The sequence below is a fragment of the Manacus vitellinus genome, unplaced genomic scaffold (genome assembly GCF_001715985.3).
Source record: "Manacus vitellinus isolate BGI_N305 unplaced genomic scaffold, ASM171598v3 scaffold_5_pilon, whole genome shotgun sequence".
NCBI classification, from domain to species: Eukaryota; Metazoa; Chordata; class Aves; order Passeriformes; family Pipridae; genus Manacus; species Manacus vitellinus.
This window is the reverse complement of record NW_021940682.1, coordinates 27,683,562-27,827,740: the sequence shown is the minus strand read 5'-3', so window position 1 is coordinate 27,827,740 and position 144,179 is coordinate 27,683,562. Positions and strand designations below refer to the sequence as shown.

The 144,179-nt window shown below is 37.0% G+C and overlaps 2 protein-coding genes across 2 annotated transcripts; both read left to right on the top strand.

Annotated features, from left to right (window-relative positions):
* The first annotated feature begins 38,307 nt into the window (after window positions 1-38,307).
* RPS16 (ribosomal protein S16) lies at window positions 38,308-41,948 on the top strand. Its single transcript, XM_018080680.2, has 5 exons — window positions 38,308-38,425; window positions 39,087-39,188; window positions 39,887-39,983; window positions 41,577-41,624; window positions 41,751-41,948. Exons 1-5 carry the CDS (start codon window positions 38,378-38,380, stop codon window positions 41,894-41,896), a joined length of 441 nt encoding a protein of 146 aa, XP_017936169.1. The 5' UTR covers window positions 38,308-38,377; the 3' UTR covers window positions 41,897-41,948.
* A 5,180-nt stretch (window positions 41,949-47,128) lies between these two features.
* Window positions 47,129-138,646, top strand: OTOGL (otogelin like). Its single transcript, XM_018080151.1, has 59 exons — window positions 47,129-47,180; window positions 48,089-48,128; window positions 49,201-49,249; window positions 51,395-51,452; window positions 53,114-53,212; window positions 53,879-54,033; window positions 56,691-56,812; window positions 57,979-58,184; window positions 60,958-61,085; window positions 61,692-61,798; window positions 64,043-64,149; window positions 64,864-64,989; window positions 65,698-65,806; window positions 66,040-66,086; window positions 67,457-67,602; window positions 69,082-69,205; window positions 70,813-70,990; window positions 71,919-72,043; window positions 73,799-74,008; window positions 74,830-74,995; window positions 76,110-76,184; window positions 76,497-76,549; window positions 77,256-77,418; window positions 80,102-80,209; window positions 81,463-81,601; window positions 95,238-95,372; window positions 95,521-95,541; window positions 95,864-95,992; window positions 97,660-97,779; window positions 99,882-99,998; window positions 102,830-102,986; window positions 103,534-103,560; window positions 105,589-105,756; window positions 107,293-107,571; window positions 108,201-108,318; window positions 109,505-109,584; window positions 110,450-110,719; window positions 112,393-113,243; window positions 113,936-114,113; window positions 115,049-115,191; window positions 116,261-116,284; window positions 116,416-116,508; window positions 117,149-117,338; window positions 119,606-119,820; window positions 121,245-121,386; window positions 121,735-121,920; window positions 122,409-122,621; window positions 123,461-123,565; window positions 123,874-123,981; window positions 124,346-124,447; window positions 125,758-125,862; window positions 125,952-125,992; window positions 126,925-126,988; window positions 127,937-128,115; window positions 128,439-128,547; window positions 129,345-129,460; window positions 131,054-131,099; window positions 135,126-135,205; window positions 137,594-138,646. Exons 1-59 carry the CDS (start codon window positions 47,129-47,131, stop codon window positions 137,792-137,794), a joined length of 8,004 nt encoding a protein of 2,667 aa, XP_017935640.1. The 3' UTR covers window positions 137,795-138,646.
* Window positions 138,647-144,179: the final 5,533 nt, after the last annotated feature.

Genomic DNA, 144,179 nt, shown 5'->3' with positions numbered 1-144,179 from the left:
AAGAGTACACACAGTGAATTATTTCTGTTTCCCCAAAACAGAATATGAAATTTTAATGATGTAATGTAGAAAGAGTCTTGCCAGAACTTTGACATCTTTCATGTTTCTGACATTGAACAGTTTATTTAAAGGAAAAGGCCATGTGATGATGGGAGAGCTAATCATGGTTGGTAATCTATTTTTCATACAAATGATCGTGAAAAAATAGATGACATAAATTCAGCTGCTCGTCTTCTGTTATTATCTGAAACTGCACAAATTTAATTTCCCAAACATACATTTGCCTAAAATTTCTTTGGCAAAAAAGATCATACAGAACATCTTCAACCATTACCAAGCAATACCTTAATCTGAATTACAGTCTATTCATGTTCCTACCAGCCTCATAAATACTTGCTAAGGAAAGTTATGAAAGAAGACAGAGCTGACCAAATCCTAAACTTTCTTTTATAAAAAGGTAAGCAATGTTCCCTTAATGTTCTATACAACCCTCCTTTTTTAGGGAGAGCATGCTAGGATTAATTATTTATTTCCTTTCCTGTGAAATTATAGACTCTTACTGGAGTGAGCTGCTGGCAAGCATGTACCTACTCCTTACAGGAGTATTAGCAAACAAGCCTACAAATGCAGAACACACTCCAGAGCTCCCTGAGGTCAATGGTGAAACTACCATTAAATTCAACAGGCTTTGAACCAATTAATACAAAGAATAAGTTACACTAGGATAGATTTGGATCTGAATTCCTCAGTCTGTGTTTTGAATGGAAACACCAAAGGCTTCAATTACACAAATGGCTTCCATCAACATAAAATTCAACAGCAACAGAGGGTTTCTGTTTTCAGGAGACTAGAGAGTCCTAAAGCTTCAGTGTTATTCTGACATGATCACAGGTGATCATATAAGATATAGAGGATATGGCAATTTTCATGGAATTCCTAATAATTGCTATGTTATATGGGATAAGACTGTCTTATCCTGTGTTCTCTCCATGATTCTATCTGGATCTGTGTCTTCTAAGACTTCATGATGCCTACAGCCATAGTTAAAGCAGTACATTTCCTAAATAGGTATCACTACACTCTCCCACTCTCAGATAATAGCTGGCAAGTGGTTAACAGGGGCCACACAGGAGGGATACAGACTCTTCAGGAGGGACAGGCAGGGCAGAAGAGGCAGAGAGGTGGCACTGTGTGTAATAGAAGGGTTAGAATATATGGAGCTCACAGCTGGCAATGGCACAGTTGAGAGCTCTGGGTAAGAATCAAAGGGCAAACAAATAATGGAGATGTCACTGTGGGAGTCTACTATAGATCTCCCAGCCAGGACGATGACACTGATGAATTAGTCTTTGAGGAACTAAGGGACACTTCCAAATCAACTGCCCTTGTCCTTATGAAGGACTTCAACTTGCCAGAAATTAACTGGAAGCATCACACTTCCAGCTGATACGAACCAGGCCAGAAGATTCCTAAAAAACCTTAAACCATCTCACAAGTATTAGCTCTTTTTAACAAGTAGTTTCCAATCCAGGGCAGACCATTGCAGGGTTTTTTATCAATTTGAGTGAAATCGTCTACTGGAAGTGGTGGTCTGCTGAGGAGATGATGTCTATTAGCTGCTCTCTGATGCCATAAACTGATGGTGTTGGGCGGGACAAAGTAAAGCTACTCAGGTTGATGGTATGATAAACTATGCCAGGCACAGCTGCTGAGAACTTATGTCACCTTTAAAGATAGGCCCTGCTTCTAACTGCTGGGAAAAGGCAATTCTGTAAGGTAGGCAAATTACAGGGGGGCATCCTTGCTTTTTTGATTCTCTTAGGCAGGTGATAAGGGTTTCTAGCCTCAAAGGTGACATCCTTATTATTCTTCATTAACTTTCTCAAAGTTGAAACATTAGCTAAACTTTAAAAAATTACCCCAAATTATGCACATAGTTTTCTTCAAAGAGAGTGGTGCTGTTCAAAATCAAGAAGCCTGGTACTACTATTCACAAAAAAACCCCAGACAAAAAACCCCCAACCATATCCCTTTTGGAGCATGGGTCCCCAAGGACTGTCAGATAACACATATCACACAGCCCTCTGGGCTCATTTGTTTACTTAATTGGGTAGTCTGGCTTACAGCCATGCAGCAAAAGCACTAAATAAAGAGCAACTTACGTAGTTGATTATATACAACATTAAAATCAAACTGATGTATACAAAATAGAGAACTTAAAAATACATAATCATCTTTACCAAACACAACAAATAATTGCAGATACAATCCAGGCTACAATTATCTCAGTTACATTATATATTATAGCAGCTTCAGATCCCTTTAAACTAATTACAAAGGTGATGATATAATGTGCCTGTGATGCTACTGTCACTGAAGATTGCTCTTGCAATAGCACAATTATTATTATTGGTCCTCTTTCATTTTATAAATGTGAAGTAGGCAGGAGTAAATAGCTTTGCTAAATAATACAGAGCTTGTGAAAAAAAATGGGTTACTTCTCTTATGTCATCATAACATAATGACAAGTAAAGGTTATTATGAAAATAGGCTTAATCTAGGTTTAATGCCTAGATGCTTCTGTCATGAGAATCATATTCTGTTTAAATGAGAGAAATATTACCTATTCTCTTTCTTCTATAACATATACCATAATCTAAAAGGGTTTGGTTTGTCCATGTGAACACAAGACAAAAATACTTCATGAAGAAATAAAAAAACATACCTCTGAATAAGGGTAGATGTCTAAAGGGGAATGCATTTAAGAGTTGATATCCTTTAGACTATGGACATGCTTCCTCAGTTTTGTGATAGTGACTGCTTTGTCACTGCACAACAACTCCTATGAAGGTAAATAGAATTGCCTTGATTTGTATGGCAGCAAGGTAGTTTGCCTGGACTGTAAAAATGCACAAATCTAACTACATTTAAGATGTTTACCTACTTAGAAATATATGAACATGTGTTCAGAAGGCATAAACCATGCTAAAGCTGGTCATGCTTGTATCAGTACATAACTGTATTAATCTAAACCAAATTTGGATTTGGTTGTACAATCATATCCACTGCAGTACAAGAAAAATTGAGAAAATTACCTTCCTTCTCCAAAGTAATACCTAACTGCATGTGTATTCCTTGTAGAGATAAAATCACTAATGATTCATTTAAACAAATACATTTTGCTTTGAATTGAAACGGATTAGGAACACATGGTTTCAACCCTTCTTATACTGACATGGCGTAAACAATAAACCCCTATAAACCATGTTAAACAATTACAATCTTTTCAGGAATTCAGCAGTGTTTTGTCATTTGAAAACATGTCTTAAGATGCAAAGCTGCCACCCAGGTAAGTCTGAGCCTGCTCACGTCAGAGTTTTGTTTTCATGCTCTAAAGTCAGGGTGAGGTCACAGAGTTCCCACTGGAATATGAAGTTTCCTAAATATGAGTCTGCCCATGTATGCCTTCAACATTCAGACCCACAGGACCTTTTAACCTACCATCATGAACCAGGAATATTCGAAGAGGTGGTAAACTGAATATCCCTCCAAGCTGATGACAGTTTAGAGGAAATCCAGATGCATTTGCATGGAGTAAACTTCTGTAAACATGTTTTGCACTACAGCAAAGAAATAAATGTCAAGGTAAGCTTGGCAAGCTACAAAAAAGGATGAGTCATATTTCTCCAGTTTGATTCCAAAGATGTTATCTTTCACCTTCCTTGGTACTGTAATCACAAGACTGACAATATCGCTGCTCCTTTATGGGAAGCAGTATTCAAACACTGTGGGTAAATGATTTAGCAGAGCCTTACAGTAATTTTTCACACATACTTTGTTTTTGTTACCAAAATCTGGAAGGAATAAGTTTCCATATACAGAAAACAATGTGCAATTTTCTATCTAAAATGTTTGTAAGTCACTTACTTTCAGCTGATATTTTCACATTAAAATATATAGGATGAAGTAATTTTATAATGTAAGAGGCTTCCTGTTAAGCAATTAATGGAAAATGTTATGTCCATTTTGCAAAAGAAGAAATGGAGGCAGCATTATTGAGATCACATTTCCAAGCAATCACTGGCTTTGAGTTATTTAACTTCTGAGTAACCAAACTAACACATCTTGGAAACTCATTTTTAAGACTGCTATGCGCTTCTTGTTTTGATTAAAGTCAACAGGATCTGTATGCACCTAGCAGGTCTGAAATTCAGGCCAACTACTCAGAAATCAAGGAATTAGGAACAAAAGGCCACTTTTGAGAAGATTTGCAGAAGATTACATCTGATGTCTGGGACGCAGCCCAGGACTAAACTCAGTCGCTTAGCTCTCAGGCCAGAGAATCAACAGAGTAATTATCATTCCTGCTAATGCAACTGAGTAGTATTAGCATTTTCCTAAAAGAAGCATAGAAAGTACTTCTGTCTGAGTCATCCCTATCCTCTACTGTTTGATAATCTGACTGCACCTCATTACTATTTTTTTCTCTGGAATGATTCATTATTCTCACTTTAGTGAGCAGAAGTCAGTCTATGATACAAAGATTGTGATATTAAATGGAGAACCCATCAGCTTATAAAAGTTTTTCAGCTGAGTTCATCAGCAGTTCATGCTAATTAGATCTTTCAGGTGGAATTTTATGTGTGATGGATTCCTTTCCTCTTATGACCTAAAGTGTTGTCATTTCTGTTTTCAATTCTGTTTTTTAAAAACTGAAATGCATAGGAGAGTTTAATGTTCACAAAAGCAATTCAGTTTGAATCTTTATATGCCTAATATCTCAGGATAGTGACTTTTTCATACTACTCAAGTAAGGGTTTTAGATAAAGAGATTCCAGATTGTTGCTCATTAAGAACTACACTTATTCTTGGCCCTATTCTCCTACCATTACTCTTGCGAATACTAATCCTTGAAAATGCAGGAGAAATGTTTTAATGACATGGTGTTATTCTACATGATTAGTGTTGCAAAATACACTAGGGTTTTTTGTGTGTGTATCGGGTCTGGCTGAGCTGGAGTTCATTTCCCCACAGCAGCCCTCACAGTGCTGTGCTTTGCATTGGTACCTAGAAGGGGGTTGATAACACACTGGTGTTTTTGCTACTGCTGAGCAGCGCTGGCACAGCACCAGCTTTATCTCTCAGCATTCCTCCCCCTGCCCCCAACTGAGGGCAAGATCCTGGGAGGGAACACAACCAGGCCAGCAAACCCAAATTAACCAAAGAGATATTCCATACCATATGATGTCAGCTCAGATATAAGAGCTGAGGGAAGGAGGAGGAAGGGAGGACATTTGTTGTTTATGTTTGCCTTCTGAGAACCACTTACATGTGCTGAAGCCCTGATGCCCGGGAAGTGGCCAGACATCTCTTGCTAATGGGAAGTAGAAAATAAACCTTGTTATTTTCCTCTTTGTTTGTGCGTGTGCAAACTTTCACTTTTGCTTTAGTAAACTGCCTTGTCTCAACCTACGAGTTGTTTTCCATCTTATTCTCTCTCCCTTGTCAGACTGGGAAGGGGAGTGATAGAGCAGCTTGGTGGGTACCTGGCATCCAGCCAAGGTCAACCCACCACAGTGTTGTAAATTTTTATGTTATCCAGATGATATAATCTAAGCAATATCAGGATTATAAAGGCAATTGTGGTTTGTTGAATTCACCTCTGGCTGGAGATTTCTAAGCATGTCAACTTAAGACTACATGAGTATAAATAAAGCTCATAATTTCCAAAGAAGATGGAAGCTATGGTTTAACACGTTCTTGGTTATTGCTTATGTACATCAATCTGCATGCTGGTGCACTGAGAAGACATTTAATTCCATGCAAATGAACAACACCAAATCTATTTCGAAAAAGTCAAGTCATCACATTTTTATTCAGTTCTGCCTATTGTTAAAACTAAGTGCAAGAAAGAGAAATGTCCTGAAAAGCCATTTGGAAACCTTAAAGTAAACAATCTCCAAGTTAGTGATAGAAACATTTCCAATGCATCTTGGTGTTATTGCTTTAGAAATGTCCCAAAACTGCGTTTCTGTATTTGGGAGTGATTTCTGGTTCTTCTTCGTTATGTAGAAATCAAAAAGATTTCTTGCAGCACTGGTCCTGGGTGCTTTGGTTTTCCTAAGTAAGCAGAGATGCGCAAGTGAGAAACGCTAATAGCCAGAGGTGTAATTTTGGTTCAGAGAAATGCTGATCTTATCTGCATGGATTTATTCAACTTTGCTTTCTCCATACTTAGTGATGTGATTCCCTCAGCTATGTCTCTGCACACCTGTTGAAGTGACTGGGGTGACAAGACGCCATGAAACTATGATAACAGCCAAATAAGATCTTCCCTTACATCTTCTGTTCCCCATCACCTTTTCTCCTAGCCCACCTCATATATCTTCTCCTTTGCATTTCTGTATGTGGGTTTCCATCAGTTTCCTGCTTCCTGCCAGTCTCTCTCATACTATCGTCATCTTTGTTTTTTAAACATTGGAAGAAAAAGGTAAGTGAATTGGATCTGTCAAATTCAAGCATATCACATACTCATGCCCTGCAACCATGAGACATGTTTACTGTGCCCTCCCTCTGTACCTTTTCTCCAGTTACTCAGTCTCAGATCAGACATTTTGTGTGGAACTCAGTTCTCCTGCCTTCAGACACGAATCCCTGAGCCAGCCTCTCATGGTTCTGCCTTATGGCGGAATGAAATAAGTGCTTGGAGACATGATTTACCTCATGCTCTTTAGATTCCTACCTTTGGATGAAACTACTTGAAACTTTTAAGACCTTCTTTCTCTCCACTGACTAGAAGGGGAGCCCAGATAACCAGCTCAACAGATCATAGTTCAATCTGAGATACTCACATTTGACCAGAAAGATCTTTAGCTGTCCTGCCCCCTGTAGACTGGTGGTAGGCAATGGGAGTTTGAAATAGGAAGATGGTGAAAACCACAGTTCAGAAAAAAATCAAATTATTTAGAGTTGGGAGTACCAATCAGCTATGTACCGTTGCATGGTTTTCATGCAATTGACCTTTTTAAGTTGGCAACTTATATGTTACATGTAACACAAAGCTTAAAAAAAATCCAAATAAAACAACCCTGTAATCCTCAAAATGATCTGGTAGAAAAAACTTTTACTACTTTTTTACTAGAAAAAAACATGGGTTTTGCTTGATGCTTTAGATGTTGCAGATGCCACTCTTCATCCAGTTTCTGAACACTAAAGATGAGATTTATGGCCCTACAAGCATGAAGGTGAGGAATCATAAGAAAAATAAGCACACTGATTCACATGAAAAGTATGTGCCAAATAAAGCCTTAAATCATTTTATGCAGCATGTCATTCAAACATATTTGACTGACATCCAAATTGTTGGAATTGTCCTTCATACAGAAAAAAAAAATCTGTTTATTTTTAGGATAATTGGAAGTGCAACAGATTATCTTCAAATTAATGAATAGGTCAAATTGTTTTTATAAGCTTAATAATATTTTCCATTGTCCCTCCCTCCTTAACACCTATCTTCATTGCCTAATCATTCACATACTTTATTTTTTTGTGTTTGGGTGAGTCATGAAGTGCACATTATGATGATAAATATATCCTCTCTGCTTCCTCTTAATGTGAACTCAGTAGTGTGATTCACACCATAAATCTATTTTACTCATTCTATCCTTTGTTCATCACCTTGACTCTGTTAACATCAACAGTACTGTTGAAATCATGTTTCTACTCAAAAGCTAACATAAAGGTTTCATTTGCTTTACATTCTATAAATTCTGTTCGACACATTTTTTTTCTACTACACCAGATATTCAAGTGAAATCACGAATGTTATTTTAATGTAAGCTGAAGAAACTCACCTTAAATATGAAGGTGATATTACCCTATATGATGCCATTTAACTGATTTATTTGAGTCAAATTAAGAAGCTATTTCTTTCTTTTACAGCTTAGGTAACAATTTCAAGCTCAGCTGGGGCTGTTTTCCAGTGTTATGTTAGAAAATCAGTGCACCCTGTGTGTGTACCCCAAACAGAATCACACTTGGGGCTTTCTTGCCTGACCCCAAAGCCTATACCTACATTCACACTGTCCCTGAAACCTGGGTGTGTACTTTGCTTCTCCAGTTTCATGTCAGTAACAAATGACTTTGTAATAGTTCTGAGACTGTAGTGGTCAATGATCTTGACTGACAGCAATTATGTGTGTGTCATTAAAGCAACATGTAGCTGAGCCATAATATTCTAAATATAGTAGTACATAATTACGTATGTTTGTGACTGAATAGTAAGGGAACATAAGATCTTCCTTAAGAGGAAGTTAATGGAAAGTTAAACTAAAAGCAACACAGTTTAAGTTATTTTCTATAACCAATGGCCTGCCTTTCCATTCAGTGCTCACTTATTTGAAAAGGTCTTTGCTGGAAAGTAATGTGGGAGTATGTGCCATGAAGCTGTGAAGACATGGGGGAGGCAGGTGAAGAGTGGTGGTGTAGGAGACTGGGGAGTTTCCTAAACTGGCTTCCCTCGGTAAATCTTTATCTGTTGCTCCAACAGGACAAGATCTACTGAATGCAAATCTGCTAAAGTAACCATATTGAATAGCCCTAGACCAGTTCCTGGTCCAGCCCTAGACCAGGAAATTGAAAGGAAATGCCAAATTGAGGAATGTATTTTCACTCACGCAAATGGCAATCTTACTATTAACTTCTGTGGGCCAAGACATGTACATTAATTAAAGCACCTACTGGGACTTGCTCTTTAAATATCTTATTTGACCCCAGATCTTTGAACATCTTTGGTTGCCATTTAATTAATGTAGTTTAAACACCATTAAAACTTAATTTTCCATTTTCATTCAAGGTTGGAGTAAATCTTCACATAATTTAAATTTCTATGGCTAATTTTAATATTAAGATTAAACAAGGAAGTGGTGTACCACTTGAAAAGCTCTGTTCCTTGGAAACCTGATTTATAGCATAATGCTGAAGAAAGAGACCATCTCATAATGGTTAGTTGTTCTGGTACAGCTCACCTATCTGGACTATTTTTTCTTTCAGGATGACCACTGCCTGCTTAGTCTGGTTTAGTCTGGCTTAAGAGGAGCACAGTGTACAGCAGTGCCTATTTCCATACCTATGAACTAAACCACCCCTGTGATGCCTTGCCAGCCTGTGCCACACCCACCCTTTGCCTTCCACCCCTCCTTCTATCCTGCCCCCCGTGGAGATATGGCATTCTCCTAAGCCTGGCCATGGCTCCTCCAGCAGTCAGCCACTGCTCTGCAGCAGGTCTGACTGGATCTGATGTCTGCCAGACACTGCTCTTCCCCAGTCTCGCCCCAGAGGTAAGACTGAGAAAGGTTTCTCCCAAGCAAAATATGACTTACTCATAGGAACAGAGCACCTGGGGAGAAAAATGTTAATGTGAGATGAGCCAATGTCTCACTCAAAAGGCCGGAAGGCCTAACACTTCCTTGGATCCCTCTTTTTGGACGGAAATGTCTCTGAAGGACTTAACTTTTCTTAGCTTCAGAGCACATAATCTTTATGTGGCGATGCCTCTGTTTTGTGTCCATGAGCTCCTCTGGTGAAGAAACTAATGGACATTGGAAACCTTCCTCTGACCGCCCTGCTTCATGTACTGCACGATGCACATCAGCACGAGAGGAGTCTCTGTTTCTAAAATTGAACTGTGTCTTTATTAACAACCTCATTTACCAGGACACTGAGCTGGCAAATCAGATGCACACGACTTGCCTGGTTGTGCTGCCTCCAAGTTCTGCCTCCCTGCAACATATGCTCTTCCCTCAAAGTTCACTGCAGGTAATTTCATGTCTAAGTCCTTGTAGGTGGCTGCTTATCTGGTTTGTTGCTGCTTATTGCACTGGGAATCTTCGAAAACTCTTGAAATTATTTGTCTCCTTTGATGACCATTCCATCAGAAAGGCACACGTATTCAAAAAGATGATGAAATGTCTCCCAAGATTTCTAGAGTCAATTTTAAAACTGTTTAGAAATATCTTGGTTTGTGTTTCATTTAATTATTAGTTGGCAACAGACCAATTATTCTATAATTTGCGCTCGAAGATTAATTTGTAAAGTATTCACAAATGCAGATAAATCTTTTTAGGTTGTGTGTGTGTATATATATAATAAACAAAATCAAAACTTCTGCTTAATTTTGTGTGTTTTAAAATTCTGTACATTAAGTACAAAGGACACTATCTAAAGACATAATCTAGGGAATTCTTTTTCTTAAAAGCAGTGACTATTTTCTTGGTTCAGAAAGTAAATGAAATACTTCAGAATATAGGCTATTTTTTTGAAGATAGAAAAAATTGAGCGGGACAAATATTTGCTGCATCTTGTATTACTTGTAGGGAGTAGTTGCTTTCCTTGTGTCCTTGCAAGTGATATAAAAATGTTTTTACTTGCTTGTTGGCATACAGGCTAGAAATAAACTAATTATCTATTTAATGCATGTTCTTCTTTCTGTATCTCAGGTTTCTGCCCAGTCAATTAAAGTTACTCTCATCTTTCAGGCTATAAGTAAAATCTCTGCCCCATAACTGTCAATACAAGGTTTGACATTACATTAATTGGTACCAGGACTTTGCACCATGAGTATTTTGTGGAGAAGATCTGAAATGCTCTGTTAAAAAATCAAATAAGAGAAATCTCAGCTTACAAGTACGTAAGGCAATCATTTCTATCCTTATGTAAAATAACATGGTCAATACCCAGAGGCAGTTAAATTAAGCTTAGTTACAGCTTTTATTTGCTGCTAAAAATTCAGTCATTCACATCTAGAATAGATTTTGTTTTTACTAAGAGAGAAACAGACTCCAGATATTTAGCTAGTGACACATATAAGATTTATTTTAGACCATGCATCAGTCTAGAGTAGATGGCTTAAGCTACCAAAGTCAAAGGCTGATTGTCTTAGAAGTCCTTCTAATTGTATAGAGGGTTATGCATCTAATTATACATAGTTGTGCATAAGGTTCTGTGGGCAGCATAACATGCAGATGTTTTTCCTCACAGAACAGATGAATACACCAGCCAAGGATTTCTGTCTTAAAAAGCAATATGTTGCTTCAGTGACAGCTGATCAGTAGTGCTCTTCAGCAAAAGAAATTTAGTTCTCTTGAAAGCATGAAGATTAATAACTTAATACACCCAACAACAGCATCTTGAATTTGAAGATTACATCAAAAATATTATATCATATGTGTACTACACAATAATTTGCAGTATTTCAGAGACACTATGCCCCTTACCATTAGGCCTTCAATTGGAGCAGAAAGAAAATAATACAAGCTCACGATGTAAAAATACAGTCTTGCTATTTCTGCATAAACTTTTCAGCTCAAAAGCAAGCTCAGACCATCTGAGTGGTGAAGGGAGTGCTCCGTGAAGCACCTAGGCTGTGAAAAACCAGCTTTAAGCCAACTTTATTTTTTCCTGGTTGTGGAACCCTGTCGGGGGCTGGTGTATAGCAAAGAGTTTAAAGGCTAGTAGAGATGCCAGCCGTCTCAAAAGGGCTATTTTAGTAGCCAGGATTATTGGGGCATAAAGGAATTATAAAGCCCTTGTTTTCTGACTGCCTTGTGCCAATAACACAAAGCAATGGAGTGACAGAATATGCTTATAGCATATGAGGTTTTCACTATTCTTGGGGAATATGTTTGTGACAAACTCCTCTGGCATCCCGGACTCATGCAGATCTTACCCGTTTTACTGGTGCACTGGTGTTACAGTCCTGAGGAGGCAACTGAAGTGATGCAGATTACTTTTTAAAGACATGATGCTGACAAATTAAGTTCAAAGTCTTAGCAGGGTCCTTCCAAGTGGCAACTCTCCAGGGCTGGACAGTTATAGCATTAACTTCTATAAATCTTTTCAGAAGCTCCTTGGGCTTCAAATACTTCCAACATTTCGTCATTCCCTTTAAACAGGGAAAATTTCCAAATCCCTTTTTGGAGGCCAGAAAATATTATACTCTCAGAAAATAATAATAATTAAAAAAAAAAAAAAGGTTGTACAACCAGAACACTGTAGTTCACACCACATGATAGAATTAGTTAGGTCTTACAGTGAATACTGGCAAAAATGTTAATACAGTGGCTTTCTTAGATACATTCCTGAAAATTTGTGTTGATACAAAAGAGTGCAAAAAGAACTTTTAAGAGATTTGTTTAGGACTCTTCTTTGTAGCCAGGAGATAGTTTAATTTCAGCTATAAAACCTCTGCCAAGCTGTGTACGTGTTTCACTGTAAAGTGTGCATTTCTTTATTTGTACATGCCCCAAATGAAACCAAATGGACCAAACGATTGTGTTGCTTTGTGTCTAATACTTTTGCTGGATTCTGGGCTATTTTGGAGGAAAGAAATGGGAATACAAGTGTCAAAGAAGCCTTTCCAGCAATAAAACCTCCATGAATGATTCAAATATAGTATCACTTATTTAAAAATAAAAACTCTCCAGTGAACTCACACTTTACAGTAAAGCCTCCAATGAAGGCATGCTTTTTTTTTTTACTGCTGGGACCAAAGTTATTGTAATAAAACTTAGCATCCATCCTCACATGCTTTATGTTTGACAAAACAAAAGAGGTCATATAGAACCTGGGACAACGTTACATGGATTCAGAAGAAGAACAGAATCAAACTGATGAAATTCAAAAAGAAAATGAAAGGAAATAACAGTCTGGAAAATTGAATAAGTGTGATGCACTGTGTTTGGACCCTGCTATGTTTCAGACTCTCAGAATACCTTCACTTGGCAAGGCACTAAACTGACTATCACTCTTAATTTATTTTTTACACTGACGCATGATGAAGGTGATTTTGGTATTCACACATATCTTAAATGAATGAATTCATCTAAACACAGATTCCTCCCTGTTTCCTACATCAATAAAAGGAAACAGATTCAGTGGCATTTATATACCACACTAATTGACTACTCATATAAATGTGCTGCTAGATTTATATTGAGTTTTCAGAAAACCACAAAAAGAGGAGATCCAAAGGACTATTGGACATGAGAGACTTTTTCTAAAACAGAAATAGTTGCAAGTTCATAATTTCAGTATGAGGAACATCTTTTGATTCCTGTATTTCCCAGGAAGAAGAATTTGAATGTCAAGGTTTAGTAGTCAGCTGTTGAGGTGGAAAGAACTTGGGAACAAGGGTTCAACTGAAGTATAAAGAAAAAAATTTTTTTTACTTGCATAAATTACTAAGGCTTGGTGCAGAGAAAAGCTAAAGTTGCTGGAAAACTGCAACTCTCTCAAGAGCATAGAGGGAAATATGCTTCTGGAGATGGATTAATGTGGAAAATTGAGATAAGGGCCTCTCACTGAGCATGCCACTGGATGGTTCACACAAGAGTGAGGGTGCAGGATCTGGATAGATGGTGGTATGGCTGGATCATGAGGCCCTCATACCCTTGCCCATATAGAGGTTAGTTGTAATGGACTCAAACTTTCAGGCTAGCAGTGTGCAGGCACCTGGGATTCATCTACAGGAAAGCTGGGTGCACATGGGTGGTACCACAGTTGCTCTTCATAAGGCTGCAGCTGCCACTGGAGCAAGGACTGATCACCTTGGATCATCCAGTTTTTCATATGGCTGTTTTTCTGTATGTTTACGTACTGTGTGTGCAAGGAGTTGTATTAGTGAAGGAAGACATTACCTGGTATCAAAGAGAGCTGCTGGTTGCCCTGTGGTCACTGCTTTGCTCTTTCTACCCACAAGCAGGACTAGGCTGCACCCCAGTATCAGGCTGTGCAGCACCTCAAAACCAGCCCTGGGCAGAGGGGGTGAGCTCGGCCACATGTATGCCAAGTGTAAGTGGCAAACTTTGAGTTTCACATCAGGGTCCTGGACCAGACCGGGACTTTCTCACATATTCCAGTGACCACTTCAGAAAGTGGAGGCAACTCACACAGGAAAATATAAAATATGTTATTTTTTTACTAGATTAATATATTTGTATACTTATAAAATATTTATATATTTATACATCTCATTAAAAAATAAAGGTTTTTAATCCTAGGTATTTATATCCAATTTCATTAAAAAACTTAAGGAAGCTATTCAAGATAACATACTTGAATATTTATGACTAATATATAATTTTTTTAATATGATTTGATATTTTAAGTCCAGAAATAATGGGATATGGCAATTGGCATCCCAAAACCACAATTGAGTAATGACTTAATCATGATTTCAAAAGACACCTGTTTCTAAAAGTACTGAACACATTTTCATGTACATCTAGGAAGTTTATCAGTAGAAACAGAAAAAATGGTATTATAACGTATTTTTATAACAATCATCATTTGCAAAAATGCCATCCTTGAAGACTTCATAAGGTTTCATATATGCTCCAGTACTTCCATAAGCCTTAGTGTCCATAGGAACAGCTTTGAGGAGAGAAGTATTTTTGTAGCATCAGTACTTCACCATCTGTTTCTTCCTGCAAACATCATTCTCAATAAGAGCCAAGGTGGATATGTAGCAAGCAGGGGAAAATGGCAGAACTATAAAGCAGGAACACAGTATATGAAAACATCTACTTATAGGATGAACAATCACCAAGGGAAGTAATTTTTGGGTTTTAGTGCAACAAAACAAAATAATTGTACCATACTGAACCTTTGTTACAGTTTTAATACCAAATGCTAAAATATGAGGTACCTTGTAATGTTTTTAAGTTATACACAGTTCTTAACATAAAATTAGATTAGAAGCAATTTTGATGAAATATAATACAGCACTGCAGATTCAGGAATTATTTTCAAGATCAGTAAATGAAAAAGGAAATAAGTCATGCCATTTTTACTCTTCTTCAGTTTCTATGGCTACTGAAAACCAAACTTAGAAACCGAATGATGCATATGTCTAACTTGGCAAATGAAATAAAAGTGTAAATATCAGTGTAATTCTGAACAATGTTCTTCCTGTATTTGAGCTTGAGATGAGATAGAACATAATTACTTGTTAGTTGCTCTTCAGAAAACAAACTCCAAGAAGAGATGTACAGCACTAGGAAAAGATAACAGGCATGAAAATACTGGTTTATATTCAAGCTGAACCTTCCACAGCACAATAATATGTTTCTGATCAGCTGTTGAAGATCAATCCAGTTACCCAAATATAGACATCTTGTGTAACTTCACATGAACTACAGGTCCTGCATCTCTCCACCTGCCACTTGACAAGGGTGTAGGTATCCCATGGATTTTGTTTTATCAGCTCTGATGAGTGGTTAGATATCCCAGAACTTCTCAAATACCATCAGGCAGCTGAATTGCTCTCTTCATGATGGAAATAGCCTTCAAGCTACCAGAGCAACAGCTAAACAAATTCTGGGTTTATGCTCAAGTGGCAGATGGTGAACTAAAGGAATTATGCTGGGACATGCAGATTGCATTGAGGAATTCATAGGCAATGAATAGAAAAGCTAATCTGGGGAGGGAACACAGGAAAAGTAGTTTGGGAAATGATGCATTGAACACAAAAAAAAAAAAGAGACATTTTGTGTTCTGATAAATATGAGTCAGCAGTGCCCTGGCAGCCAGGAGGGCCAACCGTGTCCTGGGGGCATCAGGCAAAGCATCACCAGCCAGTCAAGGGGGGGGATTGTCCTGCTCTGCCCTGCACTGGGGCGGCCTCACCTTGAATATTGTGTGCAGTTTTGGGCACTGCAATATAAGAAAGATATTGAGCTTTTATAGAGTGTTCAAAGAAGGACAACAAAGATGGTGAAGGGCCTTCAGGGGAAGCTGTGTGAGGAGTGGCTGAGGTCACTTGGTCTGTTCAGCCTGGAGAAGAAGAGACTGAGGGGAGACCTCATTGCAGTTACAAATTCCTCATGAGAGGAAGAGGAGGGACAGGCACTGATCTCTTCCCTATGGTCACCAGTGACAGGACCCAAGGGAATAGCCTGAAGTTGTGTCAGGGGAGGTTTAGGTTGGATATCAGAAAATGTTCTTCACCCCAAGGGTGCTTGGGCACTGGAACAGGCTCCCCAGGGAAGTGGTCACAGCACCAAGCCTGACAGAGTTCAAGAAATGTTTGCATGATACTCTCAAGCACCATGGTATGACTCTTGGGGATTGTCCTGTGCAGGGCTAATGGTTGGACTCAATGATCCTTGTGGGTCCCTTCCAACTCAGCATGTTCTGTGATTCTGTGAAGACCAAACATGTGCTGTAACCTGCTTACCTCTTGAGGTATCAGATCATACTGGCACAGCTTATGTACACTGGAATGATTATCTGGCACATAATACTGGAAATGGTTAGGTATTTAAGTAATGTAGCAGGTGAAGCTCCTTTTTCCTCATAGGGCTTACACCTCGGCTCTCTGAGTACTTTCAAACACACGCTTTTTTTTTTGTAAGGTGCTATGCAAGCTACGCTGAGACTTTGTTAAATATATGCCATTTTTAGTTCATAGGAGCACATAGAATTTCTTCACCTACAAAAAAGTGCCCCAATATATAATTAATTGCTTTTTAAAATTAAGGTAATTTGATCTCATCTGGTTTGTTCCTGCTCTTTGCTGCTCTTATCCCTGTAAGGCTACCACCCACTCTTTGCTGCACAGAGGTGTCCCCCCTGCTCAGCTGCATCCTTTGGTTCCCACATGCTTTGCCTGGAAGGGCCTCACCTCCACTGGCCTCTGCCTTCACAAGCCCTAGAATGGCAACCACACCAGCATCACAGCTGCATGTGGGAATTTATTCCAGTACCATTCTGTTTTCTCCTGGATAACATGTTTTTGGTTTTTTTTAATAATTTCCAAGTTTCTCTTTTTTCTCTTGGTAAACCAAGACCTGAGGTAGCCATATTTCTCACGTATTCTTTCTCCCTCTCTTAAGGTTATCTATTCATGATGTTGGAGACAGTTTCAAAGGCAAATAGACTGCCATATCACTTTTAATTTGGGATTCAAATTTACCTAAATGAGAAAGTCTGTCTGTATTACATAACTTTTAAAAAAATTTGAAGAAGTTAGTAAAATGCTAACTGTTTTGAGTTCTTTTGAGGGCAGAAGGATCTAGAATAGATACATATTGAGCAGTGACAATCTGGATCTGGAAAGACTGCCAGTCAAAAATCATATGAAAGGAGCGTGGTAAGGAAGCAAGAGAAGTCCTTTCAGAACAGCTAAAGAAATAAAAATATCCTCAATCCTTCTAGCTTGTGCCTCTTACTCAGCCACAGACTCAGAGGACTTAGAAAGCAGCTGAACTGGTGCTAGTGGCTTTTTTCCTGCCTCGGGGGTAACAGGAAACTGAGATTGCAGTGGTTCTTCTGCAGTCGCCATTGCAGTCACATTTGCTAAACAAGAAGATCATTTGATGAGGGATTGGCACTTTTCCATTAAAAGACCCAAACAAATCACAGTTCCCTCTCTACTGTTACAGCAATCAGCACCTCTGTAATCAACCTTTCCACCAGTGGATAGTCTTGTTTGGATATCTTTCATTAGCAATACAAAGCTAAAAAGAGAAAGAGAGTTTAACTAGGACATAGCCACCAAATCTGGCAGTGTTCCCTTTAAATATTTTTCTAAGGATTTTGTCCATATGAGTTCTTAGTGCAAATGCCAAATGACATTCAGAAGAAAAAGATTAAGCTGATAAAACTGTGCAGGAGGGTTTTTTCTACTATTTTGGCTTCCTGTGGTACACAAATTACATTACATTTTTTTGCTTGATTAAAAGGAAAGGAAGTAAAAATAAGTACTAACCTTCCTTTTTAATTAAACTGATTAAAAAGGATCATCTGTGTGTTTGTCCTTTCATTTCATATTTCACTAGCCAAATGGGTTCTCAAACAGATCTGTGCTGCAAGATAGAATATCTCTAATGAGGTAGCAATTTTTTTTGCAGGTATCTACTTACTTTATCTGGATGCCTCATTGTTAATAGTCTCCTCTGCCCAAGCAGCTGTGCCTGTGGTATTAGAACAACATGTTCCCTCCAGTACAGTGTGTGGAGTTATTTCATGTCCAACCAGAGATAAAATGTAAGCTACTCGAAAGGAACTTCCAAATCACCCTGTAAAAGGAAACTACAGAGAGACAAGCTGCTGGTAAGAAGAGAGATGAAAGGGTTATGTTAAGGACTTACTGACCATATTTCTCTTTCACCAGGCAGGATTATGCAATCTGCCAGGTGCAGAATACTTGCAGTTTCTAAGAGCTGAACAAGCATTGCAAGATGTGTGCAGAGCGAATACCTTCATTTAAATGACATGCTGGGAAAACAGTCATTTTGCATGGAGGTCAGGATGTGGAGGGAACAGGTGGCAGATGCAGATATTTTGGAATGGAGCATGCAAGGGAACAGATTTAATCTGCATTGTTACAGGGGTCAGTGGATATTTCCCTTCCTTATTTACACATATTTACTGACAAGGGAGTAAGACCACATGGTAATATATTTTTAATCTTAAGTATTCCTCCAGAGCAGGACTGTGGGGACCTGGAGACCAGCTCTGATGCAGTGTCACCGGAGCAGGACTGGTAGTCTCAGGGGCCTGAAATGGGGTCCTGGCCTGTGGGCAGGGTAGGGGAAACCCTGGGGAGGGGTCAGGGACCCCTAAAGTAAAGAAATGGTTTGCAATGGATGCCAAACTTTCAGTTGGCTACATGTAAATGAGGTAATCCCCCATAGCAGATCTAGGCTTACTCTGTCTAATGCTTCAGGATGAAATTTATCAGGAGATGTTCTCACTAGCTGATTTGGGAATCATAAACTTACTTAAGTGCTTGTGTTTTCTTTACCCTAGTCCTTTGTCACTTGGGTGATTTGTGCCAGGCATCTGGTAGCAGATGTCCTCTGCAGAGTTCTCCACCAAAAAGGCATTAAACACTTTAGCCTTCTCAGCATCATCTGTTTAGATCTTTCCTCCCCTCAACACAGCAGACCAAAGCTTTCTCAGCCTTTCTCTTACTATTAGTGCAACTACAGAAGGATTTCTTGTTACTCCTTACAGGCATAGCCTTTATGTTGTTCCCTCCCTAACAGTGTGTTGCTCTCTTACGGTTGCAGCCATGCTGGGGTTTTCAGTGTTCTTCTGCACCTGGGTGGGTAACAGAGCCTTCTGCAGCAGTGGCTTGCACTCCCGTCCTCTGGTCTCCCAACTTACTTGTTTCCCTCTGACTTTACCTATTAGCCTCTGAGGCTGGTTAAATCTGCTTATTTTGAGTATCTATTGCCTTACATTGTTCCTCTTCATAGAAAATAGGGAACTCCACAACTTCAGAAACAGCTCAGGCTGTCCCCATCATGATCTCTAAACTTTTTGAACAGTAAATCCTAGTGTATTATTTTTCCAAGTACTTAAAGCACTTCATTACCACTCCTGTCCTTTGGATGCAGAACTGTAAAAGCACTCAGAAACAAAAATAAGCTTCGCATCTCTCACTTTTATGTGCTGAAACAGTTGTGCACTGATATATTAGCATAGAAGAGGTCAGAAAATTTATTTTTAACAAATATAAGACTAAGTGCAATATACTCACAGTTCAAAGATAAACATAAATACAACTCTCAGGTCTTGCAGTATAATTAAGTAATCTGTTGGAAACATGAAAGTGGCAGACAGCTTTTAAAGAAGTTGTTTGTACTTTCATTTTGATTCTCTTCAAAACTGCAAAATAATTTAAAGGATCTCACCCCCATTCCAATAAACCAATGGATAATTCCTTGAACTCATTGGTGGATTTTAGCTACAACTGCAAGCATGGAGCAAAAGAAGATAATCAATATTTTAAGTTTAATCTCAATAATCAAAATTGGGAGGAATATTTTTAATTGTTTATATCTATATTATTATTATGCTTAAGATTACCATGTCTTATTTTGTTGGCTTTATAAGAAGCAGAGTGTGTTCTTAAAAAGCCCCATCATGCGCAGGGGTCTTCTAAAATGTAGACTGTCTAAAATATCCCTCTGAAACACAAATAATAGTGTTTTAGCATTAGCTTTATTTAGCTTCACTGTCTTTTTGAGTGATTCATACTTCTTAAATGCTTAACAAACAAACAAAAAATTACAATAAACAACAAAATACCAAACTATTGGTGCAAACAGACCTGTACAAGCATAGTTCAGAGCTAGGGAAAGATGAATAACAATGGAGGAAGTAAAGGACTATTATGTCTTGTTTACTTTCCTTTCTTCACGGGCAAAGTGGAAAACCGCAGAAGATGTTTAAAAGAGGAGACAAAGCAGCATTTTTATCTCCTACTCTTCATTTCCTTGGTTGAAAAAGAATTACATTCAAAACATAGACTGACATCTCCAAAACTCTGAGCAAAATTTGGGTGAATATTTTTAAGTGCAAAAGCATACTTTTCAGAATAATTTATTTGATGAAAATGAAACTGTATCAGTATTTTTAAGAAAAGAAGATACTTGAAATTAAAATACTAAGCAGAAACAAAATATATTTCTAATATGCCATAAACCATTTATATATGTGGATGTGCAACGGTAGCATTAAATATTTTCAGATTTTTCCTTGTTTATTTTCAGGAACACTTTGCAAATGAAACTTGCACCATTCTCAGCAAAGATGAGGCAAAGTATGGCCCTGGAATGCCGTACAAAACCATTTTGTCCATCATTGGAAAGACACACAGTATTTTTGAAAGGCAAAGTCACAGGTTGAAAAGGATTTTGATCAGAAACCAGAGAGCAAGGAAGAAAGTCAGAGAGGTGTGCTTATTTCAACAGGTCTTGATTTAAAGCAGAGGGAAGCTGATGGTTGCACAGCCCCCTACCTATTCTTGTGGGACGAGACAGCGTGTTGGCATTCCAGCTACTGATCCCAGACAAAAGGAGCTTTCATTAAAACTAAGAGGTATTGAGTAATGAGTCCCCGCACAACACAACCAACTGAACACAACTGTCTCAAGAAAGGCTCTATTAAAGCATGGGAAAATTGCCATGGCCCCATGAGTTTCATTTTATTTGGAATAAAACAGATTCCATCAACAATGTACGTTTTCCTTTAGCAGCTGTTATTGTGCAGGATAAACAAGGAGTTAAGGTAGGAAAAAAGAACCCTTTTCAGTTTAAACAGGTATCCATCTAATCTGTAGAAGACGTGTGCAGGAAAACAAAAGGAATCAGGATCCTACAGATACAATCAATACTGAAGAAGCAAAATTATGCCTTTTCCACAGCCCTAATACGGCTACAGCCAGCCTTCCTTAACTCTTACATATTCCTCTGCTAGTGCTACAGTAACTTCCCCCTGCTTCTTGTTGGCATATTTGAACAAGAGTTTTCAGAGTCATTCTTTGACCTTCCCAGGTGCTGCTCATTTAGAGTTTCATTTTATAGGCAGTAACTACAGTAGGGATCAATGAGGACCACCACCAAGCAAAAAAAAAAACAGAATGCAGCTTAGTATGCCTTGTTGTAGATCTGGGATTTTCACTACATTAAATTACACATTATAATGTTGTGCCTCAATGACGATATAAAAGACCATAATAATTAAGTTTAAGGTCATAAGGTCATAATTTTTATTAATACATATAATACATATATATTAATACATATAATACATATACATATAATACATATACATATAATACATATACATATAATACATATACATATGTTTTCCAACGGCTCATAGCCTTTGTGGAAACAACACATTAAGGAGGAGAGAAGCACAAGACTCAGACATGTTAACTTTTAATGCAAATGGGTTTTTGCTGTCAGAAATATTACTAGTGATCCACTGTTCCCTAAACTGAAGATCACTTTTCCATCCTCTGAATACATACTGATTTCAGGGTAGGCAATATGAGATTTGGGACCTGGTATCAGTGTGCAATACAAACCCATGTCTGGAAGACAGGTGTCCACTTTAGGACACAGGGAGATGCATGGATCTCTAAAGGTAATCTAAAAAATACCTAGCAGATATTAAGCTACAAATGCCTGCAATGGTCAAAAGCCAAATAAAATAAAAAAATATGATCGTGCCACCACAATCCAAACGTAAATACTGCGATCAGTTTTGGTAAGCCAGCTCCTGTGTGGGAACGCTGTATGGATCAAATTTTTCATCTTGGGAACAATGCATGTGAAAAAGATACGCTGGGGACCTACAAAACAATCTTGGTTGGGATCAAAAGAGGAATAGAATTATTTCTTACAGTAAGGGCCATGAATGAAATGAAATTGGTAGAGAACAAACTGAAAAAAATAGATTTATTCTATTTTACTTAATGTAGAATTAAATGAACTGCAGGCTTTGGACTAAAAAGTTCAAATGAGCTAAGAAAAATAGGTGAGATAAATTCATGGAGTGTAGGTCCAATGCTGCCAATAAAACAGGATAATCCATATGCAGTTTATATTGGAGGAAGAGCTAATTTTTTTGTTTCCTATTGTTGGAAATAGCTATGCATGAGTTGAAAATAAAAACTTAATGATATGGATTTAAACCACTACAGAAAAAGCACATTTGTATTTTCATTACAGGTAAGGGTGCTCACACTGCACAGCTGACGAGCTGTCAGTTTTAAATGATCAACCATGTCTATTTTTGATTGTCATCCCATATCCTTCTCTGTTGTAGCACAAGAAAGAATACCTTTTAATTCTCAAAGCTAGTCCATATTAATAGTAAGAAAAATAATCAAGACTAATTTGATGAAACAAATGGGTTTTGATTAAATAAAGTTATGCAGAAACACCAAACAAATCGAAACACTACTTCCTAGAGTTGCATTCCCCTCTAGTCCTGGTAGAGATTGAATTTGAGAGTGCAATATATCATATTTAAATCTGTTTCTGCTAATCATTTCATCAAAAATACACTGACAGTGGGAAATAGTAGGCTAAAGGGTAGGACGCTGACAGTCACTGTCAAGGGTTTGCTCAGTAGGAAGGCAGGAAATTGCCAGACCTCCCCTTTTCACATTTCTCCCATGCAGAGGAGACAGAGAAGAGGTATCTTTTTCCCATGGAAAAAAAACCCCAACAAAACCACTTAAATTCTAAACTACCTCCTACACTTTCCTGAGAGTTAAAGCTCCAGTTGCATCCTGGCTTCTCGCAGTTATTCACTGTCAACTTGGAAATCTGTAGCACATTAAGAAAGCACAAGTTGAGGACAGGTCAAATTAAAGTGAATTAAACTTATGACAAATATTGCAAAGAATATAATTCCCTTTTTATTCAGTGCTCTGGCAGAGTTTTCATTCTGAAATGCCAGAAAAACAGGAAAAAAAAGGGAGAAGTCAGAGAGAACTCATGTTAAAATACAATGCACCTTGATCTGAACCTTTATGATCTCTCTTCAAAAGCTAACTCTGCAAACAGCATGCAAGTGTAACGTGGTTTGAAAAAAAAGTAGAATAAAAATAAGAACATATCACATTAGTCAATCTATTTCAGGAAGTGATGCAAGCAAAGTCCACAGAGAAGTGTGCCTCCCAGAAATACTCTGCCACCCACAGCATTGTGTAACCTTCCTTTAGTGTGAAACACGTCTGGGCTTAGCTACTGCTAGCATCGGTTAACTGCATCCCATGCAACCCCAATGAAAGTTAAAGAAATAACAAACAGATGATGTTATTTCCCTCCCTCTGCAAAAGTGTGTCTTATTAAACTCCTGTTACAAAGCCCTGAAACAGAAGAAATGAGTCCTGAAGTTTCCGATAGGAAAACTGCCTGCTCCATGTCCCACCAAAGTGAACGTAAAGGGTGGTTTGCCTGAGAGCTGTTTGTGTTTTGGATCTCACCTCTTTCCCACCACTGGAGCTCTTGACTTTCAACTTTATAGTTTGGGTTTTTTTTTCCATTTCTCTCATTTACTTTCCCATCAGCCAGTTTTCTTTTTTATTCCTTTCTGGTCACAGTTTCCAAAACTGAATAAACAAGGAAAATACATGGTCAGGTAACAAGACTCAACACCTGATGCAACAATTGCAGCTAAATAGCTGATAAATAGCTATACTACACAATTTTTAATTTGGCTGCTGCCATAGTAAGTTTTGCATATAGAGTATCCCACTGCATTACGTCAAACCCAATACTTTGTATGCATATCTACATGGACTATTTCCTGGCAGAGGCAGCCTTAAAACTATTGACTAAGCAATGCATGACTAGAAGAGAGCACATTATTTGACATTACTTATCCTGCTCTCAGGATATTTGGTTGGGGTTTTTTGCCCTATTCCTGTGAGGCCACAGCTTCCTGGTGCCGCTGCAGCAACGGTTCATCTGCTATTGCTTTCTTGCTTTCTGAGCAGGGCTGGTGGCAGGAAGCCACAATTGCTCCCTGTGTTTATCTCTCTCCATCTCTCAGCCCTGACAGAGCGAGTCTATTTGGATAGCAAGAAGCTGTGGTAACTAAGCAGCCACAAAATTTAAAAGGGACTTGCACTGCTAAGAGTAAGTGCAAAGCAAGTCTTTTATAACAGAACAAGTTAATGTGAATGGAGTGAGAAAAAGGAGTAGCAGGTTTTGTGTGGGTGCTTTACTTACATAATCTTAAAATAAATCTTCCTGCTTGAGAATAAAAACTATTCTTCTTCCTAGAGATGTTTTTGCTGATAAATGTATTAGCAATAACTTCATATTCTAGTTACAATCTCTATGTATTTCATCTCGAGCCTTTCTGTGGGAAGTTCAGAACCATGCACAGCCCATGTCTCTTATTTCTCTACAAAGTAGCTACCATTTCCTTAGGGAATCAAACAGCCAGACCCACTTAACCCCTTCCTGGAATATTTAACACCTCACCTTTGGAAGAGATGTTTCAAGGAAATAGTTACAGAAAACATTTGAAGGGGTAGGTCTAAAGTGCAAGCTTCAAAACCGGACCTCAGTTTTCCCAAAGGAGGTAGTGCTCAGACCTGAGAATTTGGTTCAAGGTCAGCCAGTGAGTCAGAAGCAGACTCAGAGCAGAGACTGGGATCAGCAATGCTCCTAGTCCTGCCTCCTGGGCTTGGGCTACTTCTGTTATTTTCAAATAGAAAATAGTGACTGCAACAATCTCCAAGAAAGACTAACAAAATAGTGATGAAACTGCTAGCAGTAAAGTTATTCTTCTATTTCCAGATGGGTTACTAGAAGCAAAGAAAAAATTTTACATCAGCAGCGATCCTGAAAAATAAGATTTGATCCTATAAACATCACCACAGATTTCAGGAGATCTTCTGTTCACGCACAGTCTAAGGGTTTCATGAGATCAAGGTGGAATTTTTACATGTCAAACACCCTTATCTTTAGTGGAGTTGCATTATAATCAATGAAAAGTACATTCTAAAGAAGAAGGGGCTGTGTCTGCATTTCTACAAAGGTAAATTCTGCCTAACTTCTGCACACGCCTGTCATCTGGAGATCCTGTGCAGCCCAGCTGGACCAGAGGCTGTGCTAAGCCTCTCCACATGGGGTGAGGGCTGGTCTGAGGAGGTATTTGTGCTTCCTTAGTTTTTCCAACTGATGGGCGAGATTTCCCAGCACATTCTGGCTGCCTTTTACTGCTTCAGGGATGCAGAGCAGTCATAAAGTTTAATTGCTCAATTAAGCAGGCTTTACAGTTGCTCTGCGTTGTTAGAGTGCCACAAAGCAGATCGAGCAAACTAGTGAAGCTGGATCATTATTGTGTCAAAACCAGGACATGCATTATTTTTAAGTGTGTGTCAGAAAAAACATTAAATACGTGGGCTAAAGTATCCTAAATAGAGAAGTGGGTATAGCTTTGTACAGGAAGGCACATGTTTCCATGTTGTGGAATGAGCTACAAGAGAGATTTCTAATCCCTCCTCTTGTCTTTACAAGAGGGCAGAGGGAGCTCCTGGTGTGCAAGTAAAGCTGGCACAGTCAGGGCTCTGTCAGGGCTGTAAGGTGGAGGGAAAGCACAGAGCAGCTGGGGCATCCTTCCACTCTCCTGGGGCAGCAGAAGCAACCTTCTGAGAACAAATCACAGGAAAAAGGGGAAAAAAAAAAGCATGCACAATGATTTGCAAATGGAGGAATCTAATGGGGAATGGAGTGAAGGCAGCAGTAGGTGAGGGCTCAGACCAGCTCTGCCTCTCATCGCCTGCTTGTCCTTTACCAGGTCCCTTTGGAAGCCCCACAGCTTTTCTCCCCTCCCACCACTGGCAGGTTCCTGTTTCTTTTCAAGCCTCTTGGTTGTGAGGTGACACCGGATACACATGCCTAAAGAGAAAAGGACAGCAAACACTTTAGGGTGGTAGAGGCCTCTTGAGACAATTTCACTACTAATAAATGCTACAGTTATCTTAATGCCAGCAGACATCTCAGTAAAAGTGGCTTCATGTTCAAGAAAGATATGTGATTACCAGGTTAATACTTTTTTTTTTAATTTAACAAAGGAGTTTGCTGACAATATAAACTATTGGTTGGAGTGGTGCTGCTCAAACTGCCAGCTGCAGGAACTAGAGGAGCCATGAAGGAGTTCAAAAGGGCTGAAGCTCACAAGGAGTTAATCAATTCACAGTCATGGCTAGGCTTTGCGAACGAAGATTTGGGAATCAATTCACAATATTTTTATACTAAACTGTCAACAGTTCAAGGCAGGTAAGTAGGTGGTGTGCAGGATTTGCAGGATTTTCACAGAAACAGACAAATAAAAAAGCAAGCCATGCTCGCGAAAACAAAGTAATATAAAATTGTGAAATGGACACCAACACCAGCCCCCAGCTCAGCCTCCATGGGTGGTACCTGTTTGGTAAGGCACTACCTGTGCTACAGTCACCCTCAGCTCTCGGCTCATCCCATCTCGAGGAGCTGCCCCACTCCTCCTGCTTCCTGACAAAGTCAGCCTGAAAAACATTGCTTTTGGGATCCACATCGAAGTGTATTGCAGTATTTTTTCAAGCATTACTTTTGAGTTTGTGGAGCTAATGTAAATCAGCTGATTTCTAGTCATTCTTTAGTAGGGTTTAGTAGCAACGAATTTGAGTTAGTGCAAACACACTTCACTGTAGCTTATCCACTACGTATGAGGTGCAACTTTTGCTAGGTGGTGATGGAGAAGCTATGGGAGCTCTAGCATTCACCCTCATGGCATCTGGTAGTAATGCTGACCCAGTGCGATCCTCCTTCCATGTCACAAAGACACCCACAGCTACGTTGGGCTGCACACTAGCTGGCTTTGCTCTCCCCATCTCCTCCTACCCACACCCATTTAGATCAGCATTGAGTCTGTTCCAGGTTTGTCACAACCCTCTGACAAAGTAAAGAGAGGCAAAGGGATAAAGGCTAAGGAGAGAATTAGCAAGGAGGGGAGAGATGGAAGGAATACATATGTGGAGTGGAAAAGGCTTGAATAAATCATTGACTGCGGGTTTCAGTTGTGTTTGAGGTAGCCTTCAGTAACAAGCACTTCTATAGGACTCCAAACATGACAGAAGTTGCAAAGGTCACTTTAAGTGAACTGATCTCAAATCTAGATTAGATAGAAGGGCTGGAGGTCTGATCACTAGGTGGTTATGCACATGTCAAATCATCAATTGGTCCTTACAGTTTAGCTTGAGTTAACCCTCTGCCCAACCTTTCCTCCAAAGAGTTAAGGCAGGAATAGCAGACAGAAAGTGCATTTTGAGATTACTTTCTCATTCTCAGAGCATCCCATTAAGTGGTTGTTTCTTTTGGATGTTTGGGAAAGAATAACAATACATCCTTTAGAGCAGTTATATTGTTTGGACCAGAACTACCTATTGAACAGTTGTCACATCGTTACTTAGGAACATATGCCAACAAAATTTGAAATCCAAACATGATAACATTAACAGGAATACAGAGAATTTAGATAAAATGTGCATTTCAAGCTCTAAGCAGACAAGTTTGCACTAACACTGCTTTATATAAAGCAAGATTTCAGTTGCTACGGTTTCCAAATGGCCTCATTGCAAGCAATCAATAAAGGCACTGAATTAAATCATTAAATTAAAACTGCAGCTCCTGATGCTGAAGGCAAGGACTCTGTGCATGTTCAGTCACAACTATTGGTTAGTTTGTTTAAGTCTTTGTATTCAGAGGATTTGATCACTGCATAGGGGAAATTCATGCATGCATAGCCTGAGATCACAGAGAGATGGTCTTTTTTTCTTTTTGCACAAATGATGGTTTGACTTTTTGTGCTGTTGAAAGGCTCATGAGATACAACTAACTGCAGAAAATTATGTTCAAAATGATAAATCACTATATCACATTTTAATATTTTATTAAAGCATGATTAATATTATTTATATTTCATGTGAACTGTATTAATGATATTTTAAAAAGTAATGCAACACAGAAAATCTCAAGTTTTCTATGATTTTAGTTAAAAAGGTATAAACACCAAATATATTAAAATCGAACACCAACACATCTGAAACCTGATGCTGTCTGTGGATAAAAAAATATTTATATCAGCTCCATATGATGTGGTAAAAATATATAATTACCATTAAACTGATTTGGGAATGATGGAAGATTGTGAAAAATTATGTTCGTGGCTTATCTATCTAAAATGCTGCTGACCACAGAATGGAATTACGTGGTAGAGATTATATGGTACTTTTTTTTCCAAAATACTTTAACTCTTAAAATAAATGACTAGCAACTGAGTCCAGAATGCATAATAAACAGACTTGAAGAGCTTTTAACCCCAATCTAAAAAAAAAAAAAGAGAAAAGTGTTTATGTAAGAATAACAGTTCAGAGAATATTGAAATTCAATGGAATACATTCTTTAAGTCCTTAATACTCTGCTGTATTTGTCCCAAGCACAACCCTAGTCTGTCTGTGAGATACTTGACCTGTATGTTTTCAAACTCCACAAAATAGTGGATTCCTAGAACAGAAAGGCCTACTCTCCTTGATACAGACAACATACTAGATGGAAAATAGAGGTTCCAAAGACTTCCAGTTATAATGATCAGAAGTCCTAATTTTAAAAGTTAGATACTTTAAAAAGTCTAATCTAACTAACGTTCAATTAGATATAAACCATATCCTTCTGTAAACAGAACTCGGGTTCCTAAGTTAACTTAAAGGCAGAGATTTTGTATTCCTTGTGGAGTTAGGCACCTAAACGCCATATAAATTTCAAACATGTTTGAAATTTGGGGTTTACTTCCCATCTAACTACTGATTTCTGAAGGGTATAAAATCACCAGAGTTTGTATTTCTATACTTATATTATTCTCCAAACTCCTTTATTTGACAAGACTTTTCAAGCTTGCATCAAGAGTGTCTTCCACTATGTAAGACGAGGGACAACAATCATGGAATCACAGAATCATCCATGTTGAAAAAGACCTTTAAAATCATTGAGTGCAACTGTAAACCTAGTACTGCCAAGTCCAACACTAAACCATGTCCCTAAGCATCACATCTACACATCTTTTAAATACCTCCAGGGATGGTGACTCCACCACTTCCCTGGGCAGCCTGTTCCAGTGTCTCACAGCCTTTCCAGTAAAGAAATATTTCCTAATATCCAATTTTAACCACCCTGGCAAAACTTGATGCCATTTCCTCTCGCCCCATTGCTTGTTACTCGGGAGAAGAGTACAACCCCATCTCCCTCAGCCAGTCCTCATAGGACTTACTCTCTAGACCCTTCACCAGCTTCATTGCCCTTTCTGGACACACTCCAGCACCTCAATGTGAGGGGCCCAAAACCGAACACAGTATTCAAGGTGCAATGATGACCACTGTGGGAGGATTACTGCTCACTGTTGTAATATTTTTGTTTGATACTGCATGGTTGATATGTGCATTTTTATTTCTTACAAAGAAAATGTGCCAAACTCAGGGATTGCCATGGAGCCCAAAGCATCATCTGACCTACAGAAGTGAAACAACATCTAAGGTGCATGTTAGAGCATGAAGGGTCATGTACAAAGCATGCATATCTCACACTGTTAGAGGTGTCTTGCTTTGGCAAGGCATTATTATTTCTCCAGTGTTCATTCAATGTCTGGATTCAGTAACTACAGAAAAATCCTACTTACCTTATTTTACAATTTGAAATGCATATGGCTCTGTGGCTCTCCTGTTCTGTAGGGGAACTATAATTTCTATGTTAATGTACCCTGATTTTTTTTCCAGCTCAGTTCTTTCTCATGTTGAGATACTGTATTTTTTCCTTGATTTTGATTAACATAAAATTAATTAAGCAATTTTAATTTTTAAAAATAAATATTTTCCTTTTGTTGTAGTTTATTGATGCAATGCTAGGATTATATCTATTTTGGAAAGATAATAATTCCCAGGAAAAATCAGGAGGTGATCTTTCTAAAGTTTAGATCAGTCTGATGCTTTTGCTACCAGTAAAATATTTGGTGTGCTCTGTTTTCTGAATCTCCATAGCTCTACTGAGCAGTCATAACCCTTAAAGAACGCTTTGTAAAACCACAGCTGAATAAGGATATGGATAAGACAAAATTTTCAGGGAAGCTGAAAGTTGAATGGAATGTAAATAGGAAGAGGGTCCAGAACAATCTCTGTTGAAGAGGTGTTCACAATTTAGGTCTGATTCTTCTAAAAGAATAGGTGGTAAAAGTTCATGCATCTATTATTTTTAAACTACATTAGGAAAGTCATCAAACCAATTTCTTCTGCTCCTTAATCTGCGAATTACAATTTGTGTCACTATGCCATACCTGTATTAAAATCGTGGAAATACACGTTCCAGAAATACTTTTTTCTAAGATGATCAAGAAGCAATAGGTAGTATCACCGTAAAATAAATAAAAGAGTCAAAAGCTCCTGTGAAATTATGGCAATCAAAACCACTCAAAAAAAGTTAAGACATTATAGACAATCAGTTGCTATGACTGCTGTGTTCCTTGAGGTTACTGCCTGAGCAGTAGGGCTAAGATTTTTAGCCTAAGATGTTGACTTTACATTGACATAATCTAGAATGCAGCTATTGTTTGCCATGCTCTCAGAAAACTGACTCCCACCAGACAGGGCAACAGTTTCTTGGAGTGGCTGAAGCACAACTGAAGGAGTGCAGATGACAATTCACAAAACAAGGCATTTTAAAAGTTTTTGATGAAGCAGCTTCTATGAGAGAAGGAAAAGTTGGTATGCATATATTTTATAGTTAAGACAAATGTACTTTCTGAGTTTGCAGTAAAACTAAAACCAAAGCACTAGGAGATCAGTGTGGTTAACTGAGTAGGTACTGAAACAGAGAGTTAGTTTCTAGTTGAAACCCACCAATAACAGCCTATAGTCTTTCTCTTATTTTCCTCTACCATTGGTCAACTCCTCTGTTACATTTTGTCTTCCTTAGACTTAAGTTCTTCTGAGCAAGAACTGATTGCAATTTTATGATGTAACAAAAGCTGCTCATAATCGTCACTAAAGCCTTTGGATGCTAGTGGAATAAAAAGAAGAAACCCCATGCTTAAGAGTATTCCAATGATGCAATTATGATAGTATTTCTATCGAAAGAACAACAGACTACTGGATGAGACTTAATTTGTACGAATGTTCCAGTCCATCATTATTCGACAGGTATATAATTCTTTTACTTTGTGTATGAAACCTTCTCTAGAAGAATAAAGTACCTTGCAAAATGTGAACTTTGCATAAATAAAAGCATCTGGTTTGCTGTCTAACCATCTGGTTTATCTAAAGTTTATAGTCTCCTGAGTGTTATTCACAGGCCCACATATGATCAAGCCTCCACAGACATTTCTATTTGGTAAAATCTTTCCCACAGCCCTTTATTTTTTCTATCTGTTTTTGATCTTGTAAAAAAATGTCATTTTAATACGTGTGTTGTAATACTGCCTGTGTTTGTGTTTCTGTGAACTGTGCAGATCTCCTAGTGTGTAGATATTATGGGCTAGATTCTCTTGGGAACAGTGGTGGAAAGAACTACAGAAGAGTCATTTGGACATACCAGACTCTATGACTTCTTCTCTGCTGTCACTGAACAAAGGGTTAGGTGAAGGTGGATAGATTACTTTAAAATGCATCAGCTATTAACATGTAACAAGGCTCCTAGAACTGACCTCTGTTTCAGTTCAAGACCCTACACCAGACAGGTACTCTTCTGGGTTTGTCAGCTCCATGATGCCTGACAGCATGCAGCATCCAGATAACCTAGCTGTTTTCAGCCCTGTGTCAATGTGTTATTATTTTCCCTTAATTCTACAAGCTGGATAGTCATTACATTTCTTCTCGCTCTCTCTGCTTAATAAACACAAGATTTTCCATTCAGACCCCTTACAAAGCCTTACCAAAAGAGTTCATTCTCCTTTAGAGTTCAACTGCTCCAGTTTCTAGAGAAAACGTCTCAGTTCTCTGGTAGGTCAGTAAATACACAACAGTTCACGAGCTCTGATACTTCTGCCTAATCTGCTCTCTTACCACAGGCAATGGAAAATGTTTCACTTGAAACAACAAACAGATTCAAAATCAGGAATAGAAATTACCTCAGTAGAGATTAATATAACTTCACAGAAACCTATCTCTTTCTGCTCTAAACCACCATGACTGATGTTTCAGCAAAGTAAGAGTGTGCATATTTAAGTCTTTCTCAACACTAATTGCACCTTTTAATCTACCTAGAAGTCAGTAACTTTCTGTATTACATCAAAAGTGTGATTTAAAGAGAAATGTAGACCCACAGATCATGGAGTGCAGTGCCGTATTTGCAATTTAACATAACTGAGCCAACTGGGGCAAAAAGCCTGTATTTTAGGTGCAAAATAGGTGTCCCTTTCTATGGTCACTCTTCCCCATATTTCTTTAACATAAAAAACTAGGAAGTATCTCTGTGGAAGCTAAGACCCAGGACTTCTCTCTCTGCATAAGAGTTGAGAGAGGGCAGCTGGATCCCACTGGACCCTGCTGTGTTTAGTTTCTAAAAATGGGAACTAAACTGAGAAGCACCCTCCAGGGGCAGCAAAATACAGCAGGAAGCTTGGAGATGCCGTTCTGTTCTAAAAAAAAAAAAAAAATGTTTTCATGTACGTGATTCTATTTACTTCTTAGCTTATTTGTGTAGCTTGGGGGTCCTGGGCTGTTGCCTGGTCAGCTTCTTACAGTCTTGATTACTGTTGACATACACAAGTGTGAGTGCGTGAGCTCACGCACACATACTTAAGAGCAGCTTCTGTGAACGTACAGGAGAAGAGTTTTAAGTAATTCTAATCAATAGATTTCACTAAAGCCTTGTATGTTGCAAAAGGACAGATGAAGTCCTATTCCAAGACTAAGTCCTAGATCATTAGATATTAGCTTTTAATATAGGGACAGATTCTAAAATGAGCTATAACTTTCCAGCTGAATTATGTTAATTGATAATACTTATTTCCAGCCACTGTAAATAGGATGCTTGTTGCACATTTAAGTCATCGCTTTTTTCAGACTTTAGCAACGAGCCAGGTAACAGAGCTAAAACAATGAGCCTTAATGTCTGTCTGTACGTTCAGATACAAGATGGGCTTTGTATTTCTTTTATTTATTGTACTGAGAGAGCTAGCCTATTCATTCCAAATGAAAGTCAAGACAATCATTAATTGTGATTTTTCCCAAGTAGCAATGCTAAACACGGGTCCTGAGTTAACGATTGTATTGCTAATTATTTCCATGCATTGAATTTCAGTGTGAACAGGCCTATCACTGTGTCGATTTCTACATTACAAATTGGCTTGTGTTTTCAATCTCAATGTGACATTAACATTTATAATCTGCAAATAGGAGTCAGTATTCACACCAGTCAGGATAATCCATATCCTTATGTTTTAGAGCTTATGCTATAGAGCTTCCTTAGAGAAGGATAATTACATAAAAATTTTTGCTTTAGATTTTAAATATTTTCTTAGGAAAAAAATACTTATGGCTATGAAAATCTTGTGTGATCCTTATTTGTTTTCAGAACATATTTCCAAGAGCTGGGAAGATTTGTTTTCTGGCATGCATCAAACATTTTTCCATTGGCCACAGCATTCTTGCACTAATTGAGTTTAGAAAACTCTTGTGCTGCTGCCTGCATGAATATGATCTGTGAAAAGCAAGCCTCAGAAATAATGGGATCCATTAGCTAATTACACTTTATCATCAAACATGCATCAGTTGCAAAATGTAATATGAGCTAAGTATATTCTGGTATCCCAGACCGTTCAGAACGTAAGAGCTGCCATTAAAAAAGCACATCAGTGCTTTCCTGAAATACTTCAAAATTCTCAGTGAGGGAATCCACTAATTTTCGAAAGATACGAAAATGTACACGACTAACACTACCTTCTGAAGTGTTTAGAGATGATTTTGCTATCAGAAGTAACAACTTTAGAGAATATGTTTTGTTTATCATGCATGAAATATGAACAAATCTGTTCCCTGGTTAAAATTATCCCTTCTGCTAAAAAAAAATGCAAATTGGAACATTTTGGTAGAAAGTGTGGATTTTTTAAATATTATTATGGACTATGTAGAAGAATATTCTTCATATTTCCCCTGAATACTCCTTTACTTTCATAATAATTTTATTTTCTAAGACAATATATGTAGAAGTAACTGACTGTATTTTGCTATAGCTCTCACCTTTCTATTAATGTTTCAGATAATACACGAGGAAGATAATCTCACTAATTCTCCCATTATTTTTACACTGAGAGCATTTTCTCTCCTTTCAAAATAGGAGGAAATTTAGAGTCACATTACAGCTGGCCTTGTTAACATGTTGACCTTGACTCTTTGTTGCCTTATGCTCTCAGCAGCTACATACTTCTGTGCTAAGTGGAAGCTAAAACACCATCCTCTTTGAATGTTTACCTTTTGAAATTACATGAGAATTTGATTTGAAAGATTATGAGATCCAAGTGGAGAACCAACATCATGATTTCACATGAAGTCCAGTTACTTGCTGTTTTAAATTCTAAACTACATAAAATCCCACAAAAAAGAACACCCCACAGAAACACATAAATCACAAAAGTCTTCAATAGGTTTGACTCCTGCATGGGAATGCCAAATAAAATCTGTTAGCATTCAAGTAACAAATAAATATAAATTTAAAATTTGTGGGTTGCACTACATCAGCCTGACAGTATTGGTGAGCAGTGGACTGACAGGCAGGTTTTGTACTGCAGTTTTCCATATGCTCCATAGTCGCAAATTTCCAAATGACCTCTGTTAGCTGCTCTGCTCAGCCCAGCTCACTGACTCCGCTTAGCTCACCTTTGCCCAGCTCCTGCTATTCCCTTCCTGCCCTCCTCCCTATGGAGCCATGCTACCTACACAAAGTTTGTGCTCCTGTCACAAACTGAGGAAACAGTTGGAGACACTGCCAGTGACATTCCCTTACAGTGCCATGCCCTGCTGCCATACCCTTGCTGCTCCCAGAAAGCTGAGAGAGCAACAGTGCATGTGGCTGGTCTGTGGGAGATGAGCAGGTCACAGCAGCATCTTACATCACAGCCTGCAATAAGATCAAAGCAGCTCCAGCGGAGGAGGTCAGGTAGTGAGACTCTCAATCCCTTAAAACCTCACTAGATGCCCATGTAAAAGATTTAGTAGTTTTAAGATACTTGTTGCTACAAAGATACACAACAGATCATCTGTTCGTAGAACGCAGAATCACTGTGAAATGAAGGGCTTACACTTGAGTAAAATCCAAGCAGTTATTCTTCTGTTAGGAAATAATGAAAATGCTCTATCTAGATGGGTACAAACCTGCCAGTTTTTTAATGAGATGCTCTTTCTGCTAATAGTGGTTTACCAGTAAACACGCTTTAATTTCTCTGGGCCTGATTATTCACTGCTTTATGTGCTGTATAACTCTTCACACTGGTGCAAAATAAGGTTAAAAAAAGGCCACCAAGCAAATGCTTACATTACACAGGTGCAATTATTTCACAAATAAAAAGGAAGTTTACAGAAGAGTTTGTAGGTGGTGCTTGGAAATTCTTACCATGTATTCCTTTGGAAGTCTGAGGTACATTACCATTTTGAAGTACTCTATGCTCAGTAAAACTAAATAGGGATATTGTTAATGCTTGAACTTTTTGTAAAAGTATAGTATCCTACCTGAGGGTTTTTTTCCATTCTGGTACCTTTCTTTTTGCCTCTTTTGTACGGTGATATTTATGATCTAATTCACTCTTAAATGTTACAGACTAATTTCCATGCTACATGATTTCTAAATACCTTTTAGCTCCTATTCCTGTTTTTATGCTAGAAAGTAAAGGGAACAAGCAGGGCAAAGCCTTTATCTTCCATGCAACACTATCACTATATGTTGGTTATCTTCTTATTTTGAAAATAGAAGATGGAAAGATATATGCATGCAGGCATATCCCTGTTTTTACACACAGGCTCCTCTAGGATGATTGCTTTTAGTTCCAGGAAGAGCATGCAGCATCCCAAATGAGGATGAATTTTAAAGGGCCTAAGAAAGCATGCTCCCAAAATGTAAGCTTAACACATTTGAAAACACCCTATTTAATGATATACTTTATATTAAAACTGCAGGAGCAGACCTCAGATAATGCCCACATAGTGAACACATTTAGATTTGCTTTCTTTTGCTTTAAAAGTGCCATAAACACCCAACAAAACTCAGTTACTAATGGCTCACCTTTGGGTTGATCATAAGCCTTAGCTGAACCTTTTTGTCTAACTGGGTTAATTAGGTATTATATTTTCTCTTTCTCACCTAGATAAAGGTTTTATAATGTCTTAATATTTCAGCTCCTGCAGCCACTTTCATTGTGCAAGTTAAAAATCTCTTATGCGGGGCCACCTATTTTCACCAAATATGTACAAGCTACATTGTTTCTGAAATGTTCGTTCATCTGTGAAAACTATCTGAAATTGGCCAACAAGGAGGTGACCATTCCGCTTTCTCCGATGATGGGGAAAGACTGGATGACAGACACGTGTGACTGCATAAACACTGTTCCTTAGGAAACAGCCTTAAAAAAAATAAATCACTTTTTGGATCACATGTTAAAGCTTTGTACAATTGAGGGTTTGAGATGTGCTAAATCTTACATGTTCTGCACAGTACTATTCACTTGAATAGAACTAATCACTCAAATTGCATAAAGCTAAGTGCTTGTTTAATTCCTCACATGACTGATGACTAATGTTCAGTATTTAAAATCCTGTCCAAAGACAAAGGAACTGATTGTTTCATTTGAGAATTCAACTTTCTAATTCATCACAGTAATTTAAACCTCTATCATTTAAAATATCTAAGAAACATGACCTTGCTTCATCGACAGATTCTGCTTTTGTCCTTCTAGAAAATTTTGCATAATAAATACTAAAGCATTAGAAGTAAAATATTTTCAGTCTGGAAGTGACTGCAATTCCATGTTTTATGACATATCAAACAAGAAAAAACAGAGGTAGAAGCTAAATTTGATGGGGCTCCCTGAATGTGCTGAATATAAGGAGAACTCCTTGAGTTAATCTTAAAACATAACAGTTGCTGAATATTTAAGTGGGTATAAGGCACTGCCCAAATGGGCCTCAGTGTACAGTGCTAGAGGAAAATACAGGGTTTAATGCTTCATCTTCTCTACCACTTCACCAGACTTTAAAACTGTAAAAGCTAGTAGTTTGTATTGTTGCATCTCAAGGAGGTTCCAAGAGTGACTGTGAGCCTTTCAGGTGGGGCATCATTGGTTCTCTTTACAGCAGAAGCCCATCTAGCCTCTGCTTTGTGACCGGGTCACCGAACAGAAAGAGCACTGTGGTGTCCACAGTAGAAAAACCCTCTCTCAGGCTGCAGATCCTCTCTATCTCTCGCAAGAACTCTTTCAAGCTGCTGTAATCCCTGTCAAAGCTCGGGCAGGGAGCGGCCTCCCCGGCGGCCAGCCGTGCTGCTCCGGCTGCCGCCCGCTCACGCGTCCCGGCCGTGCGGGGGGCGGGACCTGCCGCCCGTGCTGCCTGGTGGGAGCAGGGCAATAGGGCTGGCCCAGGCTCGGGCCCAGAGCTCAGCCCAGGCTGAGGCACACTCCCATTCCCGTTCCGGTCCTGCTCCCGCCGCCGGCGCCCCACGCCCCCCCCCCGGCCCGCACCTTCGCGCGGCTGCGAGGGCGCGGGGCTACAGCGACGCGAGGCGGGGCGGTGCTGCCGCAAGCGTGGCCAGGGCGGCGGCACAGCAGGTGTGGCGTGTTTCTGTCGCAACTGGTGTGGAGTTTACGGCACTGCGCTTTGCAGGCACGCGCCCCTGCTGCGGCCGGGCAGCCCCGGGGCGCGGCCTCTTCTGGCGCAGCCGCGCCGCCGATCCAGGTGTGTGTGTCCGCGCTGCTCGGCCGCCGCTGCTTTCTAGCCCGGCCTCTCGGCGGCGCTGACCTCGTTCTCTCCCTCTCTCTTGTAGGAGCAGCCATGCCAGCCAAGGGCCCCCTGCAGAGCGTCCAGGTCTTCGGGCGGAAGGTGAGGCCCGCACCGCGTGTTCCGCTCTCCCGGGCTGGGCCGCGCCCTCGGGCCGTTCGCACTCGGAGTCTCTCGGCCGCAGCTCCTCGCCGGGGCCGTGCCGGCACGGGGCTGGGCCGCTTGCAGCCCACGTGTCCCGCTCCGGGGGTGCCGAAGTGCGGCCTGTGCCCGGGGCGGAATTGGGGGGGCGGAGGGGATTTGCTCTCGAGGGAGTGGTTCTGGGGTCTCTCTCTCCAGACCTCGGCAGCAGCCGCCGCTGCCGTCTGCAAGCCACAGGAGCCTGTCTTATCAGTGGCGGTGTCCGAGGGCCACGTTGTGAGGTGGTGGCGGGAGGGTAAAGTTCTCACCGCTGGAATCTAGCGTCTCGAAAAATTCAGGGTAACTTGCTTTTGTGAGAAAATGACCCACACAAATACGGTGTTACAGAAGGGAGAGAGTCTTTCCTTTGTATACAGCTACATCTTGGAACTACAAGCACACTTTTATTAAGACTCTGCTTTAATGTCAGTATCTGAAAGTGTAAGTAGTGGTATTGGTTTGTTTAGTGCAAAATGGTAATTTTGGGCATTGGACTAAGACTATTAGATTTTAAGCTTAAGTGAAAGTTCACACTGCTTGTGCAAAAAATAAATGCTGTACTAATACATATTCGTATTTTTAGAAAACCGCTACGGCTGTTGCCCACTGCAAGAGAGGGAATGGCCTCATTAAAGTGAATGGAAGACCTCTGGAAATGATTGAGCCCAGAACTCTGCAGTATAAAGTAAGCACCCACAGTCTCTGCCTTTCTCCCCTTGGGTGTTAAAATACCTTTATACACCTCATTACTTGACAATGGGGATGAGTTGCTGACAGTACTGAATTTTTGGTTGTTACTTGATTACCTGAAATGTAGATACTGTTATGAAAATTTAGAAACCTGCACTTATTTGGGGTTTTGCTGAACTAACATACGTCAGTGTAATTACGTGGAGTATTTTCTGCAGTTCTGCATTTTTAAATGGCTTAAAGCTCTCCTTTTAAAAAGGTTGTTTAGAACTTTATGAAATGCCTGCTGAGCACTGCGGAGAGAATCTAAAGCTGGCTAGATAGCTATAAAGTGTAATAAACAGTGAAGAAAACTACCAACAAATCACTTCAGGTTTTCAGTTTTTATAAACTTGATTTGTTTTTTGCGTGTAGTTATGGCATTCTACTTAAGCTATTCCCTTGCTCTTAATTCCCATATGCTTTGCTATTAAGATATTTGAAACTTATATTTATTGAAGTCTTGAGGTTATTTATCTTATGACAGCACTGGTAGATGTCAAAAAACTCTGCAAGAGGTGTATTTAATCTAGATGTGTGCTTCTAAAATAAAGGCTCCGCTTTTCAGAGTATTCAATAACGTCATATTTTGTAAATGCACTGCAAGCTCCTGTCCTGATCACAAATGAATGCTCTTTGTGTTTTGCTTCCCAGCTGCTTGAACCCGTCCTCCTCCTGGGGAAGGAAAGGTTTGCTGGTGTTGACATCAGAGTCCGTGTGAAGGGTGGTGGCCATGTAGCACAAATCTATGGTACGATTTTTGGTGGGATATCTGGTGTGGAGTAGATTGGGTTAAGCCATTCTAGTGAGTTGGTGCTGGCTGGATGCCAGGAGCCCACCAAGCTGCTCTGTCATTCTCCTTATCTGGATGGGGAAGGGGAGAAAATAAGATAAAAAAGACCTGTGGGTCAAGATAAGGGCAGTTGAATGAAACGATAGCAAAAGCTCTGGATGGAAGGAAGGAAAACAAAAGGCTTCCATGAGGAGGTGGTGTTCAGTCACTTCCCGGGAATTATGGCCTCAATACCTGTAGCAGTTGCTTCTCTTTCCTCTTTGCTTTTATTGCTGACCAGACATCCTATGGTATGGAACATCTCTTTGGGTCAGCTGTCCTGGCTGTGTTCCCTCCAAGATCTTGCCCAGTCCCAGCGTAGTGGTGGGGAGCAATGTTGGAGGCACAGCCTTGATGCTGTGGGAGCGCCGCTCAGCTGTAGCCAGAGTACACACCATGTGAGAGCTGTCACAGGAAAATCACCTCCATCTCAGCCAGCCCCGATGTGGCCATGTGCTTAAGAGGCTGAGTTCAGAATAGTGACTTGCCAAACTCGATGTTCTGTTCCTTTTTCCACTGCGCAAATGTAGTTTTTCATAAGGGCTTACTACTTATGTTTTGTGTGCAAAGCTGTAACATCTAGAGTAAAGTGAGTGAAGTAAATTGATGAAGTTTTGAGGAAATGTGAGGAAACTATCTTTACATGGTGCAGTGTGACAGGGCAGTTCAAATGCAGCTGAGCACAAGGATTTTGGGAGGGGAGGAATGGTGTTTATCAATAGAAATTAAATCTTAATTCTGTATTTCCATGTTGTTCAGAAGCATCTTTCAGCTGATAAGCAAAGCAAGGCAGTTTTACCCTTGCAGAGAAGGTTGAGAACATACTTGCATTAGCTGTTGATAGAAGTTCATCTTTGCAAATAATAGATTTGTTCTGCTCTTTTAGTTTGAATATAGGGTAGTGAAGTGGAGCTGAAACTGCATAAAGGGCAGTCTCAACTTGCCTCTGCAAGTTTCAGGCTCAAGGTTGATCACATTTGTTTTTCAGACCATTCATATTTTCATCAAAATCCTGATGTCGATGGTTTGACAAATAACAGTGTAACAAGATCTTGACGGTTAAGTCCTCTGCTTCTGGTTTGAGTTCTGGTTACTGTGCTATAGGGGTTTGTTTGTGACATGTGCTAGCACTCATACCTTCATGTTGTCCGTTTTGCCTCCTTAGTCTTTCAACACGCTGCTCAGTTTTGTCCTTGTTGAAAAGTATAGACATTGCAGAGAACTGTCCATCAGGAGATGTATCTATGTTAGTACTGGGGAGATAAGGTGATCAAACTGCCCCTGTACAATTTCTTGGTTAGTTGGCAGTTGTCAAGTCACAGATGAACTGTGGGTGGCCTCTTGACCCAAGTTTCTTCAGATTTGCCAAAGTAAAGGTCACGTAGAGTATTAGGGAGGGAAAGGACAAATTGGCAGCAAACAAGATAGCAAGTTTCTCAGATAACTGAAACCATGTATTTAAATTTTAAATAGATTTGCAATCCTTACCAATCCTTTACCTTTTTTTAACAGCTATCCGTCAAGCTATTTCCAAAGCTTTGGTGGCTTACTATCAGAAATGTAAGTAATTTTGACTGTTGTATTAGCTTTAAGTGGAAACGTGTGGCTTTTGGTAGTTTGATTGCAGAAAGTGTTAATATTGATGTTCCATGCGAAACTGCTTAAACTGATGATTTTTTTAAACAGATGTTGATGAAGCTTCCAAGAAAGAGATCAAGGATATTCTAATCCAGTATGATAGGACTCTACTGGTTGCAGATCCTCGCCGTTGTGAATCCAAGAAATTTGGAGGACCTGGTGCTCGTGCACGCTACCAGAAGTCTTACCGTTAAAATTGTTTTACTGTCATGAGAAGTCAATAAACATAAAGAATTTGATAATTTTTGTGTTTCTAAATTGTGTTTTTCTGTGTGGGTAAATAGATTTTTTTTTTTTTCTCCATTGTTAACTCGAAATTAATACACAAATTGATAGGTATTAAAGTAAAATCAGAGAGCTGATAGCAATTCTCTTTTATCCATCCATAGTAAGTCTGGATAGGTAGGGTCTTGGGAATAAAGAAAACCTTTCTCCTGTTGATCAGTGTGTGGTTATCAGAGCATAATGGCTCACATCCTAGGTTTTACAGGTACATGAAGCAATATAGTGGCTCATGAAAGCAGAGTTCAATCTTCACCTTTCTGGTACAAATTAACATTGTTAAAACCAAAGTAATTACCAGGGGCAGGGGACAGAGGTTTGTTGAGCTCTTGCATTACCAGATAATACAAAGATGGAGTTTTCTAGCTTGGTATGTCTAAATGTAGGAAAGTTAAAATAACAAGCCCCATGTATTTGGTTAAAAAGTAGTCTTTAGTAAATGTAAAACAAGAATTTTGTGTTGCAAGATTGGGTCTGAATGATTCATCCTTCAACCACATGTTCACACGGTACAAGCACAGGGATATAGACGTGGTGATGAACTTTAAATAATTTTATTAAAAAAGGAAAATCTCTTTGGAAGTCAGAAAACTGCTCGTTATGATTTAGGTGAGGCAATTTGAAGGCCTTAGAAAGGGGGGAAAAAAGTAGAGTTGAAAATATGAAAATACAGGATGTGTCTATGAAGTGTTGGAGAAGTTTCAGTTTCTCTTCCATTGATCCAGGGACAAAAAAACAGAGTTTTGAGTAGATATGGGATATACCAACAAGAGACTTGAAAAGGCTCACGGTCCTTTAGAAGAGTTGCAGGTAATGGAGTGAGGCCTTGGATACAAGCTGACCCAACAGGTATGGCCACACCCCTGAGCTGTTTCCTGTTTAAAAACCAGTTTGGAGAGGAACTGGAAAAAACTGGAGACCAAGACAATCAGAACCCAACTGCTGTATTGCTCTCTAAGCCTGGTAGTTGAGTGTCTCTTGTATGCTTTTTGTGCCAATGCTGAAATTGTCATAGGAACACCTTGTTACTTGAGATTTTTTTTTTAATTGGGCTTTCTCAGCATGGTATTTCTTCTCTCATTTACTTAATGGGAGGTTATTTCAGCGTACTCAAGTCAACACAAAGTTAAACTAGCTTTCTTTGTGAGTTGGGGAAGTGGAAAGAATAGTAAAATTCTGCCCTTTCGCTCTAGTTTGGGAAAACAGGTGCTTGTGCCTTTTTATAAATGTTATCATTTGTCATGATGTCTGCTTTTTTGGTACAAAAGTATTAAAGGCATCCTCACTGAAGTGTAGTTATTCAAGAGTTAAATGTGTAACTTAAACAAATGCCTTCTGAAAAGGAATTCTCCATCCATCTCCCGTTTTAGCTGTCAGTGTCTGCCACAAAATAACTGCATTCCATGACCCGAATAGAAGTAGAATGCTCGTATTGAAGTGGAGGGGACTGTTGTATGTTCTATCACCAAGTTACACACAAGAATTTTTTGCTTTTACACTAAGCGAATGAGATATTCTATTCCAGACTCTAGCTGTCTCTGGCAAGATGTGTGGTCTGCTTTTCTCAGTCCTCTCTTTCTGCACTCTAAGCTCTTGGGCTGCTGAAAACTGCGATGTTCAGCCTCCTAGCCTGGCTTTCCAAGGAAAAAATGCTATGCAGACCTAACTTAGAATTTGATTGCTTGAATTCCTGTGAGTTTTGTGAAAACTGGCATCTTGATAGATGGTAATTAGCTTCAGCGGAGGAAAAATAAGCCTTTTAGTTGTTTGGCTCGTGTGATGACTGAAAAGCAGTGGTTCACTCATTGCTTAGGAAACGTGTACTGGCCTGCCAGTTGGCACATCTGAGGCTAGTCCAAAACTGATTCTTGCCTAGCTGTTATATTAGTGGGATGGAGGAGAAAAGACATGATGCAAAGTTGCAGTGTGTGAAAATCAGGGAGGCAGGGGGAGATGCAATACCGGATGCCAGTAACCTTCAGGGTGGATTTCACAGTTAGAAGAAACCTGATGGATCCATTTTTCTGCCCACAGAACAGGTTGTAACAATTGTGGATTTTTGTTTTGCTGTTCTTTTAAAGAAAGGCTGAAAATAAAACTTGCATTGCTACTAATATATCCAGAGATTATATCTGCATGTCATTTCTTCAACCAGAAGACTCTTAGCATAATACAAATGCTTTCTGAACTGAACTCTGATCCCATAAAAATACCCCGTTAATCCTGTAGAGTGATATCATTCCTATACACTTGCTTTCTAAATGAGAAATGTTTGTGGAATTAGGCTGGTGTCTGCCTGGGTGGCTGAACATTTTTATCCTAAGAGGTTTCTTACTGATCGCCCACTAGAGGGCTTAACTTCATTGAGGAAACAGAACCACTGTGAAGTTTGAAGGTGTAAGGAGGAAACCTGTTTGATCTTCAGACCCTTAGTGAGGATCTTGAGCAGCTGTGGACATGGTTCTCAGAAAAAAAAGAAATGTTCCTGACCTCCTATCATCCAACTCTTTCATTAGTTTCACCAATGCTAATCCTTAGGAAGATCAGCTGTGCACAATAAAATGTGGTCTCAATTGAATTCTTCATTGAAAATACCAAGTTTTGTTAACTGCAGTGGATCCAGTTCAAAACCAGGGCAAGCTTATGTCCATGGCACGGAAGGCGGTTATTTTTTCACCCACTGTTTATAATCTTGATAAACTGTGTGACCTGTATATAAATTTAAGTCCTCTCAAATGTCATGTTGGAAAATTTGAAGAGAATTAATTTTGTCTGTAATATACAAATATATAAATATTGAAATTTTTAAATTTTATTTTTAAAGAGAAATCTGTAACTTAAAGATGTAACACCAGCATTTTTAAAGTGCAGACAAGTGTGTTCTGTCTTGTGCTTGTTTCCTTCCAAAAGAGATTGTTTTCTAATGCCTTTTTTCTGTTCAGATTTTTCAGAAGCGCCAATCTGTGAGTATTCTAATACTTGTGTAGATAATCTGTGTTGTTGCCTTGATACAATTTGATTCAATTTTTTTCATCTCTTTCTTAATATAGTCATCTGAATTACAGTTCAGTGTACTTGGCTGAATAATTCTTTTCCCCTAACTGACATCCTTAATGTGCTTGGGACTATGCTTTTTCCTACCCTGCCTTGGGCAGAGATGTCCAAACCTAATGAAGCCTATTGTTCTAACTCTTAAAAAGTTCCTTTGCAGCTGATGAGGCTTGGCCTACTTTTTAAATATTAGAATTTAAGCAAATGTGAAATACTAACCAAATATTCACTCAACTCTGCTATAGAAAAATTGAAAAAAAAAAAAGTCTATTTTGGATAGTTTCTGTTAAACCAAAATAGTTCATTTCTATGAACATTATATTAATGGAAATATTTATTTGTGAAATTACATATGAAGCATGGTGGGAAATACAGTCTTGAGGAAGGGAGGAATCCCAGATCAGATTTCTCTTGGAACAGTTTTGAAACAGGAGCTTGGAACAGTTTTGAAACCAGACTTGAAAGTAAGATAACATGGAGGCTGGTAATGGAAATTTGAAGATCTAATGCTTGATTTCATCTCGAGAGTAACCTTCAGTGAAAGTATATTTCCTCTAAGTTCCCACATAAAAGAGTGACTATATCAATGAGTTGATTTGGCTTAGGAACTCACTTCTTTTGCTTCTGTTTGCAGTCTGGAGTGGTTTTGGACCACATGGAGCAGATACAACTAAGCTGGGAGATGCAGTCTGGCTGCACACAAGCAGCCGATCCGTGGGACCAGGCCATAGCCAGTCAAAAGTAAAAACAAAACAAAAAACCCTCTGGAAACACAATTATTGGAATGTCGGCTTCTCAGATCCAACACTTTGCAATAAGTATCCTTGTGCCACCAGTGGTCCCAAACTTGCACAAGTGCTCTTGGCTGCTATGTGGATACAGGGTTTTGTCCTTGTCTGTGGTTGGAGAGGCTGAGTGTTTTCATTTGCTCTCTGTTCTTGTCCAACTGGGGAGCAGGAAAGAGAAAAGTCTAGAAAGATGATGGAGAATGTTTTACCTGAGAGAGGTCATCAACTTCTAAATTTTATTTGGGTCCAAACACATCCTCAGAGGGTCTCACAAAGCATGTCCTACGAAGAGCAGAGGGCTAGGCAAAAGACAGGCTTTGCAAAATAAAATAAGCAGTAGCAATTTCAAGTAGCATTATATATATCTTTAAAACTGTTCTTTTTAATGATTCTGTTTACAGTAAATCAGTATTTATTTTTAAAATTTAAAATTATGATAAAGCAGGTAAAAGTCTTTAATTTTAAAACATAATTTTAATTTTGTTTAAATTATATTTTTATATTTTAATGAAAAGTAGAAATGAAACCCATTGTTGTATTGAATTCTTTCTCCTTTTTGCTAATATAAGGTTTTAATAATGTTTTATTAAAAATTAAATATAATTATCCTCTGAGAAACCTTCTTTTATGGTATAAGCAAACTATGCACAGAAATACATCTAAAATATTCTTAAAAATCCAAGTGTATTATTTAATAGAAGTTCACCTCCCCCTTTGAGGACAGATAAGAAATGTTAATATGTTAATTTCTAAAACCATCTGGTTATACTTTGTATAGTAGTATCATTTCAGGGTCTTGCAAAAATATTTTGCTATACTAAGCGGTAAAGAGCAGCACTCAGCTCAAGCCTCAAAGCACACAAAGGTGTGTGATGACTGAAAGATCTCTCAAACCACCATGACATGGCAACATTTGTGTGTCATTGTCTGCTATGTTATAAAGGGCCGATTCAATTCAACAGAGGAGTAATACTTGCAGGTCTGGTGCAAGTGTAACTAATACAGACCCTGCTGAGGAGCTACCATGCATTACTAATGAGGGACATGCAGCCAGGAAGTTGTATGCAACACTCACAAAGCTCCTGAAGCTGTATGTAGCTACCAAGCTTGATGTCTCCTTTTATTTTCCTTTTTTTGCATTGCATTGTTTTAAATAATACATCCAATTAACTAATTTTTAAAGGATTTAAACACACTGTAGAAATACATTGTTCTAAGATGTCATGTAATCAAAGCCATTAATTTGGATAAATTTCCCTATTCCTAACTTATACTGAAATGAACATTGTAGGAAAGCTCTGTTTAATGATACCATGGAGTATAATCTTGCTTCATTCACTGCTGTCCTCTTTGCAAGGTAAGAATTTTATTCCATTTCTTTTACAAAGGTTTCTCTAAGTATTTTTCTATCATTATGTTTTTTGACCTTGCTGGAAATTATAAATGCAAATTAAACATATATATCACCATTCTCTCTCACAGGTGTAGAAACTAAAATATAACTTTTTTTTTAAGATACATTTTTATATCTCTGAATTTGTTACAAAACAATTATGAACAAAATCTAAGTTTCTTGTATTTCTTGCTATTTTTGTCAGATGAATAAGCCTTTTCAATGGGATATGATTTTGTCTGAACAGACTGCACCAGCAGTTTAAAATTTTTAGACTGATAGGGTAAATAATTGCTCTTCTAATTACAAAAATGATGTTATTTTCTATGTAGTGCAACTGGATCTTGCAGATAGTTTTCATGCAGCAATTATAAAGATTTCTAAGGCAATGAGAAATTGTTTTGTTGTTTTGTGTATTTGTTTTGGTTTGTTTAATTGTTTCCTTGTTTTAAGCATGGACTAATTTAAAATTATTCACAATTGAATCTTACAAGTAACACTCAGAAAATTACTATAACCCTAGAAGTTTGATTCTGAAAAGCTCTGAGCACCTCTTGTATTTTATCTGTTTTGTTCTGAGCCTCTGAAGAACTATGAAGTCTTTTCCCTCTTTCATGGGAGCATGTACCAGAACTGAGACCATGAAAACTTACAGGTGAATAATGCTTGAGAGAATCAAGTCCTCAGGAAGGAAAGCATGTAATGCTACATTCCTTGGAAACAGAAAAATTTTGTGCAAAGATGCTCTATAAAACTCAGGATCATTGAAAAACAAAATTCAGTAGTGTTGTTTTAAACTTCACATTGCCTGCCAAGGACAGAGTAATGCTGTAGGAAAAAAATGTTTAACTTGATGACTTTTTAATCCGCAGGATCTTATTGCAAGCTTTCTCCTTTGAGAAGAACTTTGAGGTAAGGTTTTGTTCCTTATTTGTCAAGTCCTACTAACGGAACAAGAATGAGTGTGACGCAGTGCAAGTTAGAAAGTAAAATATAGCCTTGAATTCAACATGTAAAATGTCATCTACATGTAGGTTGGATGTAGAACACACTTTCAGAATGTTTACAACTCTTTTCAAAGTATTTACATAATGGGCACGGGTCCTTCATTTGAAAAATGGAGTTCCTTATGAAAAACGATACTTCTATGGTCTTGAGAATGCTTAGAGGAATAATGGAATGAAACCAGCATGAGATCATGATTTCATGACTGGAAAAATACATTAAATGAGTATTCTTCTACAGTCTTAATTGCATGATAAAATCGTAGCTGCTATTTGAAGCACAGACAAGTAAGTGCTGTATAACCTTAAAATAAACATTCTCAATACAAATCTTCATGTAGAAGCTGAAATCCAAACAAAACCCAAACTAGGGAATGTTCCTGATCCCATTGAATTAAATGGGAACTATGCCATCCATTTCAATGGAAGCATCCAGTTGGACGTAGCTTCAAATATCTAATGACCTCTAATACATCTAGCGAACACACATGCAAATCTTGGAGTATTGATAGAACTAAGCGTGTTTTATAGTTTGATGCCCTTGTTTTGAAACTTAATCACAAATTTAAGTTGACTCCAGCTGGAGAGTCATCTCTTGCTGTTACAAGTACCATCACAGTATATTCAAGCAACACTCAGGGGAACTCACAGCCACTCACACATAGCATCAACTAAATATGAAGTGGCTTTACAGTTTTGTATCCTGTTGTGTAAGCCTGTTTTGCCTATTTACGTTTCCCCACAGGCTCCAGGTACCTCCCTGTCCAAGCAGAGATCAGAGCGCTGCCCAATTCGGTAAAATGAGACAACGACAAAAAAAAAAAAAGAAAAAAATAATCACCTTTTTAAATGTTAACCCAAGAAAGACCTCTTTGATAAAGTTATGGTAATCAGAGAGAAACACTTCTCTCAAGGGAGTTGCTTATTCAGGTTGCTCCAGGGACCTTTGATAATACAAGATCCTTTTTGTTCTCTTCCAGAAATGAGTTTAATGCAACTCGACAGAAAAGAGATCTTGTAACAGCCGAGGTAGGTTATACCTCCAAAAGTGGGAGGGAGGGAAAACCCTCCTCCCTTTTCTGCTCTGGACCTTTGCCATCCTTACAAATGAGCCTTTGTGGGGAGAAGGGCTGCGGTAACAGGAGGACAGTGAGGACAGGAGCAGCTAGTCCCCATCTGCCCAGCCCCGACTGACCCAGGGCCTCATGCCTTCATTCACTCTCAGCAGAGCACCCAGTGGGCAACCTTCCCTGATGAGCTGACTGACGCATACCATGGGAAATAAACCCACCATGTCTCTCTCTGTCTTTTGTGAGAGTGAACAGAATGTCCTGGAAAGCTGTTTGTGTTTGGTGAGAGGCACAATGGCGGCGCCGCTGGCAAGGCTCCCTCACGCACGTGGTCAATGGTGGCTCCAGCACAGCCCTGGTTCCTATTGCCCCAGCTCCCTCCTGCCTCAGTGTTGCACCTTGGCAATGCTGCTCTGAAATTTAATAGTAAACGGAGAAATCTCATTCCCCCACTGGTACACACTTGGGTTATGGACCCCAGCCAAGGGTTATAACCCCGTTTGACGGGGGTAGCAGGAAGCTGGAGACTGTCTCTCCTCAGGGTCTTTGCGAGGAGCCTGCAGCCGAACCAGGGCTGATTTACTCCTAGTGCCTTTGAGATCTGTGTGCCCCTGACTGAGTCAGAAGGCAGTGGCTGTGAAATGCTGTGCTAAAATCAACCGAGCCTCTGAGACAAGCGAACTGGTGGTATCTTTGGAGGGGACCTCAGCATGGAAGTGCTGTTGCACCAAGGACACTTTACTACCCCAAAATAACACAAAGGCCAAAAGCCACTTTCCTGAGGCAGGCAGTTTAGAGTAGCTATCATGGAAAATGAAAATGGGTCTTGTTCAGGGAGGGAAGGGACACCTTTCAGCTAGCAACGGGCCATGGGAACCAGGAATAGTTTTGGTAGGGGGGCCTTCCAGGTGATGATTTGATGAAATCTATTTCAAGTTGATTTTAGACAGATCATGCTACTTGGATGCATCCCACTAAGCATTTCCATTTGGAAAAAGGAAGTCTTTATGTCACTGTAAGAGGCATTAGTAAGACTTAACCTAACATGTTCCTTGCATGGCACTGTTCACTTTCAAATCCATCAATTCAAATTCCAGAAGTGGAGAATGACTGGTGTCAAGAGGGAAGAAAGAAATTAGCTTATAAGCAAAGATTAAAACAATTTTTGTACTTAGTTGTGCAGCCTAAGGCTGGTGCTTATGTCTGTGGGGAGCACAGAAGGGTGACTGTTTTTCTCACAGATTAGCAAATAGGAAATAAGTAAAAAGGAAAGAGTACCTATTTAAGCAAAAGGACCCAGATTTATAAAAGAAGGGATTTAAACTGGCCATGAATAAATGTAAATGGGAAATATGTAGCTACTCATCACTTCACCCTGCTAAACTTTTCAGTCAGACTAGTTGGGGGCAAAAGCCCCAGATTACTTTCAGCCTGGAATAGGATCAGTTCTTGGAAGGAACAATGTGACGTGACAAGCTGCAGTAGCAGGGTGCTTGGGCAGATCCAGGGCTTCCTGATAGTCTGATGCTCCCTTGTTCCTAAACAGGAAGCAGCTCAGGCAGATCCACTTTCTCTTTTGTTTGGGATGAACCAAAATGCAATTCTGAAGGTCCTCAAGGAGGACATGAAATCCATTGCAGCTAGAGTGGCCACAGTGGGATGATCAGGGTGCAGCACAGAGCATGAGTCAAGGGAGAGGATGAAATAAGGGATGTCACATCTTCAAGCTCACCAGCTATGGCTATTTGACTGAAGTGAAAACGGCAGATTGTTCTCTGTCTCCTCACTTTTCCTTCTAAATGTAAATGCAGAACTTCCCAGGTGGAGCCCCAGTGGTTCACTGGAACTGGAGGGCATGAGGGAAAGCAAGCAGTGATCTCACAGCACAGCTGTGTCCATTCTCATCCCCTCAAAACCTGTGCTTTTCCTCCGCAGCCTGCCAATCCCTCCTGCAGCACCCATGACTCTACCTTGCTGGCTGAGATGCAGATTGCTGTTCTGTATTAAAAGTCCCAACCCAATGTTTGGGTGCAAGTATCAGGCTCTTATCAGCTCATTTGTAAACCACGAACACTCTGATTTTGCTTTTATGTTTCTCTGACAGGTTCAAGCTGCGTCTTTGTTGCATCTTCATGGGACCCAGATGCAGAGTCCAGCAGGAGGTGAGTGCTGTGCTCCTCACCCGTGGGAGGAGAGAGTCCTGAAAATATGGCCTTCCTACCAGTTCCCCTGTGTTACCATGGGCTGTGGAACCCCTCTTCCTTATGTCCCCTACACAACCCTGCCCTGTCTCATTTTCTCATGTTATCCATGTTAAATTAAAAAAAAAATTCCTATTAAAATTGTACTTTCAAAATAAGACCTTACAACCAAATCTGAACAGCCAACTAAGCCAATACTTTGATATTGGTTTTTTTTTTTTTTTAAATTTAGGTCTGTTGCAATTTTTCTTTTCTGCCACTTTTTTTCTGGCCTTGGCAGAGGATGTAGATATGTCAGAGAGACAAGTAACTGGTTGTGCAAAGGGACAGGGGTGCTCAGGCAATGAACACGCATCTGCTCCTGGAGAGTCTTAAGCATTGTAAAACCATGTAAAGGAGGCCCAGGTTACAGAAGTTGTTTTACAGTACAGTTCATTGTATTCAACTTGGGTTGGAATTTTGGTATCCTTCTTGGAAAATGCCTGGGCAGGTCCTTTCTGTTGCATTTTTCTATGTAAAAGGATATATGCAATTTTGCAACTCACAATTCTAACAACAACAAAGAAGTTTTCCACTTCCACCAACCACAGAAGTTGGTGCTGTTCTAGAAGCAATATTTTCTGCTTTGTCAGTATTTTCAGAGTATCTGTGTATATTTGGAAAGCAATTCTTTAATGGAAAAAATTCAAAACTAAGCATGCAAAGGAATTTTCACAATGAAGGATGATGTTCATAATAATTGGTAGCTTCTGTGTACCTTTAATGTTAAGGTCCCATTTTGTTCCCATTCAAGATCACTAACAGCTTTTTTAATCTCCATCAGCAACACTGAAAGCTTTCATATGTAGGGTTTTAATCCTACTCCAAGAAGGAAAACAGCTATCTGCAAAACCTGATGAAGTTTTGCTTTGGGACTACTTTTCTTCTCCACTTTTGGGGAATTATGATTTAGACCCCCCTCAACGAATGATCAGTAAATGACAGGGAGGTCTTAGCTTTCAAACACACTATAAAACCCTTTAATGTAACTGCTTTTGGAAACAATTACTAATTATAAAACAAGCCATTCCCATGGAATCTAAAGTCTCTGACTCCAGTCACCTCTTAAGCAGAAAAAATCTTCTAACTGACTTTTTTTAGCATGTGGAGAGGGTTGTTTATGACTGGTTTTGACTCTGTAAATTATATATTCTGGACTAATCATAAACTGAATGTACCCTTTGCTGTAATGCTTAGGAGGGAGGAGCTGAACATATGTATAAATTATGCTGAATTTAGTCAATTAGAATAATCTGTGTCCTGTATATTTTGAGATCAGCAGGACTGGGATTTGATTTCTTTACATGGGAACTTGACCTTTTGTTTGCTGGGAGGAGGTTGACCTTTTGCTCCTTTGTTAGTTTACAAGTCTCAAACCAAAAGACAGAGAACCTTGTTTCTCTTTTAACCAAGGAACCCAAAGGATAAAATTATGTAAATGTTAAAAAATGGAGATTGTTGTTTGTTAATTTTCTCAGCTAATATAGCTGCTTGTGATTTAACAATAAACAGATTTAATGGGGATCTTGCAGCCTGTGTGCAAAATACTGTATCTACTAAAAGGCTGCTATGCCTGCTTACAGGTTCATGTCCTCAGGAGTGCCTTAATGGAGCAGCCTGCACAGAGGCGGGTGATTGTGACTGTCAGTTATTTCAGGCTCAAGGAAACAGGTGCCAAATTGGTAAGTTTTGGGCCAAAGGGTTTAGTTTCAGCTTCAAGGGAGATGCAGATTTTTAAAACAATACTGTTAGCAGCATATTTGTGATTCCTCTGTGGTAAAACTGTCATTTGACAAGTAGCTAGGTGTGTTAGGGATGTATAGAGAGCAGGAATGCCTATATTTTAGCACTTGGGCTGTAACAATGCACAGATACCATAATAGACAGATCACTGTCTGGTGCATCCATAGCCAAACAGATTTTTTATAGTTAGCTGAACAACCAAAAAGCCACTGCCTTTTTTCTAACAGTGAGTTACTGCAAATAAAATTACCAACTATTTCAGTGCACTAGTTTCTGTAATTTGCTGTTTGTAGGGATCAACAAGAATTGTCTTCCAAGATTGAGAAGATATTGAAATCCCTGGCCTCTATTTGTAATTAAAATGTCTCCACTGAAGCAAATAAAAAACTTAATGATGGTTGCACATGGTTAAAACTACAGACTAAAGATTAAGAAAAAGTACTGACTTTATTTAAAGTTGAAGAAATAAGTTTATCTTTTGTACTTGCTATGTATTTCCTTTTAAGCTCTTATTTCCTTTCTGAGCTCCTACTTTCATAGATGCCTGTGACACCTGTCAATTTTTTATGACAGTGCTTGTTGTAAACTCACTGTGCTCTCTCCAGTACCTAACACTGGTAAGGACCGAGATGGGATTTGCAAGTCGTGGGGACAGTACCATTTTGAAACATTTGATGGCATCTACTACTACTTCCCAGGAAATTGCTCCTATATTTTTGCAAAAGATTGCAGTACTCCAGAACCCCAGTACACTGTTTGGGTAAGTATGGGAACATAGACTAGAAATAAGTATGTAAGTAAATATAGAAGTAAATGAGTAAGTAAAATAAGTAGAGAGACAGAAAATGTACCAAACTGCTCATTGCTTACTTAGACGTAAAATTATTTTCTGGAAATGTTTAAACATATGTACAGTAACTCAAAATACTGGTGAAATTATAATCAACAGAGTCAGGATATTAAAAATAGTATTTCTTACTCCTCCTGTCCTTAATGAGATTTTTGATCTCTCCCTTCTTGGAGATACCATGGATCTCAAAGCAAACCTTGGAAACTTCAATGAACTGAAGCTATCAGATAATAAGAAAAACTGATTTGCTGTGTAAAGTGCAAGCAGCTATCACTTGCCAGGCACCTGAGCATACTGGGCCCCAATTCACAGCCTCTGACATGCTGTGAGGATCTGCCTTCCTGGCCGATGGGATTTGCTCTCCCATCCTGTCCCCTCTCTGGGGATTTGCATTCTAATTTTGGATTACCTCTAAGTCATGCCAAGAAGATTAACAGCTCAAAAGCCTTCATCTTGACCTATGTATGGAAGGCACTCTTTTTAGTAATTTCTTCAAGTTACTGGGTATATGTGGTTAATGAGTTTGGATCAGGGAGAGCTCAAACCTATACCCTGTTTGAAGAAAGATGCCCTGTTTGTCAGGCTGTTAGTTACTGTGGGGAGAGCATACAAGCTCATTATATTACTTCATACACAACGGTTGGAATTTAGTGCTGACTGGGCAGGGAAAAGTGGACAAGAGGGGTCCTAATTCTGAGCTTTGGTGGATACAGTGCTTGCAGGGATGAGGGCAGATCTACATGCTGACTTCTGCTCTGAGGACTTTTTTCATTTATAAAAAGAGGCTCTCCTCTTCCCTCAGATAACAGCACTTAGTGAAGATAAATCTCCCATTAAAACTGCCATTTCTATTTATTGAAGATATAGAGAGATGCTGTTGCACCTACCTTCCACAATATAATTTTAATTTTTTGGATTCTATATGCAACTGTGAACTGTTAGGAGTTTTCAGAAATTGCTGTAGCAAAGTCCAGTATTATTTTAAAATCTAGAATCAATATTTCAGTGAATTCCAGTTGCTCTGGGAAGAGAGAAGCTTCCATTCAATTGCTGGAACAAATGTCATGTTTTACTAAAAATTGAAAATGTTTACTCAGCAAATTCATAAGTAATGTGAGACTGCAGTCTCTACAGACTGGGCAATGGAGAGCCTAAAACCTTGCCAAATCCTCAAACTGAGGTCCTTCTGGCTTTAATAATCCACCTCTCAAGAGGAGAAAAAACCTACAAAAATTATTTTGATTTTCCTTGATTGTGTTTCTGTCTTAGGCTGGGTTTACAGAGAAGCCATCTGTCAGTACTAGTAATGTTTATGTTGTCTTTAATTATGATTATTTTTATACCTGTAAAAACACTTAATGCTTTTCTGGGTTTGGTTTATTTCACTCAAAGAAACAGTAATTGGTTCTTACTTCCAGGATTAAATGTCAGTTAAGGAAGATTAATTCAAGTATGTGTTAGCATTGTATGTGATGCACAGATATTTTCTACAAAAGGTATTTTTACAGCCTCCATTGCTACATTGGTAAAATGTTCCCAATTACAAATTTATTTAGCTTCGCAGTACTGTCAAGTAAACTTGTAATGCAATTCCCATCCTTCTCAAAGAATGGTGACACACACAGTAACATAAGTCATATTTGAGTTATCTAAACTCTATCTACATTTTAATTTAGGTAATGATAAGCATCTAAGATTCAAAACACATTCCCCTGTCTCTTCGGTGGTGTCTAAAATAAACTCACAGGCTTTTGAAGCACTATAGTACATCCCACAGGTTCGGGAGGCTCAACCCCACAGAGATTATTGAAAGCTATTGAAGAAGTTTTGCTCAAGCAAAACCACACTATTTTCAAGTCCTGAGAGTGCTGTATTCAAGATAGAGAAGCTGATATATGACTCAAACAAATCCCCTTGCTCACTATGCTATATATGTATAATGGGGAGAAGCACACTTCAGAAAAGTCTACCTTTCTCCATTAGCAGGGCTGGAAAGCCAGTGTAAAATGGATTTTAACAGATCCATTAACCTGAAGTAATCTGTGGGAGCACTCCAAAATCTCAAAATATCCTGAGTGGTTCAGGAAGGCATGTTGTAGTTCAGTTGGTACGAGTCTCAGCTGGCAGGGAGAGTGCTGGTATTATGCTGAAGTTTTGTACTGGTTTGTAGTCCTGTCTAATAGACCAGACCTCTAGAAACAGAGCAAGAGGGGTGTTTGCAAATAAGGAACTCCTACTTTGGCAACTATAAGCTAGCTCACTACAGTGTCCCTGAAGTTCATTAGCGTAAAATACCTATTTCATCCAGTATTTTAATCACTGTCATATGATGCTTTGTGCTATTAAATGGTTGCTGTATTTCTCAGTAGTATTGGCCAGCATGAACTCCTGGTTTTGCATATCTTTGTAATTGTGACCTTTTAATATTCTAGGTATTTATTTGTAAAACTCTTTCAGTAACTGGAGCATAAAAATGTAAAATATCATATATGAATTTATGAAAAATGCTGTGAAATTATTGAGAACAAACAGTTATTCTTATTGTGTGCATATTTTTCCCATCGAAGGTTCATAACAGTCCCCACTGTTATGGTTCTGTATATACTTGTCAGAGGTCCGTCAGCTTATTTTTTTCAAACCAGGAAGAAATAATTATTTCAGGCCATGAAGTAAGAAAAAAGGGAATCAGGTAAGTGTTCTAATGGTGGGGTTTGGTGTTTTATTGCAAAAAGATGATGTGGAGTTAGAGAAATTGATGCTTTTTACACCATCCAAATAAAATAATTCGATCTATGTCTGTATTGATCCTTTGCTGTTCTATATTGGGGCTGACAGAGCTCTAGTGTGAGCAGATGTAACAGTACTGATGTAATACCTGAGAGAGAATAGCACACACTCCACACATTAACCCTGTGTTCAGCTTCTCAGCTGTAACCTAACAATTATTCATTACTACTTTGTACAGGTAAGGTATGTGTCAGGCAGCCCTAGCTAATCCTTGGTGCATCCTGATACCATTTTGAACAAGACAGTCATTGTTTATTCTTGGTAGCTATAGCTAGTACAAGACACGATCTTCTTCCAGATGAGTCTGAATTGGTTAAAACAAAGATTCTAAGCCCCTTTGAGGCACAAACTTCACAAAATTTCTCTGAGATACATCAACCCCCAAAATTTACCTTTTTTTTTCCTTTTTTTTTTTTTTTTAATAAGTAAAAAGATGAGCTCAAGGCTATCAGAATTTTATTTTACTAGCTGATAAATTACAGAAAATTTAGAGAGTTAAGGTGGTTTTGTGGATGTTAGTGTCTGAAACTGATAACTACAGTGATACCATTCAACCCAACAGAAACAACTTTGGAAGACTAGCATTAGATCTGTGCTTATTATTGTCCAGTGGTCTTTGATCAAGGGAGGAAGAGATACAACTTTTTTGTCAATAGTATTTTCTGTACTGTAAGTTTCTCCATTTGCAGATGTCTAACCCAGTGATGACCCGGTGCCCAGAAGGTCATAACATCAAACAGCTCCTTGCCCAGTGCAGCATGCTCGTGAAGTCAAGTATTCCTCAGTGTGCTGAACTGGGCTTTGAAAGTGAAGATTCACTATTCTTTCAGGCTTATAATTGGTACAACAAATAGGTGTATACAACAGAAAAGCATTCATTTTTGATGGTTGATATAGAGAAGTAAACAGAAGAAAAGATAATAAAAACATGATGAAGAATTGAATGGAGTGACTGCATACACCAGGGAAAAGGGGTTTAGTGAGTTAGGTGGTGATGTTTTATGTGGTATTTTTCTAGCAAGAACCTCATCTCATCTGAGATCTTTGAAGCAGACAATTTTTTTCCAGATTAATGTTGCCTCAGACAGTTGGAAATGCTTTTCTTGAGAGACTGGCTGACTATATTCTGGTGAAGACTACCTTTGGTTTTTCTCTGGCTTGGGATGGAAACTCTGGTATTTATATTAAGCTGACAGAAGATCATAAGAGAAAACCTTGTGGCCTTTGTGGAAATTTTAATGGCAATAAATATGATGACCTGATACTGCAAAATAGTAAGTAAATAGCTTACCGTTAACTTGTGTGAACAACTTCTATGTTAACTTTAAATATAATGCTGTTTAAATATAATGGTGTAAAAAGGCAGAGTCCTTTTTCAGTTATTTCAGTAAAATAGTGTATCTGCTCTACTTTTGCTTCTCCTTATCATTTAAAATTCAAATGGAAAAGGTTCTAGTTCAAAAAATAATCTATATGTGCATTTAAGCGTTTTCTTGCTCAACAAAGCACTTGGGGTATGTTTATCTTAGCTGATGAAAGTGCCTTCAAATAATCAATAAATAAACAAATGTTTGTGGTTTTATCTGTTTAAAGATGAAGGGAAAAGCACCATCTCAAGTCATTCTTTTATATCAGCATCATAAAAATACTAGTTGAAATCTGTAAATTTCTGAACTGTTGCCAGGGAGTTCCTTGTATCTCCTTGTTGGTATGGTGTCCTATGGTCCTCCAACTATGCTGTAGAATGAGGAGCTGCCCAATGCTGTGTCTGAGGCAGAGAGGAGTTAAACTCGTATTCTGTAGTCCATGAAGGGAATACTCCATAGGGACTTTTTTCCTACTTGCAACTAATGTGAGAAAAAAGAAAAAGAACAAGTTTGAGAATATGACTAATATTTTTCTCAGTCTCTTATAAAAACAAGACAGGACTATTTTATTGTTACCATTAACTGCAAGGAGAACTTAGTCCCAAGGCTCTCCTTGTTCTTAAGTCTCAAATGTTGTCTCATTAACTTTTTTCACCATTTTTTATGGTTGATAGTGGAGGTTTTTAACTTTCTTAGTGAAGGAAGACTCAGTGTACATATCTTTGCATAATCTTTAAAAATCTGCCCAGTATAAATTTCTCATACTTCTTCTGCAATGAGAGCAATAAGTTTTGTGCATTAACTTCTGCACACCAGACTATGGTATGTTTAATAACCAGTTTAAACTGATGATGTTTAATAATAAAGAAAAATGGTATTTGGTGGAATTAATGAATTCACATGACCTCTAAAAAATAGTAATTTCAGGATCTTTAAATATATTATCTGTTGCAAAAGACTTGCAGTTCTTACCTTACTTCATTTTCAGAGCTACATTTCTCTGCCATCATCATTCCTTCTTGTTTTTTTTCTTTATCAGAAATGATAGCATTATTGTAGCATACAATTGAGAGCCACATGAATCGTGTTAACCTTGAGCCAGTTGTATCACATGGTGCCTTGCCTCTGCAAATACAAAGCATGAAGTCCTGAGGTCTTCAAAAGAATACATTGCTAATTCAAATTACTTCCAAACTGCAACATTTTTCTAAGAGTTTCCAAATCTTATCAATCATTTGATATGATGATTTATCTCTTCCAGCTAAACTACTTCCCCCAGTATAAAGGAAGCTCTTACATCTATCCTGAGTCTTCCAGAGTCCAAATGCTCTTTATATGTAATGCTCAAATAAGTGAGTTGCTGAGAGGCACATAATGCTCCATTTCAAAGCACAGTTTAAAAACAAACTCCTTTTCTGTTTCCTTATCTTAATTTTTAATGCCATCTTTGTATTGTGAGACTGTATCTGTGTACAGAATTGTTTCAAGGACCATGATTTTATTTTGTGGTATTTCTTGAAGACTTAGAAGTTTTTTCAAGCCCTGTTAAAATGTAAATAAAATAATTTTAATGTGTTTGTAGAAGCAGAGCTATGTCAATAGATTTACCTCTAGATCAAACTCCAGCTTTTTATGTTTGGGAAGGGTTTTCTGCGTAAAGAACTACTCTGACAGAGAGGGAGAAATATTTTAAGGCTCTCTGACTCTTAAGTAAAACAGCTGGTTAGGATCTTATCTTTGTTTATTTGTGGAGATCTAAGTATACATATCCGATTAGTATGTTTTGTGGCTTTCCACACTGCAGTGTCCAACTTTGTACTTCTTGTGCTAGAAGTACAGCTAGTAGTACAACTCTGTGAAAAAAACCCTCTAGCTGATTTCATTTCAGTATCCTATCTCCTAACCATTCATAGACGTAGATAGCCATAGCATAGATACTAATTATTATAAGGTTCTTCAAGGTAGAGGCAATATACCCTTTTTAACATAATAAAGAATGTAGAGAAAATGCAATATTTAGTTCTTGCTGCAAATATATGGGAAATTTGGGTCTGTTTCTTTGCTGCCAACCTTCTTGTATGTCCATGTATCTTAACCTGTTGCCATGATTTCTAGTCATGCATCTTGTTTATTAGTTCTCCCAAGCTTATGCTGTGAGGAGAGCTGGGCGTGTTGTGGTATGTTTGTTGTAGGGCTTTTCTGCAGCAAGGGAAAAGTAGGGAGATAATAGCACTAACTGACCTCTGTGAAACATGATGAAAGCCTTAAATGTTTCAAAGAAATGTATTTTGTCTTAAGTATTCAATGCATTACACTTGTATATTTGTTATATTTGTTACACAAGTTATATTTGTTATACAAATATACTTGTACATTTGTTTTATAACGAATATACAGTTTTTATATATTTGTTATAAAATTATCAGTAATGGCACCTACAAAAACCCAAACCAACACCTTGTCATGTGTTTTTTAATGTTTTTATTTAAATGTATTATAAAATGTAATCTGAAATAAAAAAAGAAAAATAACATTTTTCTTCACCATTCATACTCTGAAAACATTTGTAATTGAGATTATAAACACACTGAAAAATGATTAGAAATTTCAAAGACGTCTTTTGTATTTATGTCAACAACTTCTTTTTCATTGTTTTTCTCCCAATGTTTTCATGCAGTAGGTGATTATACAGAAGACATTGCTGAATTTGCAAATAGTTGGGCTGTGCAATCCTCAGGTGATGTAACTTGTGTACCTACTGCCTCAGATTTTTTGAGTCCTTGCTCAGCTAATGGAGAATCCACTGAGGTAAATTAATCATGCTTTATACATATATACATATACCTATATATATTCTTAATATTTGCTGCCTACTGATGGTACAAGAATCTAGCAGTGTACACCATGTTGAAAAAAGTCTTAAATGCATTGAAGCTTTGAGAAAGGAAAGACTCAGGTCAGGGCTGTTGGTAGGGAGTTCTTCATATATTTAGCTTAAAAGTGCAAAGGCTCAGATAGGATGTGCCAAGTGGCACCAGTCTGCTGGCAGAGCTCTTCATTACTACATTAAACTCGGGTTCAGTTTCCAGTCCTGGCATCTTACACCTCATTATTTTGGGAATTGTGAAATACTGCAGAAATAGCATGATCAGCTCCTGCACTGACACAAAGTGCTTCTTTTTCTCATTTCACACTCTTTCATCCCAGATAGTTTAGGAGCAGCATGCCTAGGCAGAGAGGGCAAATTTTAGGAAGAGTAATAAAAGAGATAAACTAATAAATTGAGACTCCAAGATTCTCAAAGTTTAATGGGGATATAAAGGATCCTATATTAGGGAAACAAAACCAAAGAAAATTATGCCTGTTCAGAAAGTATTGGCTAACTGTCATTTACTGATTCTTCTTAATGCACAGGACATATTCCTCAAATGCCAAATATTCCTACAGTTTCCTTTTCTCAGCTGTCATGAAAGTATAGATCCGTATTCTTATATTGCAAGCTGTATGAATGATCTTTGCAGGTAAGGTTGGAGTTCTTGTGTATTTAATTTTGACATATGAAATGAATGCTTATGCTTTTGTGTGAGACCAGAATGGAATAACGCTGAGGGCAGTTAAGAAGAACCAAGTTCAAAATGAAAGAGATGGGCTTTCACAGGGGGTGATTTAGTGTGGAAACAGAGGGCACAGAACCAGCCTGCCGAGGGATATTTTGATTGCTAAGGGCTAACATGTATTCAAGGAAATACTAGAAATAAATGGAAGATAAATCCATGGAGAATAACTAATGACAAAAGATGAACTGCTAATCACAAAAAACCCGAAACCTGTATCTGAAGGGCCCAAACCAAAAATACATGATGATACTACTGAGAAATAACAATATTACTGGAGGAGCTGGACCATCTGTCTGATGCAGTTGGACTGTTTTTTATGAGTAATCACTATGGTTCAATCAAGTAGAATTTTAGCAAAATGGTTTTACATATGTAAATTCAGAGTTGTCAAAAGAAATTCAACTCTCATTTGCTTTGGTGGGAGTCACACCCCCTCAGCTGCTGGCGTTGTATGCAACCTGTTATTTTTCCCTTAGCTCTCCAGATTCCTGATTAGGTTTTGTCATTCAAGTTAAATTTGTAGTCCAGTAATTGAATAGATAACTGAGCAGTGTACCACTTCCTTTGTAGTAAGGTTTTCAAATTAAAAAGTAATTGTCATAAATAGCATGATTTTTACGAGATACTATTATGACCCTCTCAGAGTATTATCAGTTTAATCAAAAACATACAGAAAGGATCTCAAGTTGAAACATAAAGATGTCTCAGTATAATCCATTACAACTTGTTAGTTCATTTTTGATGTATTCTGAGGTACCATAGAGTCAAGATGGAAGACTTTGTATTTGTAGGCAAATATCCAAGGTGCCCTTCCTAATGTTTATGATCTGTACATTGATTTCATTTGGAGAAGAGTTGAGTTCCCTCTATATGGTCTCTTTGTAACTCAGGAGTTTACTGTGGCTTTTGAAGAGTAATGAAAAGCAAATTTTCAAATTTCAAATAGGATATTGAATCAGTACGGTGATGTTAAGAGGGATTGGATTTTTTGTCAAAATGCTGCTGTGTGTTGATGTCAACTGTGTGAATGTTAAAACCCTTGAAGTTTATGTGTCTCATTAATTTAGGCTTATTTTGTTTGTAAAAGAGACCTCTCTTCTTGTGGCTTAGTCAGTTTATGAAGTTTTTTGTGGGGCCATAGTATATGCCAAGTATTCTTTCGACTAAGACCCATTTAATTGGATTAGATAAGGAGAGCTGGAGAGACTGATTACTGTAACAAAGAGTATAGTGCTGTTTGATTTGATAACAGATGTGTTGAAAGCAGAATACAAACACACTATAACATATTTGTAAGACCATTAATTTTGGAAGCATGATCTTGTATGCTGAAAGGCAAACTCAGTTGATCTGTCTCAGTCATGCTTATAACAGAAATGTCATGTTATGAATTGGCATCAAATCCCCCACAGTAAGTGATGTGAGTTGTTGGACTTTCACAGTAACAAAAGGTTGGTGATATTTCACTGTATTGGACTTACATCTGAATACATTCTGAACTTATCTAAACATTAATGAATGTCTCTTTACCTGATCCTGGTAAAAGTGCACTGTAAGCTTCTTCTGTACAGACTAAGGCATTGACTTTGCCCAAGTTGTGTTGTAAATACCTGAGCCTGTCCACAGTATTCAGTGGATAATGCTTCTGGTTCTGAGCACTTCAGCGCAAGGTCAGGAGTCCACCAACAGGGTTCTTCTCACTTAAGTTAACAATCTTACAAGCAATTGGAAATTTGAAGTTCTTGGGTCAGAATGTCTTTTGGCAGTGTAGGTCGGAGTTTCTACATCATGCAAGAGGGAGAGAGCCTGACATGGGGATCTTGAGACTATTGAGTTGTCCGTTGTCTTCAGGAAGAGGTCCTGATTCTCTTTCATCATAAAAAGCATTTTTAATTTTTTTTTTGTTTTTATAATAGATTAGTGGTTTTGCTCATTGTGGTAATATTAAAATGAAACAACTTTTTGTGAGATTGAATGATAAAAACACAACAGTGTATTCAGTACAGCTCGTTCCTTTTTGTATTTTCACTGTGTGCCATTATGACTGAGTGGTGTCAGCTATGTGTGAAATATCCTGTGCAATGTCCCATGGCAGAAATTTATAGATGGGATTTGAGTTCCATGATTACTCTTATTTTATCATTTCAGAGTGGATGATGATGAAACATACTGCAGGGCAGTGACAGAGTACGCTAGAGCATGCTCTCACGCTGGGTCCCCGGTGCGGGACTGGAGGGATGACTTTCCTGCCTGTAGTAAGACTCTTTAATAAAGCATACTATGTGACTTCTGAGATATCACATGTATTAATTTAAAATAATTCCATCTTGCCAACATTTGTCACTACAGGACTCAGACCTGATACTGAAGTTGATCACCAGTTTCACTATTGCTGGCAAACAGTGAAGTCAATGACTTGCTAGAAGAATATTTTAATTCCATTGTGATATGATTTAGATCCATACAAAATTCTTGTTTGTGCAGATTACTAGAAACGTCATGTGTGCTGATAATATTCTAGGACAAAGAACAAACATCTGTGGAGATCTGTTATTACTCCTTGTCCCAGAAGACCTTTCAGCCTCTACTGGCCCTATAACAGAATTAACTTAGTTAATCCAGCTCCTTCTAGTTATCACCACCACCCATCAACTGCAGCTTAGTTATGCAACTCATGCACAGGGCTTTGAACTAGCTGAGATATGAGCGCATATTCCTCTGTCACAGAAATTATAACTTATTTTGGAGGGGTGGTATAAGAATTAGGTAAAGAAAGGCTTAAATACTGTTGAGAGGTTCACCATAGATCATCAGTTAAAACCCCTCCAAAACATCCATTGTACTTTATCTGACTAACTACCTATACCAGAAGCACTGCACAACTGTTTCTTTGACAGAGGGGGGTTTTCCAGCATGGAAAGAAAAAATTACACTTATGTTCAATATACCATGGTTTTTTTTTTTTCTAGCTGAGAAGTGTGAAGACAGCTTTGTTCACCGTGATTGTATCAGTTGTTGTCCACCAACCTGCACATTTGAAAAAGATTGTCTTGGCAGCAACTTGCACTGTTTAGATGGCTGTTACTGTCCAGATGGTAAATACTGTCAATGTTACATGAAAAAATACATGTAAAGCTAGTACCCAACATCATAATAAAGTCTGAATAGACCGTGCTTAAAATTGAATCCTGAAAATACGAATATTGTAAATTCTGCCCTAGCTGTTATTATTGTCACTGTAATTCTTCCTTTTATTGCATGCTAAACATTTCTCTAGAATAGAGGTATGTCAGCTTGCAATACCAGTTACAATCTGGAGCCATTACTAATGCTTCCTACAATAAGATGTTGCATAGATTTAGTCCACTTTATTTGAATTATTCAAAAATCTATAGAAATTTTGCTTAAACAGAATTTGTCTTGCTCTGTACAAGACATCAAACTTTCTGAGATCTGTACTCAACAAAAATTATTGACTAGACTATGAACAGTCCTATTTAGAAGGACTAAAGATAATGAGATTTCAGAATCTTTTCATTTTTGAGTCTGTACAGTTTTACATGCTTAAAGCAGACATTTTTCATAAAGCAACGATTCACAGTGACAACTGCTTTTTAGAGAACTTCACTCTGAGCTCATCACTCTGAGCTCTCTGCACTTGCTGGGCGACTGTTTTTGCTGCTTCTTGTCTAAGGCTGGTGAGATCACCTTCTGGCAGATTTAAATGTCAGATGGGGGAAGAGCAGTGATCTGGAGTTTGTTAGTTTGTTTTTTATCTCATTTATTCACTTCTCTCCCAATAGGTCTCATTATGGAAAATGGAACTTGTATCTCTTTGTCGAATTGTCCTTGTACTTATCATGGAACTGCTTTCCCTGTAGGCTCAAAAATTGAACAAGAATGTAGCAACTGGTATGTGAAAGCCTTTGTGCTTCATCTCCCTGTGACTGCTGTCCATAGTTTAACATCATAGTCACATTTACATTTTAAATAATAGTATCTTGTTTTACAGTCTGAGCCCTGTATATCACTAAAATAAGCAGGCTATTCTATGGAAAGTGGGAATTCAAGGCGTATTAACTCAAACTACTTCTTTTGCTAAAGATCAGAACACTGAAATTCTGTTTTGTGATTTTTCTTTTTAGTATTTGTGTTGGTGGCATTTGGAACTGCACTGATCATGATTGCCCAGGTATTTGTATTTCATTATTCTTTTCTCTCCTCACAACAAAAAGGATAAAGTTTTCAGAAGACAACAGAACCAAATTTGATCCAAGGTTTGGGCTGCTACTTTAAGAAGGAAGATTAGCAGTGGGCTGACTGGAGGGAAGCCTGGCCATACTTATCCTACTTTTTCCCACTTGCAGCCCTACCTCAATGTGCTACATCCACTTCTTGTTTTCTATCTCCTGTTTATGCTCAATGTTCTTTGTCACAGGTGGTGTATTTCTACTGCATGTGCAGTACCTAGGCCAGGTATAAGGGTCTCCTCACTTCTAGGTGCAACTTTAATGCAAGTAATAAGAAATCTATCATTCTGATGCTCAGTGTGCTGCATTTTCTCTCTTGTAACAGCGGTTTATGTTTGGATAATGATTCTTATCTTTAAAGATAGCATGTCTCTCTAATGAGTTACACAGAGGAACATGCAGCAGTCAGGTAGTGAAACTCCCTTGACAGTTCTGTATCTTAGACAAGATTATACTATGAACTGTGTGAGAGAGATATTTGTTTTGCAAATTAAGGATCCCTCTCTTTATGAGGTAGTAAGACTTAACAATTGCTAAGCAAGGCTTGACAATATGGATCTGTAGTGTAAAACAGTTGACACTGAGAACTGCTTCATATGCCTTGTGTGTGTTGCGTGTGCATGTGTGTGTGGGGTTAATTATGACTACTCTAGCCTGGTACTGAATTAATGTTAGTAGCAGGAGCAGGTTAAATGTGCTCCCACAGAGCACCTTCTGCGGTAGCTGCAGCCAAAGTAAATCTAGTTCATGTGCTTTGATGCTTCCCTGTGGCATAAATAAAAGTGCAATAAAGGAGGTTGAGCTGGAGACTTGCTTCAGCAGTGCATTCCTGATTTGAGCTGGAAAAAAAAAAAAAGATGTCCCCTTATGACAGACACCTGCAGCTTTTTCATACCTGTGGTAACAAGCAGTGCCATAGTACCTAGAAGGATGGAGAAAGAAGCTTGTCCTCTTTCCCACTCAGTCGTGGAAAAAGATGCTGAGAGGAAGATTCTAGGATATTTCTGAATTGTAATAAAGGGAAAAATCTCTTGTATTTTAGAGAAATTGTAACTCAAAGGCATCTCACCTAGTTAGAACCAAAAGATGCTGCACATTGGAGTGTGCAATATGAGATGGTATCTGATGGAAATAGGTGTCTCTAGCATACTTTGTTTTTAAATGCCATTATAGCTAGACAGATTAAAGTTAGCCTGGATTATGTTCTTAGAAGTAAGGAGAAAGTTTCTTTTTTATCTCTCTTACATAATTTAAAGAATAATGATACATTCTTATGCAAGTGAACATTCTTGTTTATTCTTTCTCTTTCAAGCTGAGTGCTCCATCACAGGTAGCTCTCATTTCACAACATTTGATGGGCGTCATTTTACCTTTCTTGGGATTTGCCAGTACATTTTGGTAAAAGGCAGTGGGAAAAGCAAATTCACAATCACTTTACAGAAAGCACCTTGTGGACAGGTAAGCCACATTTTTCTTGAAATGTTGAAACAAATGGATCCATCCATATTTCAGGTAATTTTGTGTAAGTTCTACTGTAAACTACTGGTTATTTTTAATAGCAAATATAAACTGAAACAATGTAACAGCTTTTTTTTTAGTAGTGTTTGTATTGCTACAAGTTGTATTGCCCTTTGTAAAATCAACTGCATCTTTAGAGGGTTAAAGTCTAAAGAGTTATTAATTTATGCACATTAAAAAACTATAAACATTTTCAGTTATGGTACCAACAAAGTCTTAGGCTTTGGAAAAGCTTCTGCTGGCAGCACTGAGCAGGTTTAATATACTACTAGTTAGGCAAGAGATTTTTTTTTTTGTATCTTTAGATTTTTATTTGGCACATTATAACATATTTAATTTGTTGAAACAATGCCTTTTAGAAAACTACCAATGAGATAAACCACCACATGTATTTGTTTGAAAGTATTTTGATAGGCGTCCAACAATAGGCTTTAGGAGTAAGGGTGCTTATAAAAAGTACTTATTTGTGAGAGTGGATTTAATGATGCTGTTAGTCACCTAGACTCACAGGAGAAGGGGCTCTGAGATTGTGACTCACAGCTGCCATGTGCTGAGGGCAGGCATGTCTGAACTCATCAGCAGGAAGCAATGCATGGAAGCTGCCCTGCTATGGGGCTGTCTCTTGTTTCCCTTCAAAAGCTAGACTATGAGCTGATGCCTCTGCCTTTTTTGTAAGGACCTTCTTCTTCTGCATAGGTGTTGAGACTACTGTTTCTGCATTTCAGGTGGCCTCAAGCATGGAATGGTTAGTTAGGTAGCCACTGAGAGACAAGGGTGCCACTGGAAACAACTCTTTGCACAACTCTAGGCACCTTGAAAAGTTTTTGGATGAAAACAGAGGGGCCCCTGGGGAGCATAAGACAGTTTAAGCTGATTATATGTCATCTTTTGTCCTGTATTTAGGTTCATAAATTTTACTTGGATTGCATGCTAAAATGATGTAGATAGATATTTATCAATTACTGTAATATAATTCTGGAGAATTTATATCCTTCTGGTCTATAATCAGAGATCATCACTACATTTCTAAATGGGAAGTACCTTCATGTGTGCAAGAGTTTCTTTTTCCTGCGTTGCTGCATTTGTGGTCTGATTGCACCAGCTTGATATAGATGGGATTGGACTCTGGCTCAAACACTGTTTAACCTACCAATGAGCTGTACCCTGGGTGGCCATGCAAGTATGGCATGTTGAACGCAGTAATAGTACTTGGGGACCTCTGTCCACTTACTACTAGACTGCCACGGTAGCTAAAATGTTTAATACTTTGAGTGACAGTTTACAACTGATTTGCCTAATGACAGTTCTGTTGTTTCCTGTCTATACAGATGTTTTTTTCCCCTGTTTGTTTGGTTTTGTTTTCCACGGTAGTATTAATTTCATTGCCTGTTTCTGATGGTGAAACTTGTTTCTACTTAGAACTTTGACCACACCTGCATTGAGTCTATAACACTAGTTCTTGAAGATGATGTGAGGAAGCAAGTAACTCTCACAAGATATGGTCAAGTCCAAACTGTCTCTAATCAAGTTTTTAACCTCAATGGTAAGAAGTGCATAGAGAAGAATTTTACCAGGGTTCAAATTCTGTCTCTCGTATTCTCCAAAACTTTTAAATAATATCTGTCTATGAAAAGGGAATTTCTTCAAACCTAACTTATGAAGTGTACAATCACTTCATAGGACTTTAGTAATAATTATAGAAATGTACTTTGAAAATCTGTGAAACAGTCCTTCATTATGCCTTTATTTCTTTGCATTTCTTATCTTGCATAGTACCTAGAATTTCCACTCATTTTGTTTGTGTTTAGGGGGAAGGAGGTAAGAAAAAGAAGGTGAAGAGAGGTTGGAAATCACCTCAACGCTGATGTTAAGGTCTAGCTTGTTTAAAGCTTTTTAAAATAAATAGCATGGAATAGAATCCCTGTGCTCCATGGGATCTACATGGATATCAGTGCTGACTTATATTGTGATTTCAGACAGGTTACTTCACCTTTTTGAAAAAGATAGTAAAATAAATCGGCCTTAAAAACGTGTTATAAAATTAGGTACTGAAGGTAAAAATAATATTGTTAAATTTTGTAAATTATAGTGAACCAGTTACTGGATTTTTAGTCTCTTTCTGAATAAATAAAGTGGGATTAAAGCCCTTTTCCAGACTCTGGAAGAACAGAGTTTAGGGAGTTCTGTGCTGGTGGTTGCAGCTATGCTCTTTCTTCATTGAATTTTTAAGATCACAGTTCTGCTTTTGGCATTCAAGGCTTCCTATGGCAATGAGTTAAATAGCTTATTATGTCTTCTGTTATGTTGACAGTTCTACTTCCTAATTTCTTTAGTAATTTCATTTTATTTCTTTTGAATCAGTCCCTACTCACTTTCTTGTCTCTCTCCATAGTCTGCAACAAATATAATCTATGACAAATCTTTTGGTGTCACATGCTTGATAATTGTGTGTATCCAGTAAGTCTTATTGACTAAGAACATCCTTAAGCATTTTATCTTCCTTTTCTCAGTTTATGCACCTAAAGATGTATGTGTGCATGCATAGAGGCTGCTTGTGAAGGTAGATCCACTTTTAGCCTACAACTGCAAGTAGCCCGACAATGGTAGCAAATGAATGCTGTGACTGTGAAATTTCCATTTCCTCACATAATGGATTTGCTGGGAAGGAAAGCTGAGAATTTGATAGGGGCTCATACAGTCCAAGTAAGGAGCTATACTGATGTCATATCAATAGAGGTAGAGAGAACCTTCTATCTAAAGATTACACTTCACAGATACCTGTTAATTAATTTTATAATATCCCTGGGGACTAAGAAATGAGCCAGAGTCTTGCATTTGCAGTGTTTTCTTCTAAAATTAAAAAAAAAATAAAAAAGCAAATGTGGTTCCTAGATAACTCACAGGCTCACAGGTACAGAAAGGTGAGACATTTTTTATTGTTGACAGTAATTGCAATTCCTGATTTCTGTTGTTAATGGAAATAAGCTCAGACACAGAGTGGGTATGGATATTTGGCTGATGGTGAGGTTGTACATAGTTTCTCATTTTATTTCTGAGTTTTCAAAATCTTTTTTGTTTAATGGGTAAACCAGTGCAACCTGGATGTTAGATTTCAGTGACTTTGTTTTCTTTTTCTTTTGCTATGTTCAGGGGCTATTGAAATTCAGAATATATCCTCTTTCTTTGTTCAACTGAAAACTAGTTTTGGTTTGAAGATACTCTTTGCTAAAGATGGAGAGAGGATCTATGTTCAAGTTGATGTCAGATGGAAAAGAAGAACATTAGGACTATGTGGAACATACAATGGGAATTTAAGAGATGATTTTCTGTAAGTTGCATGTTGTGTGTTTAGATTGTGTTTAATAACAAGTGAAAAGTTTTGTTGAACATAATCATCAGATTATTTAATTTCATTGACATGCTCAAATGTTATTAAATTAACCCATAAAAAATCTCTTAACTAAAATGGTAGTCACTTTTTAAAATCTGAAAGTCATAAATTCAGGCATTCTAAGATGTTTTGCTAAGTAATTATAGAAAGCTACTGTTTAATTTATAGAAGGTATGGGATGATGATATTGCTTGAATGCACGTTTCCCTTCCTGGATGCTCCCTTGTCTTCAGAGCAAATACATGAGCACTGACAAAAAGAGTGGGTGATACTACTTGTATCATCCTCACATAGTTCAAACTTACTTCTGCTTGATTTTTTTTCCTCCACATCAATTTCCAATGTAAAAAAAAAAGTAATTCTGAACTACAGAAATTTTTTAATTAGAAGGGCACACTTTTCTTATTATTTTGCCTTATTTCCTCCAAAGTTCCTCAAGCTATAATGTCACAAAACTTATCTAGCAATAATAAATGCTTCTGAAATACTTGGTGCAAGCCAGCATCAAAATGCAAACAGCCCCGCTACAGAACACCAAAATTGGCTAACAGGTCATTCCATTTACATACTTTAATAAAGGCCAAATCTCCTCTCATTAATGTCTCCTCCAACTAATTTCAGAGTACTTAAATTAAGCCTAAGTGAAGGCAGACTTTTCATGTAAGATTGTTTTCACATGACTAAAATATTGAGGAAGAAGTTTCACATGCCCTCTGTTCTTTTATACCTCACAGGTGGAAATTCTTCTGGCATGCTGATTGTTCAATGTGACTATACATCTAAGCCTTTTTAATGTACTTGCATCCTCACCCATGTAATCCCTAAGGTCAGCAGGATGCTTGCAATGTTGATCTTTTCCTTTCAGGTCTCCAGCAGGGATGATTGAAGGGACCCCACAACTTCATGCCAACGCATGGAAAGTTTCCTCAGCTTGCTCCGTGCCGATCAATATTCCTGTGGTTGATCCCTGTAACGTTAATCAGCAAAATGGTATGTTTTCACATGGGACACTTTTTGTTTTCTCTGTGAAGAAGTTGCACATACATGTATTTCAACTTCAGGTTTAGATGTCCACTATTTCTCTCTCTTTTTTTTTTTTTCAAAGACCATTTTTTCCATACATATGGCATGTAAAATGAAGCAAGTACTTGATAAATACAAGCTAGCTGATAATTTAGTGCTGGGTGTACTGGCCATGAATACTAAATTTTGCTGTCTAATACACATGCAGAGTGCTAGACAGAATTATGTAAATTATGCCAGTCGAGAGGAAAGATATTTGTAGATGCACGTTTGCAGATCAACAAGAAAGTACAGCAGAAAGTGTTAAGATTAGAAGTCCTGTCTTTGGCTTCTTCAGGCTTGTTGCATTAAAAATTTCCTTATCCTCCATCTATGTTCTCTGAGAAAAACTGAAGCAATAAACTGAGAGCCTTGGATTTGTTCAAATTCCTGAGTAAGGATTTAGTTTTGGCTGGTTGACATGCCTATGGTTTCTGATGAACTTTCACTGTCTCCTTTTTGCATTGATGTCCTTTTCAATTAATGAAGACAATGGGTAGGCTGTAGTGGCCAATTCTGAGAGAATGTAGTCTAATGTTTTTAATGTTTCAGACATAAGACCTTACAAAAGATGTGTGATTTATCCATATTTAGAGCCTGTGGGAGCAAGCCTAGAATAACCCTAAACCTCTAACAATGTGGGGCATTCTCAGACTTTTTATGCCTTCTACATTGTCTGTCTTTTAAAGCAGTATGTCTCAGCTAAGTTAGCTCTTCCCAAGGTCCTTTATACCTCACCTTCAGTTATATGCTGCCTCAGTGAAAATGGAGTTTGACATAAATGTAAGCTGCCTAGAGCAAAGGGTGGACAACATGACCTTCTGAGGGTCCTTTCCAGCCTAAATTTCCCTACAGTTCTGTAATAATCACTGGGAAAAAGCAGTGGAGAATAAAGGGATCCACCCTATGCTACAAGCACAAGCATCTTTTCCAGGTCTATGATGATCTTGATCTGATGAAACTAAAAATCAATGATTGTTTGTTTGTATGTTTACTTATTTTGTCTGGTTAATTTTCAACCAAGTCAAGTTCAGGTCTTGGATCTAGTTTTCTGAGAGACTCTGTAAAATGTGAAATCCTTGTGCCACTGTGTGTATGTGGAAATGAACAGAGAGTCTGAAGGGTAGGGACACTCTTTTAGCAGCAAAAGTGGCTTAAATATGATCCACGCTAGTGGTGTTCCTTAGATATTCCACCACTTGTGATGGTAGTCCACCTCAGTGGTCAGAGGAGGGTTTGCTGGTGCTAGAAAATATATGGCCAACTTGGGATTTGCGTGCCCTGAAGCTCTAGTTTGTAATACTTCCTGAGTCCACACACTAAAAAGTAATGAACACTGTTGATTTTAAAGCTAAATGGAATGTCAAGTACAAAGAAACACATTCCAAGCTTTGAAGGACTCTTCTAACTACTCTTTTGAAATATATTATTTTGGCATTTAAATTTCCTGTACTATTAGAGGAAGGCATAACTGTTTAAGTATAGTTATTTTTATCTTAAGTGAAGTTTATTGTTGAGGGAGTTGCTTATAATATCAGTTTTAAACTATAGAATTTTACAGAAAGACGTATGCAAGGTTTTATTGCACAACTGGCTATATTTGGTTTTAATATTCTGTGCTATTCATTTGACTAACTGTTAAATTAAAATGGATCTGGCTAAAACAATGTCATCTTGTCTTAGCTGAGTATGCATCTCACTGTGATATCATCAATCAAGACGTTTTTGCTCCCTGCCATGCCTACATCAGTCCAGGGTTGTACTACCAGCTGTGCCGCTTTGACGCGTGCAAATGTGGGAGCAGCTGTTTGTGTAATGCTTTGGCTCACTATGCTTACGTCTGTGGCAAGCACGGGGTCATCGTTGACTTCAGATCTCATATTTCTTACTGTGGTGAGTAACATTTCCATAATGGAATATCTTTTGGAAATATCTGAAATTCTACAAATATCATTTGTTCTACAAAATGTACTTGATCTTTTTTCCTGGAAACTAGGATTGTGCCATGGTATAACAATGTACTCAGGGAGAATAATAGCCTTTACATTAGGCATCTGAGTTGGAGCCCCTGAACTGGCTCACGGGGAGTGTCTTCCCTTTCTGTTGGTTACAGAGAGAATTGAAACTTCTTCTTTGAACCCCTAAGTCATATGGAAGCCCCTATTAGGCAGAAGTAGTCAGGGAGTGGCAGGAGTGGGGCTGTTCCCTAAGGGAAGGCAAGCTGGGCTGGGAGGGGCACCCGAGGTTGGGCAGTGATTGCCAAGCAGGATACAGTAATGATTTAAAACAAGACATTTCACAGAATCATAGAATATCCTGAGTTGGAAGGGATCCACAAGAATTATGGAAGTCCAACTCCTGTGTTTCAGTTTCTAAGCCGTACAGTAATGCCTCAGCCTTAACTGGACCATTTTATTTCCCTTGGAAGCCTGAGTTACTAGATAGATGCCCTGTTTAACATATATAAGACACCCACTGCTTACAAAATAGACATTTCCAGTCAAAGAATTGTTTAACACAAAACCACCTGAATCTAAACATTTCTAACTTAAGAAATCAGTAGAACAGCGTATTTTCCTCTTGCTTTTCAACTAAACCCAGTTCAGCAAGACACCATTTTGCTTTGATTTTTTTACACTCCCATGATACTGCTTTGTTTTCTATTTTTCACATATTAAGAGTATGCTGTTCTCCCTTCTCTCTCTCTCCTCCAGCTGTAATGTGTCACAGTGGTATGCTTTATCATCAGTGCTCTTCTTTTTGCAAACACTCCTGTGCTTCACTTTCTATGGCAAATGTCTGTGGTGATGACTGTGCAGAAGGATGTAATTGTCCTGATGGGAAATATTTTGAAGAGTCGGTCAACTTTTGTGTATCAATGTAAGTCATAAGAAAATAGCATATATGAATAGGCACATTTTCCTCTTTCCAGTGAGATTTAAAGCAGCTTTTCTGCTGTTTCCCTCAAGATGTAGACTGCCTAAAGAAGATAGCAAACAATATGTGAAGATTTCATATTCTTTTTACTAATCAATAGCAGGGCCTCATCTGATACTGTGTGTACATACATCTACTGCACTTCAGAGCAGATATATCAAACTGCTTTAGAGAAGAACGATGAAACTTTTTTACTTCATGGGAAAACATTTTCACATGAAAACCTTGTTTTTAATACTTCAGAAAAAAATGAGAAGGAATCTATGTAACAGCGATCCATAAAGTAAAGGGTAGGATGGAAAGAGTGGCTAGGAGTGTCTTTTTTTATGTCTTACAATGCAAACCCCTTAAGTTAAATGGAAGGAAATGATCAATGAGAGGAAATAGTTTTTGTACGTTGTGTACCAAAATTTTACAGCTTACCATCGTGGGTAGTTACTCAGTTCAGACACTGAATTAAAAACTGGAATGGGTATTTATATAAATTTCAAGATTATACAGAGTTATTTCTGTTCATTGCAGCATATATTTTGGAAAGCTCAGTAAAATTCATACTATAGGGATAAAGACTGTCTCAAACTATTAAAGAGTGCAAGGTAACTTGTTAATCACATGTTTTTGCATGGTGTCTAGGTAATTCAGTTGCTACTTTTAACCCATCTGGCTCTTATCACAGACAGAGTTAATGGATTTTGCTGTGAGAATTGCTCTATCCCGTGATTTGGACAATGCTTTGAATGGGAACTACGTGTTGTCATTGTACTCCCATAACTGGGAAGAAAAATTACATTAATGCACAGAAACAGCAAATAAATAATACAGAGATTGAGGAAAATCCTGGCTTTGTTGAAGATGATAGGAATTTTGCCACTGACTTCAGCGCAGTTTGAGTGTCATCATTAAATTTTTGTCTTTCAAAGAAAGATTGAGGATACACACAAGGATTGAGTTAATGAATTATAAGGCCTGCTTATCATAATAGCTTGATAAATGAATGGCCCTTAAATCCCATTTCATCTTGCTTTTGTAGCTAAATGCATGAATATTCTTTTAACAGATCTGCCTGTCATTGTCATTACAAGGGCAAAGCCCTCCAGCCTGGAGAAATCCTCTCTACGCCAACAGGCTCCTGGTAGGTTTGAGTGCCAAGAGTTTTGTCTTTCGTGTATTACAGTTTGGATGCTACTTTAAGAGACCTGAGAATTTTTTACATGTAGAATGAAGGTTTATTGTATTGAGATTTTATTTTAGTTATATGCTTAGTAAAAGGGAGCCTAATATAAATTGGATTATGTACTTGGTTATTTTAACAAGATACCTGGAAAATTCTTTCTCCTTTTGATTTCTATTGTTTGAATTGGGTTGAGTTGTACTATCTTTTTAAACATGGTGGCTACAAAACATTTTCCCGTTGAATAAACATGGGTTTCCTTTTCTTTTCCAGTCAATGTTTGAACGGAACAGTGAAATGTATTGAAGCCAGTACAGAAAATACAGGTCATTTACAGTCTTGTCCCATATTAAAGTTGCACAGAGAAAGATTTTGACATTAAATAGTCATTTGGTTTTCTCCTCATATGTATTTTCATCATGAGATACTTAATGTCACAACTTATTTAAAATAGGCAGTAAAGAGCACAAGTTGTTTTGGTTTTTTTTCTTTTTTTTTGTTTTTCTGTAGCACAAATTGTACTACTAAGTCACTTGGGAAATTAAAAAAGTAAATAATTGCATGTGACTTCTAGATCAATGTGTTCTCATGGGAACACCTATAATTAGGCTCACTATTCACATCTAGGAAGCCTTAAGATCTTGATTTCTAGAAAGTAAATTTTTAATGCATTTCTAATAAATTTAAGAGGGATTTCAATACACTCAAAATTATGCCACTTCTAAAGATTCTTTCTACCTAAGGCATAATTATTCCATCTTTAAGAATGAACTGTGTATCAGATCCAGGGTGCATAGATCCAGATGCTTAATATTATGTTTTGGCCTTTGTTTTTCCATTAGAACAAACATTAATTTTATATCTCTGTAATATAGATTTTGTTATAAATGTCTGTTCAGATTGCATTCTTATGTGTACTGTAATGTAGGCTCACTGTACATTAAAATAAATAGTTTCTGAACAACACCAAATAGAAAACCTTCACTGTAAAAGAGCAGTTGATCTCATCTAACCTGCATTTTGCATTTGAAGTTCATATATGCCCAGACGGAAAAATCTACTATGACTGCAGATCTCCTGTGCCTGGATTACCAGCAGCAGGTGTGAATTGTGGGATCTCTTGTGCAAACCTTGCCATGAACTTCTCCTGTGTCCCCTCTCCACCCTGTGCAAGTGGCTGCATTTGCCCCCCCGGGTAAGCTTTGATGGAGCAGCTTGGAGCACAAGCCAAATACATATTTTCCACAGTTCAACTCTGCTTAGGTTTTTTTTTTCTTTTTAAATTCCAGTGGTATTGCACCTCTAATTTCGAAACTATTGTTCCATAAACACACAGTAACAGTTAAAAGGCCAACTCTTTTTTTGTCTTTAAGAGCCCTTTTCTCCTTTTTGCTGGTGTAAGGCTCCATGCTGTAATCCTGCCTCAGTTGAAGTATCACTGTTTCTCCATGCAGAGACCATGATTCCTCTAACCCATTAGATATCCAGCTTACTCCCTGTTTTTTCTCAACATTCCATTTTATTTCACTATGTGTGTAGCCAATGGTCTCAGTTGTGTGCAGATCAGAGTGTAATGAGACTGCCAGAATTCCCTTCTAGCACCTTGTGATGTTCTTAGATAACTAAGCACTGGTGAAGGACAGATTTCACTAATTGTTCTTGTCTGGTATTCTGTAGTCCTCTACAACCTCTGCCTCAACTGAGAAGTTAGCTTTTAAGACCATTAGTGTTATAAGAATGAACAATTATTTTTAACACAAAAAAATGCATAAATCTGTACAAGTAGTAAACTAGTAAATTTTTACTGAAACATCACCGTATTTGCATGAACTTGAACTAGCAGTATTGACATGAAAGTTCATTTAAAAATTTGAAGAAATTAAAATATAAGTTTTAACCTAGATCTCAATCCCTACTCTCACAGTCATACCATTTCAAATCAAGTATTACTTGATTATTTTCTGAATTATAAACTATAAGTGGGGTACTGACAAGCCAAATCCCAAGTTTCTGCCCAATAATAGAGTAAAAGGCATGAATTATTTTTATTACATAAGAGAATAAACACTTATTTTGCTATTAGGTGGAAAATTAAATGTATAACATTTAGTGCAGTTAGTAATATTCTCACTGTTAAATGGTATTTCTGGACCCATTATGACTTTCAGGCTCATGGTTTCAAGAAGTGAGTATGGCTTTTAGCTAGGAAGGGGCAAGCCAGATTATCCTAAAAATTAGGTTCAGAAGTTTTATTTTTATACAAGAAAATGTTAAGCATATAGCTCTTGATATTAAATCTAAGTGGACAAGTCATGAAAACCTTGTTATGAGACATTTTACTGTAATGTCAATTTTTTATTATCTTGAGATGCTGTTCTTCTCATTGTTTCTCCTTTCCCACCTTATTTCTACCACTACCCATTGTTTGACTGAATGACCTAACATTTTGGGATGGAATCTTGAGTTCTTCTGGAGACTGGCACCTTATTCTAGCATCCTGGGTACTTATGGTGCTTGTAAAGTAGAGGAGATTGTGTGTGGTATTGAAACCCTTTCCTTTGGAAACCCATGACAAGATGGACTCTAGTATGCAAAAAATGGTCTTCTTAAATGAAAAATGTTTTACATTTTCTATTGTTAAAATTCTTGCATGATAACTTGTTGTTCTTATAGTCAGTAGCTGAAGAGGTGACAAATTATTAGAAACTCAAAGTCTCTTGTGTGCTTTAAAAATTGAATAAAACAGCACAGATTTTCATGAGGAAATGAACTGAGAATGACTGTAAAGTCATCACCCAAAGATACACTGAAAGTCACCCTTACGCTGAGCTGGAGATATAAGAGGCTAAATTGAATTGTAGAAGTATAGAGGACTAGTATGGAAAGGGATCCCACGGGGCTAAATTATTCTCCTGCCCTTAGGGCAGCATCAGCAACACCTATGTTATTCTTGACAGATATTTAACTTCCATTGACAGAGACTCTGATCTTCTCAAGCTATCTGCTCTGGTGTTTTCCTATCCTTAGTAATTTTTCTGGACACTTGACTCATTTACTTAGAACTGATTCTTGTTTATTGAACCAGTGATGGGGTGAAGAAAACTTTAAGCTGTATATTCCTTTAAACTTCCACTTCAAGTGAAAAAATCTCAAGATCGTACTTTGAAAAACATCTCTGTACTTTCAGCCCTGTGCTGCAATGACAACTAAAGGAATTGTTCCCCTAAAGAGAGAGCAGCACTGGGAGTGTCAGTAATTTTTTTAAAAAAGTTAATGTTGCTAAACAGATGGAAATGAGGAGATAGCAAAAAGTTGTTGACCACATCTCTGGATTTCTTATTCATAATCTAATTAGACTTGACAATCTTTGCATTACATGCCTCTGTTTTGTTGTAACCTTTCTGGTTGTTTCAACTTCCCTGGTGTAGGCAGATAACCTCCAACGTGGCCCTTTGTAAATTGTGTTTCTTTGGCTGTGGCAGAGTTCTGCTAGCTCTACAACAGCTGCCATAACCCAGCTCACTGTTCTGCACTCAGAACAGGACAGTTGCTGCAGCCTCAGCATCTTGCATGATACACAGGTGCTCTGCAGTTCTCAGGGAGGAGTACCTACATTACCTACGCTCCTGCATGGGAGCTGCTGCCCCACACCAACACACCCCTTTCCAGATAGAATGACAGAAGGACCTAGTGAGGTCTTCAGCTGTGCAAAGTGGAGATCATTTGATGTGGACAACTTTTGCTGATGAAACAATTGTCCTAGGCTGGATGGAAGACTGGTTGCCCTCAGTGGGGTTTAGACAATACAGTACATATTCAGTTACGTTGATCTGCTTGTGAATTTACTCTTTTGTCTTCCTAATTCTTTTATTTTAAAGGATGGCTGAGCATAGAGGGAAATGTTATATTCCTGATAGTTGTCCATGCACCTGGAAAGACAGGGAATTTCTGTCAGGAGAAGTGATAGCTACACCATGTTACACTTGGTGAGTGATGTTCATTTTGCATACTTCCAAATCATCTGGATCTCTTAGACCCAAAGTAAAACTGATACAGAAAATTTGTTGAATACTTTTAAATCAAAAATATGCTTTTTTATAGACAGTTACAGGATACATCTTTTATTAGGTTCACTAATAGACTTGGATAAGTAGGAAGACTTTGGGAGGAGTGCTTCTTCAGATCTGTAAAGTAAGCTGAAGATATCCAAGCTAAAAAGCAGTCAAACCCAAATGCTTAATTCCACACGTTAGTTAATCTCTGAAAGAAAAGACATTTGGCTTCTGGAGAATAGAATATCAGGAAAGACAACTAAGGAGAGAAAAAAAGAGAGATTAAATGTATGACAGTAGTAAATAGTCTGCTTATTTGGGAACTGGACTCTTTGCAGTGTAAGTTACCAGTTACCACGAGTGACTGTATAGGAAGAAGCTGAGCAACTTAAAAAAAAAAAAAAAAGGCCATTAGAATTGAAAAATGAGCTAGCACACAGCATCTTTTTAAGGAGCTTTACCTGATACATACTGACACAAACCAGTTTTTCATTAATTATAATTTGCTAGCCAAAATATCTGTATTCAGTTAAGTATACGTTTAATAATGAAAAAAAAAGATTGGCTTGGCAGCTTTCAATCAGTTAAAAATTTCATTGGCAAATCAAATGAGCATTTACACTTACACAAGCAAAACTAGAGGATGCCAATACTACATTCATACAAATTTGTGTAAACCATTGAAATTAACTGACAGGAATAGTATTCCTGCAAAATATCAACATTAATTTCTTAAATTCATTCCATACTTGTCTGATAACCTAAAATCTTACAGATAGCAACTGGAAGTATTTTGCTTTGAATATGTGCAGACCTTTATCAAAATTCCTTGAGAAAAAATAATATCCATGTTTTATGAATGAGCATGTTGTGGCATGGTGCCTTAGCTATACTGGAGGCAGTGATGGAAATATTAATATAAGCCATGAAAATTTGAGATTTGAATTTATTTCTTAGGTGTTTTTACTGTTCATATGGGCTGACGGTAAAATGTTCAACACTTTTCTGCCATGGCATCACCAATAACTTCAGAAGCGATCCACAGAATAGCTCTCTGTTTCAAGAATTTTCTTCTGTTCATGAATTTCTGCATGATTTGAAATAAAGAACCCAAGAAAGCTTTTTTTGAAAATGTACAGAAAATAATCTTGTTATGAGAAGATAATGATTATTAGTTTTTCCTACAGTGTTTGTCGGAGAGGCATATTCAATTGCACCAGTTACCCCTGTCCTGCTGTATGCACTATTTATGGAGATCGGCATTATTATACCTTTGATGGACTGGAATATGATTATGTCAGTGACTGCCAAACTTACCTGCTAAAGGTAAGAGGATTGTTCATACATTTCTGTGTGTCCAAGTGAAAGTTTCCATGAAAGAACAAGTATTTTGAACGCTGGGAGTTGATCTATAGAAACAAACATTAAGAAAACAGGTGTAGGAACAGGCGTGAAGGAAGAATCTGTAAATGACATTTTGTGCTCAGCTGTTTGAGAACAGTAAATGGTTATGTTCTTGCATATCTATGTGGTTTAGAGAAAAATAAAACCCAATGTTCTCTGTTCTACCTCAACCTTGTTTTCATCACAACGAGCAAAGAATAACACTATAGAAACTGTTCAAACTAGGTATAATCTATATTTATTTAATAATTATCTATAAACCCAGCTTGGCAGAGGGTCAGTGATGACCTCTGGCTGCTTGGAATTCTTCTTGAATGTGATCTGCATCAGATCCAGATTTTATGTGTATAATAATATCAAACACAATGATTTCATAATTCAACAATGAAATCATTCCTTGAATTTGTCTGGCTGCTACATGCTAATGTTCCTCACAGCACACATTTACAGTACATTGCTAGCCTTTTTTGTTTAAAAATACGATTACTGACATTTAGAAATATATTCTATTACTAAACGCACTATTGTTTATTATCATTGTTGCTATTTTTAAGGTGAAGAGTCTGTATTCTCAATTACAGTAATATGTTTAGAAGAATACTCCTTTTCCTGACTGTCTAACCTTAAAAAAACCCTCAGTTTCTCAACAAGGACTACTACAAATAGTTTATTTGATGTATGCTTTAGTAGAGTATTCACAGCTGTGAAATAAAATAAATTGGTTCCAGATTTTTGAGTTTGTTTAAAAAGAAAAAAAGAAACAAGGTTTGGTAAAGATAATAATACCTCAGAGCAAACTCTTATATAAAAGAGCTCTTACTCTTAGAGGTATATGAACCTTTGTACAAACCTTCCTCCATTAAGATGTAAAAAACAGGGATTACTTTACCTGTAAAATCTTCTTGCCTATATGATGAGATGGAAAGGTGGCTTGTCATTTCGTAATTCTTATGCTATCCATTCAGACAGATTTGTAAGACAAATCCATACTGCTTTTTAAAACTTTAGTGCGATACTGGAATGCTTGGCTTTTACAATCAAATGTCACCTGCCACTCTACTGTGTAAGAAAAAAACCTACCTGGAAACAAACCACGGGAAGCATTTGTCATCTGAGAATAAAGTTGGTAGGCAGATAATTAAGGCACATGACACACTGTGGCCAATGGACCATTCTTCAGGTGAACATGACCAAAGTGATGAAAATGCTGCCTACATGGATCGCTTTTAAGACTTCTCGGACTTTTTTCAGCTTTTCAAGCTTTACTTTTTCCCCAAACTCAGCAAATGTGAGAAAGTGTAGCCAAATTTGTTCATAATTTTTCTTTCTTCTTTAGTATATGGAAAGCTTTCCTGATCTATATTAAAGATCAGGAAAGAGATCCTGATCTCTATTAAATTATTACAAATTAGGCACGGCATAATTATATCTGGAACAGGTGATGTATCTGTGGGATAATTTTTGACTGTGAAATGTTTGGAGTATTTTTAGGGGGGAAAAAAAGGAAAAAACCAAAGGATGGGATCATATGGCAGATGCCCAAGAGCTTTGAGGGAACTAAAACACAGAACTGATGAACTATGTGATGTGCAATCCTAGAATCAGAGGAATGGAAGATGGCAATATAACCAAATATTTTAAAAGGACTTCATGACTGAATTTGACAAGAACAGACCAATATGTCTGAAATCCATATAAATTATAATAAAGAGAAATTGCAACTAAGGAAGAGTTGCCCCCCCCTTTTTTTAATAAAAGAAAAAAATCATGCATGATCAATCTTCTGAGTTATTCCAAAGACAATAAATATATGGATGAGGATAGTCTAGTCAATGTGTGTGTATTTTACCTTAAAGACCTTTTTGAGAGAGATTTCAACAAATATTTTTTAGAGACTAGTTTCTCATAGGATGAAAATGAGGATTCTTTGAGTCATGAAGTCACAGAATCACAGAATGGGTAAGGTTGGAAGGGACTAACAGTGGGTCGTCTGGTGAAACCTCCCTGCTCAAGCAGGGTCATTCCAGAGCACATGGCATAGGATTGCATCCAGATGGGTCTTGAATATCTCTAGTGAGGGAGACTCCATAACCCCTCTGAACAATCTGTTCCACTGCACAGTAAATTTCTTCCTCATATTCAGCTGGAACTTCCTGTGCATCACTTTCTGCCTGTTGCCTGGCACCATGAGAATAGCCTGACTTGACACCCTCCCTTCAGAAACTTTTAGACATTGATAAGGTCCCCTCTCAGTCATCTCTTCTCAAGGCTGAACAGGCCCAATTCCCTCAGCCTTTCCTTGTAAGAGAGATGATCCAGTCCCTTAATGGTCTTTGTTGCCCTCCACTAGACTAATTAATCATCTGAAGTTAAAAGACAGGAGTAAGTGGCCTTTGTTTTTTAGAACAGAAAAATCTTGGTGGCATCACACAGGGATCTGTGCTCAGACCTGCATTCATTATCTTCAGAAACAATTTTGAAAAGGTGGCGTGAGGATTGAGGTAGAGTATGCTGATGATAAAGAATCAGTCTGAACAGCTGAAACAAAAGGTTCAGAAGATCTTATGGCAGAAAACACTACATAATAAAATGGAAGATGAAATTCAACAGTGAAATATGCTAATCAATGAACACAAACCCCCCCTCGTAACTACACTTACCATGAAGATAGGCACTAAACTAGCTACTATTATGCAGGAATAGAATTTTATGTGAGAAAAATAAATGAAACAGATGGAATTGACATCTTCATAGTGGCAACCTGAGTGATAATCTGGTGTCATTTGTTCTGCAATTTCACATATGCTTTTATTTGCATGTACACAGTTACACTACAGTTGTACCACATACTGATGTGGTTAAACTACATTATATATGCAGGCTTGATGGCATAATGAGCTTGCTCTTGTTTGAAATACACTTTTTTGTTCCTAGAGTAGAGGTTTTGATGTCTCTCTCTCTCTCTAATCTCCTTCCCCTGTATTGTGGCGAAGTGAATACATTTTTAATAGTAGTATCTGAGTAATATAATGAGTCTACCTTGAGCTACTATTTGATCAGAAGGTATGCAAGAGAGTCCTGTCTCTTATAGCCTGTTATGCAAACAGGGAATCTTGATGAAAGGCGGGAAAAAATATATATATATATAGCTGCAAAAGTTTAAATGCCTTGCCTAACATCTTGGCAGGCACAGCTGTCCAGGGCAGCAGCAGGGCAGCACCTAAACCATGCAACCTGTTCTATAAACCAACTTTTCCTTTTTTTTTTTTTTTTTAGTACAATCACAGAATCATAGAATGATTTGGGTTGAAAGGGACCTTTAAAGATCATCTAGTCCAATCCCCCCGCCATGGGGCTCTGTGTACTGTGTGCTTCATATTCCTTGCCTGTAAGGTACTACAGAATATCGTAGATTTGATAGCTGCTAGTACACATTCCATTGATTTAATGGTAGTTTGCAGTGCTGTTACAAGGCTGGTTTTTATGGATAAGGTGTGAAATGCTCACCAGACACTTGAAATTGAAGCAGCTGAAGTGGTTGTAATATTGTATATACAACACTGTATATACAATATTTGTATTTGTCCTTTCTCTTTTACTAACCTTTTTCCTGTGAGAAGTGGACAGCTTTGTCTCTGCTAACTTATATACTCTAAACAAAGGTATTGTAGCAGTGCAATAAGGGAAGTTATAGCTGCAATAAATTAGTTGGCATACTAGCTCTTCCCAGCTGTAGAAATGAGTGCAACAATCTGAATCCGATGTCCCTAGTGGTATGATAATATGTGGTTCCCATACATGTCACCAGCCCTCACTGTTTGATTTGGCCACTGGCCTCCCTAAATGTGATCTGTCAGAACAACTATTTGATTTGCCATTGTATTGCACTGTACCAAGCAAAGAACTCACCCTTACCTTTTATTATGTTTTAATAAGGAGCTCTTGTGGGAGAAAAATCAAGTATCAACTTCCAGCCAATTATGAAACTTCAAACTTTGTTTTCAACATCAGTATCATCTGTCAGGCCTTTTTGTTTAAGGTGACAGTAGGTGTATGAAAAAGCCCTTTATAACTAGTTCAACAGATATATCCATATCTCAGAAAATTGCCAAGAAGATGTAATGCAGCAATTAAGAAAACTAGGGCAGTAATGTCTCGTGAAATGATACCATCATCCTTATCAAGGAATTAGGAGTTACGTTACACACCAAGAAGTCCCTGTATAGATAGATGACATTCACAGAGAAGATATCAATATTTACTTCTAATATTTTAAAACCTCAGTAATTTCAAAGGTAAAAAAGAAAAAGTCTTAGCAGACCAACTTGTTTATCAGTGTAGATCATGAAAACACTTCATTTTATCTAATCTAAAAATGAATGATGATTTTAAAGTCAGACAGTTTCTTAATTAAAAGTATTTAAATATCTTGTTTTCTTCTATTTTTTGCTTATTTTTTGTCTTTGATGATGCTACATTCTTTCCCAAACAAAGTGGTGTTATTTTTCTGATAAACTTTTACTGTGTGTTATTAGTAATTGTGGTCTCTTTCCTCCAATTGCTGTTTCATAGACTTCTGCTTTTAAAGAAGAATTGCTGTCTTTCTATGACAAGTGTTGGCATTTTTCTAGTTTTGTGGTGGCTTTCAATCCTGCAGCTCAGTGTCCTTATAAATGCTTGTAGGGTCTGTGCCCTTGGAGTGCCTCAGACGTTTTCTTTTCCATGAAGCAGAATTATACTTTCTCTGCTTTGGGGGAGACTCCAAGGAAGAGTTTAGATGGATAGTCTACCCATCAGAATATCCTCAAATGACAGACAGGATTGTTGCAATGTTCTGCTGCAATGCTTATCTGCCTTTTAAAAAACCACAACCCCCCCCACTTCAGTGTTTCCACTAACTTTAGTAGGTTGTCAGTAAGGTCCTAGAGCAGAGAAAATGATGGACTGTTTTTTTTCCTATATCCTGAAAGATGGAAGTCAGCATAACTCAGCCCTCCTCCTCAAGTATTCCCATTTTATGGATAAGTCTTAATATAAATGATGCGATAAAAATATTTTCACTTTGCACTTGACATCAGGCGTCTGACAATTTTAAAATCATCTTTTTAATCTTTTTGATGCAACCATGAAGGTTCTTTTAAAGCCAAAGTTTGTTGGAAGATTACAAAAGCAACAACCGTTTGATCCATTTGATCAACTAATTGAACCATTATGCCAATTAGAATTGCAGGTGTAACTCTTTTGGGTCAGGAGACATCACATGAGAGCCCATTTGTTAAGGCAGAGGTTCATTTAACAAAACATGCATGATCTTGGGAGCCAGTGCAACAGTTTCCCAAATGATTATCCTATTGATGAGGAGTCCCCAGAGGTAGATGCCTGGTCTGCCCTGAGGAGTACAGCAAAGCAGCTTGTTTCTTGCATTCTCCTTCTTTTGTAACTTGAAGCAAGTTCAAAGCTCTTAGTTAATGATACTTTTATTAGAGTGCTTAATACAGAGGTTGGTTGATGCCCTGATAATATTTTAGCCATTCCTTGCTGATGTATTTATCTTGATTGGTAAATTTGTTAAATGATGACTGGGCATAAGTTAGAGCAGTCACACACAAAGCAACAAGTTTTCAGTTACTCATTTGTCATAGCTGAGGAGTCAGAAGTAGCTTTTATCCCTTCTCCCCTTACTATATCTGTTATTTTTTGTGCAATTTTTTTTCAACATCATTTGTGCCAGGTAGCCAGTCTGTAGATCCATTAAATTGGCAAACCTGTAGAATTAAATATTATTTTGCACAGTCTCTCTCATAACCTATTTGTAAAATAAATACATTCTTCTTGCTGTTAGTCATCCTATGGAGGATTAAAGTTAAAGGTTCCTGGTTAATTAACATTGTCAAGCTGACTATTCATAGTTAAGACAAATGATTTCTTTTAATAGATTCTGACAATTTTAATGAGAAAGTAAATAATGTTGAATTTGAAATTATAAATGTTTAAAATTGGACATCATACTCTAATTTTCATCTTTTATAATAAATAAATAAATTATATAAATAAAACTGTTACATGGGGTTACAATCAGAATGCCTTAAATTTTTCAATTAACATATCTAATCCTCAAACCGCATTCCAGCAAATAGTTTCATGAGTAAGTGATGTGCCAAAATATGTCCACCTAAAACACTTGTCATATAATTTATAGCAACAATAGTTGTGTAGAAATAATGATGCATTTCTTGACAAGTTGTGTGAAAATTTGTGTCCAAACAGGAGAGAGATTACACTTCAGTGAAAATATTATTTACTGTGAATAAATTGTGAAGAATACAAATAGTCTGCTTTCCATCAGTCTTATAATTTCAGAGGAAACCTTTCTGGATGCCCTCTTTTTTTCTTGGATCTCTGGAAGTCCTCTAAGGGTCAATAACAAACCCTTTCCATCTTTGTCTTCAGCTGTACCTGTTTTTCTATTTACTCTATTCTTTCTGTGAGCAAAAGATCTGATTACAGTTGGCAATGGATTTATGCTCTGGTTCCATTTTCTTCAGATCAATGATTTCAGACTCAATTACCTCTACATGCCTTTCTGTCTCCCCCACTTGATTCTCCAGACCATTAAATTATGCCGTGAATGAATCAATTTTATTCTCCAACAAAGGAAAGGCTTCTTTCAATTTGTGCAGATTAGCATGGAGGGCTTCCAGGAAAGGCTTGGGGAAAAGTTTCTTACCATGAGAATGGCAATTTGGAGGCGGTGTGTTCATTGTGTGACTCAGAATTTGGATCTTCTTTCTGAGGACCTTGCCATTTAGTGACCACAGAGCTTGAAGAAAGTAACCTTTTGCCTTGAATTTCTGATTTTGCATCCAACAGCCCTTTGGCTATACTGACTCTCAAATGTTTTACTCTGATGGCTGCCTGAAAAAGCAGTTCCCTGTAAGAATGACTGCCTGAGTTGGAGCACCTCTGGTGGGTATAGCTTTGTGGACTGTTGATGATACAGCACAGTAAAAAATAAACAAACTCCAGCATCGTGTGCTGTTGCTTCAGGAAGCTGTATGATGTGTTGGCAGTGGTAAAATGAAAGCTTTTTGTTGTGCTTGAAGTGGTGGGAAGCTCAGGCTAGTCACCTGTGGATGCTGCCTAGCAGTTTATAGCCTCTGTCTCTGATTGTTGTCAGTGTGAATTTAATTTACTTTGACTTAGATCAGGACATGAGGTTTGGTTGTTTTTTTTTTCCTGAATGTATAAGAACTAAACTTCAGCAGTGTAAATGAACACATTTAACATTTTTTGTACTGAAAAACATAAAAGCTTTGTGCAAGTTCTAGCTTTCTAGTTCCTGCCTTAATTTCCTGGAGCTCTTATCCTTTTTTTCCTGTTATGTTGTACTTTATCTTTACAACCAGCAATGATAAAATACTGACATTTGTCTTGCGCTTTTTAGTAAAACAACACTAACAGGTTCCATAAAAATACATGTTTAGATATTAAAACTAACACCACCAACTGTGCTGCTGATTTGTAATTCCGAATAGCTCATGTTACATAATGTGTCACTTGGAAACAAATATTCAAATGTTCCCAAATCTTTAGCTGCAGACGGTCTCACTTTTAATTAGACAGGAATTGAAGTAATGTGACCTGTGCAAAAGCCAAATCTGATACACAAGCTGGCAAAGATAGGTAAATGAAACAAAAGGAAATTTGCTTTAAATGACCTTTTCTCAAAACTTTTAGTATGGTTCTCTTAAAATATAAAAAAAGAAAAACAAAACCTTTCCAGTGATCTCTATCTGATTAATCAATTTTTTGAAATTAAGAAACATTGAGTTAGAACTAGGTTCTATTTTGAGTAGATAAAATAAAATGTTTACTGTCATCTATTTTCATTATTAGCCATAGATTTAAAAAAATTATTTGGATTTCATTGTTGACAAAACCTCAGAACATCCAACAAGTCTATATTGCAATAAAATCTTCTACAAAACCACCTATGTATAATAAAGAAAATATTATATAATACTATATTTTTCCTATTGCTTGTATACATACATATATGTGTGTATACATGCTTGTAATACAGCTTTCTAGAGTTTTTGACAGTTTATTCTGCTGGAGATGTATCCTTTTCAGAAGTCGCTTTTAAAGAAATAGGAAAGAGTTGTCATGGATGCATTAGAAAACATCTGGAAGTTGTTTGAGGATGAGTCAGTAACTGGAATAATCTCACTCCCCTTGACATTTCATCAGTGAATCTACTCAGTCATGTTGCACTCCTGCATTTCTGCTCAACTGTGCTAAAAAGCTAAAAATGTGTCGTGTCTTACAAGTGTATTGCAAGCTTCCTCGCCCTATTTTAGGTGAAAATAATCTGCAGTCATGTAGATGCAGAGGAAAAGAAAATTTATGTGCATGTGCATAAGCAATTTAGTCGTTAGGTTCTTGGGTCCTAAATGTGGTTTTTTTTTTTTCTTTTTTTAATACTTGTATAGAAATGCATAACATCAGTGGGAAAAAAAAGTATTATTACTATTCCTTTTCTCTCTTTTCTCTCTCCTGTAAGAGGATCACCTACTATCTTTTCTGTAGTATTTTTTCCCAACTTTCATGTGGATTTCTTCCCAAACTGAGACAATGTGTATCAGTGCCATCTGTTGACTCCAAGTAATATTGCTCCATTGCTTTAATAGCTATGGGAAAGAACATTTGATGATACAAATTTGTGCAGAATGCAAAAGCAGGGATGAAATAAAATTACATGGAATGTATATATATAATTTTGAAAAGGTACAGGAGAAATTTGTGCAGCAGGAAAACAAAAGAAGTCTTTCAATAAGAGATGCTTCTTGGTGTAAATTAAAATAAGTTTTGCATAATTAATGTGTTTTTACTGATTATCTGGCAATCAAGTCCCCAATATAATGGCATAAGAAACTAACAGCAAGTACATGTCAGGTGCCAAGGCATTTTCCTACTCTCCAAAACCAATTAAATATTTATGCCTAAGTGCTCACTAAATCTGGGCTAAGATGTTTTACTTCTCCTAGGATCAATCTTACTAGAGGTAATAGTTTCAATTGTTAAGTTCCTTCAGAAGAAATTCAGAGCCCAGTAAACAACAACCAAAGTAATTCTGACTTTCCATAAAATCTCCTGAAATGTGAGGTCTGAACAGAGCTAAGGGTATCTCTCTGAAATATGTACAGAGAAAGCAAATTCTACTTTTTAAATTACTGTATATTTTTTCTGTATTTTTAGAGCTTTTCACACTTGTTTGTGTGGCTAGAAAACATCTAAAGTGTCATTAAAACAAAAGGAAGATAGGACTAATCTGTCTCCAGTATGTCCTTAGATGCCTTTATGTCCAATCTAGTTTGCAAGTTAGTATATTGTAGGGAACAAACCAAAAACAATGGGTAAATCGGGGTATTAAGAATGGAATGAGTCTTTACGCTGAACAGTTAGAGATTTTAATGAAACTTTCAAAGAAATAAATACAACCACTTTTAAATTGTCCTCTCCCAGGCTGCATTTTGACTATGTAAGCACACTGTACAGTACTGTTATTGGTTAAAAGGGATAGAAAATTTCTAACAGGACATTGAAATAGAAGGTTCATAACAAAAATAAACTCTAGCATTCCCAAGCACTGCCAAAAAAAAAAAAAAAGAAAATAAAAAAAAGAAAGAGAGAGGAAAAAGGAAAGCAGTGCTTTGCTTTTTTGACTAGGAAGAAATATGGAAAAAAAGTGCAGCAAAGTCTAGAAAAAGAATGTCCTGAGAAGTGGGACTGACAATGAGCTTTTGACTGACTGCCCAGAGCTGTGACTCTGTCTTTTCTGTTGCTTGGCAACTCCATGTTATCACAAAGAAACTGACATTAAGTTGGAACAGACTGGATATGGTAATTTACGTGGGAAGATACTCTTGCAGTGGGAAAACCATTTTATTTCTAGTTTCTGTCAGCGTAAGTAGGTTTCACATGATGAACTGTAGTACATCCCCTGTTGGGTGCATTTTACCTAAAAAGGTAAAGAGTGACTCTGCCTTGGAAAAAGGCTGTGCAGAAAAAAACCCCAAACCAACAGAACCCCCCACCTTGTTATTCATTAGACCTGCTCCTAGTGTCTACTCAGGCATTTCTTCTAGTGGTAGTGACAAACGCTTGTTTTCATATGTCTGGATTCAGTGCAGATTGGAGAGATGGAACTCGATCATTATAATTTATACTATTACATTCCCTAAGAACTCTTGAGATTTGCCTAAGACTTCACTGTCTTATATAAACATTAAAAGATGATCCCCACTTTCTCTAATAGTTCTTTCTTTTGCACTGGCAGTAGCTAAGTACTCAATTTCAATTGCACTTTATTTTTGATTTGTTGAAAGAGGAGGCTGCATGTGCAGCAGTTATAGAATAACTTGAAGACTGTGATGGAAGTAATGGCTAGAGTATGTATGTAGAGCAAATATTTTTGTGAAAGCTTTGAGCCATAAGGGATCTGTAATCCATAATGATGTTTTTTGTGTTTGGGTTTAGGTCTAACGTTTAATTAGAAAAAGAGAAAGCATAGATTACTTAGGATTTAATGCACAGCCCTTTTTTCTTAAACGTCTGGCTTATTTATACTGAACCACCACCACTGTCTCTCTGCATTTCCATCCTGCATCATTTCTAGTAATTTAACACCATCATGCAGTCCTACAAGTAAGGAAGCACTTCACATGTCTTCAGGACTCCTTGTTCTGGCTTTGGTCAGCAAAACACTTCCTGGCTCCAGGCTTCTCTCTATTGCAGAGTTAACTTGAAATATAACTCAGCTTTGCCCTTGGCTCAAATCCCAACCATACACAAAAACTTCTGACTTGAGTATGTTGATGCTGTTCAGCTGAAGGGATTGGCCTGGACTGTCAGGCACAGGCAGCAGCTTCAATTAGCATAGCTAATACAGCTACTCGCTCCTACTTCAAGGACTTGTCTTCATTGCCAAAAAAGGTGTATTTTTACTGTGGGATAATTAGCCTGATTTAACTATCCTTATTTAAAATCAAGGCCTCCATGTCTTTTCTTACAGTGAAGACAATGTTCCCTATTAACTCAGAGTGTCCCCTTTTGCTGATATTGGGTTAACTGAAGAGGAATTAATTCTGCAATGAAAAGAGCCCACAATGTCTTAGACATCAAATAGACCCAGAGACTGCAAGCAAAGTCCTTCTCTGTACTGAGTCATGGTGGGGAGGTAGCTTCCTTGTTCACTTTTCATTTGGCCAGATACAAAATGTATCAGCTTGTATCCTATCTACAAAACTAATGAGATTGTCTCCTTTTTAATTTACAACATCACCTCCAATAAATCCAAAAATGCTCTGGGCTGTTACCTGACTTGGAGGGGAATAATTGTTGTACTTACTCAAGCAGTGAGCCTGGCTTAATTAAAACACAGTGTATTTCCCAATAAGGTTGTGACTAATTTTATTCTGACTGCAACCTAAAACAACTTTACAACAGAATGGAATAGACGAACTTTTCTTTACCTTGAAGCATTCAATACTTTTAAACTGAATTCCCCTGCTAAATCATGGAGAGCTGATTTCCTACACCCCCTTACCACTAAGCAGTTAGTGACTAACTCTACTCACTGTAACTATTGTCTTCCAAGCTAACTGCTGACAAATACCATCTGTTTCTTAAGCCCTGGCATTAGAGTAACACAGAGCTTGCAGGCAGTCTTCCACACCTTGTGTTCATTGCATTAGCTCATGCCTGCTGTAGAGTGTTTTCTATGCAAAGTAGCAGCAACCTCTGGCTTGTGGGCCATGCCAGACTAAGGGCAGCAAAACTGTAACACCTCCTCTGTGTGGCAGAAAAATACCTCTACACTTTCTGTCATCTGGGGTTGGGTTTGGTTTTATTTTAGTGTTCTTTGGAGAGCTTGGTCACTATGACCTTTATTAATTAAAAACATAGAAACTGCTTCCTATAGCACCTGTATTTTCTGTATGCAGTGCTCCTCACCGGTGAGGAAAATTTGCCGATTTTTTTTTTTTTAATTCTTGAGTTCTGATGAAAAAGGAAAAAATAAGGGTGCAAATGCAAGGAGTGGTTAGGAGTAAACAGCCAGCACCTTTCAGGAGTACACTGACCACAGGAGGGAGCAAAGCTCTGGAGAGAAATGCTGTGGGCACAAACCAAGGCAAGGGATCCTCCCATTATGGCCAAGAGGAGCTCTCTAAGAGGAATGCTGGGAACCAAGAGGAGTTCCCAGAACTGGGGAAATTCCCATCTTGCCCACCATGGCTTTTAGCACCTGCAATTAGTTTCATCAAATTATAGTCTCGGAGAGTGTCTAAAGGACCATGGGAGTAAGAAAAGGAGTTTAAACATCTTTGTTCCCAGCACTACCCAAGTGTCCCATATAAGACTAGATGACTCGGTGGGTGAGATATATAGCTTTTTTATTTCATATCTGTCTTATCTTTTATTTTTATTTCATATCTGTCTCAGGTTTGTGATGACTGTAGGACTGAATTCCATTAAAAATTAAACCAGAATCAGAAGCACTGTTATTGGCTCATATTAATGTTATGAAGTTAACTCTCTCAAGTAGTTTCTATAGTTACAGCTGCTTGTTGATTTGCAAGGATTGGTACAGAAATGAACTGGAAAGCAAATTAAAATAAGAAATAGTAAGAGTAAGTTAACCTTGGTTTTGTTTGTGGTAGTGTTATCAACTCTGAAAATACATTTTTCCTGCACCAAGGTGCAGGAGACAGAAGAACCACAGAACCACAGAAGCTGTAGGTGAATAAACAGACATATTAAGCCAAGGTGATTTTTTTGTGCCTAGAATTCAAAATTAATTTACAGGCTGGAGAGCCAAGAGGTATGGAGTTAGGAAGGTAGTAGATTTGAATTTTAGGTACTAAAATACCAGTAAATCAAAAGACGACAAAGTATTCAAATCTTCTAAATGTAGAAAAAACCAACACCCCACAAACAAAAATATCAGCAGAAACCTTTGCCCCCTCCAAGAACATTGAGTATGACTCATGGTTTTGTGAATTTTGATGGGTGGAGGTACAAAAACTGTTCTATCCACTACTGACAGATGGTAGGATTCTTGGTTTTAAAAATATGAAAACAGCTTGATCTCATGTACCTTGGTTTAAAAATAAAGCTTTTTTTATGGCATGTCTCAATTTTGACAACCGCACTGAGCCATAAATATTCAATTCCATGTATAAGTACATTTTAAAAGCCTAAACTAGACTCTTATTTTAGAGGTAGGCTGATCCTCTGAGTTTGTGAAGTCCTCAGGAAAAGGAGTCACAGCTGAACATAATGGCTCTTTGTGTTTAACTCCAAAGTTTGAGTTGTTTGTGGGTTCATCTTTGAATTTAAAAATCCATTTCCTTGTTTGGTAACTTTCTTAAATTTATTTCAAAAATGTGGGAATACCAAATTATCCATCTTTTTGAGATGGTAAGCCTAGAATAAATCTGCAGAAGTGAAATGCAATTGAATCTGCAATTAACATGATTTCTCCTTAATGTTGCAGAGTACAGATAACTCAAATATATCTATAATTGCTCAAAACAAAAAGTGCTTTGACAATGATATCGTTTGCTCAAAGAATGTTTTCATCACTGTTGGAGACACTGAGATTTATTTTAGTGAACCTTCTGAGAAGCAGGTTAGTTAATTTCTTTCCTTTTTGGGTTACCCTTTAAGATAAGCATTGCAAATTTACAGCTCTAAAGGAGCATGTTTTTGGAAAGCGTCTCTCAGTCTGAGTTAGTATAACACAAGTGCCTAGGCCCAAATAAAGCAGCAGGTCCCAGGACACATCTTTTTTTTTCATTGCTTTTTTCAAGTTCTACCTGTCCTACAAAGAAGACTGCTCAAAAGTCTCAAGGAGTTGAAACATATTGGCATTTATGAGTTTCTTTCCACTTGGTTTTGAAAGAGAAACCAAAGTAAAAAATCAAAGCAAACTTGAAAAATTGAAAAGACAAAATATCAAAGTATTAAAAAACATTTCTAGTAGTATTGATTCAGCTATATGCTAAAGATCAAGTATTCTTCAATATACACTTTGTAGATAACTGGCTGTATACCTTGGTAGAATTACTTTATTAGATCTTAATTAATATTCATTTCTGTCAGAAGACCTTAAGGGGACAGGAAAACAAATCTAAATATCAGCTTTGGAAGGCTGGATATTATACTGTGATACACTTTCCAGAACAGGACATTACAATTCTGTGGGATAAGAAGACTATGATGCATGTTAAAGTTGGACCTCAGTGGAAGGTGAGCCAAAATAAAAACCTGAGATTTTGTGTAGCTTCCCTATATCACTAATGTGATCTCTTATTGAATAATTGTGATTGTCTTTTCTTCAAGACTAGCTTTCCCAGTGATATAGCTGTTTATCGTGGTGTTCAGCCGCTAGCATTTCCCAGGTAAGAAGAGATGGAGAATGTGGCTTCTGAAGAGAAACAGTGGTTCCTACATGCACGTTTACTCTGTTGCTCCACACGTTGCAACCTTGGAGACAAGCAGGGATTCAACTCTGACTCAGAGATACTTTGGGGGCTGGAAGGAAGAGTTAGTTTTGAGTTACCCAGTTCACTGCATGTTTTCTTAATTCCATATCTAGTGAGGGGGAAGACAGCAGGTTTATAGCACAGATTGGATTAGATTGATGATGGAACTGCACCCTGAGATGTAATAGAGGCTTCTGAGATGAAGAGATGTAGTCATATCTTGGGTTTAATTTAAGAAGACAAGACACAGGAAAGGATTTTGACAAAAACTGACATTTAAACCTAATGGGTATATTGAGACAGGGTTCAGCCATGATTCAAGGAAGAATACGAGGCTCCGTCTCGTGCCAGTTGCTCTTCTCTTTTCCATTCCTACATCACCATCTATCTTGGTGTCTCTCTAACTCAGTTTTTGGGTCCTGGCAGAATAACCTTATATATGCATTTCAGAATTACATTTCTGTTTTGTTTCAAACATGAACACATGTATCAAGATGGGGCTCTTTCAGCAAAAGAAAAGAAAGCATGCTATGCTAGAGTACAGTATCAGATTTTTCAAAGTGTAAGTCAAAGCTATAATGACCAACTAATGTGGTATTAAAGCAAAATTATTATAGGCTTTTGTCAAAATAGCCATAAAATACTTACTTCACCTACAAGCTGATTTATCATCAATAAATACACAGAGTGAAAAGAAAAAAAAATCTCCTGTTTTTCGGTAAGCTAGCAGGGAGGTGAGTTCTACAGGTTGCATGCAGGAACACAAATAATTCCAGCTCTTTCTGTTTCCAGTGACTGTTTCTTCCAGAAGCTGCAGTTTAGTTAGATAATGTCTGCAGCAGACCTTAAGAAAAAGGAATTTATTAGCAGGAGCCACAACACTTTAGAAATCCAACTCTACTTTTTACTGTTGTGCAGAAATTTCTATTTTCCTATATATTTATATATGCATGCATGTATATATACTTTTTCCATCAGCAGCACATGCCCAACACCAGAAATCTGCAGCTGTCTCTTTTATAACTGTTGCTACAAATATTCTTGCTATTGTGAGCTAAAATTAGAAGCAGCAAGTTTTAATGACAATAACTAGTCAGACTTCACAATCATGAGGTAACTCACCTGAACTTTTGACTTTTGCACTGGGTGCACTACTAAGCTTTCAGAAGAATTATTACTAGATTCCAGTCCATTTTCACAGGCAGACAGTAAGAATAGGTTCTGGAAAACAAGAAGAAATCCACTGATTTCTCTTAATAAGATATTTGCAATATGGAACCGTAAGAATAGCAGAGTGTCAGATATTTTTAAAGTATAAGTCAGAGTTGCATTTAGCTTTTTCAGTTAAAAAATGTTACATTCCATGTGTGTAATTGTACCAATTATTGACTGTCAGTTTATAAGAAAAAAAAAATTGTTCTTCTCCTCCAGGGTAAATTGGCAGGTTTGTGTGGAAATTTTGACAAATATACTTCAAATGATCTGACTACATCAAACAACATGGAGGTGAGAAATGCACAGGTGTTTGGAGACAGCTGGGTATTAGGACAGGTAAGTCCCGTGTCCAGTAAAACATTAGAGAAAAAGATGATAATTTTAATTTATAAATGAGCACGGTATAAGGAAATGATGCATAGATGTTTTCTAAACTTATGGTCACTGCATAAGAGGATATTTTAATTTTTATGTCTGTAGATGTGAAATGTGTTAAGGTCTTATGTTATAGCAAACACATACTGAATTTAAATGAAAGCAAAAAATCTCTTCAGGGAAGTATATGTTTTCCCCTATGTAAGACAATCATTATAGTTGTCTGGATTTCAGTTTTCTACAAAGTTAGGTACATTGCTTCTGTTATTTTTGATTCATCCCAGTTTTAGAAACAAATGCAATTTCTCTGGTGTTAGAGGCACCAGGATACTGAAAGTAAATTGAACCTGAATGCTGGGAAAAAAGGTCTGGAAAAAAGTTTCTTTCTGAACACTGAAAAAAATTATTTAATTTAGTTGTGAACAGAAAATAAACTGACAAACCAGAGGTGGTGAAGGGATGGGAGGAAAAGGCTCAGAACAGCAACAGACACAACCAGTATGGAAACTTGGTTTCTGAGGGGAAGAAAGGGGACTGTAGAGAGTGGATGATGCAACTGGGTTTTATAACACAGAAGAAGAGGTATTTTTTTCATTTGTGCTGAAATGATGTAAAGTTTTATAACCTTGTGAACCTCCTGAAAAATCAGTATTTATAAAACACTCCTTTTGGATGTCTGTCAGAACCAGTTTTTAATTTATTGTCTCCTTGACACAGCAGGAAGATGAACAAATATCTCTTGCCTCATGAAAGAATGCTTTGGAATAATGATTTTGAGGCTTTTCTGCCTCCATATCTCCCTTTGAATGTGTTTTGTTCTACATAAAATGTTTAAATTGTGTGAGCAAGCAAGGCAAGTGCGTAGTGTTGGTATTTATATTGCTCATCTAGAAGGTCGTAGACAAACAAATGTGTATGAAGTGTGCAAATTTTTCTTTGCCATTTTATCAGTTCAGTGGCTGCTTTAAAAAAGTGTGTAGTGTTTGCATAGCACATTAACTTCTAGGGTATTAATATATATATATCTATGTATTTGTTAAATCTTGTGTAATCTCCTGATCTCAGTGTCTGCCGGAGCACTTGGGATCTAAGTTCAACCTGGACGTCTCTGGTAGCCTCTGCTTAGATACTTCATCTGGCCCTGCAGTAGACCTCAGAGATTTTTTCAAAAAGGACCTTTGGCCTTTGTAGTGATGTATCCTGTACTGTAAAGGAGTATTTGATAGCTGGAGGCCTAGAAGCCAATTCTATTACTGGCAATCATGCTTGCATTAGCGCTGTGAAGCCTGGGATGCTTTCAGGGCTTCTCCCTTCTGGGAGTGGCACCCCATCCCCTCACAGTCATGTCCGAGCAACTGCACAGGAGGGCAGTGTAGGTGGACAACTGCACTGCAGCTAAGGCTGCTTCGGGACACTCCAGTGATGCCTATGGATTCATCATTACACCCTCCTGGGCTTCTCTGCTGCACCAAGAGAGCATGGATGAACTCACATTCTCTGAGCTGAGTGTCATTTTGTTATATTTTTCTGTTCATTTGTTTTTCTTTTTGAAGAGAGACTTTAAGTGGGGGAGTTGTATCTCAGCCATTTTTGAGTTATCGTGATGATCTTTGACTCTACTTTTTTTTTAATGGGTTGCTCCCTTCCTACTGCTGCTTCTTTATTTGAACTTACAGGGCTAAAGCCATCCGCAGTGTGACTCCATTTAAAGTCAGCGCAAAACCACCCAGGATGGATTTGGACCATGTGTTTGTTTGTGATGTTACAGTTGGTTGCTCTGGTAATGATTATAATGTGTCACAAAGAAAACATTTTGTCTTGATGCACTGAGCAGACAGCAGGAACATTTTAGTACTTCAAAACAAAACACAAAGATTCTTTTTTTGTGAAAACGCTTTCAATTATAACAACAAATCAGGGAAAGAGGACGATGAAGAAGACAGTATTTAAACTTTTGTTTTCCGATTATGCAAGTATTGAATTATATGATACTATAGTGTATCTGAGTCTGTGATAAACACACCTAACTATAAAATATTTGTGGCGTTTTTCTTGTTTTCAAGTGCAAGAGCCCAAATGAAACGCTGAGACCATGTGATGTACATCAGAGCAAGTTCCCTTATGCCAAAAAGGAATGCTCAGTTTTATACAGTGATGTTTTTGCACCTTGTCGCAATGTGGTAAGTTTATTAAATATCCAAGATATTCTGTCATGAGAATAATAAAATTACAGTAATTAATTTCTTCTTGCCATTCCCCTCAGTCTGAATGTCAGGGAAGAGCAAAACCCTGCAAGTATCTCTTTGAGGGTGGGCTATGTTTGTGCAGAGCTCCTCATTCTTTTCAAGACTGGAGCCTATTTCATAACAGTGATAACTGGGAGTTGTGAGTTAGTAGACTGAATAATGAAAGTCGTGTTCTCTTTAGATTTTACTCATACCTTTTATTTATATAGCAGCTAAATTTTTAAGGCTTTTGTATATATTGCAGAATTCTAAAGTTAAGTATGTAAAGTTAAACATGTGTAATGTACCTATAGCTTATCTCAAATGGTGTTATTTTGTTAATTATCCTGTTCAATATAGAAAGAAATGTGAGAAATCAAGACTTCAGCTTCAGAGCTATTGATATTTTTAATTAGTGGACAGCTCATCATCTTCTTTTTATCAAAACTCTGAGGCTTGGTGTCCTTGTTTTCCCAATACCTGGCTGAGCCTGGAACTTGAGTTACAAGAATGTCCTTAGGTCAGTCTAGACAAGATGGGGACAACAACAGCTTTTGTGGTAATCTTTTGTTCCATCTTAATCCACCTTTTATCAATGCAAAACATGCTTTATACATTTTTCTCTATTTCTGATTTTAGCTTCCCAAAGGTATTTAGGCACTTCTTTACACCTGGGCAAGCAAGAACCGCTATAACATTTTGTCTCAGTCTCTTATTTTCTTTATGACTATTAACACTAAATACTTAATATTAGATGTCGCAGCTGAACCTCCTGACTTTCAAAACTGAAGTTTGATATCAACATGGTTAGGCATTTGCCTGTGTAGGAGGTTGCAGTAGCTTAACCCAAGAGATTTATTAGTGTTGACTTAAGTTACTATGTAAAGAATTTTTTGAGCATGTGCCTGAGAACATAGTGATGAGTGTATTTTAGAAGTGACAAGTAATAAATAAAAATGGAACTTTTGAGAGTTTTTAAGAAGCTGTATTATCACAACTCATAAAGAAAGATGTTTTCTCTTGAATATTCATTTTCTATATCTTATCCATGTTGTGATGAAAATTTGAAAACATTACGCCAAAAATTTAGCACAATTATGTTAAAAAATATATGTCAGGTGCAAAACATAGTCAGGTATTTTCACACATACATATGTATCTTCTATGGGACAGCCTATAAAGCAAACATCTTTCATGTGTTTTTAAAACCTATTTATTAGCATGTGAAAATACAGCTCCTGCAAATGTAATGTAAAGTGACCTCCTATCAAGGGCATCTGCAGAAGACTGCTAGCTACAGGGGTGGAGAACTGGGTGCCAAGGAAAAAGCCCAAGCAGAGACTGACACTGGGGGCATGGAAAGGATGGAAAACATAGATGTGGGTTTCAGACGTGCTTGGAGCAGCACTATTACTGTTGCTCCTGCTCTGTGGGTGATGGAGGATCCTGCCGTGCATGGAGGGAAGCTCCTGCCTGTGGGACACATGGCCTCAGAGTTCAACTCAGGCTGGAAAACCCAGTTTTCAGGGAGACAAAAATCTTGCATTTCTGGCTGGCAGCAACTGATGCATTGCAGTTGCCCAGTTAAGCACTGAATTCAGCAGAATCTAAGGAGCCTCAACACTTGCAGAAAAAAAGGTCTTCCTCATGATTCCTAAGCTCAGTAAGAACTTTGACCTAAGGCTCCCCGTTTGTCACAACAGCAGGATATTTCTGACCCATGGAGAGATGCTGTCCTGCAGGCACGAGAGACAGGTTGAGGTCTTTGAAGCCAATCTGCTGTTTAGTGATTCCTGTATAGCTACTGCAGTTGTTTTCAGTGGAACTAATGCTCGTGTGTGTTCTCCGTGTTCTCATTGGTATCCCTGTTTTCAAAATAAGAAAAAGAATGAAAGCAAAATGGCATCACTCTCTACTGAAGGCAGAAAGTCAATCTTGATCGAGTCCCTGACAGCTTCTAGCAGCTGCCAGCTGAGAAGCTGCCTCTGTGTTAGATAAGTGCTGCTTTGTTGCTGTGATGGTATTTCTGTAATCTGACGTGTGCCATTTGAGTGCTTTACAGCTGAGCTAGACCAGAGACTAAACTGAAGAAAAGCATTGCTTTAAACATTTCATGTGTTGAGTAAGAACACTGTTTTGGAAACACTGCTCAACATTACAAAAATGATGATTTAAACTCAAGGAACAGTGTATCATGTAAAACCATGAAATAATGTGATAGTATTTTAGAATGAGGATATGGATTTCTGATCTAATGAAGTTTTGGGGGCAAATTATATTAAAATCTTGATAAGTGCAGAAGTATTTTTTTGCAAAATGTCACCAGTGTGCTTAAGCTTTCTTTCTCTGCACAAAACCCTCTCTACAAATTATTACTTTAATTACTTGGTAATCATAGCCGTAGCTGTGACTTTGTTATTTTTCATGCAAAACTGACAGGATGACTATAGATGGCAGTATTTGCCATATTAAAAAAAAGCAGAACATCCATCTTCAATATACTGTCCAAAATTGATGAACAGCAGGTGTGTGGACAGACAAGTTTGTTGGTAGTCACTGGCTGAAATTTTCTTTTGACATGTAACATAGGTATAAGCTGATCATTTAAACTGTACTTTTTGTGTAGGAATATGCCCAAACTTTGGAAAATACCTTATTTTTTTGTTTAATTCTTTCAGTCAATCCAGAAGTATAACTCCTGCTGAAAATGTTACAACAAATTTCAAACAGCTCATGCATTTAAATAACCTCTTTTTTTTTCTCTTCCTTTTTTTGTCCCCCTACAGATTGATGTGACTTCTTTTATCAAAAATTGTCACACAGATACATGCAACTGCAATCTTGGTGGGGACTGCGAGTGTTTGTGTACCAGTATTGCAGCTTATGCCCACAAGTGCTGCCAGCAGGGAGCAGCAATCCACTGGCGATCTCCTTTGCTCTGTGGTGTGTATCTGGGCTGGCCATGCACCAGAGCTCATCTCTGAGGCCTTTGGCCTTTTTGCTGCCCAATTAGACAAATATGACAGAAGTAGGTGGATAATAAACGTACTTTACATTTTTCAGGCTGTCTGTGTGTTAGCTGTGCTAGCCTTATACACCCTGCTGTCTTACTGAAGAGGGGTGACTGTGCTCAGGGTGTGCTAGTGCAGAGGTTACTGGAAAGGCACCTTTGTAACAGATCTGGGGTACATCCAGTGCTCCGTGTAGGGCTGCAAAGAGATCCAGTCCATTCTTCTTTTCATTGACATCAAGAAGAGTTCTTAGCTATAGAATATTTCATGCTTCAGGTCTGCTGTCCCAGCACATCTACTGAAATACAGCTGTATGTCATTGAACAAAAGCCTAAGGAAATAAAATCCCTGGCTGAAATATCTTGTGGAAGATGAAACTTCCGCTGCTGAAAGTGAACTTTACATTTTTTAGGATGCAAATATGCATGGATTCTCTTGCTACTTTGTAAAAATAATGTACTTTTTTCTTTTTCTTTTAGCTTATGACTGTGAATATTACAATCAAGGTATGTAGTATTTGATATTCCTGCCTTAAAAACTCAGTTGAATTAATTTATGGGCTTTCTCTTGGACTTGATGTATGTAGTTTTAACATTGCTTCTATTTTTAATGAATAAAGGTCAGTGGCCCAGCTGTGTTGAATGATTTTAGTAATCCCTAATACCTCAAATAATAACCTCATAATGTTCAATGTGTGGGTGGATTAATCCACCATATAGCATATCACTGAAGTCAAGGAGAAGCTCTAGGAGGATGTTAGCTTATGCTTGTACTGTAAATTTCAGAACTGTGATCTACAATATTTTGAAATTGATATGTTTTGGGATGTATGCGTGAGTCTCACAACTACTGTACTCTAAAAAGAACAGTACCTTAGAATGAGAGTGGTAATGATTTAATAAAATGAACTCCTGTGTCATCCCCTCTAATATTTGGATACTGTGCACATGTTTTGTAGGGAGCAAGATGTTGAAAGGAAAGGGAAACTTGACTAAATGTAATTATATGAATGTGAATTTTAATTTATCTTTTTTAGCAACTTACATCCTATAATGAGCATCATGTAGAGATGATTCGTTTCTCCTCCTGTCTGGCCCAGTAGAGTAGTAGCTTGTAGATTTTCCTGGGTATAACTGAATTTCAACAATTACTTTGTAGCGGGGAATTTTACCTTACTCAAAAATGTTTGAGGACATGGTTTAATGGTGAACATCGTGGTAGGAGTAGGTTGACAGTTGGACTTAATGATCTTAAAGGTCTTTTCCAACCTAAACAATTCTACAATTCTGTGAAAAAGTAGGAAGGAGTACTGGTTTTGGCTTGGATAGAGCTAACTTTCTTTGTATAGTTAATATGATGATATATTTTGTATTCATGATAATTCATGATGAAAATGGTGTTTTAGCTGCTGCTTACACAGTATCAAGGCTTCTGCTGCTTCCCATGCTGCTTCTCATGCAGGCTGGGGATGCACAAGAAGTTGGAGGCGACACAGGTGGGACAGCTGACCCTAACTGATGAAAGGGATGTTGCAGAACATATGATGTTGTGCTCAGCAATAAAAACTGTGAGGGAAGTTTTCTGGATGTGGTGGGTTGATCTTGGCTGGATGCCAAGGTTCCCACCCAGCAACTCTATCACTCCCCTTCCCAGCCCAACAGGGGAGAGAGTAAGGTGGAAAAACAACTCATGGGTTGGGATAAGGCAGTTTCTTTAAAGCAAAAGCAAAGTGGAATCTTGTGTGTGCAAAAGTGAAGCTAAGTGAAAGACAGCGGGGTTTATTCTCTGCTTCCCATGAGCAGCGATGGTTGGCCATTCCCGAGAAGCAGGGCTTCAGCACACATAATGGTTCCTCAGCAGGCAGCTGTGGGAGATGATGAATCCCTGCCTTCCCTCTCCTTGCCTTAGCTTTTATATCTGAGCTGACGTCATATGGTCTGGAATATCCCTTTGGTCAGTTTGGGTCAGCTGGCCTACTTGGGTCCCCTCCCAGGATCTTGCTCTCGATTGAGAAAGGAATGTTACAGTGTTGGTGCTGTGCTCAGCAGTAGGCAAAACACTGGTGTGTTATCAACACCCTTCTGGCTACCAATGCAAAGCACAGCACTGTGAGGGCTGCTATGGGGAAATGAACTCCAGCTCAGCCAGACCCAATACCCTGGGGCATATGTTGCTTAGGGCCCAGTTAGGCATTGGTTGGCTGGTGGTGAGGAATTGGGTTTTTCGCATCACTTTTCTTGTAATTGTTTTCCTTTGTTTCTTTTTCTTTCCTTCATTAAAAACAAAAAACAAACCAAATTAAACTGTCTTTATCTCCACCCATGAGTGTTTTTCAGTTCTTCCCTCCTGATTCTCTTTGGGGGTGTGGAGTCAGTGACCAGCTCTGTGGTGCTTAGCTGCCTACCAGGCTTAAAGTTAAGGACAGCATTATGTGTGTTTCCACTATCAAGTGAAAACAAGTGGAAAATTAGGATTTAAGTTTTGTATGTTATGCAATAAGGATTTTTTTTTCTATTTGATTTTTCTTCTCTTAGGTCTTGGTGAAGGACCCTATATTTTGGCAAGTGTTGGAGCAAATGACACAATTATTGGGGCTAATGTATCCAGTAGAAGGATATTTCCTCTACCTAGAACCGGAGCATATGGAAATGTAATTTTTGGTTTCATGATAACTCCAGGTCTTTTCAAAGATGAAGATTTATGTAAGTGTTCTCAGCAGTTTTGCTAATGGCAATGTATACATCTCAAACTATATGAATTATTTTTGCAGCATCTTCTAAATCTCACAAGATAGTCTAGATATTTTTAGTTATTGGAATAAGTGAGGATGAAGAGGCCAACTTCAAAACTGAGGAATTTAATTTTTATTTTTTTTTTAATATTAGAAAACCTCACTGCCAGATTTAAAGCTGACTTCTCAAAGACTGTTTTAGAAATATAAAAAAATCCAACCAAGTGAATAAAACACCTTTATGAAAAAAAAAATTACTTTGTATAACTGGAAAACTGGAAAATTTTGCACATGTATATAGCAATTATCAACACTGAAGGTCAATGTAGGATATTTTTGTCTCCAGTAAAATCAATTCTACTTTATCATTTCTTCCTACTTGTTACTTTCGCTGGACTAGAAAATGTGCAACTTAGAATGATCAGTCTGTTTTGTGCATTGCTGGTAAGCTTACAATGTAGAAGATAGTTTCTTAGCTATTCCTAAGCTCTATTTATCACTTATCAAAGACTTACCCAGACTATACAGCCAAAAATAAATATGTTTAAATATTGTTCCTTCTGTATGGGTTTTCCTTTCTTCACATATATGCCATTTGTGTCAAGTAAGTCAATATAGATTTTTTTTATTGGTTTCTCACATAATTTAATTTGTTGAAAAAATTCCCAAACCCTCAAAGTAGAAAAGGTCTGTCTTCACAGGAAAGTGAAATAAGCTTAAAAACATTTGAATTTTTTTCAGTGGGGAAATTAGGTTTTTAGATGTGATTTTGAAATGAAAAATACATAGAACAAAAGAATTAAATCAGTCTTGTCAATTCTCCAACTGATGTAAAGCAGAAGTAAAATATTCATTATATCTGTGCAGTACACAGGTAGTTTTCATATCCATGAGGAATGAGATAGTATTCATGTAGAATAAAGACACTTTAAGACTTTATTCAAGTTAAAAATCAAGTTCTTTCATTTTCAGAGAATTTTCTTCACTTTTGATTTCTGGCATGGGCAGAGCAAATAGAGGGTCAAGTCTCTTATTTGGCAACAGGTTTTCTTACTGTATTGCTGGATATGACTGTATGTAAAAAACTCCCTGACCTCAAGATGAAGTCAAGCATGTTCATACAATTTGATGTTATTTACTAATGAATTTTGGGTACCCCTAAGTTGTCAGACACTTGTCCAAACTTGAGAAAAAACTCCCAATTTGAGTAAGTTTCAGTCTAAGTCTGCTTATGAATAATTTTGAAGGCTGTTAGCAGTAGGCTGAATGTAGTTTTGATCTAACTGATTAGCTCCCTGGTGGTTCTGGATTATATGATCAATCTCTTTTAGACTCTGCACTGTATTTCCAACCATCTTTTGTGTAACATAAGCCTGAAATATTTTTTTGTAAAAAGCGGGTGTTTAAAAGGAGCGACTTAAAAGCCAATATATATAATTTAATCTCAATTGTAAGCTGTTTTCTGTGAAAGTCTTACTATAATTATTATTTTTTTCTCCTCTGGAAGCTCTCTCTCTTGTTTCCCTGGAATCTGCTGAAAGACCAAACTACTTTCTGTACGTACATGACAATGAAACCATTGGGCTGGAACAGTGGCAGGCAAGTGCCTCCTTTCAGAGACGAGCCACCTTCTTCCACCACCGTGGTCTCTGGAGTCCAGGGCTCAGTGCCTTTGAACTGCACAGTAAAAAAGGCTTTTTCATCATTCTCACCTCATCCAGTGTTAAAGTGGCAAAGTACAATGATTCAGAAGAATTCAAACATTTCAGTAGCTTTAGCATTGAAGGTAAATTATGCATAATCCCCAGGGATAAGTATTCTTTTTCTGCTTGCCTTCGGAGCACTTGTCTTTCATCAGCAATAGTAACAAATTTTGTTATCCTGTTTTTAATTCCTTTCTTTCTTTGTCTTTCATTCCATCTCAAAATGCTATTATTTTTTAATTTTTGCAGATGATGGTCACTTTATCTTTGAACTACATTTTCATTTGTTTACACTTTCAAAATGAAATTCACGTCAGAAAATGATGCATGTTAATATTTCATTAGTGATGTGTAGATATTTAGATATTTATAGATATAGATATTTAAACTTTTAAATAAATTGGGTAATTGTATTGCTTCTGCAACCAACAATGTCTTCACGATCTTCAACTAATTTTTAAGGTTTGTAAACAGAATATATTGTAAGAGTAGCTGTTTTTATTGTTGAAGCTTGAAGTGTCTTCTAGCTTGAATGAATCTAAAATACTTGAAATTGAACAAAATTTCACCTATTTGAAAGTTCTGAAGAATTTGTCTATTTGGCTTCCATTTTTTCATCTGTCTGAAACCAATATATGGTATAGAAAAAGCTATAAATTTATGGTTGATTGACTATACAATCAATAAATAATACCCTTTCCTTCTTTCTCAGAACTTAGTGCTTCTGTGCCTTATAGAAGGATCTGTGAATGGCGATATGAGTCTTGTGCCAATCCTTGTTTTAAGACATGTAGCGATCCTGAAGGAATAGCATGTAGATTCCTTCCTCCGTAAGTAAAATTAAGCTCCTATTGCTACTGTATTGTTTTTGTAATATGCATACCATATGCTTTATGAAGATTACTGCACTCGCAATATCCATTCATTTTTACTCATCCAGATTTCAGTTTCCCTCTTGTGAGAAACTCTCACAAGTCATATAAAAATATTTGTAATAAGCCTCTTGTTTCCCACGGTATATATTCCTGTTTATATGCGATATTTCAACACAGGAGGATTAGTATTTAGCCAAGAGGATTAGCTTCTGGTAGTGGTTAAGTGGAAAGCTATAAAATTAAATGAAGGCTATTTCCTTCTGTGGATTTATATTCACATCCTAAACCAGCATCCCGTGATGATAAAATGACTACATCTTTCTGGTGTTTATGTGACGGAGATCAAAAACTGTAGGTAAAGTAAGGGAGTAATGCGCCCTCTCCTGTGAGAGGAGGGAACTTGTATACTAAGAGGTAGTCATTGCCATCAAGAGAGTGATTTTACACGGGTGATATTAGCTTGTGTCTTAGTGACGAGATTTCCTGTCTCTGCAGTTCTTCCTTGGCATCTATGGAACCAGAACAAACTAAAAGAAAAACACCTAAAAACTGAAGGCACAATGTGTTAGAAAAGAAAGGATATTTTGAATTTCAGACTACCTCCCTAGGCATATGCAGCTTATGATTTGGAATATTAATAATATTGCTAATTTTCTGTGGTTTTATTCTTAGTGTTTTCCATATGGGTTGTTAATGCCATGATTTTCTTATTAAATAGTTCCCCCAAAATGAAAAAATATGGGAATATATGGACTTCTCTGCACTCTCCTATGCTGAAAGTACACAACAAAAGACTTTTTATAGAGTTCGTCTAAATATTTTAATGTTTCAAATGAACATTCATCATTCTTTGGAAAACCTTTCTGCTTAGGGACTAAACGTCCACCTGGTTGTGGAAGCAGCTATCATGTTCATCAACCTATTCAAAAGAATTGACTATTAACAATTTAGAAACAAAACTGTGCTGTTCAATAGCGTTTTGACCTTAAAATGCCTCAAAATTCTGTGTTTGCCATTATATTAGAAAGTTCTCAGAGCTTTGATAGGGGAGACATTTGATTTTTTTTTTCCAAATAAAATAATTTAAAGTTAATTTATACTTCCACTGTGGCTTCAGAATTGACTATAAAATATTTTATAGGGTTGAAGGATGCATGCCATACTGTCCCAAAAACATGATCCTCGATGAGGTCACACATAGATGTGTTTATCCAGAAGACTGTAAGTACATTTTATTATACTGGTCTAAACTTGTACCTTACTCTAGAGATCCCAGGAAAGGCTTAATCAAGTGTTCATTTTTTAAAACTAAGTGCTTTTTCAGAACATCTTTCTGTTGAAGATTGTCTCTCTAGGACATAGACTCAATTCCCAGTCCATTCCCAAAATACAGCTTCTACATTCAAACAAGTTATATTTAAAACTGAATTCTTTAATTTCTCTAATTGTGGGTTAAATATAACCTTTAGACATGATGTTATACTCATGGCAACTGTATTTGAGTATATAATGCTAGTATATTATACACATATAAGAGAAAGATCCCAAATGAAAGAAATACTACTGTGGCAAAAAGTTCATTCTTTTCAGATGGCGGGACACCACTAACAAACTCAAAACATCTTTTTCATAAGTTCTAGTGTGTAATGATACCACATTGCTTGCTTATTTTGGAGGGTACAGTATTCTTTTAATATTAAAATTAAGTTTTAATACTATGTCTTATTTTATTTTACAAATTTTGAATTAAATACATTGTGCTTGATATTTACTAGTAAAAAGTTTATTCCAAATATTTTACTGTTTTGGATTTACTGAATTTTCTATGGTATTCCCTTGTTGTTTCAAAACTGCTCTGCGAAATCAAGATTTTCACTAATAATAAAAAATTAACTACTTCATTTGCAAAGAAAATTTGAAAATTGAGTCATCTGAGTTCCTCAAAGTCATCAGGCAACCCGGAACCATTGGCAAGCTCTGATTTGCTAATATTTAAATGGGACTTGAGTAGAGATAGTAGACATCTATTAGTTTTGCTTTACTAATAATCCATAAAAGACAGTGAAACATGCATTTTTCCTTTTAGGCATACCTGTGACACCTACAGGATCAGAAATTGGAACAAAACCTTCATGGTTAATCTCTCACACAGATGCTACCATGGAGAGATTTCCTCAGACACCTCCTGTATTTGTTACTTTGGTGAATGAACCAACTCATATCGGTGTGACAGACAAAATAACCATGGAGGCAAACACAACTTTAAGGGGAATGAATATGTCAGCACAGTCCATTACAGACTTTTACTCATTGGAATCATCTAATGCAGCCACCTATTCAACATTTTCATTACCAAGTACAGTGAACCCTTCTGATGTACTTCACAGCACAGCCAGCTCTACTGTCCCTTCCAAACTCATCTCTTCAACATATTTTCCAACTCTTCTTCAAGCATCAGCAGTCATATCACATACTGTCAGTTCTAATACATCTTTAATTTTACCTATTACAATAGCAACTCCAACAGCTTAGTGCAAGTCCAATTCCAACACATTCTGCGTTATTAACACCCACCTCCCTAGTGGCAATTCCATTTTCACTTGAAACACCAACCACTCAGCTAGGAACAGTTCCCCTACCTCAGCATTAACAACTTTAACCTTCAACCCATCTTTTGTCACTTCTGAGCTGTCTGCAGGGATTGGGAAGGGTAAGAGTTCTTCAGTAAGTAATTTTAAGGAGCTGAAATATCCTCTGAAGTGTCTTTGTCTGCTTTGCTGTCTGGCAGAGCAACTTTCACAAGACCTGTATTTCTTCTAGGTCCATGGTTGACTATAAGCACATCTACTTCTCCTATATCTGCTTCGTCTGTTAGAACGAGGTCTTGCATTGATCAAACTGCAGTTTACCCAACATGGTTTTCTGCACTGACTTCAACTGGTCCTCAAATTCCTATGACTACTAGATTTGCTAGCTCTGAGATAAGTTTTCCTCAGTTGATCACAGTTTCATACTTCAAAACAGCAAAGCCCTTGTCTAAAACTTCTCTGATGTCATTAAATGCAAGTTCTACAGCTAGTTTTTCTCCAAAGCCATTTTTATCTTCAGTGCAAATTTCGATGACTGTTCCCAAGCAGGCATCTCCATTAAAAAAGGGCAGTATTTATGCTGCTCTACCAGTAATGACTGTATCTGCACCTCAAGTTGCTTCTCAAATCCTTATAAACACTTCAACTCCTTCTGTAACATGCACAGTATCTATAGCAGTGCACTCCTTGATTACCTCCATAAAGCCCAAAGTTATGACAGCTGTCACTGTGGCCTCCAAAAGTGTTTATAAAATACCTTCTGCAGCTTCCATTCCTCAACTCAATTCAGAATCTTTGACATGTCTATAGTAAGTAAAGCCTCAAGAGAAAATAAGTATATAATGCACACTGATTTCAGTGTCATCCACTTCTAAAAAGCCAATGAAATCCATTATGTCTACAGTCTTCCCTCTCAAGACATTGGTATTACCTCTATATGCTACATCAGTAACCACTTCAGAAATTACAGAGTACCCAAGCAGTTCAGATACAGAATTGAGAACTGACCCTGTGGCTCAAAGTTCAGGCACTTTCATTCCTAAAGATCCTTCTCTTACGAGGTCATCATCTTTATTTACAACCTTGTCATCAACATCAGTACCATCTTATGTGACATTTCAGACTACAAGTTCTTCATTGATTCCCACAGTAGATAGCACTTCATCACTAACACAAAATATAACTGCTACTGAAGAATGAGTTTCATCTCTAGATACACAAGGAATGTCAAAAATTCCAGTTACAGATGTTCTGACTTGTGTGGATTTTTCTAAATTCACTTTAAATATAAGCCCTTCTACCAACCTTTCAGCAGCACTAAAATCATCCATTTTAAAGCCCTCTTTACTAATGCCTAAAATTTCTGAAGCCACTTTAGAAAGCCAGCCCTCTATGCCTTCACCTCCTCCTAAGACCACTCATATCTCTAATGTTTCTCTAGGAAAGCAGAGTTCTTCGGTAAGTTCTTCGGAAGAAGATGGAAAAATATCAGCCATATCAGCTGGAATCATCACTCAATCCACTACACCAATGATCATGAACACAACAGTGAATGCCACATCCTCAAAAGTACCTTATATTTTTGCAAAAATACCACCTAGCTCTTCAGCCAGTTTATTAGTTACTTCAGGCACTACTCTAGCCTCTAGGATTACTACAAAAACCACTGATCCTTTTGTTGCTGACTTGGATTTTTATACGACTTCAGCTTCAGTTCTTACCACCACAGAAACACACAGATCTTTGTTTACAACTGCAGTAACTCAAGCTTCCCAGAGCACTAAAGAAACTCCAAAAATTATTGTAATGAAAACAACTGGTACTACAAGTCCATTATCACAGATGAAGAGTACCTCATATACAGTTTCAGAAGTTAAATACTCAACCTCATATGAGAGAACTGTGGAAATTTCACAAAGTGGTCAGACTTCATATGAGCAAAGAAATTTTACCAAGATAAAGGCAACCACAACTGACAAATCTTCCCTGCCTTATTTGCCATTAACTGCAGTCCAGAGTTCGCTTTTTTCAAGAAATACAACCTCAGTAAAAAATATGTCTCTTTCTGGAGTCTCAGGTCTAACAACATCAGATAGGTCCAAAATCCCAACACAGAAACCGATGAAACATTATTTTAGTTTAGCAGAGGCCACAGAGAGAACTAAAATAGGTTTATCTCATTCTGGTGGTGGAATGGCTCTACCTTCCTCTTCAGAAACAACAGGTGTAGCTGACAAGGCTTACTTTGGTACGATGATGCATACACTGATGTCTACATCATCTGAGTGTGTGGTATGATCAGTTTTACTTGTCCTTGTATGTTAAATTGTATATTACTTTTTAGTCTATTCTGTTATGCTATGTATGTAATACCAGAGATTTTAAATAGTTCCTATTTTCTATTTAATTTGTATATTTTTAAATACCCAGTTATTCTTAGAAGACAGTTTTATTGTTGCTCTTATACTGCCCCAGTATGTTCTACAGCTTGCATGTATTACTCTGAAAAAAAAGGCTTTAAAGCTATATGCTTGTTCTAAATATAGCTAAATATATTACTGAGGTGCAGAAAAAGCCATAATCCATGGAATTTTTGGGTTTCTGCATAATCTCACTCTGTCTTTCCTTTTCCCATTTGTTTCTTTGACATATGGTTTAACCTCATGGGAATGCATGATTTTGTGTTTCTTAAAGTGCTTCAGATTATTGCTGACTATAATGCATAGCCTCAATGGATAATGCTTTTTGTAGGGTATTCCACCAAAGTTAGATGGAACAGGACAGGTGTGCTGTTAGATGGAACATGTATTGTTGCCACCTGTTACAACCACACAAATGCAAATCATTCCAAAATAACTGATGAGGGGCAGGTAGATATGCTGATACTCTCTCAGAGCAGGGGGATGAATGAGTAATTGTTTCAACTTCATAAGGGCAATGAACTTAGAGCTCATTCTGGTTGTTTTTTTTTCCTTATATGACAGCCAAGATACCTTGAATCTGTTGACAAATGTAGCCAGTATGTATGTGTTAATATGGGTTGGATGTTATACAATCTTTCAAGGAACTGCCCTAAGGATGTGCAGAAGCCAGATTGTGGTTTTCGAGGAATGCCTGTTCAAGTTAACAGTGATAGTTGTTGTCCAGAATGGGAATGTCCCTGTAAGTCACTGTTTTATTTTTTAATAAAATATAGTGTCTTGATCTGTAAATTTCAAGTAATAAATTAAGGGTTTATTCCAGTGGGAATATGAGGTTGAATACTGCAATGAATTTAAAAGAGCTATTCATCAGCGAAACAGAATCAAATATACTGAATGTTTTGGTATATTTGAATTGACATTCAACTACACTATATTATAACATTCAAGAGAATCAAAATATTTTGTTTTGAATGAAAATATTGAAATGACATCTGTCGCATGAACATCAATGTTTCCCAGCTGAGACGTTTCAGAATTTCTATCAGGAAAAGTGTTAAGATTTCAACATTTTGTGAAGAAAAAAAAAATTGCTAGTATTTTCTGAAAGACAGAACCCCTCAATTTCAGTTACTCTAATTGCAGTTTTTACTCATGCTTAGAAACTGCAGAAATTGGCAGATGAGCGTCTGCCAAGGGAAAAAAAAAGGCTAAAGAGAAGTCATATTTAAACCTTGCAGTTATTGATTAATGGTAATTAGCCAATAGTAATTGGTCATTGGTTAATGAAACCCATATTACACTTTATATTTGTTTCAAGATCGGACAGAAAAGTTCCCTGTTATCAGTATCTCAAAAATATGTACATTTTAATGCATATATTTTAGCTCACGCTGTACAGATTCATTGACCTTATCTGTAAAACATTGGCTTAAGTGAAAATTTTCACCATTTTAAACATTCTCCCCTATCTTGGGCATACAAAAGTAGGTTAAGATATTTCTACTGAGTAACCTAAGCACTTGGTTCTGCTTATGGCTCAATATGCTGTCTGCAGAACAAGGTCATCAATATATGTATGAATGAATATGTGAAAGAAAATAATGTTAGAACTGAAAGGTTTTAGAAATGTCCTGTATTTGGTTTTGTGTTAACCTCATTAAATGACTTTTTTAGGTCAATGTTCTGTACTGTCTGAACTGAGTATTATTACATTTGATGGAAACAACATAGCCCTCTGCAATATGGCTTCCTATATTTTAGTCAAGTTACCAGGAGAAATTATTGTTGCTCATATTGAAAAATGTCCTGCTAATCAGGTAAGATTCTTGCATTTCTGCAATAATTGTAATAGTTTCTTGAATTTTTTTGTTATAGGTATGAAATTCTGCAAAAATATGTCAATTAAAACTTAGATATAAAAGCCATACCCATTGAAAAATGGCAAGTTATTTAATTTTCAAGGAGCATGCTTAATTATGCTATCTAGACAAAAGTATTTTGTCTCAGGTTAAATAGTAATTGTTTTGTTATAAGGAAATTCAAATGTAGGTTACATTTAAATTAGAAGAGGTGCCGTAACTTCTGAATCTTCATGTCTCCTTTCAGGCTCTTCACACACAAGTCTTCTTGTGGCCTTGAATTTATACTTTACCATATGGTCAAAATACTAAAATATTTTGAATAGTCACAAAAGATATTTTGTAGTTATTTTAGGAATGTATTAATGACATTGGGATTACTGTGGTGAGTTGTTCTTTGTAGTTGTCTAACTCTGCATTGCCTACAGAGGGGATCTGGCCACTTTATTTTAGACTGCCAGTTAAGGTCAGGTCAGTCTCATCCTCAGAACCTATAAATACATTTCCTTTGCATTGCCTGTAGTCATAATTTATGCAGCCCTTGAGCAACTGGCTTGTTTCCATCCTTGGTTTGTGGGTAAACAAGTTACTGATGAGGAACTTCAACAGGCTTCTTTTCCCTCCCATCCCTCTTTATTTACTCTCACTGGGCAACTGTATACTTGAACTTTAAGACTGTTAAGTACAACAGTCGTGCACTGGTTTAGAGGTTTTCTATTAAATTGCTCTCTTCACTGTTTCTTGGTTACAGTCTAGAGGTGGGAATGTAGAACATATAGGCAGATGAGCTTTAGAAGTTTATAGCTGTAGTTCTTTAAGAAATATTTTTTGAAAGGGCCTTTCAGCATGTGCACTACTTTAGCTGAGAAGTGTGTATTTTTTATTATTTATAAGGAATATATTAAATTAGCGTAATTATTTAGCATCTTTGAAGAACTTCAAAGACGAAGAAAATAGTCAACTTATTTTTGATAAAAAAAATGCTGCTGATTATCATTGCACTTCTAATTTTTTTAATGTTTTCCAGAGTGCAAATTCAATACGAAAACTAGTAAGTACTTTTTTATTTTACTAATTATAAAATGCATTAATGTTACATATATTGATAAAAATTCCCAATAACACTGGCACAGAATTAGAAAAACAACGGTAATTAAACTCATTTGTCACTTTTCTTTCAAGGTTCCACCTGCGAGCACCTCAGGGCTCTGTTTTAAGAAATTAAATGTCACAACACCCACATGTAAAATACTTATCAATCGCTTAGCAAGAAAAGTAAGTATATATCAACAGTATGTACACTTAAAAAATAGCTGGAGAGCTATTCTGTTGTAGGATGTAATAAATTCGAGTTAAAATTATATATTACAGGAGTAGGACTAGTTTTGCAGTTAAGGTTCCCAGTAATTTATGGTATCCTAGGAGCAAAACAATAAACATTTCTGATACCATTTTTCACTTATCTATCATTTACCCAAAATAACACTTTAAAGTTCTTTAGAGTTTTTAAAGAAGCTGCAAAAGAAGTTATACTTGAGATTGTATTTTCAGAAACCCTAAAACTGAACAGAAAGTGTTCCAAGATGGAATAAACACTAAATCTGCCTTTCCTACTAGTCAATTACAAGTCAGAACAGATAACGTTGAATAATTGGAATGAGGTTTTGTTTTATAATACAATATATGATAAATAAGATTTATTCCTTCCTTAATTAGAAAAGATTTTTTTTCTCATGCCTACTTCATTTGCAGTTATAGGAAATGACACTGATGGGAAGCTCTGTGTTGCAAGCACTGTGACTGTTGTATGTGGTAGAGGCTGTAAAAAAATAACTTTCTTTATTAAATAGGAATACATATAGAATAGATAATTGCAATCTGTTTTTATTCCTAAAATGTGCTTGGTTTATTTCAGGTAGTAGTGGATTCTGTAATTCAACCATTACCATTTTCAAAAGAAGGACTGAGTATTCAGGATACTGGTGCAATGTATGTTGTTAATACCCCAGCTGGTATTAGCATCAAGTGGGCTCATGTTACAGGCATCATAGATATACAGTATGGATTACACTCTAACACATCGATGAAGACAGAAGGACTTTGTGGTGAGGCTATGGTCACAATTTTTTTCTTATTAAATAACTTCCCATTTGAAATTTGCAACTCTCTTTTGTGTCTGTGACCAGCTGTCCTTATAGCTCTCCTTGTGACCCTCACTAGCTATGATGACAATTCTATGTGATGTGGGCTTGTGAAATACTGCTAATTAATACCAATAAATTAATCATTCTGTTTTGAAAGCACTGCATGCTAATAAAGTACTTTTTAGAACAAGTAGTGATCAGCACATTGTATCTAAATAGCTTTTAAAAAAATTACTTATTTCTGCCTGTTTTTAAGAATATTGTTGAAGTGAAGTAAAGAAAAGGGAAAAATTTTCAATGGAGAAGTGGATGCTAAGGAAGTTCAGGTAGTGACAGTATATTTCAGTGATTCTGGAGAAAAGAGTAACTGTCGTTAGCAATGTCAGCTTATTGCTATGCAAATACTGAAAAAAGATTTTATCTTGGGAAGGGCTCAAGTCTCCTGAGGATAGTGAATCTGAATTTAGGCCTCTTGAGGTTGAATCTAGGGTCCAAAACTGTGCTGAGTTGTCTCAGACTTGAATTACAATGATGGTAAATTTAGCATGTTTCAGGCTTCCCTGATAGCCTTTTTATAACTCTGCCCGAATGAATAATATGGAGAAGTGTAAGCAGGTATTTCAGAATTGTTTTAATTCTATCATAAATGTTCCTCTTCTGGTACATTGTAATTTTATATAGTCTACCCCACATTGAAAAGGAAACGGAACTTTTTATGATCTTTTAAACCACTTTTAGTTTTAAAAGCAAACAATGCGATTCAGATATGCTTTAATTATAAACAAATCAAATCTTTAAAATCAATTGCTATATTCTGATTGAACAAAAAGAAAGTTCTCCTAGATCTAGGGAGAGGACATGAATGTTGGCCCTGCATCTTTTCCCAGTATTATGCCATCCTCTTTATACATGCTGAAACAGTGGAATGAAATGAGATCAAATGTAGGAAGAATTATAGAATAGTCATAGAAGAGCTGCTCTTTGTGCCATGAGAAGATACAAAGAGGAAGACTTTGCAGACAGATCCAAACTTTGCTTTAAAGTGCTGCTTTACTTGATATTTTGCAGGAAAATCTGAAACCTTCTTTAGCTCTCCTTTCCTATTCTCTGATGTTAATTCCTGATGGGGATTCTTCAATCCTCTCCCTTTCATAATAGAAAAAATTGTGTGACTATTTGGTACATCAGCTTTATTTTTAAAAGCTGTATTGATTCTGTAATTCTGTAATATGACTCTACAAATTCTAACTCCAGCAGTTAGTGATTTGCAGGAAGAAGCAGAAGAGTTAAGAATAGTGGAATGTTGTGTTACTGTCAAATGCTTCTTATCATGCAAATAGCATCTTCTGTATTTCTCCATGCTGTCTGAAAGAATAACAGCCTGTCACACCAAGCTAGCCCAGTTCTAGCAAGGGACCCTGGAGAGCATCAGACTGCAGGGCTGGAAGCACAAAGGCAAGGGCTTAGTGTGTGGTTAACGGTGCAGAAGGAAAGTGGAAGCAAGATAGAAGACTTTGCCTGATCAGTTCCGAGATATAAAACACTGGTATGAAGATTAAAGTTTTGGCATTAGTCACTTATTATGTGCTTATAGGAATCATATATTTTAATTGATGAATCAACAGAATACCTACAATAATGAATTCAGATAGCCAATTCAGGGGTCTAGGTGGGTTTTTTTTTCCGGTGATTTTGTATTAATAAATAGAGTAAGAACCATATTTTCTCTTGAGAAAGCAATTTGTTCATCAAAAGATTCTTTTCACAACTTCTTGCATTTAGAATGTTCAGTTAAGTTTCAGTACATGTCAAATCATCGGCGACAAGCAGTTAACTTGAAAGCCTCTGCAGCTACTCACAAGGAGCTGACTGCTGTTCAGTAGAATGAGATCAGAATCTAGTGCCATATCAGTGAGTTTGCTACACTCAACACCACACTTTGGTAGCAGTTTTTCTCAAAAGTTAATTAATTGTTGGGAAAGGTATAATTAGCTGTACTGCATGATCTGCTTGTTTTACTTAGCCATTGAGGTGAGAACTAAAGTCACAAGCAGAAGGTTGGAACTACAGTGGACATATAGCTACTTTCATTTATAAACTCAGGTGACTAAGTTGCACAGGTCAGCCTGACGCAATATTAATCTTACCTTATTAAGTGCACTTTTCTTTCCCAAAAGTCGGCATATGGCATGTTTGTTTGTGCTTTGAATATGATGCTCTGTCTCCAGGGGTGTGTAATGGAGATCCTAGCGATGACCTGAAAATGCAAAACATGAGCATAATTACAAATATGGAGGAAATTGAAATGTTCATTAAGAGTTGGGAAATTGAGAAATCACTTGAAGTAACAACCAGGAGGCCAGTAAGAAACTGTACTGAAGATAACTGCACATACTGTATGGAACTGTTAAACAGAAGCATTTTCATCCCTTGTCACAAGAAAGTGAGTACAAAGATCAGAAAAATTGCAGGTGCAATTCAAATAAAAGTTGTATAATTAAGAAAAGAGTGAGAGATATATGCACATTTTTTGTGTTCTGCTTATTTTCATATTTCAGTTGAACAACTGAATGGGTGGCTCTAATACCTCCATCATGTTGCCTTTAGTACTTTTGTCACATTGTCCAATGTAAACACGCATTTATATTGATCCCTGTGCTATTATACTGTTTTAAAAATTATTTATTTTTAAATAATTAATAGGAAATCTCAAAGGAGAGACACCAGATCATCATGTCAAGACAAATACGTTCCAAAAGGGTTGTTTTTATTAAATTCTTGCTTGGGGTCACTGGAACAGAAAGCCTTGTGTTTCTGCTGCATACAACAGTGACTCATGCAGTCTGAGACTTATCTGACTAAAGAAATTTCCAGTTAAACAAATTTTGACCTAGTCACTATTATGTTGACAATTTGGTAGCATTTCTTACAAAAATCATTATAATTTGTTTCTGAAAACTGTACTTCCTAATGATACAGCTGTAGCATGCAGCCTGCCACTAGAGGTGGGTAGCGCAGCACAGCTGCTTCCCAGAACAGAAAATGAGAAAATCCCAAATCTCTGAGGTCCGACTTTCCCCACTTAATTAAAAATAAAAAGGATTAATTACTCAAGTGTCTTTTTCTTCTCAGAGATGTGTTCAGACTCCTGATTCACTTCTTGCTGTTCTGCCTTTCCACCCTTAGTCTGTGTTGTGTTGCACTTTGGTTTTCATCACAGACAAATGCTGTTAAAAGTATTGCAGGCAGCTGAACCCCTTCCTTCAAATTCCCAAGACCACTCCTCACTTTTCCCAGATAGAAAAAAAGGGAGGGAGTTCTTCTGAAAAGAAGGAGCTATATTTGCCGCAGAAACTTAGTGGGAGGGAGCAATGGTAAGCAGTTTGGAATCAAGAAAGGAGAGTAGCACCAGTGCAGCACAGTAGTGAATAGGCAGAATGAAACAAGATCTGACTTTTCCACCATGTTATGAACTTACGCAAAAGGAAACAACAGAAGTAAGAAAGGTTGCATCACCTGCATTTAGACTTGGTAGCACAGGCTACACAGCAGGATTTTATGGAAGGTATACCAGAAATGTTTAGCTGAGATTGTTGACTTTTAGTTGACAGGGCTATACTGAAAAGCTCTTGCAAGTAGTGTGAAAATCTCCTTAGGACTGTGTTCTGTGTTTACTGATAAGCATAAAGAATTCTAGTTGTTTAAGTTTTGTAGAATGAGTGTTCTGAGAAAAAAGGAGTTTTTTAATTTAGGCACTACTAGTGACTTTTTTCCTCTTGGGGCTGTATTATTTCTTGTAATTAATGATTTATTTTAATTACATAAAGTCCTTATACTTTTGAGTTCCCAATTGCAATATGTTCCTAGGTGTCACCACAGGAATTTTGTGAGAAGATGTGGATCAACAGTACTTATTTTTGGAATTACGAGTGTGATGCACTTTCTGCATATGTGGCTTTGTGCAACAAGCACAACATCTGCATTAAATGGAGGACAACTGATTACTGTTGTAAGCATGTAGCCATATTCTATACACCATATGTCTTTAGTCATGAGGTTTTTTAGTGATTTAGTGTTTAGTGATGAGTTAAAATATACTAGTTTCTATTATTATTGTGCTATCTCATTTTATCACAGCATGGGTAAACTGGGGTACAAGTTCATAAGATGTATTGTTTTAGTCAAAATGTCATGAATGAGTTTAATCTCAGTCAAATGAGTTGCTTACCTGAAGTACTGTTAAAAGTATAAATGCCTACTTTCTGTGATACAATCATTTTTTCTTAGTAGCTATTTATACAATGAAATGCTGAAAGAATAACAGAAACACTCAATGTCCTGTTTTTATTTCTTGCAGCATTGAGTTGTCCTGAGGGTAAGGAATACCAGCCTTGTGTACAACCCTGTGAAGCCAAGACATGCTTAAATAAATGGTTCTATGAAGATTCTCCCTGCTCCTATTTGAGGGAAGACTGTGTTTGTAAAAATGGCACCATTCTGCATAGAACAGACTCTGACCTTTGTATACCAGAAGAAAAATGTGGTAAGTACATCAGAACAGAGTAGTTTTGCAGATGTGATGATATTAACCACAGTTCAGTGTAAGAGTTTAAGTTCTGTGCCAGTCCGCAGTAGGTGTGAATCTGGTAGAGGTCCATTCAACAGAACCTAGTTGTGTCTCAAGATACAGCAGTTTATGCTTTCAGTTCATTTCCATTTAAGACCCAGTGCTGATGCACTTCTGTTGGGGGAAAATGATGGTCATTCTTCCATACCTCTGAAGCTTTTCTTCCTCTAGTACTCAGGGAGGAATAGTATGGGCAGGTTCTGTCTCTTGCCTTCACCCATTTTCATCCATAGTGAAGCACTTGTTCCTTGGGACTTTTAAGGTCATCATCCTTCCTTGGATTCCTTTGTCATAATGCTTGATAGATGTATTATTTTATGCAATACTTTTATGCAATTCATGGTTGCTTACAGAAAATGGAGCTGTCTGCTTTTTGAAGGGATGTAATGGGATTTTTCTTCCAGCATGTACAGATAGTAAAGGACAACCCCGCTCTGCTGGGGAGAACTGGAATGGGTCCCTGAGAGGCTGTTGCATGTATGGATGTTTAGAAAATGGAAGCATTGTTGCTGTGGAACCTGAATGCAATGAGGATCCACCACCAGTCTGTGAAAGAGAAGGAGAAGTTATTGTCAGTGTCATTGAAGAGAGAGCTTGCTGTCCCAAGAAAGTCTGTGGTATGTACCACACTTGTTTTCAGTAACAGAAGTGTAAGGTAAGTGCTTAACATTCACTGGCAGCTCACAAACTTTAGGCAGGATTCAAGGTAACATTTTTCAGAAGTCTTTTTTAGGTACTTGTGGCTGGTTGGGCCAGGAATTCAGGCTTCTTTTCTATATAAGAACTGACTTGCTGAAATAAATTTTTTTCTTAGAAGTTCACTAGTTAAACAAAACTTCTATTATTTTATCAATAATAAATTGATATATATTTGATAATAGAAGTATCTTGGTAATTGGGGCAGTCATCAGACCCTGTTTGCTTTCCTTACTAGTGCTTTGGTGTGACAAGCAGTATCCTCTGATCTACTGCTGTTTTCCAGATGTGGTTTTCTGTGAGCTGATCACTGCATGCTAATATTCTGTCTAGCCATGGTTGTTAGGAAAAAGAATAAACTTATTGCTCCTAAAACATTAAGCAAAATGTACTTATTTCTTCTTAACGTCTTCAAGGAAAAGGAGAACAAATGGTCCAGCTGATGTGGTGCTTTTGCTCATTAGATACCTGTAACCAATGCTGTATGGTCAATTTGCTTAGGGGAAATCAGTGGGACATTTTAGCTGGCTTCAGGTATAGGAAGCAGAGCAAGTAAATACCTGTTTTAGGAGGGATATACCTGCTTGCTTCTGTTGAGCTCAAAGGTCTACATGATGGTATGGAGTGCACTTTAAGCTGTCTTGGGCTGCTCTTATTTAGTGGATCACTGTACTAGATGGTATAAATATCTTGAGCTATAGAACTTGCAATTGTATCTGTTTAAATACAATAAAATTGATTTTTTTTTTTTATTCCACAGAATGTAACATATCATTGTGTGATGCCATTATTCCAACATGCAAACCCACTGAAAAATTAGTGGTAGGCTACCATCCCCTGTCCTGCTGTCCACAGTACCGATGTGGTAAGGGAAATACAAACGCACAGTTACTGGGAAGTTTTCCATACTTGCATTGTATGTTGAAAAAAAATTTACATTACAAGTTGTTTTGACTGTTAACAGAATGGGACACTGTAAATAGCACCAGGCAATGAGATATGGTTTTTGTCCTCATTCTCCAATACTTTTTTTGTGTTTGAGTTTTGTGTCATATCTGATTTACAGTCAATTTGGGGTTTTTTATTTTACTAAGTAGATCAAGAATATATTTTCTTTATCTTTTTAGTATTGTCTCAGTGACCCCTTTTATGATAGTGTTTTGCATCCTACAGAATGTGATCCTTCAGTTTGTTTCAATGCTTCCCAGCTGGACTGCAGAGAAGATCAATTTATTGTTGAAGCAAAACAGGAAGATCCTTGTTGTTTCTCACATCTCTGTGGTAAAAAACCTCTAATATTTTTATGGAGAACTAAGGAATAGTCAAAAATTACAAAACCAGACAATAATTCTAAACCAAGTAACTTAAGCCAGGAATTCTTGGAGAAGTCAGTGAGACTTCACATGGATCAGGTTGACTGGAGCATAATAATTTTTGAGTTTGAGGATCTTTTCTTTCCAACATAATTTTGAACATCATACTTGAATTTTGTTAAGTTTTTATATAAAATCCATGAAAGTTCTGTTATATGAGTAATAAACACAATATTACTTGTTATTTAGTCTATTAAATGGAATTCATATGTGCTAACTTTTTAGTATTTAAAACTTTGTAAATGTCTGGTGTTTTTTTTTTTTATATTTAGTTTGTGAATCCTGTATTGAACCTGTTCCTTTGTGTGATGAAGGGGAAATTCTCACTGTAGACCTTAATACCATACATTACTGTTGTCCTCATTACTACTGCGGTGAGTGTAACTGTTGTCAGTTCCATATGTTGCCAAATTTAGTAAAATGACAGACTCTGTGTGTGTGTGTGTGTGTGTGTGTGTGTGTGTGTGTGTAGATTTTTTTGATTCAGCATTTAGGGTGAGCTTCAGATATAGACTAAGAGATCTGACTGAAGGTGTCTCTATTTGAGGAAGATTCAAAGTTCTTGGTATGCTCAATGGTGGTCTAACGAGCCTAAGTCAGCGGAGTCTGGAGAGGTTATTTAGTTCACCAGACAGAATATAGTTATTTTCATGATGATCTAAATACTGATATATTAACGTGGAACTGAATCCCATGCTTGGAGTGTAAGTATACTATTGTTCGTATATTAAAACAGATTTAATAAAACAGCTTTTGTGTTGTTGTACCTCTGTTGTACCATTCATTAATGCTTAGGCAGTTTCTTTGCACTTTTAGCTTTCAGGGGAAGGAGTAGACCAAGGGTCCCAAAAACTGCTGGGTTGATTACTTTTCAAACAATGAGCAGCCAGAAGAAAAATATTTGCAGTGTAACCTTGTCCCTTTCATAGCCTCATAAAACACATAAATTGTGCTATGTGTTCTTAAGTAATGTCTACAAGTGTAACTGCTTAATTTAAATTGACTCTTATGCTGCTGCAGTCTTGTCCTATTGCACTCTTGCAGTGTAACTTCAGTTAATTAAATTGTCTTTCACAAAGTTTGGAATTTAGTAATTTTTACATCAGTTTTTTTTGTGTTTTGGTCCTTTCCTTTTCCTAGCACTTTTGCCCAGGTGAAAGTTTCTGCAGAAGCCTTTGGCACTGTTTTTTGCCAAATTCTGGCAGGTTTGATCTACATCTCAGTGTATGATGTTCTTTCAAAGTAAACCCCCTCTGATAAGAGAGGCAGGCATTTTCTTGTTAGAGTCATCTCAGGATGGCATTTGCTCCCTGTTTTCTCATGGGAGTGTGCTTTACAACACTTTTGTATCTGAGAAGAAAAAACCCCGTGTTTTCCAAAGACTATGATTTTAATTGTCTTTGGTACTAGTTCTAATCTTGAGTGATTCTGAAGTAGGAAGAATATTAAATGAATCCTGTGTGATGCTTTCTGAAAATTTAAGCATGTTCTAAGACAACTAAAATCACTTTTGAAAATCTTTGTTTATTTTTTTAGTTCCAAATGTAATTCAGATGCTTAAGAAACACAATCAAGTTTATGTAACATAACATTATTATAAAATAGTATGTCAAAAGAAATGTAAACTGGAAAATATGAAATAAATTTAAGTAAATTCTCATATGTGTCTTTTCCCCTCATTTAGTTTGTGATGAAAATCTTTGTTCTGAGCCTCCTGTGATTTGCATAGATGACATGACACCTGTGAAGAAAAAAATACTTGGGCAATGTTGTCCAGAATGGCACTGTGGTAATTATTGCTTTATTTCTTAGTCACAGCTGTTAACTAAAACTAACAGTTAGCTAACTGATTAACACGTGGGTTTTTTTTCTCCTCAGAATGTAATTGTGAAAATACTACTATGCTGACCTGTAAATTGGTAAGCGGCATTTTTAAGATATTTTTATTAATGGTGTTCAGCCCTGTTGCTCTTCCCTTTATATTCCTTGTTTCAATTAGTTGCAAAGGGTGATGAGGCTGACCATGGACAGGGTGGTACAGCCTCCCAGTCCCCAGCTCAAGAACATGATTCAAACAAGTGTCAACTATTCCATGGAGAAATTTCACTTTCTGTGTTGTAAGATGTCAAAAGAAGAAAAGCAACTGTAATATTGTCCTGTTCAATGTTGACACTAAACAATATGCTGGTAAGGTTTTCTACAGAAATAGTTCCCATTTTTTAAAATAATTAATGAGGAATGAGTTTTATTAGCATATATATTATCTGGAGAAACTTGGTTTTTCGTTAATCATTTATGCTTTAGATGACAATGATATAACATTATTGAATTTAGCTGATAGGAGAATTCATAAATATGTTCCTCTTCATGTAGTTTGTTGTAATAGGGACTGTGATCTGGAAAATAGTTATGAATGAATGTTCAAACTCCTATTATAACCATAGTGATGATATTTTCCATGTCAAATGTCCATATGTGAAGACTGCATAACATAAAGTCTAATCAGGGGTTTTAAATTTGAATTTCACTTATTTTTTGGAAGTAAATTCTTAGAAGGCAATCTTTTACTAATATTGAAATAACTTTGTATCTCAGAAAAAAAAATGCTTTTTATTTACTCAACTGTTCTTATGCACTTGTACAGAAAATGAAGTGGTTTTTTCTGTTTAAAGCGATAAATACATTGAATAACTCTGAGTGTGCTACTGTTTCTTGAGTACATTTTTCTCTTTTATGAAATCAGGGGTGGAAGCGATGAAAGTAATATTTTACATTTTTAGAGAAAAATTGTCTACTTGGCATTACATTTAATTGTACATGACTTTGCAAACTTTTATCTTCTTATGCTCAGGGAGAAGTTAAAAAAATAGATAATAGTGTTTCCAGTGCTTGCGGATGCACTCACTACATTTGCGGTAACTTTTTCATATTCCTTGTTGTTGTGTTTTAGTTTTCAGCAGAAAGGGCATGCAAAGAAAGCAGAAATAGGAACATAGTAACCTTCTCAAGTATAAATGCTCCTTTGTCTTGATTTGATGTTTGTCCACCTAGTTATGCAATTATACTCTCTTTTCTGGATATGAGGCTTTGTCTGCTAGCCCATCCATTTTGTGTCAGTTCTTGCGGGGTGTGGGAGTGTTGTAAAACTGCCCATGCTTTCAGAGTCAGGTACAGTCTCTCTGGTGAGGGGCATATGGAAAGCATGTTGTGAAGTGCAGCTGCGTGTGAGCAGTGCAACTGCTCCTAGTCTACTTTCAAGCACAAATGAGACACCACCACACCAGAGCAACAAACCTGTTCAGCCAGCACAAGAGTAGGAAGCCAGTCTTAAGATCAGACCTCTGCTCCCTTCCCTCACCCAGCTACCCTATGGTAGATGAGATTTCAGCTGCACTGTGCATGGGGGTGCTGGAGGTATGCTGCAGTCCTGACAGTAGCCCAGGCTAAACTGCCTCAAGGAGCAAAGCACACATTTATGGTACAGCTTGAGCAGATTACTGGCCTACAGGTAATTGGAGACATACTAGTTTAATTGACAGAAAGGCTACATTTTGTAATGTGCAGAATAGTTGAATGTCAAATATTAGAACTCCTTAAAAGTAAGAACAACACATTTTTTTTTTTACTTCCGTTGTAGGAACACTATCAATTTTAGGCAGTTTTACATTTTGTAGGATTTTCTTAAGTTGAATTATACTTTCTCCCCCTCTATTTTGGTAATTTAAACCACAAACAGTCAAGTCTAAAAGTTAGAATACTTTTGCATAGGACTTTGCCCTACTTTTGTCTTACCAGTGATTCTGTTAATTTGTCTGATGATTTTTTTGTCCCCCTCTGGTAACATTTATTTCTTTCCATTTTAGAGAAGGATGATGTGTGCATCTTCCAAGAGGTCACAGTACTGAATCCTGGACAGTCAATAATTCAGTACTTGGATGGAGACCTTTGTTACACTGTACAATGTTTACAAGAAAAAGATCAGAACACAGGATACAATGCCATGCATTTCACAATGATGAACTGTTCCCAGCAATGTGAAGCTGTGAGTATTCTTAAAATACAGGAATGATGCAATTTGTGAGCACAACTGCACAATTAGGATAAAAGTTTTCACTAAAACTTTTGCTAGTCCTTTAACTCAGCAAGTATGAGAACTTAACAGTGATGATGTGTACCTTGTGTCTACAGGATTATTTTTAGAGGAAGGCTCTATCAGCATATGTAAATGTATCTATCTGACCATCCATCCATCCATCCATCCGTATATTGCTTTTCTTGGTATTTTTAGTTTTAGAAATCAAAGAATTTCCATATCCTATATGTTTAAAAATACTTGCTTGTTTTTTTTCTTTCCTTTCTTTCCAGCATCAAATATATATTCCTTCCTTCAGTCACCATACTTGTTGTGGTATGTGTCAAAATGTGTCCTGCTCTTTTCATACAGAGAATGGAACACTTATTGTGTATGAGGTAGGTGTCTTTGGACAGAGGTAGGAAATAACTATAATAATACAATAAATAGGTGTCTCACAGTCATTTCTTAGTTAACTGATGCTTTCAGTCTTGCTACATGCCTCCTTGCTGCTGTTTACACACTTACAGACTATTTATGATATATGATAGCAAGAGTGTGTTTATTTAAAAAGACCTGCCATTTCACACTATGTGAATACCTTATTTCATTTTATTGCTCGTAATATTTTCTATAAAGATATGTAAATGTCATAATTTACTTAAGATTGGATATGCTCCAAGTGCACGGAAGGGTTCAAATTTAAACTCTAAGTCATGTACTGTGATTTAGATATGTTCAGAGCTTCAGAGTTCACAGTGACCCTCTTCTCAGGGCCACTCTTCTTGTTCTGGTTACTACAGAAAGGAAGAGTGCAAATTGAAGCACTGGGGTTCAGGATCTTGATAGTGTGTCAGCATCCCCATACATGGAAATTTAGATGTGGCCATGACTTGGTTCATGCTTCCCATTGCTTTCAGAGCAAAAGAAACTAACAGGCACAGAGACTTTTAATTCTGCACTAAGACACCCATGCTGAACAGCGTGCTGGAGAATAGAATCATGGCTCCAGGAAGGAGTAGTCACTGGTAGTTAGAGGGTGGTCTTTCTCCTTGTCACCTCTGGGTGGTATGCAAGACTTTCCACTCCAGTAGGTACTACCGCATGAGGGCACCAGTTTTAGAGACATTGGAAGTTGTAGATAAAGCTGAAATGTTTTGGCTTCCCTGACAATGGCTTTGGTTCATATATTCAGGAAGGAAGCACCTGGAGCTCCAACTGCACCAACTACAAATGTGCTAAGACTGCTGCAGGGGCTATCATACTGGGATCAAGTGTTGTCTGCCCCCCGTTTAATGACACTGACTGTACAAAGGTTTGTACTTTGGGTGAGGTAAGTCATAATAACTGCTCTGGAGTTTGGCTTACACTTGACAAGGCATGCATAGCTCATGTAGTTCCTTTAAATTAAAAAAGTGGTAAGTAAAAACATGTAAACTAGCAATTTGCAGTTATTTGCTATGCTCCTGTTTGCTTTTCAACTGACAAAGTGTCTATGAGCAGTATAAAAATTTGGTTTGGGTCTTGATGACTGCTTTTAAAATATTGTGGAATTGGAATCATGCTTAACATACCACTATATAAAATGCTAATCACTGTGTCTTACTTTAGTTTAGAATAACAATTAACCAAGTTCGTAGTGCACATAGACTAAATAAATCAGATCAAGCAATCCAGAAATGCTGCATATAAAAGTCAGCTATATTAAAAATTCCTTAAGTTGTGCAAAGATTAGGAAGATGACAGAGATGTCAGAGTATATATAAACTTTATTATCTCTTAAAATAAACTTTTTATAATAAAAAATATCATACATGAAAGGGTATCTACCTACATCACATATCTAAAAATGTAAATGTGGCATACCCATATAAACTTCTTTGAAGAACGTGTGTTCTTCACATACATTGCATATTTGTTTACAGTTTAATTTCTAATTTAATACTTCTCTAACTTTATAATACTTATAATTCTTGCACTTACAGTACACCATATATTTAATATAAACTACAAAAAATAATAAATATATATGTAGAGAGGGTAAGTACAATTATAACCTTGACTACAGATCATGAATTTAGTACACGTCCTAGTTATCCGTTGCATTTGTTTAAAAAAATCCTGAAGAAGGTACACTATCTAAAATTAGTGTCTGTATTACTTTGACTTTATACTTGAGTTTCTTCCTTGGAACCATTTTGACACCATCTATTAGGATCTTTCCTTAGTAATAATGGTTAAGATTTTAAAGAATGGAGCCCTATAATTAACTTCTTGAGTCAGTCTGACCTGTTTTTCAGAGATGTTGAACATAGACTTGAACCAGTAGCTGAGAAGAAAGCTCTTCTGACAGGCATCTCAGGATCATTCAGGAATATGGATTTAAGTATCTGAGTTTAAGTGCTCCAAAGTTCTCAAACAGCTTATTCAGTGATTTTCTTTAATGATATAAATAATGTATGCTCACATGAAAAGATAGAAGCTAATAAATGTCTTTTGTCTGCTGTTATCTTAAGAGTGCTATTCGTGTTCTGTTGACTGCTTGATATGCAGTTCTGGGCTATACACATGAATTTTTTTAAACTATCCTAATAAGTCTCAGTGGTGGGGAAATAGATGGTAGTGGATAATATAAAAATACGCTTACAGAAACTAAGTGATTTATTCAAAGGAGACTAGATCAGATGCCAACTGAACACTATTGAACTTTCAGCAGTGATGAGTTTGTTTTCAGTTTCAAAGATTGTAAAGAATTTGTGAACCAAACCTTCAGCTGACACATATCTGTGTAATTCTCTTCATTTCAGTGATACTACTTTTTATTAGATGAGCATCTTTAAAACATGGAATATCTTACCTTTTCATCAGGCACAGTGTTTTTTGCTATATTCCCCTTTTATTTTCCTAGAATGGAGGAATTGTGCAGACGTATAATGATGGCTGCTGCAAGACCTGTAAGTGATGAAGGCTGCAATATGTGCTAGTTTGGCTTTGATTTTGGAGGGCTTGTTTTTTAACCTCAGTTGCTGCGACATAAAGAAGGAAAAAGCATGCAGTCCCCCTGCAAATCACATAAAAATTGTTCTAGTTACCTAACTACTCTTGTTAAAAGCTATTGCTTCATTTGGCTGCTGACTTGGTGATTTTTAACATTATTGTTCTGGAGTATAAACAAATCTCTCCAAATATAACCCATGGAAGATTAAAAGTTATCTCAATTAAAATAATGAACAAATTCTCTTTATTACTAAGATGGCTCTAAAATATTGCCTATATGATTTTCATCATAAAAGATAAGGACTTTTTCCCCCTAAAATTGATTCCTAATTCAGTGACATTTTGCAATATGTCTTCAAACCTACTGATTTATTCTGTATCCCTAATATGTATTTTCTAGGGCCAAAATACTGGAATACTTTTTAAAAAATCCCAAATGAGGAAACATTATAGTAATACTGAAGATAGTGACTCTTATATAAAATCAACTTTTTAGTAACTGGGAATATGTACACATTTTCTGACTGTGTAACTTTAAAATATGATGAAATGTGACGCAGGCTGACATAAAGATTTCATAATTTTTGCAATTTTACGAATTGATTGAGAACAAACAGGTTTTTGCTTCAATTTTGACTAAGAAAAGTTTTATTATCTAGGTATATAATTATCTATATATAAAAACCTGTTGTTGTATAAAAGTAATTGTGTAGAGCAAGAACACGTTCAACATTTCAGAAAAGCCTCCCCCTCTTTTTTGGCTGTTTTTGTCTTCAACATTAGAGTAAAATATATAAGCAAATTAGTTTTTGGAATTTTTGTAGACAAAAGTTTACTTAATAATATTGACTAGCAAGTCACAGACTTACAACCATATATTATACAGTTATTACATAAAACTGAACTGCAATGTATTTTATATAATTTGATGAAAAAAGGGAATTTTGATATTTATCTAATACAGAGTAATACCAAGTTATGCTAGTCTTAAAAAGTGAACTGTAAATGCTGATATTCTATTGTATACAAAATGTAGAAAATAAAGAGTATTTTAATACAATATAGTACATTTTTTAATGAGAACCACCATAGAAAAATAATACACCAAATTGTGCTACAATCTTAATGACAATATTCTTTCTCTCATGAGATAAGCTGTGTTGAAAAATATTTAACTTCCCCTCAAAATTAGGTTGGCTTTTTTTAGAAACTTAGTCTTAAGAATTATTGACTATTTGTTTACTTTTGATCAGGAAGATTTATAATTTTGGCCATATTCTGTGGCCTCAGGAAAGGCATTGTTATACTTCAGAAATACTTGCTGAGGTGGCTGCTAAAAACCCCAGATATCATTCAAACAATTATATGCTATTTTATTTTTATTTTGTTTTATTTTTAACTAAAAGCATGTGCCCTGTGGTGAAGCAGTTAAGAAGAGTACTTATAAATAGAGCTTGCAACACGTTGGGGTTTTAATGGGGACAAATAACTTTTCTGAAAGACCTTGATTTAATGCATGCAAAGTGAGTGCATATATTTAATTCTTACCTTGCCATAGAGAGACTCATTGCAAAAGTTTGATTTAAAAGTAAGCATCATTCCAGTTTTGTGTAATCAGGAGTGTAATAAAGTTTAGGCCATCTTTAGTGAGACTTGAAGCAGCTGCACAGTTTCTAAATTATAGAAGACTAACAGGAAAGCTCATCATCTTTTATTAAAAGAAAAATTGCAGTTGGCAGTGTAAGAATTAATGAAATGTCATTTATACAGAAATGTTTTTTATTTCATGAGAATCTTCTATTCCTAATGATTCTGCCAGGTTCTGGATTGGGTCTATTACCCTTTGCCATTAATCCAGTAGTGCCTACTGATAGTATTAATTGTGAACCAGGTATTATTTTTAATACTGTATTTTCCTTTTTTTGATAATAGTGTAAGCAGTACTTGATATATATGTCATAGCTGTCATCATCATTAAATGTTACCATGCAGTTAATGGTTCTGGGCCTGATACTGAGAGATGCTGATCCTCTGTTGGTCTCCCAAATCAGTGGTTTTCTAAAGCCTGGTTAAGGTTCACTGCTCAGCACCTGTCAGAATTAGGTTCATCCATTTATGGTTATTCCTCCTGCTCTTGCTGAAATTTCTTTTAGCACATGAATTTACTATACAGGCTAGTGGTACTAAAAATGTTACTGAAAAAAAAATCATAATTCTGAATACGGTTACCAAGAGATTCTAAATCTGATCCCAGGTTTCTGAAATTATTGATGGAATTCTTTTTTTTTGTCTTAAAATAGAGCAAGAGTGTGTGTTATTGTCTGGTCTCACCTTTGCAAATATGGATTTATGCTGTATTTCTTCTTTGTCACAGATAATATGCTTTATAAAGTTAGGAAAATGTTGAGGGTGGGGCAGAAACATACAATTGCAACCACGTGGTAATATATACTTTTTACACCAGAAAATACAGAATGTTACAAAACTGTTGCATTACACTCATAATTCTTAACTTTTTAGGATAGGGAAGTCACAGAAACTCATTGCTGAAATAAGGAGTGAGTAACAAAACACATCTGATATTGAATGCAGATCTTTACAGTTCAAGTTTGGGGAGAGAAAAGTATAACATCAGTCTTCATTAGACATCAGCACTTTATATGCTGAAATGTCATATATATCTCTACATGACTTGTAGCAATACAAAGATTGCATTGTCTACATGTACTCATGCTGGCAAACACTTCCTAATGGAAATACCACAGAACTTTTTCTTAAGTGTTTCTGAGGAAGGAAAAGCAAGATAACAACTTCAATCATACAGCAATTTGCTAATTCAGTAACATAATCTTGTTTTACTCTGAATGCACAGATTAAAATATAGCTGTACTCTGCAGCAAACCTAAGTTTTAAATACTCAGTGGAGTTGTGGTTGCAGAATATCTTGGTTGCTCAGAGGTCAATTATCTTATAAAAGTGCTCACAAGCTTCTGGAGAACAGAAGAGTTGTTCTTTTTGTGTACACCCAACCATAAAGGCATGTGTGAAAGGCTGAGAAACTCTGCTGAATAGTGCTTATTATTTTATATGCTGGATATCCAGAATGGTTCCACAGCAAAAGTAATACATGATTTTGATGGGAAGTGAAATAGGAGATCTAATTAACTTCTGTTACACAGATAGTAATAACAGTCTTATAAGTGCAGCATGAAAAATTATATTTTTAATTTTTAATATGTTAAAAATGGCTTTGCACTCTACAGTTTTATTTTTCAAATAGAAGGAAACAACTCCTGTCAATATCTCCCAGATTGTACATAAAAACTCAGTATTTCCCTAATCTTAGCTCTGTATGCTGACTCAGTGCTAAATGCTTCAAATCTAGTGATAAAAAGTGCATCATATTTAGCAAATGGATGCATCTCTCTCTTTCAAAGCTTCCTTGAAGGACATCTTTTTCAAAAATACATTGAAATTATATAATTATATTTTATTTTTAAACCTGCAAAATAGCATCAGTGTAATCACGTTCACAGCTTCACCTTCTCAATGTTAAGTTATGAAAATTTTCTAAAATGCAGAATTAAAATCCTATTTACATTCAACATTCTCAATAAAACAGAATTAATTCTAATACTATTCAAAATTACTTGAGACATCTTTTTTCCTCATTGCTTATATTTGTCTTGCCAAATATGCAATTTAAAATCATATTCATATTTTAATATTTTTGAAATCTGTAGAGCTTATTTGGGCCACTCGGTGGCTTGTATGTACCAGTTATAAAACAAATAATTCTGCACAAGAACTATTTAGTAATATGTTAGATTTAAAAAAAGATATGGAAGTAATAGTTTCTGTGTGTACATTAAGGAAAACAAACTATAATTATTTAAATTATGTTAATAGTTTTACTTTTTTTTGGTAGCAAATGCAACACAAAAGGTATATTAATTCAGTATACATTTTCTGTATTTTTTCAGGCAAAAAGGAAGAAAGAATTTGCCAAAAAATGACAATCAGGACAACCATAAGAAAAAATGACTGTATAAGTCAAAGCCCGGTAAGCATAAAAGAGCTGTTTTGATGCTGGGCCTGTGGCATGCCAAATCAAGTACTAAGAAATTGGTTATAATGAACAACAAGCAAAAAAAATGCTGCTGTCTTCTTAAAAGCAGACCTTTTATCCTAGGAATGTTATCCTACTCATAAATACAGTAAAACTAGCTGTTCCAATGACTGAAACACTGAGCCCTCCTACTAGAAAAACATCTGGCTTCAAATGAAAAATACACACCATAATTGCTTGTGACTAATGAAAGCATTGAACTCTTCAGTACAAAAAAACATCCCACTCTAAAAGAGGACTAGAATGTTTCAACTTACAATGTGATGGAAACACTGCTCCATTCCCCTTTGAGGACCTTTAGACTCTGTGTATCTTCTCCTGCACATAACATGGGTCTCCATATCATAAATTCTTGATCCCATTTATTTATGTGTCTACTTAAGACATCTCATTTCTCAGCTTTTGTGTAGCCCCATCTGCAAAACCTTGGATATTTCCGAGTAGCAAATGTATTTCTCATGTAGAACTTAAAAGAGAAGCATTTGACAAAGTAGCTTAAGACTTCCAAAAGGCCTCTGGTAAGATTCTATTGAAGAACCTAAACAATCATTAGGGAAGAGGCAAAATATCATCACATATTAAAAGACATCCTCTAGAAGTTCAACAGTGATATGTCCAAATTTTAATAGTAGGGGGGTGTGGTGTATTTATTTAGTTTTAGAAGAAGGGTTGGTAAGGAGGGAGTATAAATATATCGATGAAATTACAGTAATTTTCCAGTTAAGAGAAGACACTGGAGAGCTTTAGTTACAGTTACTTTAGTAACTGTAGTACAATTTAGGTTAAGGCACAGCAATATGACAAAATAAAGACATGGTATTGACTAATAAAGAGTATTAAAATGAAAGATTTTGTCAAACCTCATAGGTTTTTTAAGCTAGTTGAAAAGATCCTTGTTCTGTTGCCCAGTTCTTTGAAAATCTCTGCTTTCCTGCTGACAGAAATGCTAACTAAGAGCTACAACATTTAGGGAAATGGATAGGCAGTGGAAACAAGCTCATTCTAGAGTATCTTATGATTCAATGCTGCAGTACTAATGAGAGTGCTCTGTGGAGCTGTGGTGCTTCTGCATTGCTGCAGAACTACAATGTTCAGAGAGGAGCAATAAAAATATTGGCCAAGTTATGTCTTGAATGACACAACAAATGAAGCCTTCCTTTTTATGACTTTCTGTTGTAGATCATATTTCCTTCCCTCTCTAACCACCTTTGAAAAGACTCACCACCATCCCACTTCTATTTGTATTACAACCCCCTTCTCCCAGTATCTTCTTACTCCTGATTTCCTTGATAGCTGCACACCCTTTGCACAGTCCAGATTCCCTTACTCTTCACCCAGAAGTACCTCCAGATTTTTATGTCCTCAGAATTCCTATTCATACCCTTAGCTCCAATTCCTTTCCTCTTCAGCTCCCCTACTGGCACTCTTTTTCAATTGCGTGATTTTGGCCAATCAAGTGGTGGTATCTGCTCTGACTGGTTTGGAACTACATACATGTTCTTTAGCCAGATTAATACTGTCAAACTTTGGAAAGGGCAGAGTATGATTACATTTCTTTAATTAATAAGTGGGACTATTAGTGGTTAGGACAAAGTCTTTTTTTACCCCCGTTAAATTTCAGAAAACTTAAAAGCTGTCAGAGTAACTTTTTGGTCTAATTTTTATGGATATGGCACATTTCATCACAGGCTGCTTGGAAGGGAGTGGATCAAAGCATCTTTCATATGCCCCACCTGCATAAGAAATCAGATCTAAAACTATCACAGAAAGAACTAGATCTCAATTTCCCAGCTATTAACACTGCTTTTTTTAATTAAAAATTATTATTTTTTTTCTGTCAGATTATCAGATAAGAAAATTCCTCAGATAATGTAGTAGTGAGAGAAAGTGACATCAGTCTAGAGCACACATAATTTTCTAGCCACTCTGTGCCCTTGTTGATTTGTTACTGCATCTACTTTTTGGATTCATTTCTTAGAGTGATAACACAGCCCTCAGTCACAAGCAATATGAATAAGAAATGGGAAAGCTTTTCCACTGCTATGCTTTTCCTCTTGAACCTTCAAGGAGAAAGATAGACTTCCCTTCATTTTCCTTAGAAGAATTTAACACATGATTAAACAATAAAGAATAGTTTAATAAAAAGAAATATTTTAAACGTGGCTAAACTTAGAATGAATAAATTTTAGAAGTTAAAACAATTTTTTAGACCAGAGTCCTTCTCAAATGTAAAAATGGGTTCTAATCACAGAGAAGTTTGAAATGTAATATTTTTGCAACAAAATTTAAGATGTCTAATTTCAGTTCTTATTTTACTTATAGGTAAACGTGGCTTCTTGTGATGGAAAATGCCCATCTGCAACAATTTTCAATGTCAATATTGATAGCCATTTAAGATTCTGTAAATGTTGTCGAGAAATTGGAACACGTAATCTGACTGTGCCACTGCGCTGCTCAGGAAATGGCACTGAAATTATGTACGTCCTTCAGGAGCCTATAGACTGCTCATGCCAATGGAACTGAACATTACTGTGGTTACAATTTAATCTGAATAAATAAAATGAGTTTCCTTTCACCAGACATGATTTTTTGACCGTGGATGGTTGTAGTAGTCTGCAGGGATATAAAAAAGTCCTCAGTTATGCTTTATAATGTAACTTTTCACAAATTTAGTAAAGATGTTTGTTATTCTTCAAATTGTCTTTTAAAATATTGGCATGTATAGAAAGAAAACGTAAATCCTTTTGGACAAGGTGTAATCATCATTTATTTCTACTCAGTGGCTTTCTGATGAGCTGTTGAAAGCTGGTTAATGTCTGTGTTTCCAGTATTTTAAAATTTTGGATTGTGGCTACCTATCAAAGTTGAGAATTTCTCAATGGCTCATTTGCTTTGAGACCTCCAGTGGAAAACTATCACTGGTCCCATGTTTAAATGGGAAAGAAACATATTAGCATTTTGAGAATGACTGAATTTATTTATTTAAAAAATAGAAAGTTGAACTGCAACACTTTTTTTTTTGTTTAAAAATCTGTCTTTTGTCCATTAAGCTGTTATCAATGATTCTACTCTGCTTACACTGTAAGTCACTGAGAAACAGCACAACTATGATCTGTAAGTACTTGTAGGAAATGTTCAGAGTACACAGCAGAATCATAATAATATCTTTAAACCTTAGACATATATTTAATTTTTATGTATATTATAAATATGAAGCATGACTAGGCAAAGGCTCAAGATTTCAAGCTTTTGTGCCTTTATGAAAATATCTAAAAGCTGTTTCTGCTATGAAAAATTCTATTTTATATCCATTTTTCACTTTTCACAGAAAAGAAATTGACTGTCTGCTAGCTATAGAGTAAGATTCTATGTATATATTTATTAGAAAATACCAGAACATTTTAACTATTCATAATGGGTTTCTTCCTTTGTTTTCCAGTCTGAAGATTTGTATTCAGTATATTTTTATAAAATGCATTTTTAAAAAAAAATACTGAGATTTGGACTGAATTTATGCTTCACAATTTTTGAGTCCAGGAAAAAAAAATCAGGTAAAATAAATGTTTTGAAGGGCTTAGGTGAGTTATTCATGCTCAATCAAGCTGTGAATGTCCATGATTCAGCACCTTAGGCTGCATGTAATCTCCCCTTTATTAAATATACTCTATAACCTTCTCTTAAAAATTAAGGATACAATTTTAGGCTTGTTTGTATAAGATTACTTTGCTTTATGAACTCACTGAATGAAAATCATTTAAAGTATAACAATATTTTCCTTATCATCAAAATTGATTCAGAATTAAAATTCTTGTCTAAAAGTCTGAAAACCTTTTGACAAACAGTTTTAATTTCAAGCTGTTGTCATTTAGTTACAAAAAGGTTGGATTATCACATAGATTATTACAATGAAAAGTAAGTAGTATAAAATTTAAAAACCCCTTTAAAATCCAAGGCTATTTTGCTACTTCGTATGACAAATCTTTAAATGTTTGTTATATTCAGTTTGATGGCTTATAAAGAAAAATAGCTTATCTGGGGAAATCTGTCTTTACTAACAAGACTCATCTACTCATCATATCCTTAAAAATAGTGACTTGGTTTAAAAACTAAGGAAGAATCCATTGTATTATCAGTAAAATATTTAACCATTCTAAGGAAATAATGATAACCCAGTGATCAAAATAAAGTGACGCTTTGAGAAAACATATGCTTCATTTGCACATTTTTATAATTTGTATGGCAGATGTTTCAAGTTGTATTAGATACCAGGGCCTAGAACCAAAATGTTCTCTGATACCACTGTCAGAATTTGTATACAGAAACTTTTCACGTGGGCAAGAAATGAAATTTAAATCATAGTCATAGCCATAGTTTATTTACTCTTACAGGAAATTAAAAGAACAACTTTTAAAAGAAAAATATATCCTTAGAGCCTTTTGATTTTTTAACATAGAGATGGGAATCCTATATTTGCATTAAGAGAGTTTGGCCCAAAACTTATTAATGAATTTAGCATTTGATAAAAAGGAAGCTCTCACAATACAGCATTTTTTCCATATAATCACTGAACACTTTATGTGTTTTGATTGAACAGCTGTGTGTTTTATAAGACACGTGCTTTTCTAAGATTTAGAACTGTATTTGTAATTAAAAGGATTTAATAAGCATTGTTTTGCAGAGTGATAATAAATCAGCGTTGATGCAATAATTTACCTTTGCCACAAAAAAGAATGCTAATGCAAAATCTTGGGCAAACCTGGAAATTAAAATAGCAGTTATGTTTAAAATTAACTTCATGACAACCTGTAATGATATCAAAATGGTGTTAAAATATTTTTTTTCCCACTCACCCAATTTTGTTTTTTAAAATGCAACTGTAGGGACTGAAACCTGCGGCAAAATCATACACCTTCGGTGTGGCTGGATAGGGTGGCGCTAAGGTCGCCTTTCATTTTACGATTAAACTTCAAACTTGGGCTGCTTTGGCCTGGTCAGAAAGTAAACAAGATTGAAACCCATGAACCATTTCCTAGACAGCCAACCCACCGCTGTTACCTCCACGAAGATGACATTGGTACAATGTCATTGGTACATTTTATATAGTGTGAACTAAGCCTTGCAGCCTTGCAGCTGATAGAAGATTTGAATGAGCCTGCAGTGTGGCAGGACTGTTCTGCTCTAAATTTAAGTTGCTCTGTCTGCAACTTAAATATAAATGTAGATGCAGTTTGTTGTTCTGTCTGGGTTTTCTCATCTCTCTTCAACTCTGCATTCCTGCCTCAGATTGTGTGTAACCCTATTTGCACAGATGTCTTGTGAGCTGCTTTGGAAAACTGACCCAACTTGAATCTTATTTAGTTAAATATGAAAATTAATGCCTGTTTGTTATTGACTAAAAGACCTTTAATACACAGAGTTCCCTCTCTCCTACCCTCTCTGGAACAAAGACAAATAATTTCTACTCCTCTAAGAGAAAGGCTGAGAATGCATGCTTCTGAAACTCCCACACTGTCATTGAAAAATGTGAGGAGCTGGGGAGAAGTGTGCATGATGGAGTGCAGTCCTGCTGCAGTCCTGCCATGCCTTGGCATTTCTCCCATTTGTAGCTGCTTCCACAGGTCCTTCATTCCTACATTACCACTGCTTTCTTCTACCTGTGCTTGCAGAAGTTCTACAATATAAAGGATTGCGCATAAAACTATGCAGATATTTTAGGGATTTACATAAATAAATCTCTATACTTAGAATCAGATTGTACCTGAATATGCCTCTATAAAATAGTAAGTCTTTGCCTGTATTATTTATATTTGACTTTTATAATTCCATTACCTTATTACTAGGCCATTTGTTAAGACCAATTCTTGCCTCAAGATGCAATTAGAATTTGAAACACAGCTTTTAAAATTAGGTTTAAGCCACTTTTTTGTGGTTTTATTAATAAAATCTGAGAGTATAACTATACAAGCACCTAATATTCTCCTTTTTTGGCTAGCCAAATCTGTATACTAAAAATAAAAAGTAAAACTTAATACATTTATGTGATTTATTTCCACATTGTAGGCAAAGCTCTTCCCAAATACATGAACCTGTGCATTGGTGAAATTTTCAGGCAGGATCAGGCCTGCAGTTTCATGTTTGAACATAGTTACAAGCCACATAATATACTGAAAGGTGGAGGCATTACAGGAACACACTCCAGGGTTAAAAATGGTCACTGAGCTGTTCACAGTGCTTAAGCACTGACAAAGCACTGTTTCAGATGTGGCTTCTTTCCCCTTTCTTTCTCCTTTCTCTCTTTCTTCACCATTTTTCCTGACACTATTTTTTTTTTCTCTTGACCTTCTACACTGCTGATAAACTGAGTTTACAGAGCCTGGATAATTAATTTTTTTTTTAATCATTATTATGCATTGGTTCTATATAGTTCTTTCCTTCTCTTTTTCTTCCATCTCTCCTTTTATAAGAATTCAAAGGAAAAATCGAATTTCCAATTATTACAGAGACTCAACTTTGTGTGAAAACTTACCGCCAAATAAACATGAAGGTACCACTTGGGAATAGTGTGGCAATGGAAAACATTAACTTGAACTGATTTTTTTGAGTTCTGTTCCATCAAATCCTTTTCCAGATGTTACCTTGAGGTGATGCTGTTGCTGTAATCATGTGTGGGTGTATGTCCTATGGAAAAATCCCACAGTGGTATGATCTAGTACAGGGGACAAAACATAAATGAGTTGTCACACATAGCCATAGCAATATAGCAATCGTGGAGGGGCAGCATGAAGACCAGAACACTAGCAGAAAATTTGTATAGTTACAGTGAGGTGTTGGTTGGATTTCACACTGCCAACTATTTTGGGGAATATATTTTCAAAAAACATTCACATGAACATAAAAAGTCTTCTGAGGGATAGACTTCAGCACTTAACATTAATGCAAAAGAAAAAAGGCTTTTATTAAAAAAAAGGTTATGGTTGAGAGGGTCTGTACATAACATCATGTAGTAAATTTTCTCTAACATTTCTTTAAGTGCCAAGTGGAATATGCAAGCTACCTATAAAACAAGGAAACTTAGAAATTATCTATCCATTATCATTAACAGGTCACCACAGCTTAGGGTGGAAAGGCATATTCAGAGCTGAAGGACAATGAACTGTAGCAACTGCAAATACGATACATTGACCAGATCTTAGCAGCCACATACTGATCATTTAAGAACTGTAATTTTTACCTATTTGGAAAAATAATTCTACATATAGACCAAATAGGTGGTCATATACCTATTGAAATCAGTGGTAAAATATTCCCTAAGATCCAAGATTTGAGAATCTTACTGCAAGGAGGTAGTCTGAAGAAATGTCTTATACGTGTAGTTTCTACTTTCACGAGTAGTTTTTGTATGAGGGAACTTGAAGAAATGCTTTTGTCCTGATGTTGCATTCTGGAGAAAACCAATAGTGGATGATGTTAAAACTTAATCACTAGAAATGCTGAATAAAAGGGAGTGGTTGTGTTTAGGGGAGTGTTCTTTTGATTAAGGTGGAATGTGCGCACACACTTAATTTGATGAAGTTAATGCTGAGAGGGCTTCTGCTGGTGTCTTGAACATTGCTTAGTTAATAAAACCTCCCTTTGTGCTCAATGGTTACAAATTTCTCTGGGAAAAAATGAGTATGTCTGCTTTGCAAAACAGCTGAATAGGCAGTAGCTAACTTTCATCATTGATAGGTAAAACAGCACTCAAGTGATTACACTCGTGTGTGCTCTGTATGTGTGTGCTTCTCAGAGAGGGAGATTGACTCAGTGTTTTGAGATCAGGGGTTTCATTGAGGCAGCTTTTGATTTACTATGTGTGCCCTTGAGCCAGAGTAACATAAAAACTCCAAAATGGTATTTTTCTGATGAGAGTAAGCCTGCCTTGTTTACTACAAGTTATAAATAAAGCTTTAGTTAAAAATTTCATTCCTTATTTCGCAATTCACAGTTCAGTTGCATACAGTTTTAGTAAAAATCAGGAACAACCCACTGAGAAACAAGACACTACCTCAATGTAGAAATATGATGTGATGATAGCACCTAAGAAAATACACAGTAAATAATATGAGTGCTTCTCATTTTTATGGTACATATATGGTGGCACTGATTTTTATTTATTCTATTATTAGTAAATAATTTTTATCGGCTTATTAAGCTAATTCAATTGCAAAGAACACAGTGCAAAACTAATTTTCTATTTAAAAGGTCAATTTGGGGAGGGTTAAGGCACTGGGAATTATATTCAGGTAGGTTTAACTCTGAAATTGCTGCTTCAGATCTGGCCAAAGGTGGAGATGACCCAATATATTTTTCTGAGCTGAGTTCTTGTTCAGGAACCAGAATAGATCAGTAAAATAGATCAGTGATCCTACCACTATACGTTCTTACCTATTCTTTGTTTATAGAATTTTATGCTGTTAACTTTTTGTGGGACCTCTGTAAGATCATAATACATATAAATGGGCTCTGCAGCTGTGCTTAGTGCTTTCATGGAAAAGTGTTTTAAGGCTTATTTTAAACACTGACAAAGGGGTATCTGGCTAGAAATGTGTATTGTAGAAAACAATCAGAGTCTGGAGAAAAGTAAGTAAGGAGTTATACAGATTTTAATGAAGTTTGATCTGGTAATCACATAGAAACTGAAAAAAACCTGAAATTTTTTACACTGAGTTGTTTTTAAATTACTACAAACAACAGTCACATCCACAGTTCAGTGAAGTTAAAGGAAGGCCATCTGATCTCAGAAAACTTTATATGAGGCTTGGGAAAAGGCAGGGCCAGAGCAAACACGCAAATCTCGGGCCCATCATTGGCCGGTGCTGTATCCATGTGAAGTATAAATATGTGTATTCGTTTTTCCCTTGTATCTTAG

Excerpts from the sequence above, each read along its gene's own strand:
- OTOGL (XM_018080151.1), top strand. The coding sequence starts at position 47,129 with ATGATACCATGGAGTATAATCTTGCTTCATTCACTGCTGTCCTCTTTG. Across the intron at positions 95,993-97,659 it reads AAGTTGGACCTCAGTGGAAG|GGTAAATTGGCAGGTTTGTG; the intron begins GTGAGCCAAAAT and ends CTTCTCCTCCAG. Across the intron at positions 131,100-135,125 it reads TGATGGCTGCTGCAAGACCT|GCAAAAAGGAAGAAAGAATT; the intron begins GTAAGTGATGAA and ends GTATTTTTTCAG.
- RPS16 (XM_018080680.2), top strand. The coding sequence starts at position 38,378 with ATGCCAGCCAAGGGCCCCCTGCAGAGCGTCCAGGTCTTCGGGCGGAAG. Across the intron at positions 38,426-39,086 it reads TCCAGGTCTTCGGGCGGAAG|AAAACCGCTACGGCTGTTGC; the intron begins GTGAGGCCCGCA and ends TCGTATTTTTAG. Across the intron at positions 39,189-39,886 it reads CCAGAACTCTGCAGTATAAA|CTGCTTGAACCCGTCCTCCT; the intron begins GTAAGCACCCAC and ends TTTGCTTCCCAG.